Consider the following 121,896-nt stretch of genomic DNA (forward strand, 5'->3'; position numbering starts at 1 on the left):
TTCCACGACATTCAAGAGCGTAACTCTTCCTTACAGCCTATCAATAGGAACATTAGTATTACACAAACCATAGCCTTTCTGGCTGTAGCAGAACAGAACGAGTAGTAAATAAGGAATATTTTCAAGATACCCTATTGCCATTTATCCTGATATTAGTAAGACAATGAACTGCAATGGAGCTTTTAACAACATCTTTCCAGACCCATCAAAACAGCATGTTTTCAAAGAAAATCTTTCTTCCTCCACTCCCCCAAAGAAAGCTTTTGGTTATAGACAGCCTGGTAATCAAACTGAAGCTGCCTGTCATCTCAAATCTAATGCTCACGTACTACTTCTCTCTTTGAACAAACAGGAGATGAAGGATCAGATGTCAAACTCCTCCATGCAAGCACTGGCTGAAAGAAAAAACAGACAGGTGAGAATCAGAAATGGGCAAGTTAAGCGAATGCAGTGGCTATTTGGTACTTTAAAGAGCAAGGAGTATTTATCAGCTCTAGCACCTGTTGTTTTTAAGATACGTGTTAGGTGAAACTTTAATTTCCACGTAGTCTGGGGTCCCACATCATAAGGTAGAGCGTATAGAATTGATTAAAACTCCCTAAAAGCTATAATTACAATATATATCCCGTTTTGCAGCTCATCCCCTTAAAACCATTTATTCTGGGAAGGGGCTTGTGTGCTGCAGCAAAGCTGTGTGTTTGAACCATGCCTGTCTTGCTGACCTGAGAGCGTTGGTGCTCGCAGGCACGTTGCTGCCCCCCTCCTTCAGGCCTGTCTGAAGGCAGTAAGTCACCACTCACCATCTGTCTCTGTCTTCAGAAATGGTTGCGTACAACCGTCAGCGTTGCATCACGCTGCAGAAAGGGGAATCTCCCTCGGCTTCAGGAGGAACAGAGTCAGAATCCATGCCTGTAAATGTAGTCCTGTGCTCCACTGTATTTAGGAGCCAGGACAGCACATACCCTTACGAATAGCTACCGCTTGTAATAGTTAACCGTGTAGGAAAACGGAAGAAGTTCAAGGAGTCTCAGGTTGTCTGCGCTTGTAATCTAAGGAATAGGAACAGATGCAGCTTGTGCTTCTCAGCTGATGGGGAAACTGTAAGGAGATCTCTGAAATGACTCCCAGAGCTGCCTCTGTAAAAGCTGGCGTGCTGTTCATACAACAAACTTACCTGACTGCATCAGTCTTACCACTGGTGGCAAAAAGGACAAACTGCAGCAAGCTGCTGAGGCACAGAGCTGATTTCCTGAGCCTTTTACAGGCTTGACTGAGGTGCTTGGCAAAAAGTGGAGAAGCAGAGTCCCTTACCCCCTTGCTCACCCCAAGTCTGTAGCTGTCTCTGAGTTTTGCTGCTTTCCTTTCCTTTAAGCTCCTGCTAGCCGCAGGAGGACCATATGGCCCAGCTCACGCGGCGACATCTGGTCAGGAAAACTGGTTTCCCCTTGCCGCCTTCCTCTCCCTTCCCCAGCCCCTCGCCTTCCCTCCAGACCACAAAGCCCGAGCTGTGCTGGGCTGCAGCAGCTTTTCCAGCACGCCTCTGCGCCCAAGAGGCTGGCTTTCGGCTGCTGGTGACCTGACCCTCAAGGGCTGGGGCTGCCAAACAGAGGCCGTTCTGTGGAAGCTGCAGCAGAACTTCCTTCCAGGGCCCAGGCGCGCTCGGCTGGGAAGCCACGTCTCTGCTGGCTTTGCACAAGCCTCTCCATTGAGGTTGTAGAGCAGGTAGCAAGCGTGATCTGGTACGCTGGCAACTCAGCAGTGCGCCAGAGGAACGGGTAACCTGAATCGAAGAACATGGTGCACAAACCTGCTTACGCTGTCTGTCGGTCGTGCTCCGGCTCTCCCGGTGCTGGAGCAGTGTTTCTGCAATATCAGGCCGCAGAGGTTTCCCACGCTGGCACTGCATTGTTTTAGTTTGTGCCAGCACTCCGAATAGCGATAGAGCAGGAGGAAAAGGATGCTGTGTGAGTGTGTACGGGAGCACTGCCGTGTCTGCCTTCCCGCTACGCCCTGCGGACGGACTGTGAGCAGGCACAGGGGTGTTGCTGAGGGGTCTCTGCGTCTGTTTAGGCACTCCTGGGAGAAAGCGGCAGTCAGAGCTGGAGCTCCGGACCTGACAAATACAGCCGTCTGGACCGGGAGCTGCAGTTAGCAAATTCACACTTCATTGAGGAGCAGCAAGCTCAACAACAGGTAAGGCAGCTGGCACCGTGCAGACCCGTGACAGGCTGCAGGAGCCAAAAAAGAATTCCAGTCCTTGGCTGGTCTGGATCCAGGAGCCTGACAGCCGGCGTCTTAACTTGCAGCATATCCCCGTGCGTGTGTTCCATGTACGGTGCAGCTTCGGATGTATCTTGGCGCAGTTTTTAACCACTGAGGCTTCAGTCTTCTGCTACATACAGAAGGCAAACAATCTGGAAGCTGTAGTCTGTGAAGTTTCAGTAGTGCAAGGACTGCCGAAATCCTCGGGGAAGTAGAAAGCTTGCAGCCAGAAGAGCGCACATTTCTTACACAACTTTCCCTCGCTAAAAAACGAGCTGGCATTTGCTGTTGTTTGTGCGCATCTTCATCAGAACAGCGAGGGAGCAGGAGCACGTGGCTGCTTCCTCTTCCTGCCTTTGTCAACATGAGATTCGTGAGAAAGCCTGCGCGAGGGCTTTGCGAGAAGCCCTGGCAAGGTGCTTCCCTGGAGCCGGGGGAGTTTGCCTGGAGCAGTGCCCGAGCAGCACAGACCCGCCTGCAGCAGCCCACCCAGGCACGGGCCCTTAAATAGGCCACTCTGCGGAGGCAGCAAACTGCTGAAGCTCCTGACACTCACCACCACCCCGGCTTTCAGGCGAGTTTTACCTAGTGACTGGAGGAAGATAAATAGGCTCAGAAGTAGGTAACTAGGGTAAACCAAATCCTCAGCGTGATTGTGCCCTGAAAGTGACTTAAAACATCAGCAGACCTATTCCTGTGGCACGCTGAGAACCAGACTTGTTATTTTTAGCTGGAGAAGCTGCGGCAGCCTCGGACTTGCATTAACCCCTTGTTAACTGCAGCGTGCTCTGGGTTAGGCACCAGCACGGCTCCTGCTGCAGGCAGCAAAGCTGGAGGAGGTTTTGCTGGCCAGGTCCTTCGGCTTTGCAAAGCCATCTTGGTGGTGAGTGCAGCAGGGAGGGAGCGTGGCTAAGCTGAGGCTGAGTGTGCAGGCACGGCAGGGGAGACTGCAGCCAGCTGTGCTGCAGGAAGGCTGGGGAGGCTGTGCTGCTGCCGCCACTTCTCAGGCATTTCTTAGAAATACAGTCCTGGAGCCCTAGGTCTGTTCCAGGCACCGCAGTGGTGATTGTCCCTCCACCTGAGCAGCTGGCCCTGATGCAGCAGACCTGTAATCACCCGTTCCCTTTCTCGTTGCCCCCAGCTGATCGTGGAGCAGCAAGATGAGCAGTTGGAGCTGGTCTCTGGCAGCATCGGGGTGCTGAAGAACATGTCGCAGCGCATCGGCGGGGAGCTGGAGGAGCAGGCAGTGTAAGTGGGAGACGTGGCACCAAAGGGTGTGGGGCTGGCTGCGGCACACCTGGGGGTCCTCAGCACAGCTGGGGGTCCTCGCTGCCACACCTCTGCCCCCGTTCAGTCCCTGAATTTCCCAGTCCCTCGGGCAGTCTCTCCTAGCTCGTCCCCTCCAGCACCCTAGACTGCCTTTGATTTCAGGCAGCAGAAAGCATTTCTTATTGCAGCCTGCGAGGATCCAACCACAGTCTTGTTGCTTTGAAAGCCTGCACCTGGGGCAGGTTTAGCTGCCAGTTTACCTTGCCTTCTCTCTTGCTCTTTTTTTAAACACCACCCTTAAGGCACGCAGTAATGCTCCTTGACTTCAGGCAGCCAGCAGTACTGAGCAGATGAGGGCGGGCACTGCTCTAGTAGGGATACTGGGTGCTTTCCCCCTCCGCAGGGTTTTGTGCTACCCATGGAAAACTGCACGGAGCTGCGTGACCCGGGAGCTCAGAGCTCTGCCGTGCCAGCCTTAAAACATGCAGCACAGAGCTGCGTTCATAGCTAAAGCTAAAAATAACCCTCACCCACACAAAGGGTTAAGGGATAGCTCGCAAAGTCATTTGTATCCACCCATTTACATACAAATTAGATTTCTTTCCCTGTGCATGTCCTTTGCAAACGAGAGCATAAAGTTGCCAGGTATGCAGACTAACAGAGACACCTGGAGGGTTCGTTTGGCTGATGGGAGGCCGGAGGGCGATGCCCCATGTGACGTGATGTCTCTGGTGGACAGGAGGAACTTTAAACCACCTCCTGTAGGAATTCCTGCGAAGCAGGTCAGTGTGGTGTGTCCGTTTCTAGATTTCCTCCTAAGCGATCAGTGCTTGCTAGACAGCAGCAGATAATTAAGGCAATACAAGTTTTACAACTCCTTTTTCTCCACCAAGAGAAGGTTTAACAAGTGCCCTAGAACTCCAAATGAAGGAAGCTGTCCTTTTAAACGCGTTAAGCTTTAAAGTCCCACTCACTGGAGATGAGTGGGATAGCCGTGATGCTGGATGTGCTCGTCTGTCTTCAAGTGGGTTCTTGGCACTAACAAAACGCAGCTTCAGAAAGGCTCCAGAAAGGCTTCCAGATCATTGCAGCTGCTGTGTGGAGGAACTGGAGGGGTAACTTCCATACAGAGCTTAAAAGCACCCTAAAAGCTATTGCAAATCCCATTCCTCTTTGATATGTGACTGGTACAAGATTTTAGCTTCAACTGCAAGCCCTGAAGGGATTTAAAGCCCAAACTGGCACCTAGATCTCACCATTCTCTGCTAATCATGGATTATAAACAAGACTTTCCTCTTAAAAGGAGGACCCCTGCACACACTCCTCACCCTGTAGATACGCACAGAGTTCTTCTCTGAGCACTTAGGGGGACCAGACCAATGCGTGTCCCAAATGACTTCTCACTTTCCACCACAGCAGAGCTGCTGCTCCAGTTGTCGTCCCCGCTTCGGGTGCTTTCAGGAAACCAAGCTGCTGGGCTTTTCTCTGCACTGATCAGCTTGGCGTTTTGATCAGCGTATGTGGGCACGCCGAGCAGCTCTGGAGGCACATGCGGCTTTGCTTGGTGATGAGTACCGTGCTTCTCTGTCCCCAGGATGCTGGACGACTTCTCCCACGAGTTGGACAGCACTCACTCGCGGCTCGATAACGTCATGAAGAAGCTCGCAAAAGTGTCTCACATGACGAGCGGTAGGTCCTGGGAAGTGGCATCCGGCCCCAGAAGCGGGGAGAGAAGTGCTTGGGTTTTAGGGCTGGGGTGCTGCGTGCTCCCACCCACCCAGAGCCGAGCAGAGGGGAGGGAGCAGCTCTGGGTGCACAGAAGGTTGGAGACGGGGATGACTTCCAAAGCTTGCAGCTGCTCGTGCCCAGACACTGCTCTGCAGCCTGTCCTCGGCCTTTGTTTTATTTACAGATGCCTTTCTATTTATGTTGTTACTGCTGCAGCGGGAAAATCCCCTTCACGGAGGATAGGAGGGAAGGCTCTGCAGCCTCCTCCGCTGCTTGCACGTTTCCCAGGCCACCTGCTGAGCAAAAGCTTTCAAGGTGGCATAAAACACTGCCACCGTGTGTGCGTGGCTCCCCCCCCGCTGCCGAGCCCCGTTCCAAACCTCGCCTGCCCTTGGGCTGCTGGCGCCAGCCCTGCAGACGCGGGGACTGTCGGCGTCTCTCAGCTGATGGAGGAAAGAGGCGAGATTTCTGCGCCGGGTGAGGCCGAGCCCGTGAGAAAAGCCCTTATAAGGCTGCACCCGAACCTGGTGGGCTGGCGGCTGGCCGGGCGCCACGGGCAGAGCAAACAGGAAGCTCCTGCCTGCCGGGAAGTCCCCGCCGCCTGCCTCCGTTGCCCCTCTCGGTGCTCGTGTAGCTGGTGGAGGCAGCAGCGAGAGAAGAGAAGTCTGCTCTGCGGGACTGGGCTGGCCAGGGAAGTCACAGGGTTGTGGAAACAGGGCCCCATCCACAGGCTCCGCGACAGCACAACCGCTGGCAGATGTGTATCGCCCCTGTCCTCTGGGAAGAACGCTTCCATCGTTGCAGAGTGCTTCAGACAGCTGTGAGAGAGCATTGCTGCTGCTGCTGGAGTCACAAAGTGACAGGACTGGCTGGGAGGGCTCTGTCCCAGCTCTTGCACCACCACCCTGCAGGGGCTTTTGTGCTTCTGCCGTGCAGACGTAGCCGCGGCCCGACAGCAGCTGCGCAGCCTCGCGTCCCACCCCCAAAGCCCGCTGCAGACAGAGCTCATCCGGGGGGAGTCAGGCACCGCGCAAGTAATGTGGCTTCTGCGGTGCAGCCCCAGCTCGCATCGTGACCATTGCTGGTGCCAGGAAGTCGGAGCCGAGCACGAATCCAGATGGGGGGAAACTTTCACCGTGGGAGCAAAACGGTGTCAGACGTCGTAGAGCAGCAGTACGGGCTGACGGTTTAACTCTGTAAAAGGCATTAGGACATTTTTCCAGAAGAAAGCCAAAGTTGCTCTGGTGGTGCGCTGAGCGCCCTGGAGCAGATCCCAGAGGCGATGCAGTGTGGAGCATCTGCAGAGCATGCACAGGGGCTGGCAATTTGCAGAAGAAATGCTGGGGAAAACTCATTCCTGGCACTTCTAAGGGGAGCTGCAGCAAGCTCTTCCCAGCAGAGCTTTTTAAGGAAGCTTTCACTGCCCCCTTCTTTTTCCTCTAGCAAACAGGGTTACTCCACAAACAAGCAGCAACACAGCAGCCCTCTGCTTGTTCTTCCCGATCACTTTTGGACCAGCTTATCAAGTCTGCTTGAACGTGACTGGGGAGAAACCTCAAAATTGCACAACCGTCCCAAAAAACAGCAGCATCCTGGAGACCAAAGGCTGTCACCCCGTGGACTGTAGTGATGAGCCTGCAGGGGACGTGCTGCTTGTCCTGCTGTTCCAAGAGCTGCTCCTTCAGCATTTATGGCTTCTTTAGCTTAAATTGGAGTCCTAGCAGTACAGTGAAGAAAAGCTCTTCCCCAGCTTTCCTTCTGTGTTAAAGTAGGGAGACTGACTCTTCCTTTTTCTTCCAGATCGACGGCAGTGGTGTGCGATTATCGTCCTCTTTGTCATCTTGCTGGTGGTGCTCGTCCTGTTTTTCGTCCTGTGATGGACTGAACTTCCTCGGACGCCTCTTCTCCATCCCCCCACCCTTATAGCATGGGGAAATGAAACTCTCAGTGTTTCCGTCCGCCCAGAGATCCCCGTCAAGAAAACCTGCACCTGGCTCTCACCGTTCTCCTCCGAGGACCGAGGCTTGGCTCTGCCCACTCTCACCAGGCCCCGGCGAGGGCGGAAGGAGGACAGGAGCAATTTGTGGCTCCCCCACATCATCGAGCTGCCTCCTTTACCCGGTGTGGTGTGATCTGGACCCAGGCAGCCGGGGGGGGACTTCACCACTGCGCTTCGCCCCTCGCAGGTATGAGCCAGTCGCAGTGGTCCCGTGTGGACACAGAGCAGAGAGCCCGGGGGGGCGCAGGGGGAGGAACCCTTTCACCGAGCATTACAAACTGCATCGCCAGCCCGGGGGTGCTCGCCAGCCAAAAAAGCATTACGGGGAGGAGCAGAGCAGGGCCGTGAAACCCGACGTGAATACGCACCCACGGCCCGGCTCAGCGCCGCCCCGATAGCACCGAAACACTGCAGTGCCTGCAGCAAGGCATTCGCCTCCCAGACCCCTTGGCAGGAGCTCACACGCTGCAGGTAGGTGAGCTGTAGGTGTAGTGTCCTGCCATCGGCAAGAGGGGAGCGATTGGAAACCCCGCAGCTTTAATCTTGGGTCGCTGAGAGCTGGCAGCCGACCGTTTGCCCGAGGCTGGATTTCTTAAAGATTTAAAATCACCTCCTTTGTTATACAGGCCTCTAAAGCTCGTTGACTGATGCTTTCTTTGCCCTTGTATGACTGAGTAACTGCTTCTGTTTAACAGCTGCTTCCCTTTGGCAAGTGATTTGTCAGGTCTGAAATAACTTATTTTTTTTAAGGAAAAAAACTTTAAAGATTTTTTGATGACCATTTGAGCCACATTCTTTCTGCAGATGCAGGACGCATTCTCAGAGGAATGGAGCTTAACTATGTATTTTAAGTGCATATGAACTTGTAAATAGGATGTCTTAATTTTTCCCAACTGATATTTTTTTGGAAACTTCCGTTGTAAGCAACCAAAAGCCAGGAAACTCGAAGCTAGGTCACGCTTCTGTATGACTCCCCAGTCCTTTTGTTACCTTTGGGTTGTTTGTCACCCAGATTGTCTCGGCAGTGGTGAATTAGGATTTAGCCAGGTAGGCGATACCAGAATGAAATGAAAGCTGACCCTGGCAGTATTACTGGGGAGAAATACAGGTTTTGTGCCGCAAACATTGACTACAGGAATATATGGGACGGCTCTTCTGGAAAGAAGAAACTTCTTACTAAAGCCTGCTCCCATATTTAAGGGTGTTTTTTTTCAGAAGGGAAAGACACCAAACGCCAGGCTGACTTACACCTTCCATCTGGCTCTCAGATGGGGCCGGGGGAGGAAGTTAGCTGGCGCTGACACTAAGATTTCTGCTGAAATTGCGGACCAGGCCCCCAGAGTCATACTCCCGAGAGGGAAACTCACCACCTAGACCGCTCTGCCGCCCGGGAGGCTCAGCCCGGGCTGGACACTGCTCCCCCAGCGGGGTTTTTGGCTCTGTTGAGGCGCCTGCGTGGTCGCTCCTTGCAGGCACACCGGTGGCACAGTGCCTTTCGCTGCCGTGCCAGGGCGGCTCCTCCTGCATCGAACGCACACGTGCCCTTCACGCCAGGCTGCACGGCTGACCGCGGCGGTTACTCTCTATCATTGCAGAGCATCTCGTTGCTTTTGGTTACGCTGTAAGAAACACGTGCTGTCTCCTTTCCAAGGCTGGCTATCGCAGTGGCTGCGCTTGGGCTCGATACCTCTCTGAGAGGAGGTTTCCCCAGAGGTCCGTGGTCATCCTCCGGGCACGGGCACCACACGGTGCTGCTGCTGTCCCTGCCAGCCTTGTTGTTACGGAGGGGATTTGCGTCCGAGCACCTGGGGCTGCTCACCCTCGCTGTGTGGGACTGACAACGGAGCTGTGCCCGTGGGACTGCCTCCTGCACAGCGCGAGAAGCCGGCTCCGAAATGCGCTGGGGAAGGAGAACGCCGCCACGCCGACCTGCCCCTGCTGTCTGCAGGAATTGGCGCTCCTCCGTTTCCCCACGTTATTTTCAGCACGGTCGTGCAGCCTGCAGGAGCAGCTCCTGATGCTCCACGCAGGACCACGCTCTCCTCTGCCCAATGTGCTGCCGGAGCGCAGCCCAGCCGTGGCGCTCGTGTGTCTGTCCCAGTGTCACTGCTACCCAACCGGCTGCGGGCCGTACCCCCTGTACGTTTGCTTTTCCTGTTGGTGGTGGTGCTCCCCTCCCTTACTGCTAAATAAACGCGTTTCTGCTGCCCGGCGTGTTGCAGCAGAGGAACTCGCTGGTCGCTCTTGCAGTAACCCTTGCTTTTGGGGGGGCATGTGGGGGGGGGGGTCTCCACCTGCCCAGAGCCGGACTGCAGCAGCTGGATCCCACGGGTGGCTGGCAGCGTGCACCAAGGGGGGAAAAGCTCCTGCCAGCACCTGCGGGTATCGGCCCCCCTGGTTCTCAAGGCACAAGCAGCATGCTGCGGCAGGTGAACGCCGCCCAGCATTTCCTCCTGCCCTCCGTCCAGCAGCAGCCACAGGCACGGGGTGTTTGAGGCGAGGAGCTCTGCCGATTGCGTGCACTTCAGCGCAAGACAGCCCCAGTGTGCAGCAGCACCCTCACCCCAACACATCCTCACCCCGACGCATCCACCTGCCTGCTTTCCTCCTGCGCCCCGTTGCTCCGCGCACCAGGAGGGTGCTCTCAGCCCCGAGCCCCCCGGCCTCCACAAGGAAGGGGCTCGTTTTGCTCCTGGGGGGGTTGGAAAGAAAGCTCTGGGGGCAGCCAAACCCCAGCACTGTCACCATTGCAACACAGATGGAGGTGAGTTAGAGTGACCAGGCCACAGGAAAACAGGCGGCAAAGACCCAGCGCCCAACCAGAGACCGCCCGTGTCACCCCGCTGCCACACCACAGCCAGGACACTGCGGTTGCACACCTGGGGGGGGGGGGCTCAGCCCCACGTGAAGGCATCCACATCCCCCCCCCCGCACCCACCGGCAGCCCCACGTGGCTGGGACACGTTCCCCCACCACCCGTCCCCTCCAGGCCTCTCAGCCCGCATAACCCCAGCCCAACCACGCCACCTGCCAGCAGAGGGGAAAAAAAATTGTTAACGTTTTTACGTGTATATTATATATATATATATATATATTTATATGCATAGATTTTTTTTTTTTCAGTTTGAAATAATTTAAAAAGAAACCCACCAGCCCATGGGTGGAGGTTTCCAGCTCTGGCAGGGAACCCCCTGGGGGCAGCTCCTGGGGACGCTGGTGGTGCCCTGGGGCAGGCCCTCGGTCCTGCCGTGCCCCCGGGGACCCACGCACCGCACATCGCGGGGCCGCTCACGGTCCCTTTGTCAGTGAGGTCCACGGCGAGACCCACGGCTTTGGAAATGTCCAGAGACGCCTGTAGGCCACCCTTCTCCTCTTCCTCCTCTTCCTCGCGCCGGGCTCCCCGGGAGCCGTGCCGCTGCTACCGGCGGGCCGGGCGCTGCCTGAGCACGCGGAGGGACAGGCTGTCGGCGCGGAGCAGCAGCTCGCGGATGCGGGCCAGCCCCAGGCCCGACACGGCGGCCCCGTTGACCTGCAGGATCTCGTCGCCCACGCCCAGCAGCCCCGCGTACAGCTTGGCCGTGCCGGCGTCCGACATCTCCTGCACGTAGACGCCTGCGGACGGAGGCAGGGGCAGGTGAGCCCCGAGCTGGCACGGCTCAGCTCACAAACACAATTTAACCAAAATAATAATAATAAATAAATAAATAAATAAAAAAACACGTGATTTTTGCACAACTGGGACAGCCCCACGGTACCTGTGTCGGGCCGGCCGTGCCCGGAGGTGAGGCGGAAGCCGAAGGAGCCGTGCGGGGGCCGCTGCAGCTCCAGCTGGCTGGTGCCGTCGGGGAACACCTCCACCACGCGCCCCACCGTGCGCGGCAGGTCGGGCGTGCCGATGTCCTCCACGCTGAGCGAGCGCCGCGGCCCCGAGGCCCCCGTCCTGCGGGGAGAGGGGTGAGCGGAGACCCCGGGGCACCGCGGCCAAGCGCGGGCTGAGCACAGTGACAGCCCCGTCCCCGTCCTACCTGTCCCTGGGCCCCGGCTGGGGCAGGAGGTATGCGCTGGCGCGGGGCGCCTTGCCCAGGAGGGCGTGCAGGCTCTGGGCAGAGGTGGCTTTTCGGGGCTGGCAGAAGGGTGACACCTAGTGAGGTGTGCCCGGCTGAGACGTGCGGCACCGGCACCCCAACAGCACCAGAGCCCTCCCAAATCACCGCGGTTTGAGCCCCTCGCCACACCAGCACAACTGCCAGGGTGAGGTGGGAAACACAAGCCATTCCCCAAGCTGAATTACCCCATCTGCCCTCCCAAACCTGCTTCTCCACCCCTTTCCCACCCACCATTTCCCATTTGCCTCTCGGCATTTCGCACCCATGGGACCCAAGACGTGTGAGCACCCCTGTGCTCTCCCAAAGGCAACAAAACCCCAGCTCCCCCAGCCCCGCTCTGTTGCAGTCCCCAACCCCCCCCAACAACCCCCCCGCAGCATTTTGGCTCACCAGGGACTGCAGCGAGGGCGATTTCTTCATGCCGGGGCTGCTGCTGGGGGCCGGGAGCTGCTCCATGCTGTAGCAGCGGAAGCGGCCCAGGCGCTGCTTGGTGCTCTGGCTCAGGCTGCTCAGGAGCTTCTTCAGCCCCGAGGACGCCGAGGCGCCGCTGCCCTTGCGGCTCACCGCCCGCGCCGGCTCCCTGCAGGGATGGGGATGATGCCCCACGGTGTTTAGCAGCGGCTTGTCCCCAGAACAGTCACACACAGCCCACAATGTGATTTTGGGGAGGTGCGGCAAGGTACCCACTGCCTCGCACCCAGTGCCAGGCATGCTCACCACTCACCCAGGTGCTGTGCTCCCGTCCTGCTGCACCCTGGGTGTCCCGGCAGCATCCCCAGAGGGTTCAGACCCAGGCTGTGGCGGTGCCCCTGCAACCACAGCGCGATGTTGGGTCCCCAAACCCACCAGAGACACCCCAGCACCCCCTGCCCCCAGCTCTTACCTCCTCCTGTCCCCGGGCTGTCCTGCCCGCGGGTGTTGTTGCAGTTGTTGGTGGACAAGGCACGGAGGGGGCTCCCCGGGAGCCAGATGGGGCCGCAGGGACCCCGCCGCTGCCCCGCGCCCTCGGGTTTGGGGGAAGCGCCCCCAGCATCGGGCTCCAGGCACCGGCGGCTGCTGGTGAGGTTTTTCCTGCAAGGCACCTGGGAGCAGGCTTTTCTGGTGCTGGTGACGCCAGTGACGGGGGGCGCAGGGACACGGGAACCCCCCGCTGGCTGCGAGGAGGGGGCTGGGGGCTCGCCGCCGCCCGGTGCCTCATTGGGGTCCCCCCCATCCCGGCTGCCAGAGGGTGAGGGGCAAGGTGCCCCCGAGCCCACAGCCCCAGCCCGGGGGCTGCTGGCCACGCTCACCCCCTTGCCAGCCCGCGCCTCCTTCTGCGCTGGGGCCCGGGGGGCCCGGTGGCCACGAGCCCGGGGGTCCCGGTGAGCCCGCGGGTGGGGGCTGCGGGGTCCCACCTCCTCGCTGTCCGTGCGGCAGCTGTCGGAGGTGTCGGTGCTCTCCAGCGCCGAGTCCACCTCGTCGGTGCGGCGGACATCCCCAATGTAGGTCTCCTTGATCTTCTCGGTGTGGATGCGCTGCCGGGAGGGCAGGATCCAAAGCGGGGACCCCCCGGGACCCAGGGGCCGGGATTTGGGCTCTGCCTGGGCAGCTCCAGGCCCTCCATGCTCCCGTCCACGAGCCACGGGGCTGCTTTCGGCTGGCTCGGCGGCACCGAGGAGAGAGCCACAGGCTCGGCACTTGCCCCCAGTGGGGACGTCACCGCCCCGGGCTTTTGCGGGGCCGGCTCCATCCCCTGGCTGCCCACGGGCTTCGCTGCCAGCACGCTCCAGCGCCGAGCCCAGCGGCCGCCGGTGCCGCAGGCGCTCCAGGTAGCGCACCTCGGCGTCGCGGGCGGACTCGTCCTCGAAGCGCACGCGGGACGGGGAGGGTCCCCGCGGCCGCCGGGGCCCGCAGCTGGACTCCCCGCTGGACGAGTCGCTCAGGCTCCCGCCCGCCGGCCCCTCGCCCTCCCGCGGGGCGAAGCTCGGCCTCGGCGTCCCGCTGGGCTCCCTGCTGCGGGGACAGACGGGCGGGTGGGCGAGCTGCCGGGGCTGCCCGGCGCAACTCCTCGGCCTCGCTCAGCTCTCCCGCGGGACGAGGCGCGTGGTTAACCAGCACCGAACGCGGTGACCCCACACACGGCCTCCTCACCGCCCTCCGGCACCGAGCCTCCACCGGGGAGGCAGTGCGTGCCAGCCGGGAAACTCAACTCTCCTGCACAAACAGTGCCTCCGCAGTGCCTTAAAACAACCACGAATCACCCCAAAAATATCCTGCAGCAAAGATTGGACGGGTGGCCAAGGGGGGGTGCTCCTGGGGCAGGGAGGACAGGGTGCAGTCGGTGGGACCCTGGCCCTGCACGTGCACTCTTCGCAAGCATGCCTGCGGGTTTTACGTGCTAAATCCACGTGCAACACCCCGCTATCACAGATTTGGGACTCACCTGGGGCGCGGGGCGGCGGGGAGGAGGAGGAGGTCGTGGCTGGCGCGCAGCGGGTTCGTGCGAGCCTTCATGCGGGCGCGCTGCAGCAGCTGCTTGGCCTGCTCATGGCGTGGGCTCAGCTCGAGCTCCTGCCCGGGAACAAAGGCCCTGGGGGGGTGGGGGGGCAGCGGGGGGAATTAGCGAAAAATAACAGGGATTAGAAGTGGTTTAGCCGTGACGACGCAGCTCCGCAGGGAGGAACCAGGGCCCAGCCTCCCATTGCAGGGGACACCCCTGCGGGCAGCCCCCAGCGCTGCTGCACCCATGACAGCAGCCATCTGGGGGGGCTCAGCACCAACCCCGGGGTGCTGGAGCCGCACCAGGGGCATCCCAGAGGTGTGTGGGGAAACTGAGGCAGGCGCATCCCCAGCCCCAGCCCTGCAGGTTTGGGATGATGCCCCCGGCCCTGCTCCCCTCCCGCTGTGCACTGGGGGCTTCCCTGCCCCGGGGGGGGACCCGCGGCTGCCCGAGGGCACGGCCCCGCTCCCGCGCTGCCCCTGCCGTTGGCCATGGCCCTAATCCCCCCGATTAAAATAATCAGCTCGGGCTGTCACTTCGGGGAACCCGGCGTTAACCTATTCAAGGCAGGAGCACAGCGGCCCTTGGGAATCCCCCCTCATGCCAAGCCGGGGGGGGGGGGGTCCGATCCCCTTCACCCCCTGTTTTGGCTGCCCCCATGGGCATCCCCAGCTCTCAGCCTTGCACCCACCAAGCTTCAGCTGCCAGAGTGCTGGAAATTTGATAATTGCCATAGAGGCGTGTTTTCACCCCAAACTGCTGCCCCCATCCAGCCTCTCCCCCCGGCCCAGCACAGCCCCCCCCAGCACTGCCCCCGCAGCCCAGCTCACCTGCCCGTCCCTCCCCGTATTTTTAGCCCACAACGCCAGGGTTTATCATTAGGCCAACAAGATTACGTGCTCCTGCCTCCTCTAAGCTCCTAAGCACCTGCGGCAAATTTCTGCCCCGCTCCCCTCTCCTCCCCTGCAGGACCCCAAGCACCCAGCACCACACTGCCACCGGCCTCGCACCCAGTGCCGCACAACGCTGAAATCCCCCGAGCTGGAAGGGACTCACGAGGATCAAATCCAGCTCCTGGATCCCCACAGGACCACCCAAAACCCAAACCAAGCCCCATGTTTCACCAAGCCCCCTGATGCACCACGGGGCCCCCAATTCCCCCCCCCCCCGCACCTTCTGTTCACCCCCAGGTGAAGCCTTTGGGGCCGACCCACCTGCAGCCCTCGGCGTCCTGCAGCGAGACCCCCGAGTCCCAGTCCCCATCGCTCGCCAGCACCTCTGGGTTGGGAGGAGAGGGAAAGGTGTCAGTCAGAGCCCCCAGCCCCTTACTAACCCCCAGCCCCCTGAGGTGAGCACCCCGTTCTGGGGGCCAATTCTCCAAATTTCAGCTCCCGAGAGCCCAGGGAACCATTTCAGGACCCGGGGCAGCCCCGTGCAGGGCACATTGGCAGGGATAGAGACCCTTAAGGTGTGCGCTTTGGAAGGAGAAATGAATTCCCTTTTCTGGCACTGCCTTGCACAGGGAAAAACCTAAAAACCTCAAAAACCTGAGGAATCGGGGCGGGGGTCCCTCAGCCCTGCTTTTATCGGGGCAATTTCCCCCCGCTGGCCCCGATGCCTGCATGAGGGCCAGGAGCATGCGCCCCAGCCTGCTCGAAGCCAGCCCCACAGCCTCCCACTGCCTCCACAGAGGCGTCGAGGAGGATCCGATCCCTCCCGGAGCCCCGGCACTCACCGTGCGCCGAGCCGGCCGCCGCCAGCCCCAGCACCTCCTGCAGCAGCCGCCGGTTCCTCTCCACCCGCTCGGCCAAGGAGAGCGGCTCCCAGCCTGCCACCGCCCCGCCGCCATCCGCTGCTGGGGGGGCACCGCCCCGGGACCCCTCCTTGGGGTGCTGCTGGCTACCCCCCGGCACCCTCCGTGTCCCCTGGGTGCCGTGGGAGGGCTCCGGGGGCTCCCCGGCGTCCAGCAGCCCGTCCGTCAGGTAGGTGCGGAGCTGAGCCCGCGGCTCCGCCACCGCCGCGTCCATCCCGGGCTTCCCCCTGCGGGGCCGGGGCTTTTTGGGCGAGGGGCGCTCGGGGGGAGCGCTGGTGGTGGTCGTGGGGGCCCCCGGCCGGCCGGCGCCCCGCTTCTCCTTCAGCGCCTTCACCTTGCTCTCCAGGACGGCGTGGGGGCCCCGGGGGGGCTCGGGGCGCTCCGGTGATGCCGGGGGCCGTAGGGCTCGCCCCGGCTCAAGGCGACGGCCCCCCTCCATGTGCCCTGTGGGGAGAAAGCGCGTGAGAATGCAGCCAGGGCATGCACACGTGCCCCGGCACCTCTCTGCATCCGAAACGGAGCGGAAGCGAGGCTACGGCCCCGGGGAGGCGTGCAGGGGAACACCATCACCCAAACACGATGCCAGGCAGGGAAGCAGCACTTTCTGAGCCCCATCGGAGCCCCAAAGCCCCCGCAGCAGAAATCCCACACAAGCAGCACCTTGCCGAAGTCGCCAGCAGTGCGGCAGCAGCCGCAGCCCGCAGCTCGCCGTGCCCCCGCAGCCCCCAGGCTCGCACCTCTTGGCCTTGTGATCCCAGCGGCCCCCGGGTGCTGCCGCCCGCCCTGCGCCCCCCAGGCGAAGCCCCCAGCATGGCCACGGGACCCCCCTGGGGCTCCCTGTGTCCCCTGGGTGAGCCGGACCCCGCTGCCACCCCCCGGGCACGGGGAGCAGAGGGGACGGGGTGTGCGGGGTCCCTGCAGAGCGGCAGCAGCGGGAGGCGAGGGCCGGGCTTACCCCTGAGCATCAGGAGAGGGCCGGGATAGAGGGAGGGGAAGGCGGAAGAGGGGAAGGAAGCAGGGGAGGAAATTAAAAAAAAAAAGGAAAAAAAAAAAAAGAAAGGCAAACCAGCAAATCCCGGCCCCTTCAGCCCAGCCCCAGCTCCGCTGCTTGGCCGGCCCTGCCTCTGCCTGGGCCGCCTCCTCCTCGTCCTCCTCCTCCTCCTCCTCCATGCCGGGGCTCCCAGCCAAGCGCTGCACAGCCCCAGCTGCCGGAGCCCTTCCCCGGATAACCGATGGTCCCAAAGGGTGACGCCAAGCCCGGAGCGGCCACGGGGCCACCCGCAGCCCTTGGGGAGGTGGTGGCCCCACAGGGAGGAGAAACCCTACACCCACACCCCGTGCCAAGGCCCGGGAACCTCGTCCTTTGTTTGTCCAGCCTGGGAGGCGAGCGGAGGGCCGGGATGCTCCGCAGCCCCGTCCCCCGGGTGCCTTCTCTGCCAGCGGGCTGAAGGCCACCAAACCCCGCGGTGTTGGAGCATCCCCTGCGAGCATCGCTCCTTTGTGGATGTGCTCCGAGGCCAAATCCTACCCTGGCCCCGCGGCGAGCTGCAGCCATGTATTAGCACCCCAAAAGCCAGCTTGCACCCCAAGAGGGCTCACCCTCCGTGCTGGAGCACCAAAACCCCATCCCCATCCCAGAGACCCCCCAAAAACCCACCCTGGCTGGGGCAGGAGCCAGCCCCGGGGGCACCGCTTACCTGGAGGCAGCGGGGCCGCCGGCCCCACGGGGACCAAGGGGAGCTGTGGGGTCCATGGGCGTCCCGGCCCCGCTCCCGGGCCACCGCTTTAAGCTGCGGCTTTTGATATTCCTGATTGGTTTCATAATCCCGATCAAAAGGAAATGGCCAGGATTATGAAATTGTTTTAATCCTCCCGGCTCCCGCCAGCACGAGCGGCGAGAAATCGCGGTTATCTTCTTAAAACGTCCCCGCTGCCCGCCCGCCCGCCCGGGGCATTTCAATTTCCGCCGGCGGCCCTGCCCTGCAAATCTCCTGGGGCCAAAAGCGAGCCCCAGGGCTCCACATCCCTGCCAGCCCTGCCCTGCAAATCTCCTCGGGGCCGAAAGCGAGCCCCAGGGCTCCGAATCCCTGCGCGAGGATGAAGCGAGGGCAGGCGAGGACCCCGCGGGCACGCGAGGAGGGCGCACAGAGTGGTGAGACACGAGCCGTCAGACCGTTGGAAAACAAAGAGCTTGTAATAATGAAAAAAAGGACAGATTTTGTAACCAATCACTTTTTCCTTTTAAAAACACAATCACAGTAACTTTGCTTTTATACAACCACCTAGAAACTATGAAACAGTATCACATTGTGCATTTTTTTTTTAAACCTACTTATCAAGAAGGGTATTCCACACTCCAAAAATGATATCCATTTGGGAAGGAAAGAGGAGACAGCTAACAGCGCAGTCACAGATACATCATGAGTCCAAGCAAGCGGCAATTTCTTTGTCCTCACCTTTTCCACTTAGCCAAAAAGAAGAGTGGAGAAGGGGATAGCGAAAGAGAAAGGAGGAAAGAAAGAAAGCACCCACAGAGGACTAATCACACTCCATAATTACTTTGGACATCTACAGGTCAGGGCTTCATAGAGTAATCGTTCAGACCAACACAGCAAAAACGATCCGATGGCCTTTGGAATAAAACTCAAATCAAGGAAATGCTCGAGGCACAGCTCACCCCCAGCCACGCGTGCCCATGGGGTGGTGGAGGTGAGGTGGGACCGGGGCTGGCTTCGTGCTGCCGGGAGGCGGCCGCGTTCCCTCGGGTGTTGGAGGCAAAGCGCCAAGCACGGCCTCCATCGCTCCCTGGGACACCTGCGGTGAAAACCCCAGGGGTTTTCTCCTCCCGACCTGACCCGGGCCTGCATCGCCTGCCTCTCCTCCGAGCAGAGGGAGCCCTGCTCCTCGGGGCCCTCGGAAAGCAGCTGTGAAGGTCAGGACAAGGAGGATTCGCCAGGGAGGTACCAGCGGCCACTTCCTACCGAGAGCGGATCGAACTGCTCCACCTGGGACTTCCTCCCCGTGGCCAAAGCCACGCAGGGGGGCCAGAGCCGAAGGGGGCACCGGGGAGCTCCAGGTAGCTGAGAAACCCCGGAGGCTGCAAATCCCAACCTGCGACCCTGAACTCCTCACCCCCTGCAAGCCACGGATCCCTGAAAGGGCGGATGGGATGGAAAGCAACAGGGAGCAAAGAGAAAGGAGTTCAGAGGGAATCCCCAAAAACCACCGCCCACACTGCAGCATCACCTCCCCTTAGGTGGGACCATCCCCAAGGGCTCCAGCAGCTGGAAGAGGCTTCCTGCCATCCTCAGAGCCACGCACAACCACGGCCCCTGGCAAGCCTCAGGCCACGAAGGCAAGGGGAAGACCTCAAGACCACCGAGGTGCCCCAGCCGTACCATCACAGCTTGAGAGCAGCCTTCGGCCACATCCCAGCATCTAAAGTACCAGCTTAAAAAGCCCAGCTCCTTATTCTGCTCCCCAGTCGTTTCTAGATTGCTCCCCTGCTTTTCTCCCCCCAGCAGTGTTTTCGAGTCCCCCTTTCAGTTCCACCAGAGCCCACTCACAAAACTCGGCCACCCGCTCCCCTTGCTCAAGGAGCCCGGCACCATTTCCTCTCCACATCTGCCTCGCTCTGCTGGCCAGATGTTTGCACAGACACGGGGCCGCCCGGGTTCTAGCACCGACCCTCCGGAGGAATCCGCGCCCTGCGTTTCTCAGAAGTCTCCGGTAGGTCGGGAACACGCGCCGGGGAGACAGGGTCCTTTAAAAGCCACGCTGCCAGGAAGTCAGGCTGCTGTCCCCAGAGAGCATCCTCCCTGCCAAAAGGGACGGCGTTGTATTTCAAGAGAAAACGTTTGCCAGCTGTGGCACACCGCCTCCCCTTTTGCTTATTTCTCCTGGCAGCAAAGACAGAAAAAAAAAAAAATGGGAAGGGAGAGAGCCAGGAAGGAGACAGGCCCGAGCAGCAGACGGACAGATGGATTCTTGCTTTGATAAACCACAGAGTGAAAACACAATTGCTTGCAACTCGCAGCTCCCCGTCAGGTTAGGACCAGGGGGCCCCCAACGTGCCCGGCTCTCCCCAGCCCCGCTGAGGAAGGCAGGGAGCTCCCGGTGGCACTTTAAATCCCCTCTCGGAGCCAGGCTGCTACGCGTTCCCGTTCCCTCGGAAAGGCAGAGCTACCAGCGAGCTTTCTTTACAAAAACAACCACCGAAGTAACCACACTCGCTTGCTCCGGGCCGCTCCCCTCGGTGCCGCTGCCCTCCCGGTGAGCTGCCCCCAGCTCCGCAGGGCTCCAGCAGCTGCACGAGCTCCGGGCGCAGCGACCACTGCCAGTTAGCAAAACTATTTTAAGGGGCTTTAGACCTCAGGCTCTGCTTGCCTATGAGCAGGGAGTAATGGACCTAGGGGAGCTGGCAGGGGAAACAGCTCGTGGGCACCAAGGGGCACCGAGCAGACGGAGGTGGCCGCCGCACCGCACCGATGGCAGGGTGCGGGCAGGTCCCCGGCAAGCTCAGTGCGCGTCTCGGGCAGCTACCGACCTGCAGTGTTGGCCTTGTTCTGTCACGGGTTCACTACCACTTAATTTTAACCTATTTCAAATGAAATGAACTAAGTTTCCTTCTTCGGTTCCTCTGGGCAAGAGAGGCACAGCAGGCAAAAACTGAGAAAACGCAACGCACCAGCAGGCAGGTGGGAAACCGCGCTCACAGCTTGCGAACGGAAACAACACGACAGCAGCCAGGCAGGCATTCCTGCAATTCCATCGCCGAAAATGGACGCAAGCCAACGGACAGACATCAGTGCAAGGATCCTACACGAAGAGGCCCACCTCGCCTTTGCAGCAGCAGCCACACAGCTGGACACAGCTGCCCAGGAGCCAGCCACCCGTCTGCTTCCTTCTCTACGGGAGGAGACCAACAAGGCTACCACGTCAGCATCGTGAGCTGCTCAGCAAGGCGGATGCCCCTCACCTGAGCCTGCTTGATAGCATCACGCTTCCTAAACTAGGTTATGGAGAGCAGGCGAGAGGCAGGAGGAACAGCCAAGCTGTGTTGTGCCGGGAGAGTGCCCGACGGGCTTTTTGCCACGTCGGGCAGAACAGCAGCCACAAGGGGACCTTTGCTCTGCGTCCCCATCAGGAGGCACCACGGAGACCCTTCTGTGCTCCCCAACCACAGCCAGCTCGAGCCCCCTGCGGGAGAACAGCAGGAAAGCTCCCAGCTTGGCACCAGGTGGATCGTGCCCTCACCTAACGATTATTAAGGCTTTGAAATACAGATTTTGATCCGGACAATGGATTTCCGAAGCCTTTGTCTGCCTAGCTGTTTGCACGATTGGTAGGACCCGACTCGCTCTTCGAAAGGGTCTCAGGATCATTTGCACTGCTTTCACACAGCTGCATGGGAAGTCGGCATTGAACTGGCACAAGAGACATGCCCAGAAGCAGTAGCAGCAACTAAAAGAAAGAGAAACTTTGGCTTAAAATAAAATTGAAAAGAAAGAAAGAGATAAAAGGTAAACAGTTGCAAGTTGTCTCGCGAGAGGGGTACGTGCAGAGCATAACCCCACAACCCTAGAGATCTAGATCGACATTCCCGGCTTCGTTTTACTGTTACAACCTTCATTGCACAGGACTCAGAATCACTCTCATATGGTTGTTAGGTTTCATAAATAATGTGAAAACTATACGCAACAGATACATCATATTTCCAAAAACTTATAAGAAAAGTTACATCAAATTAAAAAGTAGCTTCATGAATGAAGATACTGCTCTAAGTGCACTTTCCCTGCAAGTGCAGCCAGTGCCTCAGCGCTGGATATGAAGAAAAAAAAAAAAAAAAAAAAAAAATCAGATTTAAAAACTTAAGTCCGGTTTCAACCAGTCAAAACCGGGCCAAGCAGAAACCGAGGGTGTTCTCGGCACTGTCCCATGAGGGAGTCCCTATGATGCGATGCTTCTTTATCCAGACAGGTTTGTATGTCCTTGTTGAGACTGTAAACAATCCTTCTTTCCTGAACTGTCCTTTTTATTGGCAAAAGAAAGTAAAATATTTTATTTTTAAAATAGAACATCAAAATTAACCCAGAAGAAAAGAAATGAAACACAGTGAGCTTGTTGGAGTCCATAGGATCTGGTCTGGAAGAGCTCGGAAAACGTGTTCAGTGTTTTCTCCTGTTTTCAGCTGGAACTGTACCAGAGACTGGGTTACTTGGGGAAGAGGGGAGCAGAATGAGAAAACAAAGGATGCGGAATAAAAGACCGTGGCCGTTTCATGTGTTCACTTCTTTCGCTAGGTCCTCTATCAATACCTTAGTGTCAGAAGCCTTGGACCTGGAAAAAAACAAACAGAGAAAACACTCGCTGGGGAGGAGAAATTCCCTTTTCTACACACAGACAACAAAAGAGCAGTGCACCTGAAAATCTCTTACACAGACGGGGGTAAGCAGGCTACTGGAATTGCTTCACCCACTGCCATTCTCCCTAAGAATAGGAGGGCCTTATAAATACATCCCAACTGTCCTTCTGCAGTGACTACACAATGCTCCTTGCATGCTGTGCTCCCTCATTCCTGGAGAGCCCAAGCTTGCCTCTCGGCCACGGGGCAGGGCTTTGGAGTCATGCTGCAGGGGAAGAAGCAATGGCTGGACACCGGAGCATCCTGTGATGCTGAGAGCACAGGCGCTGCAGCGAAGAAGATGCGCAGCCAAAAGGTTCAGGGGCTGGGGTGCAAGACGAGGAAATGTGTAGGGTATAAGAATGAGGGGTGGAAAGAAAAATTTCATGGGTTTGGATTTGGGAGAGGAAGGGGTCTGAGATCTCACATGTGAAATCTTAACCGAAGGGTAACTGAAATCTTGGGGTGGTCTGAAGCCTGGAAATGGCTGATTGAAGAGAACCTGTCTCCCAGGTCTGGATTTATCACCTCTGGCAACTGTTACAGGTTATTTTTGCAGGAGATGGGTTCTGTAAACAGAACTGCCTTTTCCAGTGGTTTAACAGAACCCAAAGACAGTGTAAAAGATGGATCAACCCTCCAGCAGAAGCATATTCATTTACTAATCAGACCTGTCCACCCTTTGAAGGACTGCTTCAGCTGAGGTCTTAGCATGATTACCCGGTCCATAAACGGCCACAAAGCAACAGCTCCAACATGATTTGGTTTGTTGTGCTGGAGGAAAGGAGAAACGTACTGTGAAGCAAGACGAGGTCTGCGCAAGGATATGCTCTGGCTGCGCTTCCACTGTTTGTTCTTACGGCGATTTCGTACACCATCTTCCTGGTCCATCATCTGATCCAAGAGCGTCAGGTCATCGGCGTTGAGCGGTGCCACGGAGATGTCCCTCACGGCACGGAACTCCCCACAGTTGTTCAGGTGCTCGTTCTCCAGACGGAAGAAGTTCCACACAAACCGCCTGCAGGGAGAAAAAGTGAAATTTGTCACTGCAGTCCCACTCGTACGGGCATCGCCCGTGTTTGTCGAAGCACTGATCCACGCACCCAGATAGCACTGATACACAGCACTGACCGCTGTCACTGATCACAAAGTGCCTCTGGGAACGTGCCTGGAGTACCGAGAAACAGCAAATGGCTAACAGCAGCACCTGCTCCAACATCTTCCCAGCTCCCCGGAGAACAACAGATCTGGCAGGCTCATTCATTGTCCTAACGATGACAACCCTGGTCCAGAGAGCATGGAGGCAGCAGGCATTACAAGTGAAAGGAAAAATATATGGCAACCTCTGCCACATACGTGAGTGAGGTTCAGCTTCAATTTTTTTTTAAAATTCATCTCAAGAAGCTGTGGGGGTCTCCAGCTAGAGTAAGAGTGCGTAAAGAGCCCTGAAACCTTGCAGGGTCCAAACCAATGATCCACATTAGTGTTTGGAAAAGAAGCAGGAATTTGAGAATAATGGTAAACGTAAAATCAGGTGAAATTTCAAATGCTTCTGCCAATAACATAATTTTAAGGAGAAATTTATTAATAGCAAAACCCTCTAAATTAGGTCTAGGTTCAGATTAAATGACAAATGCAGTGAGAAGGACCCAGCCACACATTCCTGCAGAGCCCCGTACAGCTTCCTTGGCTCAGCACCCTGTTCAGATTAAATGTTCCTGTAAGACTTTATCTTCAGTTTTAAGGACGTATATCTTCCATATACATGAGCACAATACTGCCCACTGTGCTGGCATTATACAAATAATAAAAAATAGAAACAAACTGCTGAGTCAAGCAGCCTTACCTGAAAACCTCAAGTGGGGCAAAAACAGTAGAAATGATGTCCCCAGCATACGGAAAGATTTGCATGGAGGTGAGGGAGATCTGGATGGTCCACGCAAAACGCAGGATCACGTCCTCTACAATGGCACAATAGTAGTATGCCTGAAGAACAGGACAGACAAACAGGACAGGTCATCTAGCATGGTCTGCACAGAAGACTGATCTATTCAGGCCTTCAGAAAGAGGCAGGCCTGCGTGCTTAAACTTCTAAATCAACTTTGTAGCTTTCACGTAGACAGGAATTACATCCTACACTGCTTGCTGAATACCTACAGGAATGATACAACAACGCTTATTGCACTTCCTACGCTTTTCGTTCCTGGACAAAAGACTCTAGTAAAGTTAAATTTTGCTGCAAACCCTCAGCATTTTCCACATACTCATGTGCCTTTATTAAACTTGGAAGAAACATGACAGAATATGGGTAAAAGTGAGTTTCACGGGCCATTTACGGTGGCCTTGGAAAGCACCACTGAACAGCACCTGCAATTCAGCAACAAAACCAGCCAGTGGTCTATGCAAAAGCTTTGTACAGCTGTGGTAAGAGCTGCTTGAAAGTTGGTTTACATTTGCATAGCTTCTAATTGCAGACACAACTATCTTGTTACAGAGGCAGCATAAAGACAGAGAAACTGTCTCAACCACCAGAAATGTGAACGGTGTGAAACGATCGCTTTGAAGTAATGAACTCTGCTGCTAGAAAACCCTGGTGCACAGCATTCAGGAAGCATGAGGTAGCCAACTGCAACATGCTCCATGCTCAGGTTTTGTTAAAAGGCTAAAGGCTTTCTCTAGCAGGAGAGCAGGCTGTATACGCACTTTCTGTGGGTAGACAATTCCTTCTCGGAGAAAGGTATTTTCACCAGCATTTTTGTCAAAGAGACCCCAGTCCATCTTCAGGTCCCAAATGAGCGTATAGCAAGAGCTGATGAAATAGAAGATAATCCACAGGTAGAAGAACACTTGGGTGTCACTGTGGTTTTTAGCTGCAAAAGAGAAGAACAGCACATTTGTGTACATCTTAAAGCAGATTGCTTCTTAAAACAGTCATAAATTGGCTGACTCCACCAGGGAAAGTAACACCCCTTTTATTCACCTTCTGAGAAAACCAGGCTAGCTCACCTGAAACCAACTGAAAGCCTTACCAGGACCAGATTTATACTGTAATTTAAATTGCGCTTTAAACTCATTCAACATTTTGCACTTGGAATTGAAATGTGCATTAACATCTTCATTTCCTTGCAACTTGTGGCAGACCTGTCATTCTAACTCTGAACAGCAGGTGGAAGCTGAGGGCCATGTTTCACAAAGGACACGGGCCTGTACAAAGGATAAAGCAACGAGGCAATGCTCAGTTAGAAGGGTTTTGTTAGCGTGTATTTGACTTTGCACAAATGCGAACAGTAAATTAATGCTCTAACAGCCTGAAAGAAGATGGACAGGACAGGAATTCCACTAGCTATTTCAGAGGTTGTGGTGACAGGGAAAATAAGCAAAAAGAAAGCAATACGTGTACGTATAAATCACAAAGAGTTCTGAATATCCTTACAGAGCTCTGTCTTGTGTGACACAGGACAGGGGGACCAAGGTTTGTTCACCTGTGGATACGTTTTTGTAAATAAGCTGCTCCCTGCTGCCACCTGAAAAGGCTGCGCTGCTCTCTCAATTCAGCGACATTTCCTTACATCAGTCAGCTGGGCAAAAAACAAACAGATCTGATCATTCTGTTTGCTTTCACTTAGCAAATCTGGGTCATAAAGTTCATACAAACAGAAGATTACGATGCTTCGCCAGGCTGAGACACTTGGCATCTCTGTGCCATTAGCAGTCTTTTCTGCGCAGCGGCTTGAGACTGCCTGTCCTCCGATTCCTTCTAACAAAGCCAGCAGCACTTCCAATACAAAAAAAAAGCCAATAATGTTTCCAGTACAAAACCGATGCCATACTGACAGCGTTGTTTTCCACATACGTGGCTTCAAACCAAGAGAATCCCTGAAGCCAATCTCACACAGAGCAACAGGGCAATTTGCTCTCTCCTCTTTCTGTTTTTTAACAACTGTGATATAAACGTGCTGCAGCAAACCGATAAAATTAATGGAGGTGAAAATGAGAGGCATCGTGTAAGAGCACATTCTTCCCATTATGCCTTTCAGGCTCCCTGGACACGACGTGCAGGATATAGGTCAAATACACACACACATTCCCTTTGCAAAACACATCCCCTAAAGCAAACCTATTAAAACCACTCATGCAGCAAAGCCTATCTGCAGCCAAGCTTCAAATCGGCAGAGGAAAAGGATGAGAGGTTCGCTTCAGCTTTACAGCTTTGACCAGCCTTCCTGCTTTCGTGCAAGGCCAGAAGTGTTTGCACTGCAGCCCTCCTCTCCCTGCAGCTCGGTCCGACCCCGCTGCCCAACCCTGCTGCTGCAGAGCGCCGTACGGACATCGTGTGCGGCACGGGCTCCGATGCCCAGCTACGTAAATGCTGCTGCTAAAACCTCCTCTCCTGTTCCTTCTCAAAGAGCAGTTGCCCACAAAACAGGACTCAGGCTGAGGCTTAGCAATTAGGGCTCTACTGCAAGATTTCATCCTCCCCCATAAGCTCCTCCAAAGCCTCCCCTACGTCATTTCATAAGAAAGAAAAGGCAGATGCCCATGTTCTGTGACTCAGACACTAAGGCTGTGCTTTCCTCCGTTATTTTTAGCTCATTAGATCTCCATGTTCAGTTCCCCTACCAGATCCTAAACAATAATTCAGAGAGGCAGTTAAGGGGTTAAGTGCTTTAAAGCATCTAAAATGCTCCAAACTACCCCGGAGGCTTCATACTTCCTACAGGCAGCTTAGGCTTGAAGCTTGGCTCCTGCTGGTTTGTGGTTTTGGTTTGTTTGTTTTTTAAGGACAGAATTAAAATAAACTGAAGCTGCACACCTTCAGAGAGATGTGGAAGGCAGTGCTGGCAGTACCATCCACGGCCATGCCCTGCAGTGCTGAAGGACAGCCAAGCATCACTGGGATGCTCCTTGGTGTTTTCCTGCTCTCTGCTCATGGAGGGGATGGTCTGGCCCCAGAACATCATCTCGAAGTATGTAAGGGGCAAAGTGTGCGTAACCAGAGCTAACAAAACCGTACGCTAAATTGCCAGCTAGGAAGGTGATTAAAAGCATTCATGCAGCTTAAGCCTAAATTGCCTGACAAGTGACTGTGCAATTCCCGAAAAGAGGAGTGCCAGGAAGAAAAAGTCCCAAGTAAGAAATCTTGCAGCATCAACTTCACCAAACTCAAAAGGACCTGGTTGCTTCCAGTTAGGCTATCCTGGCTCCAGCTCCCTTTCTCAGCCCCTGTCTTTCCACTGGCATCTGTGGTGACGCTGCATGCCCCTTGCTCTTGCCTGTTTTCTCACCCACCAGTTCTGCACTGCATTCAGCTCCTGAAAAACGTCATTCCAAAAACAGATCACTCCCTGGTAAAACGCTCTCATCAGAACAAGCCTATTGTCTTCATCCTTGGCCTTTGAGTCCCTTCCTTTAATCACTTATCTTCTTTTTCCTCCTGCCTGCAATTCTGTTTGATACCTTCCTTCCTTCTGTCCTCATTGGTATTCAGCTGGTGTACAGAAATATGTTACTGCTCTAGGCAAGCAATTATATCTCAATCTCCACTGGCTGGTCCTCGTGGCCCTCTTCGGCGCTGCTCAGGGGGTTAGGAAATCAAGGCATTCATATTCTGCCCAGAGGCTCCATCTACCGCCCGCCCGTTCTGGAGGAGCAATATGTTGCTGTGTATACATATGATGATGTCAGGGTCTACTTAAACAGGAACTGTTTCATCCCATTTTTTAATTTGTTTAATGATGTGCCAAAACCCACCAAAAACACCACTGGAGAGTCTCACGGACCACAGAAGCGTGCTGGACACCTGGTAGATCTCAGCACTTCCAAGAAGTGAAAAAGACCCAACTTTTTAAAATGCTATGGACTGCAGTAAGCCTTCTGCAGGACAACTGCCAGCCCACCGAGTCGGAGGTGCACAAGGACCTTTGTACCAGAGGCTCCAGCAGGCACCGCCACGTAGCAACTTCCCCAGCCACACAGTTATTCAAAACGGCCCAGGCAGGACAACACACCATCAGCACAAAACCACGGCAGGTAACGCTGCAGGTGCAGGTTTAGCCCCTGTGGAGGGCAGATTTCAATGCATGTTCAGATTAGCATGTCTGCAGGTCGGAGGTGTTCAGCTGTGTCGAGGCTATTCGAGTTCACTGTCCTGCCGCAGCACCCACGCCATCCCCACTTGCTGCAGACGATGGGAAGCAGCACGCTGCAGGGACCACTTGCAACCTTCACTGCGGGCAAAATTGTCATTAGCATCCTCAGCTTACCCTGTAAAAGGCAATTCCGGTAGATACTCTGCACAAACACACCCACAAATTGCCCCAGAAGGTCAACTGGATGAATAATGGAAGGCTTCAACCTTTGAACTGAAGCTGTGAATGGCCACAGACCAAGAAAACAGCCAAAGGCACATGCAGCAACAGAATTTACTGCGTGAAAAAATTGCTGATAGACAAATATCTTCGATACCAAAACCAGCCACAGGGGACACAGTATCTGACTAGCATTTTGAGAGAACAATACTGTGCAGAAATTATAGCCCCTTCCAAACACAGGCAAGAGAAAGGTCGCTTTCCATCAAAGATAGACAGCAAATACTATCCTGAATGCAGTTAATATTGACTTTACTTCCAGAGAATACTATCTGTTTACCCTGCTGAATTATTCCGGGGAATGTAAACACTATATAGTATTCAACACAGCAAAAATCAATGCCATGTATTATTGAAGACCTGGATAAGAGCACAATGGCCCTTGATAAGCACTCCTGGTGTGTCAGCCGCTGCAGCCGGCTGTGGTTTTTGCTGATGGTGAAAGCTGTGATAAAAGCTGTAAGAAGTCTGAGGTTATCAGGAAACATAGCAGGTAAGCCCTGCTACACGATACAACACTGAGTGTACCGGAGCAGCTCCGCCTCCAGCGTGAATTAAAAACCTCTTGATCAAGGCACGCCAAATTCAGTCTCCTTTGATGGCTACCCTTTCGATTGCAGATTTAAGCATAACCTAAACAAACAAAAAAAAAACGTATTTACAGTGTGCTAGACGAGAGATACTAGAAAACTGAGCATGTACTTTCTGTTACCAGTGAGGCTGCGGATGATGCGTGCCTCTTAACTCCATCCCAGCACACAAAGGGAGGTGCGCGAAGGCTGAAAGTGACTTACCTCCCCAGGAACTGCCACCAGAACGGCACCCCAAAGCACTTATCTCACAACCTCATGGCTTGAAACGCAGCCTGACTGATCCCTCGGTAATTATAACTCTTAATGAAGGGATAGCAGTACTGCTCCCTTTCCCCCCAGCCTGCATGCACCTCTATTTCATGTGGATCAATGGCAAAGACATGACACGACAGTGGACTTAATGCAGGAAAAAGGCAAATAACCGCAAGGAGCACAAGGATGCGCCATTGTGCACTGACAGGCTTTGTCAAACACCAACCATTTCGTATGAACAACCTTCTTAGATTCTGCAAACCTCTCCCATAGCCTCGAGGCACAATTTAAAGCAAAGTAGCAAAAGACAGCACAGTGAAGAGCTGTCAGGAGGCAGCCTCTCGTTTCTTCTTCTATTTTAGACTGCGCATTTGTAAAACAGGGAAATCCCTAAATCCTGTTTTCACTAAAAAAACGCTCTGCTAGTTTGCATTGTAGGAAATGCAACTGTGTCTGATTTAAAGACAGAGTAATTTCATTGCTTGTATCTCACAAGCAAAAGAAACGTGATTTAATTGCAAACTGGAGGACGCATATCATTCCCTGCTGACAGATTTGATCAGATTCTTCCTCCAGCATCTTCTCTCACATTTGAGAAGTGATACTGGGGGGTGTTTAACAGCTACCTTGAGGAGGATGGGGTTTCCAATCTAACCATTTGCCAGCGGTCTCGCTAATAAGAATGTCTGGATTCACAATCAAAAATAATTTGTGTGATAATCAGGGCCTTCACTGGACAATATAGGGATTGGGGCACGATGTCATCTGGTACCTCTATAGTGCTTTGAGATCCCCAAAGAGATTCCTTCAAAATGCAAAAGTGATAAAAGAAAAAAAAAGATGGATTATTGCATCTCCTAGATTTCTGCAGCACAGAGAACTCCAGGCCTGCATTCATTTGGAAGGTAAATTGCTTGTGATGCAGTCAGTTGCTTCTTCTAATATGTTCCATTAAATAAAAAAAAGCCAGGCTTCCCCCTCTTAAGTGCCCATGAAATGAGGTATCAGTAGGCCATCCTTTCTACTTACACCTTATTCATTAGCGTTCTCGCTTCTCCAGTCACCATTAACTCAAAGCTGCATTAAGTGATACAAATGGCACTGGTAGTCCCCTTGCAAAGCCCCAGCCATGGAAATGCACCTCACAGCTGCAGGTTTCGGAACCACATGAATGAATCATTCTCCTGGTAGGGTGCCGAGGTGCCTCTCCCCCACAGCTCGGCTGCTGGCAGAGGGAAGCATCCCACTTGACATTTAGAGGCCTACAAAGCATTGGAAAATTTCCCTGTGGGATTTCACGCCTCATTTGTGCTGACATTCAGGGGGCCGTGGCAGCTCCCGAAAGCACTCTGCCTAGAAACGAGCCCGCCCTTGCTGAGCGCAGGCATCGCACCCGACCCACTCGGGTGGGAGCCTTGGGGTGCTCCTCGCGCATCCCTGCTCCATCCCCAGGTACCTGGAGCCCTGGCTGAGCAATTAGAGGAGCCGACAAGGCAGTGTTGGGAGTCAGGCTCGCTCACGGTGCCGCAGAGATCCTCGGCAGAGCTGGGATGGGGTCGGAGGCCAGGATGGAAATGTTTGCCCACAGCAACGCCTCAAATTCTCCGCTAATGACACTGCCACCACTCCGACGGAAAGGATCTGAAAGACTGGTTAATGAACACAACTCGTTACCGAAGGCCTCCTGGGCATGGGATGACAGGGTTTCAGACAAAAATGCATCCTAGCTCACAGCAATGTGACAAGACATTGTACACTTTGGCTCCAAATAATCACCCTGATGGAGCTGCCAGTGTGCCCTGCTAAGGCAAGCTGCACAAAGCAGCCACTGCTAAGAAAGAAGACAGTTAATCCCATTACAAAGTTTGTTTTACTTCAAGAGGACAACCTAAGCACCCTGTAAGGCTCATGTGACACCTAAATCAAACGATCTGGCTTGCCACAGTGCTGACAGCTGTTCCAACACGGAGGAGAGCTCTTGTACCAATACACAAGGAATAACCGGGGAACAGGATCTCACAAATGCTGTTTGTTGGTTTCACCCTTCCATGAAAAAGTCTTTTTTTCACCCTTCCATGAAAAATAGTATTTTTTCCCACTAAAAATTTGCACTTGAACTCCAAATGCCCTTTTATTTTGCCTTGCCAATTCTCCCCACTCATTTCACATCTGAGGTACCATTAGCTTCTGCACCAATGTCTGATTTCTCTAAAACTTGCTTTAGTCCCAGTTCTCACATCACCTTGTTCTTGTCTCATGCTGTAACCACTTAGGATCACGGTTAACTATGGGTCCCCTGCCAGGGAATTCACTCCAGGGGGTTGCATCCTGCAGTTTCTAACATGGTGGCAACAAGGGCTAAGTGGCATAGCCCACCCCAGCCACCATCACTTCAACAGGCAGAGGACAGCAGGGCTAAGATGCAGTCAGGTATCCTCCAGCAGCTGCCAGTAATGTTCAGTGTTGCCACCATCCTCTCCCCCCTCCATCCATCCACCCATCCTGGTGATGGATGGCACAGTTGTGCTGTGGTGGGACCGACCGCGGGAGAACCAGCGATCCATTCCAGCGTGAAGCCAGCTACGCCACCCGGCACAACTGCTGGGAACTGCTTAAACCATCGTGATTAATGAGGAGTGGGGGGCAGCTGTGAGACCTGAAACAGCCCTGGAGTCTTCTGCTAGGTTTCCAAACAGCAGCACGTTTCCCATTCATCTTCATCTGTTCAGGCCTGCTTGAACCTCTCCGTGAGTAAGAGACAGTCCAACACCTTCCTGCAAAAGCCCATTAATCTAGGGATGGCTCCTGCCTTGTCAGGTCACATCTTTATTCCTAGGTAAGACAATGACTTTCACAGTTTTCATTTATGCTAGCTTAAAAAAACAAACAAACAAAAAAAAAAACCAACACAAAAGCAAAGACACAACGACCGTTACACATCACTGCAGCAGGATGGCTGTTTCTGAAGCGAAGCTGAGAGCACAGGTGGAAGCACTGCGCTACAGAAACAGCCCCAAGTAGGTACTGTCAGTGTTCTGGACTGTTTAATGAGAAAGTGTGTAGCAGTTAAATTGTCTTAGACTGGGAGCTCTCCACTGCTTTTCCAAGCTGATGGCAGCTCATGTCCAGCAGTCTTATTTGGGGTATCTATTAAGGGTATGGGAGTGGTACGGAGGAAGAGACACTTGCACAAATTCCCAGGACACATGGGTTGACTTCGGATTAAATCAGAGGTCATTAAACAGCTGGGTACCACCCACGCCACAATGATTTCATGGAATAAAGTGTGTGAATCACACCGACGATGAAAGCTTCACATGAACCACCACATCTTTCCCTCAGTTAAAGGATAAAATCCCATATAGCCAGCAGCTGTACTTCAGCTCACTGACATGTTCTTGAAAAGTCAAGGTAAGCTACACAGATGCTCATACCAACTGCAAATCACACAAAACAAGAAAATGATGGGAACACTTGAAGAAGCTTAGTTATTCAAGCACGGAAGCCAAATCTGTATTCTACACGAGCCAGATATTTCAGATGACACCACGGGAGCAAAAAGCATCGAGACAAGAAAAATGAGAAGCAGTAGAAAAAAGCAAAGAGGCATATTTTACAAAGAACAAAGTGAGTGCATGTGTCACACACGATGTTCAAGAAGCAACCAGCACTCTCCTAGCACAAGACAACTCCAGTTGCACTGCTTCTCAACATGCTATGGTAGGAGCCGAACTCCTAAATACAACCACTGGATCTGAAGCATTAGGACTTAATTGCTTGTTTCCCCAGAGATGCCCAGGTTTCCGTATGGATTACCTAAAGCAAAGCAACGTTCAGCAGGCCAGCTCTGGGTGAAGCTACTGAGCATTGCCAGTGCTAAAAGGTAGAGGAAGGGGAGGAAGAGCCGGGGACAGAGGCGGCTGCTCCGCCGCACCGCGGCCAGGCAGGGAGGCACAGGCTGCAATTGCTGGGTCGCTTAGAGTTACAGATCTGCCTTATTTGCCTGGGCAAACATATCCCGGAGGACTATATTTACAGAACACGGCCTTTGCTTCCCATTCCTTTGAGTGATATAAAAATACTGAGAATTCTTCCTTTGGGAGCTTAGCAACAGTTGCCCTTTGGTTCCCGCTGTCTTCCCCAAAACACGGTCGTGTTCCTGAGCTGGCGGCGAAGCGGATGGCTCGAGTTAGCGCTTGTGCACGCAGCCGCTGCCTGCTCGAGTCCCACGGTACGGGACTCTCGCTTAAGCGTCACTAATTCAGAAGATGATAGCTTGGAGGGAGCTCTGTAAACAAGCTGGATTCCAGCACTGCGAGAGTGCCAGTTTGGGAGACAAGACGCAACAGGATTTACTTTGGTATCTACTGGGTCTATCGTTACAACTGCAAAAAGCAGAGAAAGTTGCATTTTGCATCCAAATCAGATGGAAGAAAAGTAAAGGCTTCACTAAGGGAAGAAAGAATGCACCACCCAAGCAGTATGAGGTCTTGAACAGTGATCTTTTGGGGAAACTGAAATGCCAGTCCAAAGCCTACAGTATCACTGGGACAGGGGGGAACCTTACAAACCTACAGCAGGTTTGGAAAAGGCAGTACCGCATATGCTGCATACATCAGCTGTACGTAATAAGGTGGCATTTGTACATTTGTTTAGCTCAAGTTGTTTTCCACCCAGTCTGTGAAAATACAGCACAACGACGCCATGAATGCGCTCTGTACGAATTAGCTGGCTTTCAACGCTGACAAACCCTCCTAACCACACAGTCCATCTTCACGCAGCTGGCAGCCACAAAACTGAAAACTTACAGAGCAACTACAGATTATTCACTGTTCCAACTCCGGGGAGGAAGACAACCCTCCCCAGAGGGCTGTGATATTCCCCAGGACTCCCAAGGAGAACAGGCTGGTGTACATTACCTGACCTCCCAAGAAAAGGCCACAAATTACCCTCTTTTCCTGGCAGCTGAAAGCTGTCATTCCAGACTTATAAGTCATAGACTTGCAAACAGAGGCATGAAAGTCTGTTTAAATAAAACTCTCGTTAAAACAGCAATTAACAGGTTCATTACACACTGAAATTTAGAACAGGTCCAAGTAGCAAGGATCTTTACCAATTTGACACTTGTTTTGGGCAGTGTTTGTTCCTAGTAGCAAACATCTCTAGCCCCAACAGTTGTTTTGTAAATAAGAGATGAGTGTTTGTCTCTGCTATACTTAGGCAGACAGAAAGCGTGGGGGAGCAGTGCTTCTGCTTCCAACAGGAACATCGTAAACACTCGGTAACAGCCCATCTGACTCCAAGTTCAGAAAGAACTGGAAATCCATGCAAATCGCTCAGATAAAATGTTAACAGATTTTAACCAAAGTAAGAAGTTATAACAGATCCAGCACACTAGGAAGTGCATTTGTGGCAGCATGGGAATAAGCCAGCAGGGCTGACAAGGCATAGCAAGGTCTTCAGGCAGCACTCTGAAAATCACTGCCAGTCCAGGCGCAATGACATTTGCAAAAGCTGTGCGAACGTGTAATTTCCAAACAGGGGGAAGCTTCCAAATTTTTTTTGCATGATACCAGCAGCTATGTGCTATCGACTGCCACTAACAGAACGGGACAGACCAAAGCTGGGAGTCACCAAGGTCTCTCGGCAGCTGGAACAAGCCCATGCAGGGCTCATAAACACCTCGTTACAGCCCACTCCCTGCCAGATCCCAGGAGCAGACAACAGTTGTGTATGGCAGCTACAAGAACAGGGGTCAGCAGCACTGGCACAGACGCAGACCTCAGGGGGAGTAAGATGAGGTCAAGTTCTTAAACAGGACGTTTTGACAGATGCTGGTTTTCCTCCTGTTCCAAACAAACCTACCCCAGCCTTCCCGCCGGAGGCTCTTCCAGGGTGCCCCCACAGGAGGGAGAAGCATTCATCAGCCTCCTAAAAGCAGGCACTGTATATAAAACATACAAGCACCGACTGCAGCCAGGCAATCTGTATTTGTCTCATCTCGCGACTTAGCAGCTGTGACTACCGGGGCTGCAGGGCTGGGAGCGAGGAGCTGCAGGATGGCACCGAGCAAGCAACTTCAGATGGGAGCAAGTTCTGTGGATGTGGCAGCAGGAAGGAGATGCACGAGGAGCCAGGCGATGAGCTGCAACACCATCTGCCAGGGATGCTCCCTCGGCGGGTTTGTGTGTGCACCTGGATGCAGAGCGCCCGACTTCCAACCTTCAGCTTGCACCAGGGCGTTTCTGTGCCACTAGGATGCCAGGCTTGGCAAATGTTATGTGTGTGACTTCAAAACAGCCATTTCTTGGCCACAGGAAGGTTTCTAATAACCCTGCTCCCCCTCCCCAAAACCAGCATGTTAACTAGAAGCATACCTTGAACACCTCTCCCTGCCCTGCTCCAACCATATTTCAGGATAAGTAGTTGCTCACCAGTGTGTGTAGCTGCTAATTCCTGGAGATACAGGAGGCGTATATTTTGAAATGAAAGAATACAGCTTTTAGGACTTCAGAACAATGAAAGGCAGGGTGACTGCCTGAAGTGCAGAAACTAAAAGCTTTTTCCTTCAGAACAAGAGCAGAATCAAGTAATTGTCGTTTCCAGGGAGATGGGGAACTTAGGGATCAGGGCTCAATCTGCAGTTAAATGGATTGGAAACAACTCCCTGCCAGCTGCAGAAAAAACATGGATAAAAACATGCAGAAAAATCCAGAGAGGACATTTTCCCAGCACTGTGAACATCCCCCTGTGTCCAGGAATGATAGACTGACTTTAGTTGTTCATAAAAGCCAAGGGAGAAGAATTTCCTACATCCTCCTTTTCCTTATACATCCCCCATCCAGCCTCCCATCACAGCAAGAACTGACAGGTATTTATTTCAGTTTCTTCCTTTTGAGAGAGAAACCTGAACATTCTTTCTGACACTCCTGAATCACAGTTATAAGTACACTGTGTATGCAAAAAATACTCAAAGGAAGATCTTAAAATACTCTTTGCAAGCTAGGCAGCCCTTTGACTTTCCACTGAGATATTTCACAGGTGCCAAAGACAAATTCATGCTTCAAAGCGAAGCCAAATTCTAAATTTCTCCCACGTAAGAGGAAAATCCCATGACTTAGCCCAAGATGTTCTACTAAACAGAAAAGCCTGGTAAGACATATTGGCTGCACCGAAGCTGCATGCGGGAGATTTATGCAAGTACACACCACGACCACTCCTCACAGCACAGAGCCACCAATGGAAAACCAACTCAGAACCAAAATACAATGATTTAAATGCAAAGAACCAATGCTGTGTCTTCATATTGCTATCACTCTACCTAACTCAGTAAGAAAGTGACTGAGGTGGTCCACCAGGGTTCCTTCCAGTGGGTGTCCTGAAAAGCAAAAGGAGCAGGGTCTGAAAGGTAAATGACTTTCCGAAGTAACCCATACCTTTGTGAGTGCTGTAGAGGGCTGCAAATGTCACCACGAAGAAGGTGGTGGAATATTTTCCAGCATTAACCAGATGAAAGGCCCGTTTATTATCGCGGTAACGGCGCAGGCACTGGATGAATCGCAACCAAGCAGGGATGCACTGGACAACTGCTCTCACTCCGTAGGAGTAGCTGTAACAAATTTGATTTTCTGCAAGAAAAAAAAGTGTCAGGGATACAGTCAGTAAGTTTAAGAACTCCTGCTGTCTTCCTTTCTGTCAGAGCAGTACCAGTGTACCTGAGAGTGCAATGCCCCATCCACGTCTCGTACTTATGCACGCACACATTTGCAACTTGCACACGTACGTGCACACACATTCAGAACAGTGAGAGACTCAGAGTATTCTGATGCCCTTTACGCTATCTTGCAGCTATTCAGGTGACATGACATCAATAACACATCCAGACAGATAATCTTCTAACTCTTTCACTGCTGCCAGTGTGATTAACATGCAAGAAGATTAGAAATAATCTATTTTTAAATTTACTTTGTGCTTTTGGCAGTGCTGCGAATAATCAAATTAAAGATGGAATTACAGAAGGCCTTCTCGACTGAATTTTTGTGCATAAATGGGAGAGCATTCCTAAACCCAGCAGGACAACTCAAAAAGACTACTTTGTCTAAGATGTCCTTGACCCATTTTTAACTTTTCTTGCATACTATAATAGGAAAGAACAGCTTTCAGTATTTTTTTTCTTATTTTTTCTTGGCTTTCTTATTTTTATATTTTAAACGAAGACAGGGCATAGCCTGAACACAACTTGAGCAACTGGGGTGAGAGGAAACTACCTCTAAAATAAACGCCCCACTGATTAGCAAATGTTTGTTTCTTACTCACACTAATAGAGACAGGTTCATTAGCTGATATTTATTCCAAAGCACCGTGCTGTTATTCCAGTGTTTGGAGGACAAACAATTATCCACACAGTTGTTTTATAACTTTTTTTTTAATAAATAAATAGTTAATTCCAACACTGTCTTAAAGGGAAGAGAAAGATCAGATTGGAAAAACAAAGTAAATACTGATGCTTATCGAAGCATACCACAATCTCTCATAGCAAGTGTCAAAACCATCAGACAACACAATTTGCCAGCAGTCACTGCTTAAAGTGGAAAGAAAACAGCCTGATCCAGTAGGAGCCAGGTACTATTTTGCAACTGGAAGGCCAAAGTCTGCCAACTCTGGGGCTCTTCTGACTAGAAAGGAGAGAGGCACAGCATCAACAACCCTGGTGTTGCAGCACCAACTCTAATGGAATAAGGGGCAGCAACAACTAAGGAAGTTTCTCCATCCTCTCTTGCTTTAGGGTATGGTGATGGTGCCTGTAAGAACCAGGCTACAGCACAAAACACTGTGGTTCATGGCCTTACACAACTCACTTTCGTGCTAGGCAACAGGCTAAAAGCAAATACATGGTTAAACGACTCAAATAAAACAATGCCAGGAAAAGTCTTTTGTCTTTCCAGTCAAGAAGTGCTCTGTCTACAGTCTTTGACGAATATGCAAGTCAGGCCAAACAACTGGGTTAGGAAACAAGCACTGATGTGAAATGCCATTTCTCTGGATGGAAGCAAGAAACAGTAGAATCTCTAATGGCATGTTTACAAGGAACATCAATTATTTTAGTTTCCTATGTCACTGGTAGGCCTCTTCAGAACAGATGCCTAAGAAGTTGCTTTGCTTGGTGTTTTTCAGGTCATTCTGACAGCATTTGCAGGGGCGTCAGCATTTCTCTACCTGTATTTGCCAGAAGTCCAGCATTGTTCTCCCACTGAACCTCGAAGCTGTAGAAGCAGATCATGTACTCCAGATCCATGAGTATCACGACCAGGCTGTTGAGCTGATCAGCCAACCAGAAATCTGCGAAGCCTACTTTGTGGAAGGGAGCTGTGAATACTCTAAACTGTCAAGAGAAAAAGGAATAATTCACATGACACAGTGGCAAAGACACCTAACCACAGCAGCAGGACATCACAGCATTGAACAAATATGGAAGTAACAGAAACGCTTCAAGATTTATTGCTGACCTTTTGCTCCTGCTGAAAAAAGAAAGATAACTGTCTCTCCACTTGAAGTACAAATAAAATTCCTGCTTTCAGACATCTAATTCTTCTCCTATTCACTCCCCGATTTTTTTTTTTTTTTCAACTGGAAGAGACCAGCCTCCTCCAACCAAGCTCTTTCCCAGAAACTTGGGGTCTCTGTGTAGGAGCTCTGCACGGCACAGTTCCTCCAACTGTTCCTCATGCTGATCAGCGCTTCCTTTCAGGCATTTATGTCATATCTACTGACGTCTTCCACACTTATCTTCTGCCTCACACTTAATATCAGTTAGCTTACAGACCCACAGCTTGGCCATTCATCTGATCGTGGCTCAATTTACTTAACTTGTTAGCTGTTCTTTGGTGTTAGAAGCTGTACCAGTGAATACTGTTACTCAGCTGGATCTCCCAAGCCCTCTAGCACAGGAAGAGTTAAATAAAGAGCAGAGGAAATCCTATTAAGCGGCAGTTAGACTCTCTCTCCATCCCAGTCCACTTTCCCTCTAAGCCTCAACAGCAGTTTTGCCACTTTCAAACCAGACGGTTTTCATGGTCCATTACCTTTGATTACAGCTTTCCCTGCCCAGTTAGTTATAGCTACTAACGGCCAATTTCTCAAAGAGACAGCACCAGCATCATCCTGTAGTTCAGAGATTTATGAACCTTTACATTAATGAAAACACAGGCTAACACTGATCTTTACATTGCTTTCCTTATTAACCTAAAGGCACGCAGCTACAGAAACCCAGGAAAGGACTGACATTCCCATCCAGCCCGTAATGCCAATTTAAGGCTCTGGTCCTAAATTTCAAAGCCAAATAAGGGATCAAGACTTAGTGGCACTGAACTGTAGATAGGGACCTTGACCCAGAAAGCACTGTGTTTGGTAGGACAGCACCTATTACAACGGCTCGAATGTTAGGGAGCTCTGCTCTCAAAGCTGCCCTGTTGTGGAGCAGCTTCTGCAGAGATGAGAGAAGGCAGAGCACCTGTCATCCCCAAGAAGCCCATCCTCCCTTTTACTAGCACTCCGTGACACTAATCTTCTCTCTGCTTAATCACAGTTCTTTTTTTTTTCCTCTGAAACAAAGACCAACTAAAACAAATGAGTTGTGAAAAGGTTTACAGATAGATCTCTGAAAATAAGAAGGAATTAATAAAAAATCCATATTGTTACTGAATGGGAGACACTTGCACACTGTCAGATGGCAGCATAAAGCTTTTAAGAGAGCAGAAGCTTTCCACCTAAAGGTTACAGCAGACGAGTCAGCAGATATGCAGATAACCCAGCTAAGGCCCTGCTATCTCCACCAACACTCCCCAAGGACGGGAGCTGCCGTCTGAACTCTCCTAACCCCACTGTGGTTTCTGACCAGGGCTGCTGCACGCTGCCCCAGGCACAACCCAGTGGCCAGAGGGTACTGGCACTGCCCACTGGCAAATCCCCGTTGCACAGGCAGACCCACCTTCCCAGCTCAGCAGAGCCTGCAACACCCTCCAGTGAAGATGGGCTCCAAGAATAAAGTCATGAAACACCAGGAGCCGGGGACAAACTTAAGCTTCAAGTGATCAGTTGCAATTGTATTTGCACAGTTCCACAACCAAAGCGCAGACTTTCTGGTGCTGATTACTGCAGTTTCAGTAAGCGCTGAGACAGCAGATAGTTGAGCTAGAGCTGAACACTTCCTAGATTTTCACCTCACGCAGCTATGCTCCCTGCAGTTGTTTCCCCATTCCAGCACCCTGCAGGGAGGACGGTATGGGGATGCTATGCCATTCCCTGCGCTCTGATCAGATTCCTCTTGGCGAGCTGCTTCCCTCAGCCTACACAAGTGCATTCAGCAAGCTCCTCGCCTGGCAGCAGAAGCAAAGAACGCTCACGTAAGCAGGATGCCACGTAGGCGAGAGAGAAGGGTCTGGCACAGGAATTCGGCTAGCTACAAGCTAAATAACTTTTTCATCCAGAGGAAGATCAATGAAGGAGTAAACTGCAGTTCCTTGGGGATTATCAAAACAAATGGCACTCATGAACTCCAATGAGCACGGGTGGATGTAGAAAGCCTCCTAGCTCCCTCAGAAAATGCCTCAAAGCTCTGAAATATCCTCCTGATTTGGTTCTAGAAAAACTGGAGGTACCAATAATGCTCTGCTATGCCGAGTACACCAGGCTCCATTTTGGCCAGAAATGAAGCATATCAAATGTGAAGAAAAACACTCACCAAATCAAAATTTGGGCGAACAGTACAGTTCTAAGAATTGCGCTATTTACACCTCCTTTCACCCAGATAGCTGCTGGCAAAAGAAGAAATAAAATACGCCCAGCCAGCCAATTGCATATGATAGGAATTAGAAAAGCCTAACAGCTATGTGGTCTGTCTGGCCTTTTTTCCCCTTCCCCCTGACATACAGAAGTACTGTGTCATTTTCCACCATTAAGGTGATCTTGCATTTTGATGAAGCTTTTCTCCCCAGGAAACCTTGGGATGAATTGGCCTCTGCACATTAAAGACATGTCTGTGTTGCAGACTACAGCATAGTCTAGAGAGAGCAGGTACTGGGAAGCTGCTGTGAAGCTCTGTGAAGACTCAGAATCTTACCCTGTTAAGATATTAAGGTAAATTAGCACAAATATTGCTCACACAGTTAGACCGCTGCCGGTACTTCCCCTAGCACCAAGGGACAGCAGTAAGACTAATGAGGCTTGGGACTGAAAGGTACATCTGTGAGAGGTGGCTGAATGCTGGAAGGCAAAAAGGGAGAAACTGAAACAGTAGAAACCTAGCAAATCAAATAACAGAGGAAAGCACACAGAGGTTAACTAGGTGTGTGTAGAACTGCACACACATGCTTGAAACATGACTCTACATTTCATCTCTGTCATGTTCCAGATAAAGTTAATTGTCTTAATTGGCATTAAAATGATTCTACAAATAATGTCAGCCAGCCCAACTCTCTTCCACCGAATGCTCTCAGTTACCTCTCCGAATGCTCTCACCTCACCGAATGCTCTCAGAGATACCTTATTCTCTAGCAAGAATATTCTCTAGCAAGAATAAGGTATCGAGGGAACCAAACTGATGGAAGTTAATTTAAAAGGACATTCAGGGTGGGGACAAACATGTGAAACAACTGTTTTTGAAGAAACTGAACAGCCATCCAACAAGTTTAAAAGTTGTTCTTTTGGATTCCCACCTACAACTGGAACATCGATATAGCATGCATATTTACATTTAATTTACCAAGAAAACAGGAGCTGGGTCCTAAATGAGTAATTTTGTTTAAGACCACAACAGATTTGCTGAAAAACCAACCTGCGAACATAATTTTATAAGCAGCAACCTTTGCAAAGGTTTCCTCTCCACCAGTGAACCCTCTCATTGTTGGCACTCTCCCATTTGGGGCTGAGAAGCACCCATGCAGCTGTGCCTTGGAGCCCTGCAACCCTAACCAAACTGTTTTGCTGCATTAAGGGACAAAGCTATATGCAGTCGTATATATGAAGATTACAAGCAACTACCTGCAATATAAGATAATGATACACTGGTAGGGACAAGCAGAAGTTGTTTCAGTAACCCCATCCTTGCAGTCAATACCTTATCAAGTCTGCTCTATGAATACACATGTAGAATGGCATACCACTCCTCCTTCCTGAAGATTAGTGATGCTTGTATCTGTTTCAACTGCTACAGCTCAGCTACAGCTTTTTATCTTTTATTTATTTATTTTAAAATCAGATTTGAGACTTACCAATAGTTTGAGCAGCCAAAAACGGGACTTGTAATATAAGGTTTTGGTAGGGTTGATGAGAAAAAGCAACATGAAGCCGTACAAGATGAGTGGATTCACCTGCATAGGGATGTAGGTGAATTTACCATATATACATGCCAGCAGGCTCAGGCACCACAAAACCCCCAGGAATCCAGCAATCTACAGAAAGACAGAAAAAAATACAGATACCTTGTGAAAAAATAACTCCAAATCCTACAATGAACTCTCATTATAGCAAAAGGGAGAGCAGTGCTCAATCCTGTAATCTAATCAGACTTCAGCAACTTCCTCTTCTAATTGTGTTACAATTCCTTGCCAGGAAATGGTGCAGGATTTATCCTCCTGATACGCACAGCTCAGCCACTCCTAACAACCTACTCTGTTTACCTCAAAGAGATGTTGATGGGACAAGTTGCTGCGGGGATTGAGTTCAAAGATGAGGACATGATTCACTCCAGCCTGTCTCCAGCCGTACGTGTTGATACCCAGGAGAAAGAGGAATTCTATCAGGAGAAAGCCACCTCGATAGATTCTCACCAGTGGCCACACATTTGGTCCTTCTATAAAAGCCACACCTGACAAAGGAAAAGATGAAACAGCCGTAATGATAGCACAAGGCATGTCACAAATCAAACCTGTGCTCCACTTCCTCCTGCTGGTTCTCAGATACTCAGCTACAGCCCATGAAAACAGGGTACGCTTGTAACTCATATAGCAGCTGGAGGACTTTTTGCCTAATCTGTCAGAGGATTTATGACTATTCTGGGGAAAAATTGCTCTCCAGCTTCTGCAGTCAGGTCATTAACAGCATCTCAAGTCCCCTGCCTCACACTACAGGCACAAGGGACAGCACTAGCATAAATCATCTCTATATTCACTTAAAAGTTCTGATTTAATGGAGAAGAAATCTCAACAGACTGAGATACAAATATTTCAGCTCCCCACAAAACCAGGAAGTACAATTTACAGCATTTAAAACAATGCTAAACTGCGCCTGATCACCAAAGTCCATACAACTGTAATGTAATACATATTCATAGCCAGCAATATAATTTCTAGCCGCACCCAAACAGAATATCCAACGCAAGGCAACAAGATGGGAAAGTCTGTTTCTTCCTTTGTTCAGTCATCAGGGTTCTGAAAACAGATTCACTTAATTTCAAACAATGAGCAGCTGCACTAAAAACCAGCAGCTTTTCTAGCACAAGTCCCTTTGCAAAATACTGTCCCTCCATTGCCTGATCTGAGTTTTATGAGAAAAGCACAGCTGAAATACAAGTGTTCAAATCCTCTATTTTACTTTCACTGAGCATTCCTCATCCATATGCCTTTTAAAAGCAGAAAAGAACAGGCACTTTTACAGAATTGATGCTGAGAATTTATTTTCACAACCCTCCTGCCTGAATTACAGCCCCAAGTTTTTCAAACTTTTCTTCACAGAAAGCATATCTGTAAGACACTTCACGTGTACTTTCTATCACATCAAATTGTGGAGGAAAATTGTGCAAGTAACAATGACTGAAGAACAGTTGCTTTAAATTTATAACCTAAAGAGAGTATTGGATTCAGGCAGAAAAGTCAAAGTTTGGACAGAAATGACAGACACACAGAAGCTGAAAGAAATGAGGCTTAAGTACAGAATTACAAAAGCACATCTGAAATGCCTCCAGTTGCTTACAAACAGGACACAGTAGCCCTAAAATATTGAATAAGAAGTGCAAAAGTTCCCAGACAGACCAGAACAGATATACTGTGTTAGTTGAGACAGAACAGCAAGACAAAGGTTTATCCTGTGGTGAACATAGTTCAACATGACAATATAGCATGTGTTCTCCACAGCCAGTGCCACTAATCGTGTTTCTGTACTCCCAGGGTGGCAGAGGATCCTAACTGTAGTATTGAACAACAGCTGATTCTGGAGAAAAAGCAGATATGGAACGATGCATTGAGCTGAGCTGTGGAAGTACAGATGCTATCAGTATTTCTGTGTACTCCCTCCTCTGACACCAAGGCCCTACCTAGCACAGCTCCCTCAGTGTAAGGTCTAGATGTGATTCCCTTCTCACGTCTCCTAATTTAACCATGTTCTTCACCACAGCTACAGAGTCTGGCAGAAGAAGCTCAAGGACCAGCTTGCAAGGCTTTTGTGGGCTCTGTCCAGCAAAGCCTTACAAGGCCTCAAACTGGTGCAGCACAGACACATTTACGCCAGCTATCAGCCGAAAGGAGTAACCACAAGGGGCCAGTCTGGGTGGGAGGAACCATTTCGAGTGCCATGAGAATTGAAAGCATTTCCCAGCATCTCAGGGTGAAGAATCACACCTCCTCTTCCTGCATCACCTTCTGTGTAGCTTGAGCTAGTCAGACTGAGGGTGGAAAAACACAACGTCTGGTAGCAGGCACATCAGTGGAAAACAGAGCTAAGGTGCAGTTATGAAACATTTTTCAACCATGTCTGAAAATTCAAACATTTTCCTTTTTTTATTTTTCATTTGAGTTTACAGACATTTCTGCTTAGGCAAATAAAGGAAGGGATCTGGCCTGAGGGAAGCAGAAGAACTGGGGGAAACTGTCCTGCTTTGCAGCTACACCCCACCCCAGCCCTGGGAGGCTTTAGTACTGCATTCCTGGCTTTTCATCAGCACGCTTTCCCTCAAGAGAAGCTGTGCTGATACAGGAGCAGATTAAGACCACAGCTCCAACATAACCCATCATGCAGCCCTGAGGTCTGTACCCAACCCCAAGGCAGAGAGATTTTCCATTTATCTATTGTTTCCACTTAAATCCAACACCACACATCAAGTCACTTCCCCACGTCAGCAGGTACATGACATTGGATTAACTCGCCCCTTCAGTAACTGACACCAAATGGTCCTGACAGATGCGGGCTCCTCACGAGGTGTTCAGAGGAAGATCTCCCTGGTGACAAGCCCAACACCACCACAACCTAACTGTGCGGACTCTCGTGTTGCCTCAAATATGTTTTAATATATCTCTGTGCATTCATTTTACAACACTCGAACAAGATTACTCACCTAACTAAGGCCAAGTGTCCTCCACGTGAGTACCCTAAGACTGTGAGTGCCCGATGACAAAGACCCACACCACTTCCCTGATTCAGTCATTACTGTCACGGAGAGATTTTACACTCAGTCACACGAATGCCACAGCACAGCCACATTCTTCCAGCTCAGAGCTCGCCCTGCCACCGTGCTCCTTCCCAAACGAGAGACAGAGCACTGCTGCAGCATGAGCAGTAACTTGTCTTCAGATTTTGCGTGCTGTCTTGTAGGTTTCTGATTAATAAAACATACACATTTCCATGGCCTTTCAACCCCAATTACACATTAAATTGGCAGCTAGTAAAGCTGATAAAGAAACAGTGAGGCAGAAACAGAGACTGATACAGAAACAGAATGGTGAGGCTGATACAGAAACAGGGAGATTTATGCTTGAGGGAGACACTTCTCTGGGATCCACCTGTAGCAGCTGCAGCCTTTAATGGACCCCAAATTATTGTCAACTCATCTCTATAAAATGTTGCTGTTCTACTTTTAAAATCATAGAATCATAAAACCATCTAGGTTGGGAATGACCTTCAAGATCATCAAGTCCAACCATCAACCTACTGAGTCCCACCAGTGACCCATGTCCCTCAGTGCCACGTCCTCACGTCTCTTCAATACCTCCAGGGATGGGGATTCCACCACTCTCCAGTGCTTGGCCACCTTTTGCGTGAAGAAATTCTTCCTAATGTCCAGCCTAAAGCTCAAGCATTGCTGATACGGTTTACTACTCATGGTCATGTTCTAATGCTGTTTTACAGATTCTACACATACAACTCTAAAACCCTACTTTAGTCAATCAAATCATAAAAACAAATTGGCAAAAGTAGCATAGAGGTTAGCAAGTAATATCCAATTAAAAACAAAATTTGTAGTTAGAATACAGTTTTTGCCCAATATCTGAAGTAACTTATAGATATCAGATCATGTCTGCTGATACAAACACACCAATTATTCCACTAGTTTAGTAACATCTGCTTTAGAGGTTTAATCATTTTTATGAATTCATTCTCACAACTGTATCACTTTTTCATTCTTACTACTGAGATAAAATGAACGTATCAGGCTTCAGTCCTATTTGCACCTCACAGAGATCAAACATGTAAGTTACACAAACAAAAGATATGATGAATAAAGAACAGCTTCTACACATTCAGTGGTCCCTTCACACAGACGGGTCAACTTTCTGCCTCTACCACAGAAAGACCAAAAGGGAAGTACTTGCAAACAGCTTCTAAAAGCAGAGAAATTTTATCCCAGGAGATTGGATCCAATTACAGAAATATCTGATTATTCTTTTTATAAATATCTAATTATTCTTTTAAGACAAAGTACAGACATGGGCTTCCCTAATGCAAGAGTTTATATGTTGATTTTCCTTTGTACTGCTTAAGCAAGTTACAAGGCTACTGAAATCACACACAATTAGTAAAGCTGCTTGTGATGAAGGACCATATCTGGATCTGGAGTACCAACATGGCTTTTACTCTAATGAAAGCTCGAACTCAGAAGGAGCAAAGCAGAATAAAACCAAGGTCTGAGATATGCAATAATTTATTCTAGCTTTTAAACAACCTTGCCAAAATCTGCCAACAAGGAAGATTTCATTAATTCTATTAATAAGCACCAGGCATTGAAATCCTACAACTTTCCGCACAGAATAGAACAGAATAGTTCAGCTGGAAGGGACCTAAAAAGATCAAGTCCAACTGCCTGACCACTTCAGGACTAACCAAAAGTTAAAGCATTAACCAAATGCGTCCTGAACACTGACAGGCTTGGGGCATTGCTAGGAAGCCTGTTCCAGTGTTTACCCACCCTCATGGTAAAGACATTTTTTCCTAATGTCCAGTCTGAGTCTTCCCTGGCACAGCTTTGTGGCATTGCCACGTGTCCTGATGAAAATGTCCCGAGTGGCAAGGTGTTCACATTGCTGTATGTCTGTTCTCATTCTCTGTAAGGAACCAGTGCTATGCAAAAGTTAAGTTCTACAAACACCTCTCAAGGTGGGAGAGGACTCTGTGCTCACAGAACAGTAACAGAAGTCTTTAGACATGGATTTTGCACTTCCAGAATATCCCTCCACGAGTAAGGAGGAAATAAGAACAAATCACAATACATTCCAAGTTCAAAATCCAGGTAGGTAACATGAAAAAGACATAACCTATTACTGAGCAGCCCTAATAATTCACTACAGCATGCTCTGACTCCAAGTGATTTAACCCAGAACATGCTGACCACCCAGCTCAGATCTAGGCCCCCGCTAAGTGACAAGAACATATCCACACCAGGGCCTCGGGGCCAGCTGGCTCCCGCTGAGGATACCCACCTGAAAGTATGACAGTCACGTTCAGTGCAATGAACAATCCACAGAACAATCCAACCCTGAATGTAGTCCAGGCTGGTACAGGCTGTGAACAAAGCAATGGTGGAGTTAAGGGGGATTGAACGGGTTTATCAGCAAAATTAGATTCATTTGCAGAGTAAATTTAAAATTAGGGATACAATAATCATCTCTGACTGCACTCTTCCTCCCTGAAGTGCAGCACTAGAAAGGCTGCATAATATTTTTGTCTATCTTGATGCTGTGCCATGTTGAAACAGAGCTTGGGCATCTCAATGGTTCTCAAAAAATGCTCCAGACCACACAAACACTAAGCATACGTTATTACTAGCACAGATTTCCCTTTATTATTCATCTCATCCCTTCATTACCTTGCCTGCATGCATTAGGAAAAATTATTTCTGTATTTTCCAGAACTAAAGCAGATTACGTGACCATGCTCCCCCTTGCAATTTGTGGGGCATGCTCATATCCATGTGTTTTCACTACTTTGTTCCGATGTTGAATCTGATTTGGCACCTCGACAAGTTGCAGAAGAAGCAACTATACAACTTGTTCACCTGAGCTGCTCCCAAAGGTGGAACACGCAGACGTTTCATAGCCTTCTGTCTGTCCCCATCTTCTAACTCATTGGTCACCACTTCCTACGGAGATAAAGACACACATCGCAGAAGGTCATGCTAATGATAAGCATATGATACTGCATTAAAACAAAAAATAAGTCTATTTCCAAGTTATATTTGAGCCCTGACCCCATGTTCTTCCAATATACTGTAACAAAGATATGAAAAGCTTGCCATAATACATCCAGTTATTATTATATAATATAAACTAACACTGCATTAGCTTTTCAGAGTGAAAATTTACCAGCTGAAGACAACATACACAAATTATGTAAGCAATGCCAGAAATCAGTGGCAATTTAAAATCAATTAACAGTTGCCTTGGTGGTGAATACAAGCTATAGGCAGACCTTACGGGAAGCAGTAGTGAGAACACCACATTGTTTTCTAGTTACAAGAAGAGCAGCATCTTTACCTCTGTTTCGGAGATAAGCTGATTGATTTTCTTGCAGGTGTAGAAGGGTGCCACCTCCACCTCGGCCACCCGCCACTCCGCCCCTCGTGTCGTCTCCAGGTTCTTGTCATGTTTCTTCAAGATCTTGCGGAAGCCTGTGAAGTTCAGGTTCTGCAGACAAGGAGAACAGTTACTGGCCGTTAGCCTCAGTCAGCTCAGAAGAAAGTTACGTGGTTACATGCCAGCTCTAGCAAGGAATAAGAAGAATCAAAATTCTTGCATCTATTGTCAGGAAGTTTTTGTATTACCACTTTATTAGAAACGTTACATATCCTTTCTAAAGGATAATGCATGGGTACCAGACTGAGTATATCCCATGCACTGTAACTGGTCTCTACACGAGCAGTAATGAGTTCTTAAAAACAGAAAGCTGCAGGAAGAGTATGTTTTGTCCCATCTCCCCCAAAGCAAGGCACATATTAACTCTTTCAAGGGTTTTTCCCCTTCTGAAAAGACTAGGCTACTGATTTCTAGATTCTTCAATCTTTATTTTGGTTTCAAATTAAGTTTGCAGAATAAGCATACTATAGAAGGGAAATCCTAGTACAACAGAAAACTTGTGAAAATTTTAAACACTGCAAGTGAAGCCCCGAGAAGTGCATCCCCTGGACAGCACGCTCTCACAGCACATTGCATGATGCCTGCTAAATTATTCTGGGCTTGCAGACACAGGAGATAAGAACACGATGCCGCATTAAAGGGAAAAAAATGGTGGTTGATTTCCAAGTTACGTACGAGCCCTGACCCAAGACTCTTGCAATGGGCAGTAACAAAGATAGGCAAAGCTCACCACGCTGCATTAAAAGCAGGCGATTGCTGTGACGAGATGCATTTGAAATCCTGTGTTTCATTGCACAGAAAACATCTCTCGAAAGGCTCTGTGTTTCCTTCGGGCGGCATCAGGAAAACAGACAGACCGTGGCAAGAGTCACTTCAAAAAAAAGCTTAGAAAGTAGCTTGGAAAGAAAAACAGAAAATCGCAGAATCCAATACCCCAGGGAGAGGCGCCAACTACTCAATGAAATTATTTTCAATCTAATTATGCTTAGAGTGATTTAATACCAGACCCCTGCCATATAGGTGGGGAAATGAGGCTAGGGAGATGGGAGCAGGAAGCCAATGCATTAGTGATCTGCATTATTGCAGACAAGAGACTTTAATTACTTTCTATCGGAAAAGCCAGCATCCCACCCCAGGGAGAGCAGATCACTATTTCATAAATTCGAAATGGATAGGATGCAACAAAATGCTGGTTTGGGTCCGAGACTGCTCCACAGCCTGAACTGATACCGTTTTGTGACGACATTTGCAGAGCCCACAAATCCTGCCATCCCAATGGCATGACAAAAACACCGTGGGTTACGATGACACCGCAGCGATGACACCGAATGAGAACAGCCAAGTGCCATCTACGCAGTCACGCGTTTTGCATTTCTTGCTATTCAATACACTTCTATTTGGCAAGGGGCCTTCTCCAGGCCTGACTTCCATTTCTGAAGGTGGCTAATTGAATCTGTTGAAGCGAATTGGCTAATGACATGCTTTGCCATTAAAGGTGAAAAAAACAGTGCAAATAATATTATGCAACATCAAGTAGGATGAAACAGCACACTCAAAATCTTTGCTTGTATACAAGTGCATTGGTTAAATGCACCAGCAAGGCAAACACACAGCAGTTTAGTAAGAGTGAATCAGCCTCCATTATTTGCCCCATGAATGTAATACATTAATTTCTCAAGATTTGTTTGTTCTGAAACACAGTATTTCATTTAAATAGGTAATAGATGAATATACTCTAAAGTTCTAAATTACTGTTAATAAATTACTTTTAATGGAAATTTAATCATAGGCAATTTTAAAAAGTAACAGCTGGCCCAAAGTTATAGTTTCACTTCATGTTTGCTTTGTGTACCTTACGAATCAACGTGTGCAACTTCTGCTCTTGCTTCACTGCTAGCAGACTGAGGAATTTGCTTCACGTGGATTTTCCTTCCTCAGTAACCCAATGCCAGCCTTCAGCATTTTGTCAAAGCCACGGCTGGATATCTGTAACGCCCCTGGTGACTTCACTTGATCTCCTACTCGAAGGCCTCAGCTATGTGATCTTCCCACCAGGTTACTGTTTTCCCTCTCCAAAACTGCAAGGCCTCAAATATTTCTAATTCTTATATTCTAAGCTCAAATGTGATTAAAATGAGTATTCTGGGATTTGGCTTTATGCTTGTTTTAGTACATGTACTCCTTGTCCTCAACTTCAATACCAATCTGAACTAATTTTCTTACTCTCTCTTTGAAGATATGCTGTAGAGAGAAGCTCTGTCCCTTTGGAAACTGAGAATGATCAAATCGAGATGGTTTTTACATCAATTTTTAGCATACACACAGTGCTCCTGGACTCACGGTGGGAAAAGGTAAAGATATAAGTGGGAAGGATGCCTTTTTTCATCAATGTAGCGTAGGAGAAGATTTTCCAGAGGAATGACCTATGTCATCCTCTATTTAAATTCATCAAGCCTCAAAAGTGATTTTTTTGTAACCAGAAGTAAGAGCTTTTTAAAAGAAATTGAAGAAATCACAGCAGTCAGTGTTGCTTTGTTCCATTCCTGAAAAGCTAAGGATACTCCACCTTTGATCTTGAACTAGAAGCTGTCTCTAACTGTTACAGGGCTTTATTAAGAAACCCACAGATGCTTCAGCAACTGTAAATCCGTGCCCAGGATTCGTGGAGGGATTTCTGCTCACCCCATGACAACAAGGAGTCATAATGGCTGTAAGAGATGGTCCCAACACTTCCCTGAGAGCTCTCCTTTAAGGCAGCCCGATACTTGTTCTAAGTGCAAGCTGGACAAAGATGTTCCAACCTGGAAACCCGATATTAAAGCAAGGAAATTCCAGTTGAGGTATCTGGCATGAGTAAGCGTTGGCAGCATATACACAAGTGCTCAGTGACATAGCATCATTTTTAGGAGAGGTACTAACACTGGGAATTTTGGAAGAATCGAGCTTTGTCCATACTGCAGAGTGGTATTCAAGTATTTCTTACAGCAAATTCGGTTTTGTAAAATTCTCCAGTGTAATATCAATGGTGGTAAAGACCCAAATATAGTTCTAGCAAATTTAAGTTAAAGAATTAAAGATGAAACGTTCTTAATTAACAAGCCAAAACAAATAAACACAATCAGACATTTACAAGCAGAGTGAGTCTAGCAAAAAGTGATCAAAGGTTTCAACTTTTTGGAACAAAATCATTGTCTTCAATATTTATCATGCCCTTCCCTGCTAGAAATCCAAGTACAACTAAAGATTTGTTTCCTTATACTTCTTTCCAGGCAAATGAGCCCGTATTCTTCAGAATTAAAAATATTTATTATTTTAAATGGATATTTTAACAAGAAATTCTGATATAAAAGGTCAGAGATACTACCATGGTAACTCCAAGAGGAAACAGTATGCTAGCATTTCAAGTTCCACTACAAATATTAGATAAGAGAGCTTCTTCCCCAACTTCCCAGCCCTGGCCCTGCACAGAACAACGCACTGCAGAAGGAGGTGGCCCCAGTGTGACTGCAGTGATTTCACGGTGTGACCAGGCTCATGCCCAGGGTGCTGGGCTTGGACAGCCCAGAAAAGGATGAGAATCAAAGGTCCTTCTGCAGGTCAGCTTAGCATTTCCAGCTCAACAAAACACAACAAGGACTATGTTGTTGGCTGCTAGAGATTTATCCTTTCTTTGAAATTGTCTAGGGACCCCAGAGCCAAAATGAAATTGAAAACTGACTTGAATGAGGCGAGTGAAAGCAACGCAAGCACAGAGACACATACACACAGGGCTTTGTCAAAGCACCTCCCCTGGTGGGTACCTGATAGTTCTGCAGTAAGATGAGGCTGAGGTAGAGCTCGCTGAAGGCCAATTTCAGGTCTTTGATATTCCTATGCTGGACACGCTCTTCGTGGGACAGGTGGAAGACCGGCTTTCTGCGCCGCTGCAGCGTGGAAGCCCCGCTGGCTTCTTTCTGTGCGTCCAAAGTTGACTGTAACTCCGTCCGAAGAGTAGTGAACCTGCGCTGAGCTTCTGCAAGCTTTTCTGTTAGCACAGGAAGGAAGAGTCAGGTGAGTGGTAGCACCTTGCCTATCAAGCCTGTGAACAGCACTATACCTTATCCTCAAATAATATGCCTGAAGGTAAAAATCACTCCATAGAATAACCTATTGCATGGCCTTACCCACTAAGCATTAAATCCAGCAGCTCTGCATATTTCTTTTTTATGAAGTTCCTTCTCATTAAAGATTTTAGTGCACTCTTATGTATACCATACACTCTCTGGAAAAATAAAAAAGCCTTCACGTCAGACAGGTCTTAATTAATATAGTCAAAATCAAGGAGCTGTCCCTGCAGTACAGGCTGAAGCAGCAATGGCCATGAACTCCAATCCCTTCACCGCTGTATGATGCTCACTCCTGGGCTGTCTGGACACCCGTTACTGATACCCAACCCAGGCAGCTGTTGCACACAGGATCTGTGCAGCCACCCCGTAAAGCAGAGGCCATAAAGCAGTGCTTCTCGGCCCCACAAACGACGTTTTAGAATCTGCTCACTCACAACCAACCATGTGGTTGCTATCATTTTATATGACAGCAAAGGAATTGAAGAAGAAACACACTTCACGTGTATCGCTGGATTTTGGAGAGCAGTGCAAGCCTTCTGGAAAGCTCCCAGTGACAAGCACTGCTTCTGCTTTGATCAGCAACTACAACACCGCCAGCATCTGTCCACAACCTGCAGTAATCATTTATCCCTCTTTCCCTCAATTTTGGATCACACTGGTTAGAAGCCTTGTCTCATTAGTTAGTGATTAAAGGGCCAGCTAAGCTGAGTTTAACGACCCTCTGAATGTGCTTTCATGACGAGGAAGTCCTCTTCTTCATCTCAAGTACGAAAAAGGTATTCCTTTAAACATGCTGCTTTACCTACCTTCAGAAAATAATCGTTTGTGCTCAACAATCTTTTTATGTTACAACCAGCACAGCTGACATCATTTGTGATGAATCACAGAATGGGTTTGGGTTGGAAGGGACCTTGAAGCCCACCCAGTTCCAGCCCCCTGCCATGGGCAGGGACACCTCCCACCTGCCCGAAGCCCCATCCAGCCTGCCCTTGAACGCTCCTTTCTTTGTGTTCCGTACAACTGGTTCCTTCCAGGCTTTGTTCCCTCGGCAGCCTCAACACCAGTCGTGGTGTGTGCTGATGAGCACCATACCAAAGCAGGCGCTGGCCACGAAGACGCCGAGCAGCTTCGCAGAGCAGGAGCAGAGCGCTGGGAGCTGGAGCCAGCTGCACCAACCCGGCCACAGCCCAAAGCTCTGCCTGGCAGGCTCCTGCTTGCCAATTTAATTCCCTACATTAGCAGCTCATAGAACAACTTCATAGCAATTCTCAATTCCTCCTCCCCATACAAGGTAATATCCATCCTGAATAAGCAAAAAGCCCTTCTGAACAGAAAAGGGAGATCAATATAGGAAAATCATGTATGAAAGAGCCTGAAAGTCTCCATAACTTTATTGATCATAAACTCAGTAAGAGGTTTTAAAAGCACAGGAAAGGAGGACTCCTTTCTGACAACTTCCACAGCTGCAAGGGCTCCACTGAATGGAGACAACGTAGCCCACAGTGTGATGTGTCTGTCCACAGCCACACAATATTTAACACACATGAGGTCAGGTTGCCAAAAAACCACTCCCTCCCCCCTTCAGGAACTCTCTTTGGAAGAGGTAAGAGATATCTGCTAGAGGATCTGTTAGAATCAAAAGCCTTCATATAAATAACACAAGTTCATTACCTGTATATTCAAAATGTTATATTAAACCACCTGTGACACACTGAGATTTCCTTTGGATCAAATTATTAAATATGCAAGTGTTCAAACTTACATCTTTCAACTGAAAGCACATGTTCCACTGTCCCTATGTCCAGAAAATTCTTAAAATACAAGAGTCTAATAACATGGTATTAAAAAAAAAAAGATAATGTTTTGAAATAGCGAGAAAACTACTGCAATTTTCCTATCTGTTTGCAAACCAGCATCCATTAAATAGCATCATCTCCAATATAAACACTCTTAATCATCCAAAAATGTGGCTTGGAAGAACTATTGCAAGTCTTTTAATTCAACCTCCTACTCAAAGCTGGCCCAATATTAGAGCTAAATCAGGTTGCTGCTGAAGAGTCACGTCCTGCCTTCCAGACGGCTCTCTCCATCGGTACGGGCAGCCCACAGTTCCCTGAGGATGGGTTTTTAAAGACAACTGAAGCAGTCTGGTAATGACCTGCCGCTCCTGGAGGATGGCAGCCCTGTCCCATCTCCTGCGCTAACTCCAGTTATCCAGCCCGCAAATCAGTTCATCTCGTTACGGAATGATTTTATTATCGAGTCACTGCAGATGCAAAAATAAGAAACAATGTGTGCTGGTATTCTTAAAACCTCCCAGGGAGTTGCCTAGGGAAACCACAACGCAGAGTAGAAATGAATTTCTCAATTTGCAATGTATTCCAAACTATTTGAAAGGACATTCACCGCTATCACTAATTGAGCACTCTGAAAAGTGACTTTAATAAAAAAAAAAAAAAGGATGCCATCAAAAGAGTTAGAAAAAAAGCGGCAAACACTTAGAAACTGGAACCACTCTTGTTTTGCAGCACTCTGCACGACCTGATGACCACAGAGTGCACAGCTCAAGTGTAATCTCAAGGCAAAGACTAAGGAAAAATCCAAAATCAACAGAGGCAGACTTCAACAAGAAGACTTGCAATAAAAATGCAGCTTTCCCCCCCCAAGTACTCCTAGATCCTGATCAAAGAATACTGAAGAGTTACGACCTTGCCCATGCAATTCCCTGATGCTTTTGACTATTTTCCAAGCTTAAAGATAAGGATCACGAAAAATATGTAACATCAAGCTGCTCCCCAAGTTCCAGTCTGGAAAAATGGTCATCTACATGGTCATAGCTGCGCTCAAAAACTGTTTCAAGAGGCAATCTAATAACCCATACCTGCTCACAGCTGCTCTGCGCATTTTAGGCACGTGCTCTTAGACCTCCTCCTTTTTTCTACTTGTATGTATCACATTCAATATTCTCTTTACCAAGTTAAAGCCACAGTTTCCTACCAATGACAAAAGCAGCTCCCAAGTTAACACAAAAATATTACTAACTGAACAGCAGCACAAGCAGAATCTGATTATACTAACTTAAACTATAACAAACTTCCTCTCTAGAGAATCCCAAACAAACCAAAACTGGCCACAAAAGAAATCTTAGCTCTTGAACAGGCACTCCTCTGCTGGAACTATCTGAAAATGTTACTACTATTTTTTTTTTTCTCTTTCAAGTGTGTGTAAGTTTACTTGAGAGCAGTCCAAATAATCACAAACTGTTTATCAAATCAGATTTATTTAATGGCAGTTTTCCTTCCTACAAAGCCAGAATAATGGCCTGGGGAATTCAGGCTACGTTTGATGCGAGCCGACAATGTTTGAGCACAGAGCGAAAGGCACAGGCATCCTGCAGCAGGCAGCGCTCATTGAGGAGCCCTCAGGACAGGAAAAGGAGACAAGGAAATAAAACAGAGATCAGCAGAAGGATTAGCTTTCATGCAAGTGGACAATATTTATTGTTGTAAAGACAAATGTATAATAAACCATATAATAAGCCTATAATAAATAGCATGAACCAGGCCATAATGCAAGCCACTGCCTGCCTGGAGTTACAACAGGGTCTGACTTGACATATTTCAGACACAAGCAAGGCAAGAAATGTTCCTTCGGTAGTTCCTCGGTGTAGTTTAATGTTAGTAAGCCTAATAGAGGATTTCCAGACTGTTAAGGTCACATTGCTCTTCTGCAAATAAAAGACTCATTTAATTCTTATCACAAGTGATTTTCAAATTGCATGTGTTCTCTCCTGTAAGTTTTTGAAATGACAGCAAATGGAAAAAACCTTACTTGTATTATGAGTGGCGTTTTATACAATGAGGGAATGGGTGTGTATATGTGGGTGTGTATGTGCTAACAGGTCTTCATTAGCGAAAATTATCACCTGCATTGTGCATATGAATTGAAGAACTTCATGCACAGAGTTGCAAAAGATCTCAAGGTGAAACAAAATTGAGAACTGTTCTGAGTGTAGTTAGGTATAGATGAACTGTATGCAGAAAAATGCCTACGGGCTAAAGTGTACAGCAGGCCCAACAAAGCACACTGCTTCTGCCTACAAATCTCCCCTTACCCTTTTCCTTGCACCCACTATGGCTAGAGCAAAATAGCACTGCCACAGAGCCGGGAGAGCTGGCATAGCCAGCCCAAGAGAGATTCGCTTCCCTACATGGAAGCCGAACAGAGGCAAGTTGCAGTGTACCCTTACTGCATCTATTGTGCTTTCAGCTATTCTCATCTTCACCACCCAGACTGCTAGCAACAAAGTCATCGCCTGATAGTTATTAAAATAGTTTTGCACACTTCAACTTTGTCTTTGTTACCAGACTGAAATCAAAAATAGAAAAAGGCTACTATGGAGTGCTGCAAAAGCCTGTTTATTGCAAGAGGCTAATAAATCAAGAACACATTAAGAGAAAGTATGGCAGCAGTCAGTACATCCCTGTATCCATATTTAAACTGTTTTCCAGCTGAAAACCCATTTTAAACCTTACCAAAAGAGGCCAAAAACCAGCTCAAAGGTAATGGTGGGTGAAACTAGGACACACTATTACAATGCCTTTTGTAGCAATATTACAGGGCAAATTTCTGATTATTCCATTCTGAAGTTTGTTTTCAAAACACAGGGTGGGAAAGCAAACTTTCTCAGGGAAAACAAACAGCACTTTGAAATATGAACCCTAGGAACCCCTACTCTAACCACCCTTACATTTTTACTCAAATTCAGTAAACAGGATTGTATATACAGCCAGTGACAAATTGCTACTGGCTGATCCAATATGAAAAGTTGCAAGAGTAAGAGTTAAGTGCCTAAAAACCTATTGAACACATCAAGACAGACGAGTGACCATACATCAGCAAGTCCAGGATACCTCGCCCAGCAAAAGCTCTGAAAACATCATCTAGGGAGCTTTGTACTTATGCCTAAAACAAGCACAGTAGCCTGCCACCATGGGTAAGCTGAGAAACTGTGCCCTATATGTAAGCTGCCACTTAAATTTAAGAGCATCTTCAAAATTCAGCAGGATGCTATTACAAAGCAATGAAATTGCCTGCCCTTCATTCTTCTTCCATTCAAAAACCATGGCTTTAGTTCCACATCTGTGATTAAACCAGAGCAGTCTCCCATATAAACGTGCCCTATAATTACCTGATGGTAGACCTTCGTGAACATTGTGGCTATTCTGAAAGTCTGGGAGCTTCAGACTCCTTTTGTCTTGCTGTATTTTCCACAAATATACACAAATAAGCACTTTACCTGAATAGAAAATGTTGATTTTGGCAAGTTCTTTCTCGCAGGTTTGGAAGAACTTCTCTTCAAACGTGGCAAAACACCTTTTCACTGTGTCTTCATCTGTGTCTATAAAAGAAAACAGAAAAAAATGTTGAAACAGAAGAATATAGGAACAATTTTCTAAATGGCTGCCATTTGCCAATTGGAAATATTTCTTCAGAGTAAATCCACCTTCTTCGTCATGTGGAGAAAGAAGAACAATCAAGTCCAAAGGCCTCTGAGGGAACATGCATTTGACCGTAAACGGAATTGCCCCAAGACAGAGAGGAAAAACCCCACACAAGCAGTAGCTGAACCTTGACCAAAGTTACCATCATCTTTTTACACCCTTCAAGTGCTATTGCAGATCCTGCACACTTCATTTCCACTTCCTAACCCAGCTTGTGTGTGACTGCACTTGTAGGGCCACCCTGGGCGAAGGCTGTTCTTCACACCTACCATCTCACCTACCGTTACAAGGTCCCACACTCATGGAAAGGGGGGGACCATGTCCCGTCCCCATGTGCACCCACAGCACACAGCCGCTGCAGGGTGGTCCCCTTCCTCCTTCCTCCCCCCCAGCATCCCACCATGAGCCAGATCAGGGAAAGATCTTCCGTGAAGAACAAAAGCAGATTAAGTAGCAGCATAACTGCCCCTGACACGTTACCGCTGCTTCACATCAGTGCTAAATTATCATATTTAACCACCCAGAAATTGTTCTTCTCTCCAGTCTTGGGCACTGGCAAGCTCACCAATACACCTGAGAGCAAACCTCTTTAACAAAGTTTGGGTCTTATGGTGGAGTTTTATTTTTCTTCCCTGGGTTTACCACAACAGAAAGCCAAGCTTCAAGCTGAGCACAACCGGTGCTGTGCACCCACACCGCATCCTTTGTAGCCTTGTCAGTTGCTGTCCCCGAGCTACTCCAGTGCTCCTGTTGCAGCCTGCTCTGGGTTGGGGCTTGTACCTGGTTCCCCAACCCACCACAGACACAGATCTAGCTCTTTAAGAACAAAGCTGGCCATGAAAACTATTCAGGCCAGATTAGCAAACAATTTTATTTAAAAGAAAAGTGCCAAACTTAACTGAAGGCTTCATTTGACCTTCTTGGTGGACTCACAGGCTTCAGCCACCATTCTCGTCACTATAACCTTTTTAACTCTTTGCTACCACTATTTCTCCTCCTTCATATCTAATTTTGAATAGTCTCTCCTCAGCAAATGGTTCAGATTTTGCCAAATGTCTCAGCCCTATTCCGCTTTTTGGTGCTATTTCATTGCACAGCAACCTTTCTTCACATCAAGCTTGGAGATTTTCACTTCCAGAGAGACATTGCTCTGGCACTCCACACAAACCAAGCCAAGACTTTGCTTTCTCTTGGAGCCCTATTTTCAGAGAAGCGATCAGCAGTGCTCAACACCATACCTCTGTGCCAGACTTTCAGACTTCAGCATAAGCAAAGAGGCAGGCTGTAATAAAAAAAGCCACTTCAAGACCTTGCTTAAACCTTTCATGTTTTGTATTACCAGGAATCGACGACAGAACAGCTCCTTCCTCAGCTCAGCCTCTGAGCTTTCAAATACAAACGCAGCACCGCAACAAACTAAAATCTGCCTGGCAAGTAGATGAGAAGTCCTGTGTGGAAAAACCACATTTGTCCTTCCTGAAAAATAAATACTTTATCTCATATTCAAAGTGGGCCTAAACTGTGGTGACCACGATCAGATCCTCACTTCTCCCCAGCTGTTTTGGGGCTGTTTTAATTCTTTTGGAAGAACTATGCACAATTCTGTAATTAAAGTCAAATTTGGCAATTAAAGCAGCAATTCAGCTGCTTTGTTATTATAAGGAATACAGTGAAACATCTCCAGAAGTCCAGAACGTCAAAGACAATGAGTAAAAATTAAGGAACCCACACTGTAATTGCACATTTTAGCACTGTCATACTCAAATACCCAAGTGTTCCTAATATTGAAATACAGCAGATTCTTTATACCTGCCATAGTTTCCTGAATTCTCATGCAGTCTTACACACTAAAAAAAGGTAGTGTTATTACAAAGAGAAAAAATTAAGTTACTTAAATGGTCTTGAAAAGGTCAAGAAATAGATTTTGAACTGCATGTTTTTAAAATGAGACAAAAAGAGTGTCTACAAAAACAATATCAGTCACTGGCAGATAAACATTCAGGACTGTCACAACCAAAAAAATCTTTTTCTCTTAGCATTAATTTGTAAGCAAAACAACCTCAAAGTAGTATTAATCAATTAAACTTTTAACAGTTGAAATTTTCTGTTTTTTTAATGCTTGTGGCAGTGTTATTAAACACCATAAACCTACATATACTACATTAACACTTCAAAGGGTTTGGACAGCAAGAGCAAGTAACACCACACAAGACTGTGGGTGCAATGCTAGATAAAGTCCTTCTTGTTCTAGACTTTGACAATGCTTATTTCAACCCCAAAAGAGCAAAACAGAGAAAACGCTGTCCTGCACAGACGAGCAGTGTTTACAACTCCACCATCCAAACAAGAGCTTGCAGAAAAGAACTGCAAGAGCCCCAGAGGCTGGTCCAAACTCCAGGTTTTGGCTCCTGGGGACTGATCCTTGCAGATCCGCGGCTCCTCCCAGGGCCCAGGACTCCCTTCCTTGCACAGACAGGCCCCAAAATGAGAGGGCTGCAGCTCCTCTTTGCTGAGCAGAAGCCGCTGTGGCCCTGAGGCGTTATTACCCATCTCGGCCCATGGCAGAGCTCGCAGAGCCATACAGGCGCGTGCCTCGACTGCTAGGCCCCGCTTGCTGCCCAGACACAAATCCCCCTTTGCGGGTAGCCTGAAGCACCAGAAGGACACAAAACAGCTCTGCTTGCTTTGGGGCTGGTAATTTCTAAGGGCAGAGCCACAGCAGTTGCAACACCATACCCTGGGGCCCTGCCAGCAAGGCCGACCTGGACTTGCCTGCAGAGCCCTAGCCCTTGACCCAGCAGCTGCTAGAAATTACGGTGCCGTACTTAATATGCAGAGTTTTAGCTCACTGGCTGCCTGAAGCTTTTCAAATGACAGGAATCAGAGTATCAAAACAGAGCTGACTTAAGGAAGGACCACAGATATTTCTACTCAATCAAGCAACACCTATTTAGGCAACAGGAAGCTTAAGGCAACACAGTGTTAAACTAACATATTGCCAAATAAATGAATACCTTGTTTGCTACGTTACCATTACTTAAGGAAATGATAAGTAAGTCTGTAGAATTGTTTCACTGTATCTGAAGTTTAGAAGAGGACAAAGTGCTTTAAAACAAACAAGCCACTATTGAAAGACCTTCCAAAAACCTTGAGATTAGGAATTCAGGTCTCTATTTAGACCTCAAAACATTGCTGACTCAGAGGAAAGCAAGGTTCTGTATAAACTATTCAAAAATCTTATCCAAACATCTTCTTATAAAAGATATTTTGCAGACCATGGTGGATGCCAGCTTTCAAAAAAATCAGGGTTTTCTGTGAAAAGGTTTCCCTTTGGTTCCATTCCCACTGCAGTTCAGCGATTTAGCTGCAATAATAGGCAAGTGCTGCCAAGGCTATTGCCTTTATTTATTTTTTTCCCCCCAAGGCTAGGACAGGACAACATTTTCTGCCATGAGAAAATGATGGTGCCAGAAACTGGCCTTGGATTCAGAAGCTCCATGACAACAGAAGCTGTTGCTAAAAGGCATCGAGCTATCGCTGCCAAGAAGGACCAGTGGTAACCTTCCTTTTGTTCATTTTCTATAGCCCTAATAGTCCATTTACCCTAAAATCCACGATGTTGCCAAGGATCCACGATGAACAAGGCTGCCAAGAAGATAGCCCAATCGATATTGCAGCTTCCTGACCTCATCTTCCTATGCAACTGCCTGCTGTGAATAGAAGACAGCACAGTGAGCCTGAAAGCCTCTTGTTCCTCCTTGCAAAGCCAAGTGGTGAGCCGGAGCAGTCCGGACGTATTCCCCTGTCTCCACACTTCCTAGCTTGCGCAGAGTTCAGATGCTGGCACACCTAAAATAGAACCTGAACTGAAAAATTAACATGCAAGTGGCATTCCCGAGCTGGCACATGGACTGATTTCTCAGCGAATGTGAACTGTACATCCAATTTCTTGTTTTCTGCAGCTGTAGGATATAAACAAGTGATCAGCATCCTGCTCAGCTTACTCACTTCTACACAAGAAAACAGACGGTAAAGGTTTGCTTTGTTAGAACAGTGCCCTCTGAAAGGGCATCATTAACAAAAAATCCTTCAGTCTTTATCATACCGAATTTTAAGGGGCAACTAATTAAAAAAGATTAATTAGCTTTGTTATGGGAGCAGCACTGGTGCAATTCTCTGAATCACCTTCTGTTTGCCACAAAATAGTTTTATCTGAGTAAGCCTATTTCAACACTTCAGCTGGAGAGGAGGCAATTTTATTTATTTTTCTTTAGGAGGACTCTGTGGTCTATTCAGTATAAAAAAGTCAGACTAAACGTCAGCATTAAACACATTAAATCATACTGGACTGGTGACCACAAGTTTAATATCACCACTGTCTGTTTGACTATGCTAAACTTTTAATGTTTTCCATACCCTGTTCTTGGCCGCTTGCTGACAAAAAACCCTGTGCATTGGGCTCGACTAGGACAGCAACAGTGGGACTGTGGCTCTGAAAAATTAGCAAAGTTAGCAGGATTTCAATTTAAAGGGAAGTTTTCTTGTGCCTAGGTCCAGGAAGACAGCAACTGCTTATACTTCTAGGCTTTGTAGCATGCTAGGGAAAAGGAAAAAAAGAAAGGGAGAACAAAAAGAAAAAAAGGCAGCTTTTACCCACCACTCAAAATTCTAAGAAAAAAAAAGTCACTAAAGAAGAAACACATCTGCTTCCAAACCCCCCATCAGTTCTTCCTCTCTACTCAACCATCACCATTTCCTAACATCCTTGACGATTCTACAGCACCAGGACTGTAGTTTCCTAACCTTTTACATGGTACAGTGAAAAGTTTTACAGCTAAAAATCCAACTGTGTAGCTCAAATGCAAGAACGGTGATCATCTATACATCCTTAATGTGTCGTCCTCATGTTTACTGGGGGATTTTTCCACAGGAAGGATTCTTCCACAAGGCAACTCCCTCCTCAGTGCAGAAAGCTACACTAGCATCAGCTGCAAATGGTATCACTCACTCACAGCTTCTAATAAATGAATTACTCACCATACATTTTCATGCCCAATCTTGTGGCAAATAAACTTCTGCATGAGAATGCTTTTAAGTGCTCAAAGCATAGATATAGAAATCTCTTCTTGCTATACGAAGAGAGGAAGCAGACTCTGCTCCCCCTGTACTGCATGGAAGGAACGTTTGCTTTCATGCTGTTTTACCTTCACTTCTGAGTTGCAAACTCCACACTCATGTGTAATGATGTGCACCTCTCTCAGAATTTATTCCATCCACAAAAAGTGGATTGAAATAAAATATTATGAAATCAGCAAGGAAGAGGCTTCATGCATTAGTTAACACTAAAAAAAACACCAAAAATAATAAGAAGTATAGCAGACTATACCTGCTTTTCGAAACCGTCACGGATGAGCTGGTCAGCTCGCCACTTAATGACTGCTCTAGCCCAAATTAGATTTGGTTATTAAATTATTTCCCTAAATCTAGTAATAAGAAATGACCAGTCAGGTAGCAAATGAGGTTGGTGCTGTCCGCACAGGCAGTGTTTATGTGCAGGCAGGGGAAGGAGGAGGGAAGAGCTGCTGCAGGTCAACAGTACGAGTTGTCTCAGGTTTTGGTTCACCATTTTGTTTCTGTCAATTAACCCAGAATGAAAGGAATCTCTTTTAAAATACCTTCAGAAATTATGATTTTCAGGTGAGTAAAAAATCTGCTTCCTTATTTTTAGGTTGTATCACTGGAATCTTTCAAGTAAACCACCAGGCTTCTTGTAGATGGCTTATTTATCTGGGAAGAAAAAGCAACCTCCACAACACGCCTACAAGCAAGATGTATAACCAAGTGTCTACTATAAATTATTTGTATTTGTGACTCCACAAGCACAAACTCTAAAGCAATGACACCATCCTGGTAAGAAACCAGGTGCCGAAGAGACTGGCAACGTAAAAGCACGATGGGATCAGAAGATGCTGCCCAGCTGGCCGGCTGTGGGCTCTGCAGCTCAAAGGGTGCTTGCTGGGTTTTGTAGTCTGGAAGCACTGCTCTGTGGCAGGGGAGCTAAAAAGTCATTCTGCAAACAGCAAACAAGGCAGTAGCCCTTGTCAGACGCTACGCAGAAGTCACCATGGCAGAAGCATGGTTATGCTGGGACTGGGATCCATCGACATGCACTCTGCTATCTGCGTGCTGCTGTGACAACAGCTCCACAAAGCTGTCTGGGCAAGCGCGCTTTGAAGCTGACCTCTGAATTCTCTTACTTCAGAGGGAAAAGGTTCTAAGCCTTCAGCAGACATGCAAAAGGCATGTCTAGATCAATCCTATTGAGCCAAAAGAGGATCTAAAAGACTTCTTTCCTTTCATTTCCAAAAAGCTTGAAAAGGGAGGGGGAGAAAGAGCTCAGGGCTCTGTAAGCTCACATCCCAGCTTCCAGGCCAACTGTCCCCAGTGTTGCTGTTAGAACTGGGCACCATCGGGTTTTCCAAATTCTGCCCACTACCAGTGCTGTTTCAGCTTCCCCCGTTGTCCTCTGCTCACACATGACCACGATGTTCCAAGACTTTTACAACACCTCACCTTCTGTGCTACTGGAAATAATGGTGCTCCCAGCAGAACTGCAAAACCCAGGCCACGTGGCACCTCCCATGTGAAGGACAGTGAGGCAGAAACTTGTGACAGAAAAAAAAATAAATTAAGAGAAGTAACACAAATACCTAACGATATTCCACGAACTACCGTGAAGACGCTGTTAATGCTGTATGACAGACCTGACTGCCAGGAGACATCGCCCAGCGACAGGACTCACAATACCTGCCTTCCCTGGTTAAGAACAGCTGGAAAAGAAAGGGTGCGGACAAGCAAGCCCTCCAAGAAGGGTGCTAACCCAGGCTGAAATAAGAGGCCCAGAAACGACTCCCGTTTTCACCGTGACAGAGCCACGAGTGCAGGCACAGCCTGACGAGCAGCTCAGTTGTGCTACACCAGCAGCCCGGGTGACCTCGCCGCGCTTGTTCCAACCAAGGCTCACATCCGAAGCAGCTCTGCTCCTCGTCAGGATCTGCAGTCCCCAGACAGATGTAGGCTGCGGGAGCTGCCCGCCTGCAGGGGTGCCGAACTGCCTGCACAAACAGGACTTGATCACAGCTCTTCTGGCTTAAAAGGACAGCACAGGAGTAGAGGCATCAACAGTCGTGCAGAAGCTCCCTTAGGACTCCTCTGAGAGCCAGGCTTTTTCCTCGCACCCAGCAGTCCCGGTACAACTGTCTGTACAACCAAAAGATGGGCTTCGAGCTTTTTCAGTAACTGCCCTACCTCAAAACTTCCAAGAAGACTTTGCTCAGTTACTGGCATCTGTTCTCCACCTCGTGCAGCACCAGAAACGGCCGTTTCAGATGTAGCCCTCAGCCCACCTAACCAAGCACCCTGGTTTTGGTAGTTACCAGCACTGGACAAAGCACTTCAGCACCCATTCTGACTTTGCACAGTAAGGGATTAGGCTCAAGAAAAAGCCCTGACACCCAGAACAACGACTTGTTTCCATCACTGTGACCACACCATGGGAAGGTTGAGCTGGAGCCACGCTCCAGCACAGCAGAGACCGGTCACATTAAATGCACCCAAAACCATATGGGTTGCTGACGTTCAAGCTAGCAACTACCAGCAGGAAAAGAAGAAAGGCAACGTATTTAACGTTGTTGAAACTAGTTCAGAAGGGGCTGTTTTCCTGTCCAGCAAGGAGAAGATCCATTTGGACTAGCAGGGAGGGAAGGACTGCAGAAAGTTTCCAAAACAGAGACATTTCATCCCACCAAGCACTTGCTGCCTTCCCCAGGTACAGGCATGGTGCAAGTGTCTGCAGGAGCTGGAGACGTGCTACAGCCTCCTCCTGCACGTTGCCAGCAGTGATGCTGAAAATCTGTAGGGAAAAGGTGCAATTAAGAGCAGCATTATAGCTTTTTAAAAATCCGGGGAGGAGCAGAGTGATGCTGCCGGCATCGTGATGCTGCCGGCGTCGAGGCAGGACAGGACGGGGAAGGGAAATGGGAAGGGAAGCCCTGCTCCTGCCAGCACCCCGCGTGCTGGAGACCTCGCTGGGGACAGGCAGACAGGAGTTACAGCTAATTGTTGAAAATCATTTTGCATAATTGGAGCTGATAGGAGACCCACACCCATCACCCTAGGAAACCATCTGCATCCTTGTGACAATAACAGAACAAACACAATTTGTAAGTTAAGCAAAGAAATAAAACCATTAATAACTGGCAGTAAGGGCCAGGTGAACAAACCACCACCACTACCAAGAAAAACAAAACCAACACTCCTCTTAAAACTCTTCAGACACATGAGAGCTGGGGATGTCAGAGCAGGAGGGAGAGTAATGAGTAAGGGAAGAATAACAAAACTGTGTCTTGGGAAAGACTTCAATTAATATTAAGAGCAACCAGAAAGACAAAACAAATGATGCAGAGCCAGCTACCAGCTCCCCGTACGGAGGAAAGCAGAAACGCAGCACAAAGACAAACCTCCTTTAAACACGCTATTGATGGCTTAATTTCTCCCCAGGGAACAAACACTATTCAAATTCATTTTTCCCTTTTTTATTTTTCTTTTTTATGTTACCGGCTATTAAGAGCAAACAGTTAGCAAGAAGATAATAAGCAAGCAATTATCGGATGAAGAAAAATACGGTTCTGAGGTATCTCGGAGAAATGCCACGGGACTCGAGAATGGCTCTGTGCAAGATTTTACCAGGGGACCTTTACAGTCAGCATACAGCTTCTTCCAACTTCCCAGGAAAAATTAAATAAAAAAGCTTTTTAATTCTCATCAGTGTTTACACTAATGTCTTCATAAACGTTTTGCACGATTTAAACCGGCATTTTTCTTTTGAAATATCCATTATTTAGAGAGTTCAAACACCAGCAAAGGAACATTAAGGGTAGCTGCTTATCTCCTCAAGATGGTAATTCTTCTGTTTCAGTTCTTACAATATCACAGCGACAGATGCTGTCAGATCCTCACGCCATCACAAAGCCTACCACGGCTCGGCCCTTCCCTCCCGCACGGGCGCAGCACCCAGCTGAGCCCACCCTGCTGCTCGCTACAGCCCGGAGACACCGCGGTCACGTCGAGATAAGCACAAGGCCTCCGGTGCAGGTCCCCCACACAAGTTTGGAGTTTTAAACACACTCTTCAGCAGCGTCCCTTGCCTCCCCTTATTCTCAATCCTGCACTTAAAGGGCTCGTTTTAATCCGATTCAAGCCACAGAAGCACTCCTCAGATGCCTCTTTGCAATCGGAAGTTTTGCTATGATTTAAGCATGTGGAAGGAAGAAGCTGGGGATCAAATGCCCTTCCTCCAAGGTGATGGAAGATGGCCTTTAAAATGGGGTCGATTTGAGAGCTTATGCCCATTGCAACTGCTCAACAGGGCTTCTGTGTTCAAGGGGTAATTTTAGTTTAAGATTAAAATGCAGCAGGGACCAGGACCGTGCTCATTTGTCTGCCTGTCTTATACTTCAGTCTCCCTCTTTGTGCAGCACCGGGCATCTCCTCCTGCAGCATCCCTGCCAGGCCGGGACGGGAATCCTTTTAAAAAGGATTTTTACACCCTAAATGAGAAGATTTAGAGGCCTCTGATTCCCTCCCAGCTCAACGTGCAGCACTGCTGGCACTTCGTAAATAAAGCAGCAAAAGGAACCCTTCAGCAATTCCTACTGCTTGCAGAACAAAACCTGGTAGGAAGGGGGTACACAAACCGCACAGTAACTGCCAACACGAAAGGTACGTTCTGCATCCAAACACAAACTAGAAGCCAGTGTGCTGAGGGGGAAAACACCGTGCTGGCCGGTGAGCCAAGGCAGAGGCGCAGCGAGGCGCCCCGCGGCAGCTCGCAGAGCAGCTCACACGGCCAAGCTGAAGCACCGGAGGCCAGGATCAGGATAAGCAGCCTCAGCTTCGCCCTGCGGTACCCCACACAAGAACAACGAGATGAATCAGAACATTTTAGCGTGTCGCTGTTCCATGTTAACAGCTGGATTAGCTTTCAAGACAGTGGGGAGAGGGGGGGGAATTAATGCATTTTGGATATTAGGGACCCAGTTCCTTTCTCCATCCTACCTTCACGTCTCTCTGCCTCTATATGCTCTTACCTTACACACAGGCACTTTCTCTGTTAAGGGTAAAGGACACAAAGCATACTTCGCTGTAAAAAAACACCAGCCCCATGCCTGATCCTGCTGCATGCTGCACCTTTGCCAAGCAGCAGCCAACAAGGTAGTGCCCACTCCGCAGCTACGGCTCACCAGAAACTTTACTGCTTGCACAAGTGGTTAAATTAAAGACTGCTCCTTATTTAAAGCACAGGTGACACAAACAAAATATTCTAGCACTCAAAAGAGCAGCGGGAAAAAGCAGGGAGGAGCTCAGAGCTCCTCTCACCTGGCATTTGAAAGCTTTTGCTGCGCGTGCTCCAGGAAATCCGGACACTGCGATGCGCACTCCAGCCGCCCATGAGGCACCCCACTTCTCACGAAAGCAGAGCCCCAAAGCATTATTCTTGCTGCTCTCATTGTGCTTTAGCCTCGTGACCACATCCTCGTAGAAAAGCGTCACGGCAGCAGACACGAGCTCTGCTCAAGTAGCCGGCACGTCGCTCGTAGCGGCTGAGCAGATGGGGTGCGAACCTCGCTGCTGGGGGGACCAGGAGGCTGTTACCCTCCCGCTCCGAAATGCTCCGCGAGCTGTTATCAATTAGGAGCTAAATTCAGAAAGGATTTTGGTGAAAGACAACACTTCAAGGTGTTTACGGGGAAATCAATCTGCTCCTTCAAGAAAAGAAAACCGTGTACAGCAAGGTTATTCTGCACTGTTTAAATCTGTCAGCAAAGCATCCGCGCCAAGTTGTTGTTGTCCCGATTTTCTTTCCTGCAAGGATTTTAATTTAAGCTTTAGGCAAATTAATCCATTACTTTAACCACAAACAGAGTCAGGATGGCCTTAAAGACGATGTGATTTTCTTCTCACCAAAAGTTAAGCAGTTTTGTCTGGCAATTGTTTCGGAGGATGGAATCAACTCAAGAGCAGGAAGCGCATAGAGCGACAGGGAAGCAAAGGGGGGACATGAGGAGAGCCTAAAATGTCACCCCAAAGCCACCCGGGACAGAGGAACTGTTTTGCCACAGCCACACTAGTGTGTATCAGCAAGAATCAGCTTCAATAGGTTCTGGGGCTTCTTTGAACTGTATTCACCCACACGAAACGCCGAGGCCGCCCCAGTTCATTCACTCAATTGATTCACCAACTGCTCTGAAACATGAATAAATATGTAAGCGGCTACTCTACCCTAATTAGTGGCATTCAGTGAATCTAACCAGAGAGCCTAGACCTCCAGCCCCTGCTTTTTAGCTCTCAGTGCCTCCCTCCTGGGAACTGAATAGCAATCAGCTATGTAATCCGGAGACGGTCGCTTTTTTCTTCCTATTTAAGGTGGAAAATAGTGGGGTAGGGCAGGGAGACAGGACTGGAAAACAATTAAATCCTTAAAGCCAGGCAAATGGTCTAAATGTGCTTAAAGAACGCATCTAAGAAAAAATAAAAATATATATATATATATACACACGTTAGAAAATATGGAGAAGAAATAAAGGAAAAATAAAAACGATGGCAATTGCAGAAAACATGAAACAGATGATGCATTTCCTATGTGATAGCTTAAACAAGTCCCAGGGCACACCTCCTAAGTCCATCAAACACCCAATTTACATAAAATCATTAATTCATTACAGTCCCGAAAGAAAAGAGGGATGGGTTAGGAGGGACGGGATGGAATGAATGAAGTGAAAATGTAAGCCAGAGACACGAGCCCAGATACCCCTATCTGTGCACACGGAGCTTCCTGAAGGCGAGAGGCACAAAACCAACTTCAAAGAAATTTTTCAGACTAAAAAACCTTAAAGTCTGCCAACACTGAACCACCATATTTTTGAATACACGGGAAAATGTACATATGATAGTAATACCGCCTGCATGCCCGCTCTGAGGCAGCACAAAGGGAAGCTGCTGATGCTGCACTTGTCCCTACCAGTGACGAGAGCTGTTTGCTTCTGGGTCAGTTTACAGCACCCCGAATTAGCAACACGGCCCCTGGTCCTGCTAACCAAGCCCGAGGGCTGCCAGACTCTCAGCCACCTCTTTTGACCCACTGGGGCAACCTCAGCTTTTCAGGAAGCTTCTTGCTTCATGCCCGAAATAATGGTAATTTTTAACCAAAATTAATCCGAAAGATTCAAGCCCCCTGCAAACTCGCATGTAACATATGGACTAATTTTAGGTTTCTTTCTTGTTTTATCACTTGAGTCACACACACCCTGAAATTGCAATTTGGTCGCTATCAATCTGCCTTCAGAGACAGTGCTATCAGGGTAATCCCACAGCACAACATAATTGGTCTTACAGACGGCTGCACTATTTTTAAAGCAGAGCATGGAAGTATTTTCCTTCCGTTTGCCAAACAAGTAAATGAAATATGCCACATGGCAGGTAGCACGCAGATGACAAAACCGTCAAAATTCAGCAGAAATACAAGATGGGGTTGTCAAAAGGATGCCAACAAGTCTGCATAAAAAAAAAAAAGGTATCTGCTGCAACAAAAGCTTTGGCATATCTTTGCTCTCCAGAGATGATGACCTCCACAAGCATCACTGCCTTTGTAATCTTGAATTCAGCTGAATAAACGGGAACTGCAATTAAACCCAAAGGAGTGTCCTGGGTCTTGGATGCACACTTACCAAGTACCTGTGGGTGCGCCTGTCTGAACCTCTCAGACACAAGAAGTCACCAGAAATTAGGAGGGTATCACAAGACGAGCTGCTGACACAAAGGAAGTAGCTTGCACTGAATGCAAAGATAGCAGGTGTGCTGATAGATGGAGACAGCACCAATACGGTTAATTTGGGGGAAAGTGTCCAACTTTGGAACCGACCTGACAAACACTTACAGGTTGTCATGCTCCCGACACTGGTTATGGCAGGAGCGAGCCTGGAAAAAACCCTCTAGGAGAGGATTAAAGTCTTCAACCAGACGAGGGGGCTGAGCAACATTTCAAATCCATAGCCAGGACTGAGCAGAGAGTTTGCTGCAATCACCACGTCATCTGAAACATCCTTTTGGTGCTAGATATTCTAAACAATGATAAAGCAAAGATATACACAAGACCTAGAGGTTTTGTATCGCATGACTACGAGAAAACAGAAGGATGTAAGGTATCAAAGGCAGTGAAGCCAAAAGGTCTACAATAAATTTTAAAACATTCAAAGGCAACTACTAACTTATTGAAAAGAATATTGCTTTCACTTTTGGGGAGTAAAGAAAGAACCTGAAGGGCTGTGCAGGTACCTGCGTTTGGGTCAAGCAACGCACCCCTAAGCCAGGAGCCGAGGCCTCTCTCGGCAGAGCCTGAGCAGCCCCAGTGCTGGCAGTAGCTGAGCAGACAGCATGAATTACAGCGGGTTGTTCTGAGGGGCAGGAGAACGCCCCCAAGGCACAAAATACAGCTACACACAGGCAGCCTGGGCACAGAAAGTCACTGGTCATTACATCAGCCTTGCTTCTTAAGAAGAAGCTTGGAAAGACCGACCCAACTGGCTGCTGCAGAACCAATGGATATATTTACTTTTGTGTTTGCTGTACGTGGGCAAATCTGGAAAATTTATAGCAAGTGATATGTTATGTATATGTATTTTTGCAGCTAAAAAATTAATTCTATCATTTCAATTTCATATCTCCACCCATCATGAAATTAGAAGCCCTTGGGTAAAGCCCACGGACTAAGACCTATCCGTGACCGGTTCATCGGCACGTCCACACCAGAAGGCTTTTCTAAAAGCTGAAGATCTGTTCAGCCCACAGTGCTGGGAAGCATTTTAAACCACCAACCTTATGCAACTGCCCCGCAGCTCTCCAGAGCTCCCTGCGATCTTTGCCTCCCCTCTGTTACGCCTGGAATCTGTGACCAAGAACCCGGCTTTTGTTTTCCGGATGAAAGGTGAGGAACAAGAACCCAGGTGGTTGGACAGGCCAGAAGCCATCAGTGCCTTCCTCTCGGGAGCAAACCTAAGCATTTACTAACGTGTGACCTCACATGCCTCTCCTTTACTAGCATGTTTCTTAATGCTACTAAGGAAATGAGCTGTGAACTGTTTGTTGAGTACCCACAGACAACGTGGGTTCAGATATTCACACATTCGCTCAGGAGAGGCCAGCTCGGAGCAGCGAGCTGCCTCCGCTGCCACAGGCACACAGAAAAGCTCTGAACAGCAGTGAGTTTTCTTGCCTGCCATCACCACTGCTACCCACAGACCTACAGGTAAGCACAAAGCTCACAGAACTCACATCAGTTACCATACCAGAGGTCAGGAAAACAGCAGCCGGAGCAGAGGCAAGCACTGGAACTGCTCAGGACACGTAAACCTGAACCCAGCCCCTGGCTCCAGCTGCCAGCAGACGCATTCAGGTGTGCTCGCGTCTCTGCTAGCTGGGATGCTCTCACTGCTGCTGCCCACAGCTGGAGAATCTATGCGAGAAAGGCAGAAAAGCCAGATGAGAGCTGAGGAACATGTGGTACATCAGACTTGTGCTGGTGTACTCATTTAAGAGAAACAAGCCCACAAACAGCCCCAAATACTTCACTCCACTGCTTATCAATGAAAGGGCACAGTGCTGAGGAATGAAGCCAGGCTCTATCTCTGCAGAGAGTCCGTGAAGGAGGAAGAGGAGGGAGGGGGAAATCATGGAGGTGCATGAATCTATAGCAATCTTTTCACAGGAATTAGTTTCTAAAGAAGCAGAACAGTCTCACTTTCCAACAGGAAGGACTAAACTTCTTGCAAACCTTCCTGTCCACCCCCCTCCCCCTTTCCTTTTTGCATATGCAAAATCATTAACGAATTTGCCATCTGCACTCTCACTGCTGCTCTTCACATTTGTGCAGCCTGAAAGAAAGATATTATCGGTGAGCTGCAGTCTTCTTTGGCAGCTTTCAGAAATGAAATGTCACATCAGTCTGGTGACATCTTTGACCCACGACGGCATTGCAGGTTCTTGGAAGGAAATTCCTGGATGAAATCGATAAGGTGCCATAAAACCTTGTCAGCTTTGCTATTGCTCCACTAAAGGGCTGCATCAGCAAGACAATGCAGCAGAGAATTCAGTCCCAGGATGTGGGAAGGTAAGGAAAAGGCTGGGATCTTACCGCTGTATGAGGGACGGTGGCTTCAGAAATAGGCCAGCACCTGCGGGATGCATACTGCACGAGCAGACAGCAAGGCAGCCCTTCTCCCGATCTCCTGAACTCCCACAGCTGGGAGATGGACAAAGAGCTTTCTTTTGGAAAAGAAATACTGCACTACCATTTGTAAAGCAAACAAACAGACCATTGTGAGGTTCACTTTCTGCTCTTACCTGCTCACTGCACAGGGCTGAGCATCCTTTCACTGCTGACAGCCAATTCATTTTTGAACCCAGACACACACACGCAGCTTGTGAATACACAAGACTTGCCAGTAAAGAACGCTCTCCCTGCCACGTGGGACAGGAATATTTCACTACCCTTTCTACCCAAACAACAGTCTTGGTGCTACATCGCACTTGGACGTAGCTCTGCGTGCCTGGCAGCCAGCAGCACCAACACCGCCATTTCTCCCCATGCACCTTTCCACATGGCCAGCCCTGACTCCTGTCGCTTTGGGAAGACCCCTCGTACTTTTTACAAAACGCTGTTTGAAGGCTGCAGGCGCTTTCCCCCGGCAGCACAATGCACCCGCAGCCCTCTAATGCTCTCTATTGTCTCTGCTCCCACTTGTTTGAAATTCCTGCGGGATCCTGACATACTTCAGTGGTACTTTAATAATAGCCTAATAATCGTTCCAGACAATAACTTACGTTGTATGGAGACCTCGTGTGCTGGGGGTGGGTGGGAGGGGTTGCCTTGGAAACAAGGAAAAAATCATACGACAAAGAGACACGAGAGGACACGAGCTGATCTGTTCACTCCCTGCACAGAAATCCGTGGGAAATGGTAAACTGGCACGAAAGTAAGGTTCTTTGGTCAGAATGAGTAAATCTCTCTAAAAACCAACTCACTTGCAGATGGCCTGGCAAGTAAGGGCTAGGTAAAACAAAGAGGACATCACTACTAAAGCAATTGCTCTCCAGCGACTGAGACCATCCCTCTACGACTACATGCAAGGAATCAGACCCTTGGGCTTTTGTCGCACTAAATGCTGCAGGTCATAAGCGTGTACGGCAGCTGACAGTGCGTGGCTCAACACGAAGGGTGGTTTAAGGCAAGCTCTGTGGCACCGGCTCCCAGTAAGAAGGCCAGCAGGTGAATATGCCACCATGATTTATGCAGGGAGGGACAAAGGTGGCAGGCACTATGGATCCAGTGTGCTACCAAAAGCGGCTCTGAATGTCAGTAAGATGGAAGCTCGTAGTCTAAACGGCTGCACTTTAAGTGCTGGAGAAAGGTAATGAGGTCAGCAAACTCCTCACTCAGATGGCCCATGCTTATGTTTCCTCTTTGCTCTATTTTGATCAAGTTGGCAGCTTTCTTTGAAAGGCATCAATATTGTAATATGCAGCAACTCAAACCCAGCTTTTAAAACATGGCAAGGATTGCTACTCTATGTCTGAAAATAAACACACACAGACTACACATTCTTGCGTTTGTCCTCCAGAAGAAGAAAAAAAATAGCTGCTGCTAGTGCAAGCAGCACGGCTAACTGCCCCGCGTTACTCCCATCCTCCAAGCCCGCAGAAAAACCTGGCTGCTCACCAGGAAAAAGCAATCAAGAGGAGGACAATGGTTATTACTGACATTGTGGCTTGCAGGTTCATGCTCCTCAAAACCTGAAAGTGAAGTAGATAGAGCAGGCTGGCAGCTGTGTCACTCAGGAGAGGTGGCCAGGCTAACGGAAGCGCTAAGGCCTGCAGGCCCAGCAAGCGGCTGAGGTGCAGCCGTCGTGAGGAGCCAGGCGGCAGCGCCGCTGCCGAGCAGGCTCCCCTAGCACCTCCTCATTAGCTCAAATTAAATGCCGTGTCCAAAGCACAACAACAACAAGGGTAGCTAATAAAATTCCAGTCCCATGACACCGTTTGATGTCTGTCTGCTTCTCAGCTCTCAATGGCTGGGCAGGCTTCCCTGCTCCAAACCGTCGGTGGAAACGGCCACCACACGCACTGACAGGGGAAGCTATGAATTTGGGCAGCTCTATCAGGTCATCACGCCTACGGCCCTTTGTGAGAGCCGGGGATGACAAAGGAAAAGGGGAAACGAAGTTTGTAAGGTGCTGGGTGCGGGACAAAGGGAAGAGGACTCCCTGTGGGCCAGGCGGAGGCTCTGGAGGCTGACCCAGGGAGGACTGCGGGTGGGATGGGGCCGGCACCGTTCTCATGTGCAAGGAGGAGGGAGTCACTGCTGGGGGCTTGCCCCCAAATAAAAGCTGCCTTGGCTGCGTGCTAACAAGGCAGCTCACAGGGGGATGCGACGGGCGAGAGAAACCTCTAATAAAAGAGAAGCTGGAGGCGAGGCACAAAGAGCTGCTCTTCAAAGGGAAGCGGCGCAGGCTGATAAGATGGACTCCTTCCAGTGCGCTTCCTTCCCAGCAGCCAAGTGCAGGGGTCGGGCTTTCTTCGCGTTGCCTTTGGAAGCAGGATCAGAATATGGATATTTAAAAGCATGTTCTGGCACAGATCCAGTTTCCTCGCCAGCAAGACTTTCAACCTCTAACACTGAGCAAAATCCTACTAATTGAGGAATTGTTCTCGCTTCAAAGAGTCATTTTTACAAAGCTTTACAAAGCCAAAGATATCAGATGAGGCCAGTAACATTTACTTCTTCTGTAAAATACTTAATGGCAGGAATTTAAACCTGCAGGGATCAGAAAAAAAACAACGTTGAGTAGTAACTATAGAGACCTCATTTCATTTTGAATTCCACCTTTCAAACAGCCTGCAGAAAACTGAAAGAGAAGACAAGACGTTCACTTGACTGCAAGCTGGAAACATAGCACCGACAGAAAAAAAGGGGATCAGGAAAGGACTGGAAAGGTGAAAATCCCTTGAGACATCCTAATCATGTTTTGCTGCGTATCGCAGGATAGCAGACAGCATCTCAAAAATGGAAGCGACAGCCGCCACTGCTATCACGAACATTTATCTGGTGCATTCTCAGACCTGGGAAGGAAGCAGACCAGCGATACTGCAATTTAGTTCAGCCATCCAAATTGACTAACCAAATCTATAGATATGACTAAAATGACAACTTTATCTACAATAATTACATGCAGATTTTTTTTTTATGCCAGACAGCCAAGGAAAAAAAAACACTATGGTCTTGTTATCTGTGTTTTGAGATAAGTACTTGAGCTGGTCACCTCTATCTTTGACACCTGCACTCTTAAAATTACAGACACAAGAGTGTGTGCCGTGGGAAACAAAGGCATTTCTTCAATTAAATAGCTTTTATTTCCAAATAAGCCAAACCTTTTCAATAGTCTTCAATGTCCTTTCAGTACCCCAACTAAGAAAATATATGAGAAATAAAAGACCACTTAGAAAGAATTCCTATAAATAGATAGGTACATGTGTAACAGACCTATTTTTTCCCCCAGCTAAGAACTCTGAGAATAGTTTAGACCAATCCTCAAAGGAAGGGAATAGATGATAAAAACCATGACTATGAGAAACTATTGTGGATACTGCACATACACTAACATTATGGTGAGGGGAAAAGAGATTTAATAAAACTAACGCTATTTTAATAGGTTCAAAGCTTAAGCTAACAATACTGAGTACACTGAACAGAAGAAAAACAGGACTTGATAAGAGTAAAATGGGATAATTGGCCAATTACCATGGTTTTGCAACAGTAAGACTGAAGCATGCTGCAAGACAGTTTGAAGCAAAACCAGGATCTCCCAGGACGCCACGCTGGCTGCTTGAACATTAGGCAATGGGAGAAAATGGAGACACAGACAGAAATGCTCATCTAGGAAAGAATTCATGCCAGAGCTGGTCTTTTCCATGGCAGAGTTATACCTTATCGTTAAAGTTATGAAGAGCTGGAATCCAATTGATTAAATTATGAAATTTAACAAGATTTGCCTTTTTTTTTAAAGCAGTATTTCTTACGGTCAGGTATTTAAAAAATAAGCAAGATGTAGACTAAAAGAGTGCACGGAGCTGGTTGAGAAACACTGAGCTGGAAAACACACCATGAGCAAATACTAGAACTCCCACACCTTGTTTGCAAATAAGCTTGCGTTATAAACTTCAAGCAAATGTAATTACCAACACAACTGGTGAGCAGCTGAGGGTAGGCATATGCCTGAACTGGTTACTTCTGAAAACACAACATTACAAAGATGCTGGGAAAACCACTCGCGTGACCTTCCTGCCTCTGTACCCAGGGCTTTACCCCGCTCGCCCCCTGTGCAGCCCCACAAAACCAACTCATGGGGCTGGGCGTTGAGTCAGGAGCTGACCCAACCCCAAGCAAGCAAGCACTTACCACCCTTGCACTCCTCCTCTCCTTCTTTCCCTGCTCTGGCAGAGATAAACTCAGAGCCAGGTCACTGCCCTGTGACCCACACGGTCAGTGGGAGCCACCTTCAGCAGCTGCGCGCTTCTCGAATTAATAAGCACGCTTAATCTATTAAGAGAAGATTAGCAGGGAAGATTTTTGGCTGTTCAGTATCCCTTCTTTACTTCTGAAAGTCACGTTAGGATACAGTCAGAACCATATGTGCCTAAAAAATTCTCAGAAACCTGTCGGAACTCGCAAGGAGCCCCTTTGCTCAGGGGCAGCAGCCTCCTGCCGGCTGTGCAGACTGAACCGAGCAGCAATACGCAGCCGTTCTGGACACAAGTCTGGCAAGGCAGGGAGTTCCCCTTGAGCTGGACTTGTTTACAAACAAATCAAGCCTGACACAAGGAATACAGTGTCTGCAAACAAAAGCTGTTGAGGCTTGTCATCTGCAACAAGCAAGCAAGCCTCAGCAGCCTTTCGCCAACTGGTAATATTCCAGCAGATATTTGCTCCCTTTCACCTTGAAAAGCAAGGAAGCAGCTGAAAAGCCAGCAGTCCTCTATATCACCGGCATCCCTTGCAAAAACGCCAAAGATAAGCAAGCTGAGAGAGATGAAGAAGACTGGGTTTGTTCAGTCTCAAGATGATGAATGGCCAGGTCTTAGAGCTGCCTGCAACCACGCAATGGGAGGGTACAGAGACCGAGCCGGGCTCTTCTTGGAGGTGCACGGTAGAAGGACAACAGGCTACGGGCAGTTGTAACACAGGAAACCCCAAACAGAAGGAGGAAGGACCGCCACAGGGAAGGAAGGATCACAGCAAGGATGGTCAAATGCTGGATGTGAGTCCAGACTGGTGGTCAGCATGTTCCTCGTTGGAGATGCTCAATGCTCTACTAGACAAGGTCCTGACCAGCCTGATCTTGTTGGACCTGCTTTGAGCATGGCCTTGGACCAAGGCCTTCAAGAGGGCTCTTCACTCATCTACGCTGCTGCATGAGGCTGCAAGAAGCATCTTCCATCACTGGAAATGACACGTGTGAAGTCTCAAAATAAAACAAATAAAAGTCACTCCTAGAGGCTGGACAGATGTCAAAGAAAGCCAGTTGGTGCAGTGGGCTGTTAATATAGGCTTAACATTCTGGTTTTATTCTGCTGAGAAACGTCTTCAGGTCAAGGTTTGAAAAAAGGGATATCTGCAGGCTCTATGACTTCTCTCAATGTGATGAAACAGAAGAAAAAAAGTTATTATTTAGGAGGTCTCAAAGATACTGATAACAGAAATGAAAAATTTATACTTTTTTCAACCAATCTACCTTCCAAAGCAGCTTTTTCACATACCATAGTACCTGCAAAAAGAAGAGTGGTAAATCACCTTTAAAAACGTCATTCTGTTTAACAAAAAATAATTTGGAGGAGCACTGTAGTTACAAACAGTACATCGCTGTTGTTTTCAAAGCTGAACTGCATTTGCTTGACTTCAAAGCATCTTATCCAAACATGGGAATACCGCAGGGGAAGAAAAATTGCTTCATTTAGGATCAAAATTTGTAGCTCAAAAATCTACGCCAAAGGTTTTAAATCAGAGCCACTGTAATGATTAAAGATGTTTATCCACATTGTAGAGAAAAAAGTCAGCACGACACTTGAAACAAATAAAAATCCCTTGCATGGAACAGTTGCTTCTCGTAAGGGCAAGGTTACTACGCCTTGCCTGGAGCCAAAAGCAGGGCACCCACTGTGCTCCTGCGAGGCCGAGATCTCACAGCATGCGCATCCCTGGACAGGAAAGCTTCTCTGCAGTGCCAAAATAATGCTCGTGGTATTCCAGTAAGTGTGTGTAGAACTGGACCGGCTTCACCAACATATTCGTAAAGCTGTGCAGAAGGTCGCAATCTAACTGCTTTAACTCACAGAAATAAATAGCCCATCCCAAAAGATTTTATAGCAATTATCTAGATGAATGATCATGAAGTACGTTGTTATTCTAAGCTTAAACTTACAGCACCCAGGCTTAAAACAGCACCTATGGCAATCCTGGCTCACACCATCTCTCAAAGCCCGGTCCCTGCATCACGCAGTTCAGAGGTGCCCATTCAACACAGCTGAGTCCCTGGACACGCATAAATCCAGGACTGCATTAGAGAAAAGCTCAGAAAAAAAAACCAAAACAGCATTCCATTCGTATGAAGGTGAGAAAGAAGCAAGTGTTGAGGGCCTCAGCCATGGGCAGGCATCTCCAATGACCGCTGAAGGACAAAAGCTACAGGACCACGCAGAATTAAAGCAAGATTTATGTTAAGAGTCTTGTGAATTTGTAAAGCAAGAACTATTTACCCCAGTTGTGGTACCAGGGGACAACAAGGCTACAGAAACTGAATATAAACGCCCGGCTTTTTAATGCGTGACAGGAGCAGCAGCGAAGGTCTGGACCGTGAGCAGAGCCAACTGCCAAGAATCCATCTGCCATATGAAGGCTGTGGCAGCAAGAGCCCCAGAATGACAAAAGATGGAAGGAGAAGGCTTAGCCAAAGCACTACGTTTTAAATCTGTCATCTTATTATCACAATGTCACGAGCTGGAACTATACATGTGTTGGAGGTAAACTGGAAACTATGGGTTTAATTAAACATACTATAGAGGATGTTTCTGATGCTTTCATGGTACTTTTTATAGTCTTGGTGTTGTGGCAACACAGGAAGTAACATTCCCATCAAAGACAGCACCCCTCACACAAACACCAAGCGAGGTATTTGCAAGTGTATTTGAACAGTAGGATCACCCAGGTTAATTGCCAAAAAGAGAGAGGGAAGCACAAAACGTGAAGAAAATGCCTAGACACAGGGGCAAGGTAAGGACTAGGTGCCCCTAAGAACTCGGAGGTCACCACCACCTCCTCCCCTGCTGCTGGTTTGGCCTTCAGCACGTTCACTCAAGCTTGTGATCGTTTTATTAAGCCTTGCTCTTCTTTTAACCTCCAAAGAAGGGCTGGCACGCAGGAAGTCTGCTTAATACCGAGAAGGGAGCAGGAGGCACGAGCGTGCACGCACGGCGAGACCTTTCCTCCGGAATTCAGCAGCTCTGGAACGAATCCTGGGCACTGCAGGCAGGGGCTGCTCCTGGCCAGGCTGCCAGCTGCGCCGCACAAAGCACACGCACGGCGGGATGAAGGGAAGAATACATGACTAGAGGGGTGATAAAAGCAGAGCTGACCGGTTAGGGTATCTGCTCTGACAATGAAGTGACATCAGCCAAGAAAAGAGCACCGAAGAGCTAGGTACTGAGCTTATTCCAGAATTAGTTTTATACAGAAAGAGAGCAGAAGTATCTTCTTTCCCATTTTACTATAAAAACATAGGAAGGAGTCTGGCTACCAATATAGACAGGATTAAACTCTGGATATTTTTGCATAACAAACATGTTAACCAGTCTAACAAACTTGCTCTCAGAGGGCCATGATGGTACAGGTGTGAACTGGGAATATACCAAGCTGGTTTAGTATTCTTCTGAAACAGAGAAACTGGCATGAGGTATCTCTACATGACATCTTAGGCATGTAGAATGTGAGGACTTTTACCAACATCACAAATGGGTAAAAGCTTTAATGTCTAACAGCCTTAGAGGAGAAGCTTTGAGTAGCGTAAGGTAAGATGGGCTTATTTGTGATACTCAAGGGGAAAAAATTGAACAAAAGAGCACTGTTTAGGTGCTGTGCAATCACATCCTCAAGACCAAAACACCAGAGGTTTCGTTTTTTCTATCCCTTTTCCACAGTGAGCATCACATTTGCAAGGTGAGATGTGTTTATTTTGAGCAGAGCTGCCACATCAGGTCAATACTATAAAGCCACCACATCAGTTTAGATTTTCAGTTGTCAAGCCACAACCTTCTTTGGGTTTCCGTTTCTTCAGAATCAGGGTTATGAACTGAGCTCTGGTCAAGAAACAGTCACAATACAAACACCAAAAATAATATCAAATACTTCTTCTCTAGGAAAAAAAAAAATCAAGAAGAGAGAAGCTCCTTGCTGCAGCATGCATTGTGTTTAGTAATAATTTTAAGGTTCGGAACAGTTTCCTGGTGCCTCTTGAGCAAATCTTTGCATATTTTGTTATTAGATTTGTTTCAAGGTAGAGAAGTTAAATGAAATTATAACCAGGAAACAGCTCAAACTATATGACTCCTTTACAAAATGGTACCAGGTTGGAGTTTTCAGACCATTTATCTCAGTTTATGGACATTTACTTTCCCTTTGCAGTTCATCCAGCCACAAACCACCAGACTTCTTCCAATGTTTGCGATATTTTACTTGGTTGAATGACATTTTTCTTTTCCTGAGCATACAACCATTCAATTTTTAAAACCTAGCAAGTGACATTTAATTCATCTTTTGTGTAAATGCATACAGCTTGGGGGAAAAAAAAAAAAGGCAATCAGAATCTTTGCAGTAGCTGGAAACACCACCAGTTTGATTTTGATTTAGAAATGCAAAGCTAAACAAGTCCATCATCTTCCCTAAACAGTCTACTGAGAACTGTTAGAGAAAGGGAAGAGCAAATGCAGCAAAGTGAGGAAGCACCAATTATTAGCAGCAGTAGCACAAGAGCTACCTAATAGCAAAGGAAAAAAAAAAAGCTATATACATTAACATTTCAAAATCTCCCCTGGGCTTAGCTAATTGCTATGATCAATTCTGGTTTGTTCACAAAAGCCTGGACAGCTCTAGCTAGAGGGGGTAAGGAAAGAGCCACAGAATGGGAGATGCAACTTTAATGAGCTTTTAAACAGCCACAGCAGCATCCCGATCCGCGAGCAGGTGCTGTGCAGCCCTTGAGACCATCTTGAGGGGCCACGGCTTCCCACCCGGCGAACGGCTGAGAAGGGCTTGGCCAAAGCCATGAGCATGCATTAATCTCCGTGTGCAAGTCCCTGGAATGAGAACTAGCAGAGCCATGCACAACAGCGCTGGGACACAGCCTCTGGCACCCTGCTTGTGGGCAGCGTTTTAACGAGAGGCTGATCACACAAACAGAGCCGTAACAGCTGCTAGGGACAAACCGGGGTGTATTTCGGATGTTTAAAGCCAGACGTGATGCCTCACCTACCTCCTGCCCCACGCATGAAGAGCGTGTGCATTATCAGATGAGCGTAATCAGGCAGGCAGCGATGAGCAGCGCCCATCACTGCCCCGTGTCCCACTGCAGGGCGATGCTTGGCCAGCCAGGCTGCTTCAAGCCCTGGGCAACATCTCACCAGAGGTTGTGGTAAGGTAACACACTGTTCTTCAGAAGAAAGAACTCCCAATGGCACTTATTAACTCCAGAAATATTAGGATTTATTTTAGTGAAGTGGTGCATTTGATTTCTAAACAGTATTTACAAAGATCGGGAATCAACCAAACCCTGGGACACACGCGTGATATTGTTTTCAGTACAGATGACACAGGGATAAATAATCCTCTTAAATAACTACCATAAAGCATGGCTAAAGGTTCATAACAGCATCCTTGCTCTTTTCTTCAGACGTAATCTGGTTCAATCCGAGCACTGCCTCTCAGGACCAGCCACCATCCTTGCCCCACCGCCACATTCCCCGCACAGCCTGGCACTGCGGTCATTCCCACCTGGTTAATGCAAACCTGGATTTGAACTACATCTGCAGAGGTGAAAAACAGATTATTGTTAATATATTGGCATACCATTTGTCTGTGTTAGTTGCCAGTATGAGTATTATTTGGTAAAATAAAACTTTACCTGAGCTGAAATTTCTTTGGGTTAAAAAATATATATATTTTACATCCTAAAACTAGAAAAGCTTGCCATGTCAAGTGACCTTTACCAACGATTTTCTACAGCATTTAAGAAATTTTTCTAAAGAAGGCACCTCCAGTTTAGGGTTTCAGAAAGCACAAGACATGCAGCACACACTGCAAGCCATCCCAGAGTAAACTTCACCATGTCTGCAGACAAATCCTATGCCTTTATACCACTTGGTTGCTTTTCACAAGGACCGAGTAAAATTAATGCGCCATTCACAGAAACTGAGACCAAAACGTGTCCCCCATCTCTTCTTTAAATTAAAGCAAGCAGAGCAGGGGTATAAAGGTCCCACCCTTTTCATTAAGAACTTCCAGTTATTCTATAAAAGATCAGACTCCACATTTTTTTTTGTTTTAACCTAAGAGATGCAGTTCAACCCCTTTTTGAGGTTTGAGATGAAGGCTGCACATAAGTTAAGAGGTGTAAAAAGGGATTTCTTTAGAGGCTTGCATTGCCAGGACGCTATTAACACGCTGATTTTACAGTTCACACAAACCCTCGTACAGTGGTAGGCACACTAAAAGTCACCAAAACTTTGGACTAAATGCTCAACAATGACTGCTACACGTCCTTTGGCAGTAATTAAACATTTCTGGTAACGATTATGCTTTGACTTGAGACAAGCAGGAAAATGCTGACTTCCAAGAAACTCAAAGGATAACCAAATCCCATTCTTCCACTGCAAATTCTGTTCAGCACTGCACCTAATTGAGAAATACAGCGTGAATCTGCTTAAAGTTCTGCTACAATGTCCTGAGAAAAGAAGAGCTCTGCCCAAGCAGTTTTGCTCAGAGAAGTTACGGCCCTTTTGCCAGCTGCACTACAGGAGCAGCCACACCAAGTGAGGCAATAAGGCAGGTTAGCCCAGCAACCCTTTCCCAGCATCATCCAAACATAGTTAGCCAGGGAAGAACGCAAGGAAAAGACAACTGTGAAATGAAACTTTCCCTAAATAACCTCTCCAGAGGTAGCTGCCTGTGGTTAAGGGGCTTCCTGACTTTGTGTCTGGAGCTTAAATACATTCATCTCCTATGGAATTTGCCAAACCCCTTTCTGAGCTCTCAAGCTCCCAGCACCTCTAGACCTGTGCCAAGCTAGTTACTTCTCCTTTTGCTTTGAACCTGACACACGCTGCTTCCATTTATGTCCCCTGGTGCTTGTTTTGGCAGAAGGAGTAAGCTGCTCACCTTTTTAATCAGGTAGACTTGTGTCAGATCTCGTATTCAGGGCTGAATAGCTCTAATCAGCTCAATCGCCGCACAGCAGCCAGTCATTCATTCATTCATTCATCTTTATTGCCCTCCTTTGTACCTGGCACTGCTCTGCTATCAGCCTTCTGGAGCAGGAGATGCTGGCTGGGCAGAGCAGCACCAGGACTGAATGAACAGGACAAAATGAAGGACTGTGCATCAAGGCCAGTCCCTGGCCCAAACTTAGGTACGTCCACACCCTGTGCACTCAGGTACATCCACATTTCCTCGCTTCGTATGAGCAACAATGCCCAAACTGCAATGCATGGGAACTCGAGACAAAGCACTGCCAGCCAAAAAAAGACTGGCTGCAGATAAACCAAGAGGAACTTATTTTATATCCATCTTCCTCATGCACTGCCAGCTTTTAGGGGGTCTCGTTCAATCATTTGAGTGTGCTGTCCTTGATAAAACATCAGCCAAAACTGTGAAAATAACATGCAAGGAAGTTGCTGTCGTTTCTTGATCTTAATTTCCACAGTTGGGTAGCTATTATAGCAACATTTTGTTCTTTCATGGGGATGCGAGAGACAACTCGCATAAAGTTCAGCTTGGTAGGATTAATTGTCAAAAGAAATAAATCAACAGAAAGAAAGCAGACGGAATGCCAAACCCACTCCGAATCCTCACATTCAGTCAATCAAAAGAAAATGAAACACATGGGTTTTGTTAATTATTTGCAGACTCTGCATACACACACACACCTTGAACATGCTGCCCAACTACAAAGCACTTATGCCTTATAAAGTTAGAGCATCCCCCGAGTCTCCCATTGTACCTCCAAGGGGAGTTCTTGTCTTTTCTGGAACAGTTTAGCCTGCTGTATGAGAACAACATAACTCAGTTATTAACAATATATACAGTTCAACTAATCAATACAGCACATTAGATGGCTCCATTAAATATGCAGCTTTGTGTCTCAAATGCAGTGAGCCTAAATCCATTCCTAAAATGTCGTAGTGCACGGAGAAGACAAGAGCCTGAAGGGCACAGCCGAGGCCAGCTCCCACGCCAGCAGGAAGGCGAGGCAGAACAGCGCGGTGAGCTAGCTGCAAAGCTCAAGGTAATGAGCTTGTCAGCTCTGAGATCACCATGGTAAAAAAACGCAGCAGCAAATGCTGTATTTAAATTCATTTCTTCAGCACAAAAAATAAGTTTTGCTAGGAAAAGTTTGGCTACTGTTTAAAAAAAGCCTATGAACTCAAAAGCCCACCTTTTCCCTTCAGGCGTGCACTAGCCACATGGCCAGGTAACACCACCATCCCCCACCGAGCTTCTCCTTTTCTTAAAACCTGCTCCTCTCTTACTTCTATGACTGCTGTTCTATTTTCAGTTTCCAGGGAGATGACAGTGGGCTCCGAAAAAAAGAGACATAAAAAAAAAAACAATAAGCTGCAACTCCAACCCACGCAAGCTCCATTCTCACAAGCCAGCAGCACACGGATCCAGCTGCCGTTAAAAGATTCCCTACCTGCCTTCACTTAAGGATTGATAACAAGTAGAGTTTAGTGAATGCTTTCCCATTTCGCTTGCAAAAACAAAATTAAGTGAGATAGCCAGGATATTAACATGATTCTTTACTGCCAGAACAAAGAAATCCGAACACTTCGCACGCTTTTCAAGGGTAAGGCGATTTTTGCTCTGATTGCAACTGCTACGAGAGTGCTCTCCCAGCAGATCGCTGTCGTGTAAGCATCCAGGTGGGCAGGCGACCTGAAAGATACCTGTCGTTGGTGCTTAGCTCAAGCTGCCTGCAAGGACAGCAATCAGCAGGGCTGCCCACCCTCCATGAAATTATTCACAGCACCATAAACTGTTCTCTCCATTTATACTACACCCTTCTTACCCCTTACACGTCTTACATACCCACATGCAACAAAACGGGAATTATTTCCCTCTTCCCATCCCTCGGATCATTAGCTGCAAAATTTTACATCTGAAGTCAGAGCTAAAAATCTCTTCGCTTTCCAGCATTAATTGTTCTGATTGTTGGTACTGCTAAATATAGCCACGCTGACTCCTCGGGGCCACAAAGCTGTCTGCCTTGGTACCACCTGGCTGGAAGAAAATTTCAAGAAAAAGCATTTGGAGCGCACGTGTTTGAAATTGAAAAACATTAAAATTACATAATGACAGAAAAAACATTATTGGATTTTTTTTTTTTTTTTAAAAAAAACTAACATCTCCTACTAGAGTTGCTCCGCAAATTTCAGCCAGTGAACATATCCATGTGGGTGAAACAATGCAAGACTAAGACTTTCTGTTTTCCTTTCTTCAGGTTTATTCTCGGAGTACTCTTGTGCCCTCTGACAGCAGCAGGGGGCTGACACACACACAGTACCGTGCACATACACGTGCATCAGTAGGTACATGCATTCACACACACTTTTTCTTCCAAAAAATGCAATGGATATTTAAAACCAATGCAAAGGTCCTCCCTGCTGTGTCTTCACAAGCAAAGCTTGCATTTTTCTAGGAACATAACCAAACAAAACTACACATTCTTCCACTGTTTTCCAATGGGAGAGTTCTTTGAAGGCGTTTCCCTGTTCTCAACGCTGGTTTTCCACTAGTCCTCTCACATCCTGGCTTTTTTGGGGGAGCAGTATTTGGAAAACAGAATCACATTGAAGTAACAGTCATGCTTGCTGGCAGAAGACTGACTGCTTTCTTCAGGTATTTTTATATTCCAGTAAAACTTACTGGAAGTTAGTTGGGAATTCCCCGTTCCCAACTCCTTCCGGCACTCTGGAGCCGATTCAAAAGACTGAGAAGCAGAGATAAATTTGGTTTTCTTCTGAGTTGAAGGCACCGTGCAGGTACTGATTTCACATCTGCTTTTACAAAAGGTTTCAGCCACGGCTGCATCAACACTCGATGAGACGCTCTGGCCACGGGCTTCTTTATAATTACACTGAACTCATTTTTCTAAGAACTTTTCAGGGTCAAAAGGAGAGCTGACGTGACACGTTTTAACTAATGGATCCTCATGTAAAGTTCAGGGTGTTTGAAAAGGGCAAAATCCCAAGAAAATCACCAGCTGGACATTCCAGGAAGGTGGTCCCCGAAACAGACTGATGCTTGAACAGCAGCACAGGCGGATGCTGTGTTCCTCAGAGCATTCACAATTTACTGAAAAGTAAATATGAAAAAGTGTCTGGTGAAGGTCTGCTTCCAAAGGTCACAGCCTAACATCATATCTGGACACCCCTGACCTTTCTTTCCCAATTTTCAGGCTTACAGAGTGGAGGAAAACACTCCTAACCTCAAGATATTAGTATCTCAGCCTTGACAAAATTACCCAAAGACCCTTAAAAGTCACCTCTACACTGCCCATCCATCAGCGCCAGACATCGGGCAGCAATCCAAGAGGGAACTGCACCTGTGGCTACGCTGGAGAAAAACACAAAGCTTTGAAATGGTGCACGCTGTGAAGGGCCTCCCCGCACCCGTGTCCCTCAAGCCCTCGTACCGCACAGCTCCACGTAACCCACAGACAAGGAGATAGCTTCATAAATAGCAGCAGCACGTCGTGGCTACTCGTCTCAGTAAGTTCCACAGTGAGTAAGGCTCAGTGACTCAAGGCTGCACAGCACTTGATTCAGTGGTCACAGGGAAATAGTTTAAGTGAAGTGAGCCACTGCTTTTCCATCCACACCTCGGAGCTGTGCCCCTCGCATCTGCCCACGCAGGACGGCTGAAGGACAGCCAGCAAGAAACCTGGGCGCTGCTGCCAGCACCGACTCGGAGCCAAATCCCCGCACTTCGTTTCATCTCTCTCGCTTGCCCTCCAGCCTTACAGATTCAATGAGCTCAAGCTTAAGGGACTCCTGTCCTGCAGTCGTAGCTCCTCGTTGCTGAACCAGAGATATAAAAGCTTTGGGGACATCTTTTCCACAGATGCAGTCAAAGCGTGCCGCAAGGATGCAGCTGTTCCTGGCTTACCGTGGGAAAAAAACAAAAAACAGCCACAATCCACCTCCACTCCTATACTTACTGATTAAATACTTTCCATTTTACAGGCCTCCTGCCTTGCTTTTCTTCCAGTGCAGCACCAAACACCGGTATTATTGAGTCCCTAGATCACAGGATAAGCACAAACAAGCTAGAACAATAAGACAGGGCATTACCACGACATCTCAAATATAATGCGCTTGGCGATTTATAAACACAAGCGTTGTTAACTTCTGATCCATTTCTGTGCTGAAGGCTGCAATTTACCTCCGTTATGGTCATGGAGGTAAGCCAGCCAGCCCCAACACCATTACAGAACTGCCTAACCAGCCAAAGAAGGCAGCAGCAGCGTCGACGCGGAGGGCTGCAGGACAAGCAGCCTGCTTGGAGCTCTTCACATTCAGCAGCTCGTACAGGGCGTGCTCATACATGCTACCCGCTCCTAGTTTGCGGGTGAAACTTGGGAATATTACGCACAGAGTTACTACACAGAAGGGTAACTCAGGCCGATGGCATTCTGGAGAAGCAGCAGCTACCTCGCTGCGCTTTTGAGGGAGACCCAGAACACCGACCGAAGGCACCGCAACAACAAAACCGCCCCAGAGCAACGATGCACATGACATTCACTCTGAATTGTCTGGCAAAAGCACACAGCATGCACAAGAAGAGCAGCAAGCTGACTGGGGCTGTCAGCAAAGAAACAGTAAGGGACTGAAATTCATGCAGCAATCCCCATCCCCTACAAAGGGCACCGAAGGGCTCAGGAGTCTCCACTCAGCCTCCGGCTGATACAGAGCCACGATTTATAGCCACAGAAGAACATGAGGTTCACTACGATAAGCTTCGCAACATGAAGCACAGCGGCATTTTATTTCTGACAAAATTTACTATAATTAAAGTAAATAAACAGGAGCCAAATATAGAGAGGATTTACTCTGTTCTACCAATTAAGTGAAGCAAAATTACTAGGTGGGAGACTTTAGGTGGACAAACTGGGCAGCTGAAGTTTTGAAACTGGCACCAGAGAAGATGACTTTAAAGGGCGAGAGATGTTCAGAAGTTAGAGGCCTCGCCAGCCCAGAGGAACAGCTTCGCAATAAATACACAAGCAGTGCTGCCTGCTCCCCATTCGCTTCGCCTGGAATTCTTGACATGAGTACACAAGGTCACCACCTTCTAAGGGGTAGCAATAATCAAACTCTTGAGAGTTTCCCAGCATCAGTCAGACTGTAGGAACTTCCTTACGCCAAGATGGGCTGCTCTGCATCAGCAACTTTCTGGCCTCGCTGCCCAGCCAGCCTCTATGAGACTGGGGAAAAAAGCTAGATATTTTCTTAGCATGCTGTACTGCCACACTGATCTCTTTACATTGTGTAGTATTCTGCACAAAAACATGATTTAATGAGGAAAAAAATCTGAGTTTGCATCACTGATCTCCATCATAGCAAACCTTGCACCTTGTTGCTTTACATCGTAGTGGTATCCAACACAAGGTCAAGATCGTTACCTGGAAAATTTGAGTGGGAATGTTTCCTCCCCGTGACCTGAGGCAGACTCAGGACTAGCCTCAAGTGCAGGCCTGGCGTAGTGGGGTTACTGCACAGAGGAGTTATGCCAGAACTAACAGACAGGGCTTGAAAGGGCAGGGAAAGGGGGGGAAGCCTACAAATTGCTTGACTGATTCCCTTAACCAAAGCCTCCAGAGCACTTTTTGGTGTTGTTCTTTACTCATCTCCTAAGTGAATTGTTCTTAAATCCTGAGTACTACAACTATTTTATGCCTAATGTGGCGTTTAAAAGAAAGCCACAACTTCGTTTCCAAACCTGATTTCATCCTCCAAGCCCTACCAGCTCCCTGGAGAGCGCTCTGCTGCCTCCAACTCCTCCATCCAGCCTCCTAAGAGCACGAGCAGCCAGTGTAAGCGAGGTCGGGCTCCAGTGACCCGTCAGGAAAGCACATGAAAGCAGGAGACAAATCTGGGTGATGCTCACTCATCTGTGTCAGCTCTCCATTTGAAGAATTCCCCTTGTAAAACACTGGCACTTTTCATTCCGTGAAAGCATTTATAAGGTTGGAACAAGAGAATTAAGAATAAAGAAAACCCTGAAGAAGAAATGAACTGGGAAAACAGAAGACTTCAGATCATGCTAACAGGCTTCATTCTCCAGTTCAGGGACCTCTTCGTAGCCACTGCAGGGAAAGCGACTTTGCAGAATAGCTCAAACTCCATTTTATGAAGTTGAGAACTGTAGGAAATGTCATGTGTTTCACCTGAAATAACATGTCTGTAAAAACACGTTACAGAATCATCATGCTACATACAGAAAAGCAGGTTGTTTCAGAGAAAAATCCTAACAGTGCAGATTTCTCCAAATGAGTTATCTTTTTGACAAAGCCAACCCTAACCAGGCGATCATCATTACCATGTAACACACCTTACATCACTATTCACCTCTCCTTAGAGAAACGCAGGCAGCTGTAGATGACAATACATCAATGCTTAGTGCTTCAGCAAGTCTGCAGTTCAGCAGCCCATTTCCTTGCTAATCAGGCTGCTTCAGCAATTTCAGCTGCTAGGACTCAATCAACGCAGCAATTAGTAAGTTAGGTGCACCGTGACACACTGGTTGGCAGATTTGGAGGCAAGATAATTTGGGAGTACATCCAAGAGCCCACCTGGGAGCGTTGTCTTCAGGAAGTGTGACGGCTCGAGCCTGGTTCCCACAGGTCTGCCCCCCGTGCTACCTCCCTCACCCCAAACTCTCTGAACCCACCAGAATTTCCCCAAACGTAACAGTGCAATAGGTAGAGGAGAGAATGAAACATCCCCAGGCACGCCAAGAGTTTTGGAGAAATCCTTGTCTCGTCCTGTTTAGGTGAGCGGGGACTAGCTACCATCAAATCTCTCTCCCCTCCCAATTCCTTTTACTCCCCCCAGTTAAAATCTGTTAAATTCCTACCTAGAGCAGGGATTTCATCCCCCAGCGGGCTCACTACAGCAGACACTTTTGCACTTCAGCAGCCTTTGGTGTAATGGTTCCATGGTTTTCCAGAAGTTACCAAAGAACATCCTGCTCACGAAAGCAGACTGCACAAGCATCAGAACTGCTCAGACACCATAGGCTAGAAAAAGCCCATTTTCAAATAATCCTTTTTGATGGAAAAACAGGTGTATTTCAGATTATCTTATATCATCCATCCAATCCAACTGATCAATCTAGTAGAGAGGTTTCCTACTAGGATATAAGTAAAGAGTTATTAGATTTTACTATCTTGTGCAATATTCAATACACGTTAAAAACCCATCACTACTAGCACTGTAATAAAGAGGATACATTCCCATTATTTCAGCAGCTGTTAAGTCTCAAATGATCACAGTGATTAACTGGAGATCATGTCAGAAGCTTTTCTTAACTACAAAACAGAGATACGGCTGATCGCCCACAGACACGAACCTGAAAAAAAATCACCAGCTATAGAAATTGAATAAATATTGGTTCAATTCCTTCTATTTTTCAGCGAAGAGCAATCTGTTTTCATCCTGCCGTTCTAAGTTAAGCTATTCCAGTATGATGTCTCAAAAAAAATAAAAATCAAACAATATGTTAAAGTTAGAAAATGAATCCCATTTAATTATGATGTTGTGGCGGTACGAGCTTCGGAACAGAAGGAGGAGTGACCTAATGAGATGTTCGTCTAAAATAAGATGAAAGTTGTCTTAAGAACACATTCCAACTTCTAAAGACTTCTAATTTCTATGTAGGGATCAAATTTAGATTGCAAGACTTAAACAAAGTTTCTCATGCTTGAAACTACCCCAAATAACCACCAACAGGCTCTTGGGCACAAGCAGCCTGTGGATCTGCCTACCTGCACCAGACCTAGGACTAAATATTCCCCTTTGAGCATACGGTTGGCAACCCTAAACAGCCCAGGTAATTCAGGAACAAGTTTATCCTCCGGCTATAAATTTATCCTCCGGCTACGTGGCATTTCACAGAGGTAATTCAGCCCCAGTAGGATCAGCCTGCTGATACTCAGCATACTGGGTACGAGAGTAGCCATCAAAAATATAAAAGTGAAATTGGAAACTCCAGTGATGTTTTCCGAACCTATCATAACCCCATATTTACACAATTATTCAGTAACAAATAAGCTGTTAGCAAAAATACCAGCAAGGGTATCCTCCTGGATACCTCTTACCTCCCTCCAGCATCACGGTGCGATAAATCAAACTCACCCTGCAGAACTGCCACGGGACACCCCGGGTTTCTCACATGCCCTGCTAGCATGGTGCTAGCTGATCCTCTTCGTCACCTCTCCTTGCAAAATGCTGTAGGGACTTGTAACACCAAGGCCTTCTGCAGGAACCAGACTAAGCTCAAAAGCTGAGCAAGAGACAGAGGACGGTCACGAGCCTCACGCCGCCAAGACAGCAGGCAATAACCCTACCCAGAGCAGTTCTGTCTCATTTGGAGTTTATTAGCTTCACTTGCGTTTTATAGACAGTAGCACATATGGTCCGAATCTAAAAACAAAAGGAATTCTTATTTTAAACTCATTTCTAAATTGAAATGCTGGAATTAAGACAAAACGCGTGTGGAGTACTCTCCAATTTATTCCTGATTTTCTTCCCCCCCTGCAACATTGTGAAAAATAACATGGCAATAAGAGCACGTTACTAACATTGCAGGCAGCCCATTGCAAGTGGCGCTCATTTCAGGTTTTTTTTATTTTTAAACTCCTCTTCCGGTGAAAAAAATGGTCTAATTGCTAGTACAAAATGAACAGTTGTAGTGTTTTCTCACTAAATATTCTCACATGATCAAAACTTTCAGAAGGTTTTCCCTAACAGGGGATTCCTACGCTCTGTGTTAACACAACTCGTGTTTTCAAAGCACGAACAAAGCCCTTTGGGTTGTGCTTGTGCAGAGTGGAAAAATCCCACTTTTAGCCTGAAAAAGCGTCTACACGTTCCTCAAGGAGCACTTTTACAGAAACAAATTTTATTTATTTATTTTTAAACTTCACACAAAACCTGAGTGCCACCTGCTCAGCTTTCCCCCGTCCAGTGAGCAGGGGTAGGCAGCTAAAGGTGCTTGCAGGAGCGCCGCGGCAGCTTAGCACCACCCACGTACCTGTGAGTCCTTCTGCCAAAACCTGCCCGCAGCCCTACAGGAGCCTCCGTTGTTTGATGCTGATTTGGAGATACCGTGAGGTCAAAGACCTGACATCCTTTTCTCAATGGTAACATCTCTTACCAGTTTCAGGTATCTCACTTTGGCTGTGAAGACAGTGATGAGACAAAGAGCTTCTCATTGCTTGCTGCCTGCGCTCACCAACACCGAGTACGCAAAGCACAGGGGACAGCAGTGCCAGTTTCTATCAGATTGCCTAAAAGCCAATTACAGAAACCAGCGATATGAGGAAGGGGAACTTTGGATTAGCCATGCCTCTGTACTTACGGCACTAGACGGTCTAAGTGCTCTGAACGCACACCCCTGGTTTAGCGAGCAGTACGGCCGTGTACAGGACGGAAGCAGTTTAGTGCAGCTCAGACCTGGTGTAAGCACGTCATCCCCTTCTGCAGGCAGCACCTACGGACAGCTGGTGGAACAATGCCTTGTGTGTTAACACCAGCCTGAGACTTCCAAACTCTCACCGCCGCTGACACTGGCTACATCCACGCAGGGAACCTAAGCAAAGCCACACGGGCAGCAGAGGCACAAAGCAACAGCTCCAGGAGCTCTCCCCCAGGAGCACATGTTCAGGGTGTCAAGAAATAGCAGCAGATGAAGAAACTGGGACTGAACAAACCCAGACACAGTTGCAGGGGTCCAAAAAACAGAGCTGCTTGCAGCCTGTGTCACCACCTCATGTACCAGCTCCTCCAACTGCTTTTAGGTGGCATACAAACACCTGACAGGATGTAAGTCAGCTTCCACAATCCAGCCAGTTGGAAATGAACCTGGTTTTAAGCTGTTTTATTGTACGTACAAAGATAAATGGAAGAAGTGCAGAAGTAACCAATAGCTGAGATAACACTGCTTCCTGCCTCCAAGCCTCTCCCTCCCAAATCCCCAAATGCTCGCTCTGCATGCAAATCCTCGAGCCTGGATGGCAGAGATAAGGAACTTGGGTAAATGGATGAACTCCACAAAATTAACTTGTTTGAAGACGTTAAAGTAAAAAAAATAAAATAAGAATATGTGCAGCACTGAGGGAAGCATTTCTCTTTGAACACTACTAAGTGAAGGCTGCCAAAACAGATAACATAGCTTGCATTGGACAAAAGGTATTCAACATCCATTGAAGCTGCAGCTGTGTAAAGAAGTCTCAAAAAAAGTTTTCTGGAAGTTAGAGACACTGAAAGCATCCAAAGGAACATGAGACCGGCTCAGACAGAGCACTGTATGGCAGCATCAGGATTCTCACCATGGCAGGAGTAGATTTTGCTGTCCTCAAGGATGTCCAGCGGCAAGGCCCAGGCAGGTACAGGTCACGTAGCACTGGCAGCGGGTCAGAAAGAGACCTACCGAGTCTTGAAGTAACTCTGAGCTTTACCATCACCCTAAGAATGCACACTCTTAACACCATCTGCTTAAAATCAGGAAGTCTTCCTGTAACACAGGATTTTAAACTTATCCACAATTCATCTCATTTTTTCTAGAATAGAAGTATTAAAACAATGAGGTCTTGCTTTTTTTCCTTTTTTTTTTTTTCCTCTTAAGACCTGAATTATGAGCTCACACAGAGGAGGTCAACCTCTTTGTCTCAGCTGACTCAAATGAAAACACACTGAGATTATGAGTAAACTGTAGCCATTAATCTTTTTCCCCCAATTAGTTTCTACAATCAACTGAAGAACAGCATCAAGAATACCCCGCAGACTTCAGCCAGAAACATCGATTTATGCGATGTAAATGATCACTTTTGAAACAACTGGGAACGTGAAGATAATCACATACTTCTCTAAATGCAGCTACACGGGATTTTACCCATCACTCTGGAGCTGAAGACAAGCATAGCCTTCCACCAGTGTTTTAGTCACTGCAGTCATCTTAAACTTCATCTAATTCTTCCTGAAGCTCAAGTACCATCTGTCTTTTTAGGTACACCATTTTTTTTTTTTTTTTTTTTTTTTTTTTGCTTCAGGTAGGTATTCACATTACTACTGTAAAACAACAAGTTGTGTAAAATTTCTCCGTATGTAGCACTCCCTAGCATTTTGACTAGGTTTGAAACACAGCCTAAAGTTAAGGACTCATCGAGACTTGCTATTTCCACTGCACTGGAGTCGCTCAAATCACAGTCACATGAAACCTGTGGTTTAACTGAAACCTTGACTTTGCTTGTGTAAATACCACTAGACGCCTGTAAGATTGGAAAACAATTCATTCTTCCCACATCAAATAGGATCCTTTGTCCTCGGGCAAGAGACACACGCTACCTCCTTTAAACCCCTATACCGTGCGTACACAACCATATACATCTGTGCATCAGTTCAGAAAAGAAATACAGCGATGTCTGAACCTGGCCCGGGACACCTATCAGCAGCCCCTAGTTAATCAGCTGCTTTTCCTCATCCTTTATAATTGCAGAGATGGTTTGTACGTTGCAGTAAGTTAGCATATAAAAAGTCTGCAAACTCAAAGAGTCCATTTCTCCCCTCACCTCCATTTTCCAAAGCCAGTGAGCTGTATGATAAGTAGTTTAAATAAACAAGCTTTAAATGAGTGCTGTGGATCATCAACCAGACGCAGGGCCGAGCTGTACATAACGATGCACTCATTTTCTCCCTTCCCATATCACATCTTCCTCACTCCTGTTTAGGAACTTTTAATAGCACTGCTGGCATGCTCTACTCCACTCAAGTCATTCAGCAGCAGAAGAGCACGAGAACAAGCCTATCTCATTTGTCAAATAAAATATTTTCTTTTGTAAGGGATCTATTTTTACTCCACTGTCACCTACGTGCATCTAACAGACCGCTGTGCTGTTCAAAGAGCAGAGTTTAACTATTAGCACAGGGTCATGGCGCGTTAATGGATTTTACTGCGCGCTATATATATATTGGTGTTCTCAAAGATTAATGGCAGAAAACTGCAGTAATTAATCATCTTAATTCGCCCGATTGTTTCTGTAAAGGAACTGCAAGAAAACCAGTTCTTGTCCATGAGTGGAAACCACACGTTGTGTCCCACATACCTCAGCCGTGGTTACCTAAACCCACCACGACATGGCTCGCGCCAGAGCCCTACAGCCCACACCAGCGGCGTTCTTCCTAAGAGCCATCTGTGTTCGTGCAAAATGTCACCAAGGGCTTCTCTGTTCCAGAGTGGAGACAGAGCTACAGAAACACACCAAAAAACACTATTACCAGGGGGCTGGAAAGCAATATATACTTCTTAGATCTTGTTTGCATCTAGAGCTCTAATTTTGTGCTAATTTCAATTTAAAAAAATAAGGGACCAGTTTTGTTATTTCTGTTATTCTCTGTAGGTACCAGTCATGATTTCAAACAATTGCTTCTGAATCAAGTAACAGGTATTTAATTTTAGGTTCATTTTCAGCTGACAGGCGTTTCAGCAGGTTAACTTCTCCCTCCTCACTCAGACTCCCAGCAGACCTCTCAACAAGCATTTTTCAAAAGCCACGCTTGATGCTATGACCTTAACACTCCATTTGGGCAAACCCAAACAAAAAGTGTGCTGGTGCTTCAGGCTATTTCAGCGCTCGAGGACAAAGCACAGCTCAAGCCATTCATCACCAGAGCCCAAGAGGAACACCAGTTTCACCCCACCGTTGTTTGGAAACGATGGCAGCCAGTCCAACTCTGGCGTGGTGGTCATCCACAGGACGCAACTTCTCCCATGAAGCTGGCTGCCCGCTCCCGACAGCACGGCTTCTGTAGGATTAAGAGCTTCTCTTCTACTTGGAGGAAATTGAACTTGTTATTCTTGGTTTCAACTGATGACGTTTTACCCCTCCTGAACAGAAACTGAACTTAAGATGTAAAGATTTATGTCTACTGCTTTTTAAAATACACGTTACAAATAACCACCTCCTTTAACCATCACTTCAATTTGCTGTATTTAATTGAATTAACGCATCTCAGCTCAGCATTCTGACAAAACGCTGCAAGAAGCATATGCAGAGTGCTGGTCTGGGAGCCCACTGCAGAGAAGCTACCTGCGATACGGATTTCAGAAGCTGCCTGCAGTTGGAATTTCAAAAGCAGCTTGGAGCCGCCCACATCAATCAGGGGAAAATATAGATCTGCTTGCTTCTGTTTCTGTCACAGAGAAAAGATTTTTGCCTTTGTAGCTGTAAAAAAAAAGAAAGTTTCTTAAAACCTCTTTCTATTGATTTTAACAAGAGCGAGGAGCACTCAAAACATCAGCAAACCAAATCCTCCAACGTTAACCCCTGGGAGGAAATCCCATTGCAGGTTTCTCAGCCCTTTAAGCAAGCAGCTGCCAAATGCAGCCAGCCACGTACAGTACCCACGTGTTATCTGACCACTTGTTATATTTTGTGTTTTTGGCTAGAATTCTGAACTGACACAACAGCTGTCCAGATGTATTAAAGGATAAACGTTCATTTAGAGCAGGTATCTACGTATTTGTCTTTGTACTATTTGCCCCAAAGCATTCAGACACGTCCTAGCAGTCAAGTAATTAGATCAGTTAATGAATCACTTTAATATTACAAGTCCTTAAGGGTCTTGGATCCTCTGCTGGATTTCATGAATTTCCAACTAGGTATGCGGAAATAGAAAAAAGATCTAGATGATTAAAGTTTCTTCCACAGGATAAGTGTCCTTATAATAAGAAAGTCACTTCCAAGATATTCAAATGAAGTACCAGCATCAGCAGGGAGAGCTCCACCACTTCCACATGCAAACAGCATGAACAGAGGGAGGCCAGAAGGATTTCTTCCATCCCTAAGAACTTTATCCGAGTACATGCTTAATTCCACACCGCTGACAGAAGCTAACAGCAGAGCCCAAATCGAACGAACAACACCCCCCTCAAAAAGAAATGGTTCAAGTACGTGAAGAGGAACCTTAAAGAGATTAAATGTAGGAAAAAAAAATAAATTCCTAAAATATTATTCTCAATGTGCTTTCTCAAACAGTATGTGCATCCCAAAGTTGTCTTTTACAGAACGGCATTTCTAAAAATTATTACAGAACAGCATTCCTAAAAATTATTTGCTTACTGTCACCTCTGCCAAACCCTAAAAATACTATGTACCGATTCTCCCTGGAAAGCAAAAGCCATACCCCTTCCAAGGGGAGGGCAACGGGTGTCCACCAGCCTCAGCAAAAACGCCGCTTCTCTGGCCAGAGGAAGAGCAGCATCAGGAAACCCAGAGGCCTCGGGCATAAGGAGCACCATGAAGGCAAAGCTCCCACTTGCTACCCCTACAAAGCAGGCTACCTACCACGTCCTGCACTCTCTGCCAGTGCCAGCTGCTCGGGAAGCTTGAATGAAGTTTGTTGTTCTTGGCAGACTTTGACACCAAAAGCTGCTGCAAGACCGGACGGATGGTGGAATGAGGTGCAATCTGGCTCTCATTTAAGAGGTCCTCTTTGTGACCGAAACTGTCGTTCCGCTGCGAGGTGCTCACAGAACCACATTAGTCCCATCGCTACACTGAAAGGATAATTTCAGGAAAAATAACACAAGGAGGGCAGCTTGCAATAGAGCAGCTCGGGGAAAACAAAACAACAGCACCTTAACTTACCAAGTGCCACACAACTCCGTGAAATTGAAATAAAACAGAAGAACAAACTCCAAGTTGCTCAGAACCAACCAACAAATCTCTTTGTGTGCCTCAGTCATAACAAAATCACAATGAAGTTTCAACAGCCGTGGTCTAACACTGCTCATGGCTTCTAACAGAAGGCACACCACCAAACACGTAGCCTTTCGGTATCCCCCACTTCCAATGAGCCAAGAGCCAAAACTGCCAGTTTCAGCACACCTCAAAGCCTGTGTTTTTCAATACTGCAGAGCTTTCTCCAGAATTTCAAAAAAATTTTGAAGGAAAAAAAAAAGGATGCAAGAAACAGCCCATTCAAACTAGGTAACAACTTCAGAGGCAATGCAGGACAACACAAACCTCCCCAGACAGCTCTCTCCTGCTACCCTGCAGCAGGACAGCCATTCCTGCCCACACCAGATCTTCTCCTATGGGATCCAGTAACATCCAGGTGACAAAATTTAACTGGCACCGCAAAACCAACCCAAAATATCCTGGCTGCTGGTTCTTGCAACTTCTGAAGCACAAAAAGTATCCTGGACAAAATTTACTCCAAGATATGAGACAAGCCAGGATGCCTTTCAGGCAACCTAACAAACCCATTTTAACAATTTGAAGGAAAACAGTGTTGTGTATAGGCAATGTGCCACAAAGCAGTAATGCTCTGTAGTAAAACAAAGCTTACTCTTATCCTATTTTCTTATTTTTAATGAACATGCAGAGCAAAACAGCTCAATGCAATCAGGCGTGGGTTCTCCCCCTTGTCAAGAGCCTTCTGCAGAAGCTCAAGTTCGCTCCTCACCCAGAGACTGACCCACAATCTTCTCCTCCGCTCCCTAGCAGTTGCACATAACCCAAGTGCAAGCTCTCACACTTCAGTTTTATGGAATATACAGCCATCTTCAGTTACCGGGCACTAAATTAGCTCTCCAAAAAAATGAAAAATGAAACTCTGTAGCACATCAAAGCAAGCCACAGCCAGACTCAAAAACTGCTTCTCCCAGAATTAGACACCAACTCCTGCTTCAGTCATGAATATTCCTTGCTACACAGTAAGGAGAAATTTGAAGAAAATAAAGGTAAAACGACAACAGAAAGCTGTTCAACAAGATTTGCCTTTACAAGTGATCTGATATCACAAATAGTACTTGTACTTTGTGAACGTAACAGATTTGACAGGAGCAGTAACTGGAAACAGATTGCAGTTGACATGTTGACGTATTTCCACTCTTGATTTAACAGGCAAGTCTTCAACTTTCAACTGGTTTCCTAATTTGAAATAAAGTAACAATGAAAGAAAAGAAGAGAACCTCCCCATATGCAAGGAAGAGGCCACAGCTAGCAGCAGCTGGTTTCTTCAACTCGCTCTTTCTGGACCAGGACAGAGAGCATTTTAGCAGATTAAGTTCTTAAACCACTACAGCAAAGTCTGTGCTATTCATTTATTTTATTATTAACAGTTCAGAGACTTTCAGGGCTTGCATGAGTTTCAATTCACAGAGAACCTACAAAAATTATAATTCGGAACATAGTTTTAAATTTAACTCAAGTTCCTTGTATACAAACCACAAATGGAAATGGTTAAGGGCAGAAGATACCGTGAAAAATATCTATTTGCTCTAAAAACTATTTATTTTAAGTGAGGAAGGTTGATAACAAATGCTCACTAGACATACAGGTAGAACATCTCTCTTCAGGTGATCCATTCAGTGCAGAGTACATTCATTTGTTATAGTTGGCATTTTTAAAGAGGCAGAAGGGCCAGCTAAAACACCTGAAACATCTTCATAAATTTAAAACTTGCCTGTTAGCATTGTGGATATAATGTGCCGGGATGTAACCGAACTTGTAAAATTGTGCCTACAGATGAACTTGAACAAATGTCTTTGGACCACTTGTCTCTTTTCTCACCAAAAGGACGTAGATGCAGAGATGCTCGAAGCTTCCGGAGAGCACCAAACACTGCCACATAAGCAGGATGGTCCAGCAATAAGAGCAGGGACACAGGAGAGAGCAGAATGACAGGTTTTAATTCTGGCTAGACTGGGCAGTGACTTCTTGCATTTCAGATGAATAAAAAGCAGTATCACAGAAAAAGCAAAAAGATAGCCTTTCAACACAGCTACCTAAATACGGCCATTTAGGTGACAATATCTGGCTAAGTTACAAAAACTGGAAGGTATGGGGAAAAGACACAACATGAGTGCCTACCTGTAACACAAAAGGCAACTAATCTGTAACGTATTGCTGGTTTCATACTCCTCCATTTGAGAAAAATACACTGCTTAATAAAACAGACATAACAGTTCCTGGGCAGGTTTTACATTCAGACTGCTAATACAGGTGTGCCAAACAAAATCCCTCTTTTCTCCCTAAGAAAAGCGTTCTGAGAACCACAGAGGCTGTCCTATGTTCCCTACAGCTACCTGAAGATGAACTTTTTACCGCATACGTAACTACGTAAAAGATGGCTTTCCATTAAAAATAACCCAGTTGTTTGGGCTTTGAAATGCAAGAATAAATATTCCAAGAGAACAAACGACATCTCTGTTAAAAACAAAAAACCACAAAAACAAATTATTCACATTATGTCGACAATAAAGCCTGTCTGTTCAGGTAGGCCTGCTTCAGAGCTGCCACTTATCCCCGCTTGCCAGTTCAGTTTGTGGCAGCAGCATAATCCTCCCTCTCTGATCAGCTGCAAAACTGCTCGTCTTGAACAGGCAGATGTGGGGAACGGCCAAATTGTGCCATCAGTCTTCTCCCCAGAGCCTCCCCGGCCTCAAAGCGAGCACCAGACAGCAAGTAACAGAGCTGGCTTCCTGAATTAAAGATCAAAATATCTGTAAGTAAATGCAGGTTGCTGGTTATTAGCACCCAAACGGAGAGGTTTTTCTCCGACACGGCAGAAGGGACGGTGCCTGCCTAATGCCAGGCCCGCAGGCAGACCCCGTGTAGCAGTGCCAGGCACCCCGGCAGCGTCCTCTTTTCCAGCTCTTCTCAGAAACAGCCAAGGTCTTTGCAACTGAACTATGACCCTTCCTCTCCACCAGCAAACAGTCCCGCTAAGTGCAGCGGAGGATAAAACCCAGCAAACTCGCCGGCAGACAGCGTCCTCCCCGCTTTCTTTAGGCTTCGCTAGCCAGCTGAGCCTTCGCTTTCAGTGCTGAAACCCTCTTGCTGCCCCCCAACGAGGAAAACCGAAGCTGTGATAAGTCAGCTTTCAAACGAAGATCAGTGTACTGTTATCCAAAACAGATTAGCGTTGTGCAATTTGGAAGCTGCAAGTGCTCGGCAGCTGCACTCGCTTCCGACGGAGCAGAACTGAATTCTAACTACAACTCGGAAGCAGGACGTGGTATTAAAAACTCTGTGTCTCGGAAGATTAAGAACAGAACAGCACGACCAAATCCAAATCCATAAATAAGACTCCAACACCTTCTCTACAGAAAAGGTGCCACCCTGAACACGCTATTTATAAAGCAACAGGATCCAACAACGCTCAAGCACCCAAGCGCACTACTCATTTTTGCTAATTTCTGCAAATGAACTTACAATTAAGAGAGAACAACAAAATACCAGTTTTCAAGCAGGCCAAAACATTCTCTTCGCCTTGCCAAATGGCTGGAAAAAGTAAACATAAGAATGGGAACATAACTCATGGCGGCAGTTTTCTCCGTTCCTTTGCATTTTGAACAAACATTAGAGCCAAATATTTTCGTCTGAGGAAAACGTAATCCAAAGAGATGAAAGTACTGCAGTTACAGTTATGGGCTACTCCTAAAGCATGAAAAAAAGCTGTTTTGACATCGGGTAATAGTCTGAGAGGGTTGATTTTTATGACCTCTGCTTAAAAACCTCATAGCAGCCGAACCACACAAAGACTGCAAGGTCTGATGGATACCTGGAGAGCTCAAGGCAGTTGTGTGGTATCTGGTGCTAGCTCAGCTTCTTCCCCCTTTTTTTTTTTTTTTTTTTTTTAATTTAAAAGTATTTCAAGCAGGATCCCCTGTAATTGGTATAAAGGGACTGGAAGTAGTTGGAGGGTTTGGGTATCTTTATTCAGTATTCAAATACAATCACTCAAAGCCCACACCACCAGCCAGAATCTTGAGTTTCTTGTGTCGCTTCCCCTTGCTGCAGCAGAGAATCCCTCATTTATCTGCTTCTGCACGTGGTGTTTGTCCAACAAAGGCAACAGAAAAATTGACGTACTGGCTAGGAGCCATAACAGAAACTCTCCAAAAGATCAGCATAGGTGGAAGTCATAATGAGGAAAAGCATAAATCAGGAAGAGAATATCGCCACTAGCCTTTTTTTATCCACTCTGGATCACAGTGATTGATCCAGTTATGCACAGAAGAGCACACTACCCTAATATCCATTTCATATTTAATAGGTAAAGCTTCCAAACATCTCAAAATAATTATCATACTTGAGGCCAGCCACATGCCACAGTGGAACACTAACAAAAGAGGAAGAAAACAGAACAAAAACAAGAGCTGTGGCCAAGGATAAAAAGGGAAAGGAGTAGAAACATCTCTTCCCAAACCCATCCTGGTACAACCCATGTACCTCAACAACCATGAAATCACTCCTGAAATTAAAATAGGATGGCAAACTCTGCCGGCATATCCTGCTTACCATGAAAGCAGGATTCAGTAGAGTTACCTTGCACACAGGAGGCTGCAGAACTGCCATAATTACGGTCTGCTGCCTTTGGTTTCAAAATAGCCAATTAACAAATAGTTTCACACAATTTAGGTAGAGAGGCCCTAGCCTTTAAGCGCACACTGTAAAGCATTTGTGCGACTACTGAAATGCCAAGCGAAGGCTTTGGCAAGGCAGCTGCACTGCGTTAACCGGGGTAGGGGAACTTCTCAGCTGGCGACAAGTTCCTGCATCAGCAGTTCCTGCCTGACAGCTGGGCTGCGCCCGCCCCGGGATCCGTGTCCCCAGGGAAATGAATTCCACGTCTGATGACTAATTCATTACTCGGATTTGTGCTTAGGCAAGACCAGGCCCAGATCAGGCACCTTCCAACGCTGAATTCCTGCTCAGCCGGAAGGCGAGCGGGCGCGCATCTGCCCCATTAGCACGGCGCACATCAGCCCAGCTCCACCAGCCGGGAACGAAAGGCAGAACTGAATCCATAGGGGCTGGATGCAAGCAGGAGAACCAAATGGGAAATTGGTACAGATCAATTCTAACTGAGCTGCGTGCTGATTTCTGTAACTGGAGATGCTCGGTACCCCTGGAGCCTTTGAGACTCCTGGTTAAAGCCTTATTAAAGACACCAGTTGGGGAAGAAAAGGGGCCGTGCCCACTAGCCGGAGCCCAGAAGCAGCCTGGCAAGCTCCGCTCAGCAGCGTGGCTCAGGCACAGCCCAGCTGCAGGCAAGCAGAGGGACCTGGGCACCTCGTCGCCCCTCCTGCTCCTCCACGCTTTGAGGCTTCACCACCAAGAAGACATCTGCTGAAGAGAACGATGTTAAAGCTGTGGCAGGCTCCCCATTGCTCAAACTCACACCTGATATGGGGTATTTTTGCAGGGTCTGATGTGCTCACCAGAAACTGCAGCCAAGGTTATTACAGCAGATGCGTCTGACCAGGTGTGGCAAATGCTGCAAGCTTGGTATCCTGCCTCTCCTTTCTTCCTCCAGCTGCTAGAAAAGGAGGTTTCATTCAGGACCCATATTTTACCAACTTACCCTCTGAAACATGAAGTTTTAATGAACAAGTCTTACCAGCATCCTTCTAGAACTACAATATAAATAAATATTGTGTGTTAAGAACATCTCCTACAGCATCTGAAACCCAGAAATGAAGCCTCTGTACAGACAGCTATCATTTGTGAGTACTGATGCTAAGCCTGTTCAATCACAGAAGAGCCAAACGCGCTCTTTATCCTCCCTGGGAAGGCTTCCTTTCTCCTCTCTGGGCAGCCTTCTTGTCTCTAGGCAACTCAGTGAATTATAGCCTCTTAAAGGCTTTAAAAGGACATGAAACTTCCAAGAAACGTTTCCTTGCACCTGTGTTCACCAAGGTCAGAGCAGAACCAAGCCTTGACCCAGCTTCTAATGAAGGAATGCATTATCCTGTTACTGGACAGGGGGAAAATTGAACCTTTGTCTTGGATTGTCACGGAGTTCAAGGAACATTTGACACATACCAAGGAGCAAAAGGCTCTGAAGTAAGGCAGAACAACATATCAGGCTCTCAGATTGTTTATTTCCTCACCACACCTGATCGTTCCTACCTCTGATTATGGAAGACAAAGTCATACCGAAACGCTACGGTACACAACAAACTCCTTCAGCCTATTTATAGAATTTGCCTTATAGGTACATCAGCCAATCGTGCTCGTTATTACCCCATTTTGCTGCATTGCCTGTGACTCACTCCTACAGCTGTGCTCACGGGGAGCTGCCTTTGAAAAGCGTACCTGGGTTCACAGATCAGCAACCACAGCCACTGCTGCTGCCGCCCCAGCACTAAAAGACACTCAAGCCAACTCACTGAAATATCGACCGGCTAGAATAGGAAACGAAGCAAAGAATGAAGGTTTGGAGCAGTGAAGGCCGTTCTTCCTTGTAGCTGGCATATAACAGGATGGACAGCGAGACCTGCTGCTTGGTACCGAAGCGCTGGGTTTCGGCAGAGGCGAGGAGCTCGGTGTGGGACAGGTACGGGCACAGCAGCACCAGCGTGCAGCTCTGGGACAAGGCTGGTCCTGACTCTCGCCCATCTTTTCAGCTTCTCTGCACTTCAGCCCCCCCCCACACTGGGAGTGTTTATAAAAGCACGCTAATCAACGACAGGAAAAATAAAGCCAAGATTATAAACGCAGCCTGGAAGCCAAATTTACCTCCTGTTGCTATTTAGAAGGGGCACTTCAGCACACAAAGAATTCTCCCCCCAAGCCCCTCCCCAAAATACGTGCCTGAAGCTATATAGCACATGCAAAATAAATTGCATTTATATTGGTATGTTATGGCATGCAATTTCCCTCTTCCCAATCACACTGACTGCCTCCCTTGTTAAGTCAAATAGCCTGTCAGCTTCTCATCAGGAAGTAGAAATTGGTTTTTCCATCTCCTAGGAGATAAACAAGGCTTCCTCCTCTGCAGCGGGGAAGCTGATGCCGAGCCTGCAGCCCAAGGGCAGCGCCGCAGGCCGGGCTGTGCTCACCCGGGGGCTTTGCACGAGCGCAGCGGCTGTGCCCAGGGTGCTCCGTGCCCGCCGTGCTGCTCTTCGCCTCCCTGTGTGCAGCAATAACCACGCTCACAAGGAGATTTGTGTATTTTCACGGAGTTTTCTCTGTGGTTTGTAGCTCAGCATACACAACCTGGGCTTGCGGTGCTGCTGCCTTACTGCTAGGGACCTCTAGATGTTCTTGTGAAACCCTACGGGGGGGAAAACAGCCTGCACACTTCTCTGCAGCTTTCCTGAAGCTCCATCCCTTCGCAGCTCACCTGCTAACACAACCATTGGATTTGATTTTTATGTTTCACTTGTACTAATTCAGGGGAAAAGGTTACCACATTCAACAAAAATAGCATAAGGCGTTTGGAAATATATTCATTAGCTAAATGGCTGTATAATAATGGAATAATATGTATCATTTTTAATCTCAATTTTTTTAAACTGAGGCTTTGTAAAGCCGAGATGCTGCAATTTTGCAGTTTTAGACTATAACTAAAGATTGGGTATTTACAAAAAGCGTATTTGTATTTTTCAATAAGCCTATTATCCACTTTTACTCTAAAGGGGTCAAGCTGCAGGGCTACGGACACACTGTGAATAAAAGAGGCAAAGCGAGCCCAAGCCACCTCAATGACCAGCTCTTTAGTGACTAGCCGCCTTCTTACTTTAGGAATCAGGAGAAGGAAACATGACCAGGAGTGGGTTGACTTGTCACCACATCCTTACTAATTTTAAAATTACTTAAAGAGACAGACCTTCTCATGTTCTGAGAAGGTGATCGGCATAGCCACCGCACGGCACGGCCTTACAGCAGATGACAGTAACAAAACCGAGGGGCTGCTCAAGTAGGAGGGTCCCTGGGGACAGCCCTTGCTCCTCCTGCGCTGCAGCACGCAGAGCTGTCAGGACTCCACGGGGTACTGACAGCCTGGCCATTTTTCTGAAGCATCTTATAAGCAATTCTGGTGCAGAAGAATGAGATTTCCTTCCAGGGACAGCCTGCTCATTCCCTGCCCACAGCATGCATTTTTAAAGAGAGAAGAAACCCATCGAGTTTAATTCATATTGCATTATTCACCAAGTAGCTACAGTCTCATCCCAAATCTTAATTGTCTAATAATTCAAGCCACCTATTTCAAACACGGCTCCGAAGCAATGACTAGAGAGCCAGAGGCTGCCTCCTACACGCGCCGTAAATCTTGTTGTTACGATGTCTATCGCAGCCTTTTCTGAAAGGCAGCAATAAATACCGACCTCCTGTACGTACATGTGCATTGTTGCTTTACGGCTACAGCCAAGAGGCTCTTTGATGTTTTGCTGCTGTCCCAGGAGCGCTGCGCTGAAGGCACGCTTCTCTGTCAGCCTTCCAGCTTTGCGAACTCTTTTTCTGCTTTCCAACCCTCAAGTTCTGACCACTAACACAAAGCCTGGCACCTACCAGGTCAATTACAAACACCGTTAATTTCCCTAACCACTAAAAAGGCACCGTGCTGGCCTTTTTAAGCTACTGGAAGGCAAAAGCAGGAAGGGGAAAAAAAAAAGCATTTCTGATGTTGCCGTTACCCCACACCATTAAGGAACAATCTCCAGCCCTCCTGCAGCTGGACTGATAAGCAGTTTGCAGGCTTGCAAAAGAAACCTGCCTGTAGGTACAGCCCTTTCATACGGGCCAGCCAGATCCAGCTTTCCCTGCTGCCTTCTGAGCCACGTACAGCTCTTTGATTATCCCAGGTTTAACAGCTCTCAGTACCACAGGATGCTTAAAGAAAAAACAAAGCATACAGAACAAAACTAGCAAGCAATTAACTGCCCTTCTCCAGCCCCGGGAGCAGCCTGGAACCTGTGCTACGTGGTGCACTTGGGACTCGAGTCCCTCACCCAGTGTGAATGCCTGAGAGCGCTTTGAATCACAGAGGAAGTCCCCCAGAAACACATCACTGAGGGAGGAAAAGAAAAGAGAAAATAAAATAAAGGCGCGCTCAGCAGCGCCACGAGCTTGCCAGCTCGTGCAGGCAGACGAAGCAAAGCAGAGCAGGAGCTGGCCATGGAGCAATCCCTCCGAAGGTGAGAGGAGGTTCCCGGCCAGGGAGATTTGGCAAGAGATTTTGGAAGCATGAGATTTGGCAGCCCGTAGGAACCAGCAACCAGGAGCAAGGCAGGAACCTGAGCATGCCGGTGCCAAGGGGCAATCGCTTGGTCCTCAGTAAGTCTGAGCAAGTCCTGGTATCAGAGCAGTTGGGTCTGCACGGCTCCAAACGACAGAAAAAGGCACGTGGTGGTATCGAGCACAGCGCGGGCAGTGTCGGAGCTGACTTGCTGCAGGTATCATACCGCTTCTGACAGTGAGATTACTTATACATGAGAACAAGTCCGCTGCAATAACTTCCACTGAGGCATCCGTGCTCCGGATATTTTGGTGGCCATCCAGCTGTTCTCTCACACTACTCTCCAACCATACGTGCTGTTTACTTTTCAAATTTTATTGCCCTAGGTAAGAGACACCAGACATCACCTCCTCCTCTAAGCGCTGGTACACAGCCAGATTCTCCTGTCTGATGTTTGTGCGCTCTGGAAGCTAATATTTGCAATGAGCCCAACGACCCATTTTTCTAGAAAGCCCAGTACCTGGCAGAAGGTCTCCAACTGGGAACAGGACCACCATGGGATATTTTTTTTGAATTTAGAAAGCAATTATCAGTACAGAGGCCTCCAGACCGATTGGCACTGCACAGGATCCACGACCAGCTCCAAGGACACCGACCTTCAGCCACACGCATCCTTCAAAAGGACCCCGAGCCCCAGTCCTGTATGGGTGTGAAACAACCCAGAACGACGTGGTGAAACAAAAATAAAGCATTAATCTGCTTGTGGCTGCTTCGTGGTGGTGACGTGAAGCGGTTCTGCTGAAGCCTCGCTTAAACTCTCCCATGTCAACAAACCCTCAACCCACTACAAATAAGTTTATGCAATTGGAAAGAAACGTTTATTTTGACATAAAAAGAGGACAACTGTATATATACAGACAAACCCTAAGTCTTTGTTCAACCCTACAAGGCAAGGCTGCACATAATGAACAAGACCTGTCACAGTCTCTTAACTTCCCCTGGAAAAAACACGGTGTGAGTTCCCACATCCTATCTTACTCACTAGGAGTATTTATCACCCTGAAGAACGCTCTTTTGTTTATTTAGCAACAGAAATAAATCCAAACGACTCAAAGATCTTTAGCTGTCAGCTAACACGGCTAGCATATTACAAATTAGAGCAGGAACAAGGCTGTCACCACACAAGACACACTGCCAGTGCTGGCACATGGAGAACATCCCAAACTCGCACCTCTCGCTCTTCTCATCCAGAGCGAGCAAAGAGGTGAACTTGCAGAGCACGAGCACCAGCAGAGGATCTCCTTTGCCACTAAAGCTTTTCCCCTGTGAATCAAATTGTATTTAAAGTCACCTATTAATTTTGGTTTGGAGTTCAGTCTTCAAGCATTCCTACTCCTCGCTTCTTCTCTGTTACAGCGTTGCAGCTTCACACACGAGCAGCGATCCCTGTTCAAGCCATACCACTGGAATTTGGGATTGAGGTTAAGTGGAGTAAGTAATCTCCATAATAAGAGGATACAACGGAACGGTTCTGTGCCATCTGATATTATAACAGGATCTGTTTACACAAGTATTAAAGGCAGGTTAAACTTCAATATCTGAAAGACAAATATTCTAGGAAATAATATTTAGAATGGACCCTGTCCATTCAAGCAGATAATCAGAATGAATAATTTACAGCCACACTTTCATCTCTGCTGCAGCTGGGAAGAGCTGAATCCTAAGGAGCTTGGGGAGATGCCGACACATCTGCCCAGCAAGTGGAATAATCAGGAGGACGCCGGTGGTCCAGTAACCTGTTTTACGTGGGGAAGACTCAGACAGGCATCTGTAGGAGGAACGAGGAATGCAGAAATCAACAGGCTCGTGGCGAGGTCAGTATTTTGTGCTTTTGCGATAGGGCATGTTCTGCCTCAAAAAACAAGCACCACACTGTATTTTCACCTCTAAGTTGTCCCAGCTTCTTCCCGAGAGGAGGTGAGGATGGGTGCCTGCTGCCACCGAGCCGGCACACTCGCACGCAGACCCTGCGGCCCGTCCATGAGGCTCAGAAGCTGAGAAGGACGTCCTGGCAGCACCGATCTGCTCAGAGTGGTTCACTAACAGGAACTAGCACGTAACAAACAGCTAACAAAGCATTCTCCAGAAATTCAAGCAAGTCCTGTCGTACAACTGGGAATCAAGCATCATTTGACACATTTTTCAGTGATGTGGATGAGATCGAATTAGCAGACTACATACTAATTCTGTACAGATGTGGAAGGATGGTGCAGTTTCAGTGGAAAGCCTCATAAAAAGATGAGGGGAATCTAGAAGCGTAGCGCTGGCACGGAGAAAACTGTCATTACAAAGTACACAAACAGGGGGAAAAAAAAGTCAGATCTTTGAGCAGATTAAAGAAACCTACGTGTGCAACTAGCAACCGCCAAAAAAAGACATGCAGACAGTCTGGTAGGATTCTGATGAAAGACAGGGAGCCAAAGCACCTTGCAGACTGCCTGCTCCTGCAGAAGGCAGGCTACAGCTGTAAACAGTCTTCTCCTGCCATACAGCTTTGATAGCTTTTTACTTATTCACATCTGTTTTTTCATTGCTACTTAATAGTACAGTCTGTGTTCGCAACCTGAAGATGGGAAAGAACAGACGTAGGTATGAGTCAATTTAGCACAATGAGAGGGGTCACCATGGAAGCAGGTAACCAGCAGAGTAAGAATGCCACAATTTCGATCCAAGATCCTCTTCACAGCAACACTTCTCCCACTAGAATAGCAGCAGCACCATCAGCTGCACAGCCTGTGAGTCATTCTGAAGTTTGCTTTGTTTACCCATGTCCCAGCCACAGGCAGGAGATTCCCAAATACGAACCCAGTAACTGCTGTTAACGGGGGGTGGTTCACCCATTGCTTGCCTCGCCTACTACTTACACCATGCCTTCAGTGATCAGCATGTTTTAAACAGCTCCCAAGTGCTCCCAGCATACTACTAAGCATAGGAAGCGTTCCTGTATGCATAGAAATTTTACCAACCGATACAATAAGCAGCCTGCAGCAGAAATCGAAGGAACTCATTCACAAATCCTGAATTACACGCGTAGCGGAGCAGCGTAAAACCTAGGAACAGCCTTGGCTTTGGCACACAAAGCTCCCTTCACGGCCCGATGTACTGGCTGAAGATTAGCTCTACAATACATCTAAGGTAAATCAAAACCAACTGCGCACGTCCACAGCATCTGGGATCAACGAGATCAAATGAATTTTAGTTAAACCAGGCTAAAATGAGATTTACGCTAGGCTCACGCAGGGTAGGTGGTTTTTAGTAGCACCCTGCTGTAGTTTCTGTGCTAAGCTCAAAGGAACGGAAAAGCATCCTCCGCAAAATCCACGTTAAACTGGAAACGTGCAGGCCAACAGGCAGCCCCTGGCAATACCTGCTCCATCCCCTTTGAAGTACCAGGAACCTGCTCCATCTGCTCTGGCAGGGACGAGGGAAGTGTTTCGGGCACAGCCTGCGTGCAGTCGCACGGTAACCCCAGCATAAGGCTTCGCTGAACCATGCAAACCTTCCCTACAGCTGCAGCTGGTGGCAGGACATCTGTCATCCTGTTACCTCAGCGCTCCCGTTGTCAATGGATGGATAAAGGATCCGCTGCCTCAGATACAGCTGCCCTCGCAGATCCAACAGCTCAACCAAACCAGTTCAAACAGCCTGGCCTTGACCTAAGACACACTCGATTTTTAGAGAGGGAGTCAGAAAATAAGAAGCAAACCAGATTCTAAGCAGAGAGAAAAAAGGGAGGGAATTAGCACACTGCAAACAAACTTAGAAAGAAAAACCAAGCCACCCCGCACGCACTCCCATACCACTTAACTAACAAAAGGTGCAGGAATTAGGATAGCTGCTCCCTACTTAAAAGCTGCTCAGGCAAGACAGAGACAAATCTGAGCAGTTCAAAACAGTTTGGATCACTTTGTTCTCTACAGTGCAGAGGAAGAGATCTGATCTCGAAATAATGAGCAGAAGATGCTTTTCATAACTAGCACGATGTTAAGTCATTATTTTCCTTTTTGTTGATGTTTTGAAAGCATCAAAGGAGGCAGAAGCAGAAGTTTAAATTTTAACATTTAAAAAACAACATAAATATATTAAACCTTTTTATTCTTCCCTTCCCAAGCGTGTTTAGACACAAACATTACAGTACATACAGAACATCATTATATCACAATGAGCAAGGGAAAAAAAAAAAAACACAAAATGCTGAATTACACACTTTGGAGTTTTGTTGTGTGAAGCTATCCACCTGTGCCTTACCCATAAGAAACTTTAGGAACTAAAATGCAAAGGATCTGCACGTCCCATCCATTTTAAGATGCACAAAGTCCCACCCTGTTGGTGAAACAGTCACACCTAGGGAAGGAACACACAAGGCAAGGAGCTTCTGGCTTCACTTGGAGCACACCCTGCAGCCGTGAGTTACCCCACAGCAACCCCTGTGCCCACAGGGCAGGCCCTGCGGAAGATGCTCGACCTCTCCTGCAGGACCCGAGGAGGTGGCTCACCCGTCCCTCAACCCCAACTGATCCCGGGAGCTCAGCTCCACCTGAAGCTCAGGGGCAAAGCCGCCCTGAAATTCCAGCAGAACCCAGCACCTCATCCTCAAACATCACACCACAAAGTTTTATTTGCTCCCACTGTTGATAACGCACTGACATAAAAAAAAAGAACCTTGTAAACGCTCCAGCCTTCTATAAAACTGATGCTGTGTTACTTTTTCCCCTCAACAAAACCAGTAAACTGTCTTTAGGAGTTAATAAAGATGGTCGGTTTGGCCTACACAAAACATAGAAAACGTTTTGTGCTGTCTGGGGGAGAGATCCTCCAGGTTTGTGGGTTTTCAGGCAACTTTGTCACTCAAAAGGTACAAGCAGGACTTCCCCCTTCTGTCAGTGTATTGTTTGCAAGCTGCATGTGTGTTTTCCAAAGCCCACACGCTTTACCCATGTAGTTCAGATGCTGCCAGCACCACAACCGCCTGCCGGTAGAAATTCAGTTCCAGGACCCGCAAGTTAAGAGCAAAGGGTGCAACTGATTTAACAAAGTGAGTGGGCTGAGACAAATAAGCAGCCAAGTGTCAGGTTAAATCTAAGAGTTACACCTGTCTGAGCATTGCCTCAAGGAAGTTTTCGGCTCAGACTGCACCTCTGAAAAGCATCACTAAATATTGCCCCGTCACAGCCCCATTTTGTCTATTAACCATCGCAATTCTAAAATTCTCGTAAAAGAGCAAGTAGAGTTAAACCCAAATATAGTATTTCACATTCCACTAACGAAAGCACGGAGGTCAAAAACAGTTTGAAATCCACAGGAAGGGCAAATAAGTAAGGACCGAAGCAACCTAAACTATTCGGTACTTCAAAGACAACAAACGGAAGAAGAGAATAAGGCTATAAAGGACTCTGTGGAGAACTACCGCACTTATCACTTAAACTATTCAAAATGCAGAGAGCTTAATACCATATGCTGTATTAAAATCACTCATCTATAGGATTCAGTGGCAATAAACACATTCAAACACAAAATATACTCATGCCAACATACGAGAGGTAGCACAGCATTCAGGGAGCGCCCGGGACGAAAGGACAAGACTCTCACAGCTCCAGCCACCGGTGACAAACCAGGAGCCAGTGTCTCTCCAGCACAATTACCTCCCGAAGCCGCTAGCTGCCCCAGGAAAACAAAGGTCTATTCTCAAGCGATGAGGAAAGTACTTCCACCAGTGAATGTCCTTATAAGCAAGAGGAATCCAGCTGTTGAAGTCCCAGGCTATACAGAGACAGCTATTGTTCTGGTGACAGAGGACAAAGAGTCCTAACAATCAAAAATAGCTTGCAGGCTGTGAAGGGCCAAGCGGTTGCCCATCAGTGTATTAAGTTTACCAATTTTGGAGGACTGAGGACAGAAAAGTAACTCTACTGTGTGCCCAGCATCCAATGCCAAGAAAAACACGATGCTCAGTTGCAGTTCGCTTACCTTCTATAGAAGGGGCCTGGTCCACAGCTGCATATAGCATCTCTTTCAAAGCCTGGAGGGGAGAGAGAGAACAAGGAATGCTGTCAGCAGCAACAACAACAACAAAAAATACATTGTTTTGATAAGCCTGTTTGAAAACAAAAGCAATTAAAGTCCTTTTATCCCTCCAGACTGACACCCAAAGCTACAGAACGTGATGTCGGTGCTATTACACGCATCTCTGTTAACAAAAGAAACACGCGTTCACGTTTATTGACTGCTTCAAAGGCCTGTTACCTTGCTAATCTACAAAATTTATCCCAACCGTATTTATAAACATCTCCCTTTGGAAGAAATGCTTCCCAGTTGGTAGGACGTTAAAGGTTTCATAGAAATACAAACTGTGGGATGACATAGAAAGGAGTTTGTGAAGACAAACGGAGGAACAGCAGCGGCAGGGATTTAGCGCTGTTACATAGTACAGCGGTACAGAAATGCACGTCTATTCTGAGAGCTGAAGAGGACCTCATGGACCAGACCAGGGAGCCACAGGAGGCTGCCTCCTCTGGAGAAGGACACCGAAGGGCACAGGCAGCAGAGGCCAGAGCTACTAGCCAGGCCCTCGCCCCGCGGAGGAGGCAGCGTGCTGCTCCTGGGGATGGCTGGAGCCAAGGGCTAAAGGTGTGCGCTGTTGCGCATCACAAGCGCGTGCAGGAATCAAGTAACTTGGATCCTGTGGCTGGTGGAGTAACTCAAAACGTAATTTTGGAACTGGGGGCAACTAGGAAAGGTCCATTCCTACTGCAGGACATTCATTTACACACACCGCATCACTTGGTGAGGAGAGGCATCTTAACTCGCACAGAGAGCACGAGCATGCTTTGCAAACTCCTGCTGCACGAATTGCGTTTTATTCCTGGACTTTTGGGCCTCCAGAAATCTAACACACAAAAGCCATTCGGGTCTTTCAAGCTTCCTGCCCCTGCCTCCCGTTACCCAGCAGGTCCCAAAGCTCCACAACCCCTCCGCTTCTTGTGCCCCTCTCCCTCCCCCAGGGAGAACATCCCAGCCTCCGACAGCTGCCCTAACACCCCCACGGGAAAAACCCCACGCTCAGCAAGTAGAAGCTCAGCACTGTTGTAACATGGGTTATGAGCCTGCTAAGTAAATATAAGGTCTAAAGGACACGTCTGTTTATCACGGGCTATCATAGGTGGCCGGTGAAACAGGCAGCTCAGACATCTCTCAAAGGTCTCGTTCCCAAGTCCACAGAGGTCTCAACAAAGGTCACTTGCATAATTGTTTTCCCAGCTAAGCCGTTGCTGAATGATCCTCATTCCAGTGACACAGCTCTCTCCTTCCCTCGGTTCTGTTTCCATTCCTCCCCAACACCGGCCGCTCCGTCCCCTTCCTCCCATGACTCACCGCCCGCAGCGCGTGACCCGGTTCCATGCATCGAGTGGTCAAAAAAAAAAAAAAAAAACCAAACCGACCACAAGCCACCTTCCCCTTTTCCACCCTGCTCGTCATCCTTGCCTACCTGTAACTTTTTCCACGAACCGGTGCCGCACGAGGCAGGAGAAACAACCCCAAAGAGACAGCAGGTGGGAAGCCACCCCGTACCCCAGAGGGGCGGCACGCTTCCCATCGCCGCTCTCATCGGCCCCTTAGCGAGGAGGGACCAACGCCGGAGGTCCCGTGGGCAGCAGACCCGACACCAGCCCCTGGAGGCGAGGGTGAAACCCAGCACATTTAGTCGCCTGTCCACAGAGCTGTTCCAAAAAGCCACCCATCACCGTCAGCTCCACGTGTTTAAGAATTACTCCTCCAGCCCTCAAATGAAACAAAAACATGGGGTGGTTTGGTTTTTATTGTTTGGGTTTTTTTTTAAATTGTGCTTCTAACACACCTTGTATAAACTTACATACACATATATCAGACAACAAAGCAGAAAGAAAACACACTTAAAAACGCAACTGTCAAGCCACAGCAGTGAGCAGATTCAAGGACAAAAGCCTTAAAACGCTGGAACAAAGCAGCTGGTTTAAGTGACTAGCTTGCAGGCTGCTAATGCTCTCCTAAGCTCGTCCGCTAGCACCCAGAAGGACAACTAGTGAAATAGCACAACAGATTTGTGTCAGGAGGTGGCAAGCTTGGGTGCGAACTGCCTATCATGAAGCACTGTTTGAAGAGCAGAGCTGGCCACGTCCCAAAAACTGAGAGACTGCTCCTGGAAGAGGCTGAAGACGAGCAGGCTACGCGCACGGCGGCTTTCGCTTTCCACGCCTACTTCCCGCTGCAGGCTTTGTCGCAGAGAAATGATTCTTAAAACTCCACAACCTGCTTCCTCTACCCAAGGGGGAAAGCAGTTAACACCCGAAGTCTCCTTTAGAAGGGGAAAAAAAAAAAAATCACCTGCTCCTACATCCTACCATCTCTCCCACCAAGTTCGGGCCTGGAGTAACTGTTCCCATTCTCCTCCTTCCCCAGAGGCTGGGATTTCAGAGGTATTAAACACTTGTTGTTTTCAAACATCAGCTAGTTGCTTTTTTCTTCAGAACCCCCCACAGCAGGGGGGTGGAATTAGAAGATCTTTAAGGTCCCTTCCAACCCAAACCATCCCACGATTCTAAGAACTTTTCCCAAGAATTGGTGGATACTTCTCAGCCTTCCCTGCTCTAGCAGAGTGCACAGCAGTGAGTTAAATACGCAGGGAAACATAAGTGTAAATAGACTACGTGCTGAAGAGACTTTTAAGAGCTCACTAAAGAGACTTCTGCACCCAGATAAACAAATTCAGGCCAGATAAACTGACACAAAACTGCCATCTGGCAACTGTAAAACTCCACCGAGTTCCCAGCAGACTGACAGGCACACATATACTTGTGTCGGGAGGCCTGAGCAGACTGAGCAATGCTCTCCTCCTTCTCCTGCAAGCACTTCAGAGAGGTACACACTGGCAGAGGAAATTTGCATCATGATTAAGGATAAACAGAGGCCCGGCAATCCAACAGTTCCACTGCATCTACAAATGCACATTAAATGCAGTAAAGAATGGGTTTAGAAAGAAAGCATCAGCTGAAATTCAACTGTGAGTCACCTTAATTTGTTCAATTCTATGTTAAAAAGCAAATTCTGTTGTCTGACACAAAGATGGGATTTTGTTTCGTCTCATGTTTTCACACCGAAGGAATCAAAGAGTAAAGGAAGGGTTCAAAACCTAAGGTTTTAAGGCAAGCAGCAGTGCTGGAGCGAGCCTTTACCCCGCTGGGGAGGCCACTAGCTCTGCAGACAACAGGGTGCCAGACTCCCCAAGCCAAGGCGCTCGGACCTGGCCTTAGCACAGAGAGGGCAGCAGGTGCAAATCTAAAGATGTGAGCAATCTTTAGAGTGAAAAGTCAAATCAAGTCAACCGAGGTTTTTGTAAAACACCGTGTTAATGCTCACTCAGTCACGGCCCATGTCTTTGTGAAAAGCTGAACGAGACGGAGCAGCACGCATCACCATTCTTCTTTTTCACATGCCAACTGCTCTTTTTTTAAAAGCAGACACACAGTAATGGCACTGCAGTGCTTTTGCTGAAAAAAAAAATAAGAATCCAAGCTATAGGTATCGAAGTAGATCTTTTTCCTTGTTTAGACAGGGAAAAATCTATTCATTTTCATTAAACTCTTCCATGGACCAAGTACCCGCCCCAAGTCCGGGCAACTTGCACACTTCCTACAATCACAGTTACAGTAATTAAACGGGTCACTGTTTGAGGGAAAGATCGCATTACTGATAAGAACTCGGAGGGCTGCAGATCACTGAAGACCATCTGAAAGTGAAACTACACGTTCAGATATTTAAAACATTGCCTCATTCTTCTTCTTGACATCATCAGCAACAGATTACACCCTCCTAGCTTTATTGGCCATTTGTGCAAGGCAGAGCTCCTTGTAGCCTCGCTTGTCTTCAAACCAGAGCCTTCTCACCTGCAGAGGACCTCAGGGTCTTACAAGACTTAGGGGCTGCGTGAAAGTCACCTGCTCTCCAATGGAAAAAGCTACGGACATCAGAGCTGACAAATCAGATGACTACATGTAAGCCTTATCAACAGAATGCCTTGAAGACAATTGCTATTCCATCTTCGAGTCCTTTCATTATCATCACTAACCTGTCGTGGTAAGTCCCTGCAAACGGGACTGATCTTTTCCGAGTTAAACACAACGGGATCTCTCACTCCGAAATGGTAACTGATTACTGCTTTAATTAAGGAGAAGATATAAACTGTCAAATAAAAAACCACGTTAAGATATTTAAATGAATTATACACATACATTTTTAGAAAAAAATTACTACGATGCACAACGTAAGAAGTATTGCACACAAATAATGAAAGCAACATTTGCCAAGCAACAGCTTGGCATTTCGCTTGACAACGGAGGGTTGCATGCTTCTTGCCTCGAGTATCACCAACAAGTAAACCAAGGTAGCGCCACGCTCCACACGACCACCAGTCACTGAATAGTAAATGCCAGACTATTGCACTACTGGAATATGCATGAGCAGCAGGCTGACTCACGTTCAGCCAGCTACAAGGCTAACAAAGAGTTTTGAAACTTACTACTAAAAGGGAGGGTGGGGTTTTTATTTTAATTCACTCAATATTCAGCTATCGCTATCTGTCCAACGAAGAGAACGCTATGTCTAGAAAGGGAAACATCTATAAGGAAGATTTTACTGAAATCTACCTTTATTTTAAACTGGGATGGGGGAAGGGAGAAGGAGAGAATATCAGTGCCCTAGTTAAAACATCTGAAAATTAACCTCCTGTAATGAAAGCAGCGGCCAACGCGCAGCAGAGTTCTTCACGCCTTAATCGAGGTGTCATAGTTCGCTGGGTCTCCTTCACCCTCCCTCGACTTCCATCTGGTCAGCCAGGAGCGAAGCCTTCTGCACATCTTTTTTCCTCCTTGACTTCCCCTCCAGCCCCACCTCCGAGCCTTCCCTTAGGACCACACGCAAGTTTTCTGCTCCCAAAAGCAGAAAACAACCCCGAGAGCTCTCGCACAGATAATCCATCGGAGACCCGATGCAGAACTAATCTGGTACCGTACTGAGACAATGGGCACCCTCCTTCGCAAAAACTGATGCGTTACTTGGGCAGCTCGTTTGCAAATAACTCAGGTAGATCACGGTTTTGTTCTAAAGTGAAACCTGCCTGCAGTTTTTCTTTAAACATCCATTCCTTTGCACTCAGGTAATGGAAAACAAAGGAGTGGTCAAAAGGGAAGATATAAACTTTTCAAGTCCGACAAGAATAACACAGCAAGCTAAGATAAACACGGTTTCCTTGCGAGAGCAGACAGCTTCATAGGGATATGAGAAATAAATCACTATTGTGGTCCCAGAGAGAAAACCCTGGCCCTCGAACGATAACAAGCGTTGAGTGTTTTTTCTGCCTGGCTCAGCGGGTCAAGAAGCCCGCTGCCGACGGCTCTCCTGGAATCAGCTTTCAGCCAGCCAGGTTTAATTATTACTCGCGGAGATGACCGGTGCTGCTGGGGAAGAGTATCTCGAAGCGGTGACAGCGAAATAAGCAGCGGTTTTACCGGGGATAACGGCCTCCCTGAGCACCAGCCACCAGCCCAAAGCCTTCCAGCGGGCAGGAGCCCGGGCTGAGCTGTTGAGGTGTCAGCGCGACCTTCCCACAGCAGGCACCGGGGGCTGCAGGGGGAGGGCCCGGGCCAAGCCCAGCACCCCCAGAGGGGGCTGGGGGAAGCTCGGGGGGGAGCCTCCGGTACCGGGCTCCACGAGAAGGTGCTGCCTTGGGGTTATTTCTGATTCACCCCCCGTTCTTCTGACCTTCCCGCTAGGCCGAGAGGGTAGAGGAGAAAACGGGCTGGGCGCGGACAGCCCCCGCGGCCCCATCCCTCCGCGCTGCCCCTCGCTGAGGGGAACGGCGGCGGCCTCCCCACCCCCGGCCTGCACCCCCCTCCCGGTGGGACCGGGCAGGGGCAGCCCCCACCTCATACTGGATGTACTGCTTCCGCCACTCGGGGGTGATGTGCGCCGCCAGGTGCTCGGCGAACTTCATCCTGCCGCCGCCTCCTCCTCCTCCTCCTCCTCCTCCTCCTCCTCCTCCGCCGCCGCCGCCTCGCTCGCTCCGAGCCTCTTCAGCGGCGCCTGGCCGCCAACGGGCCGCCGCCGCCGGTACTGGGGGGCGGGGGGGGGCCTCCGCCGCCGCACATGGGCCCCCGCCCGCCCGCCCCGCCGCTCCTCAGGCGCCGCCGCGGGGCCTCCTCCTCGGCTCGGCTCGGCTCGGCTCGGCTCGGATCGGCTCAGCTCAGCGCCGCCCCGCCGCTGCCGCCGCCTCCCCGGCCGCCGCCGCCGCCGCCATCTTGACGCCCCGCCTCCCCGCCCCGCCCCGCTGCCCACCCCGCCGCCGGCACGGCCGCGTCGCCACGGCAACGGCCGGCACCGCCCACCGGGGGGCGGGGTTT

The 121,896-nt window shown here is 47.9% G+C and overlaps 3 protein-coding genes across 3 annotated transcripts in view; 1 reads left to right on the forward strand and 2 right to left on the reverse strand.

The window, feature by feature from the left end:
• Positions 1-9,491, forward strand: part of STX6 (syntaxin 6) — a 14,558-nt gene extending 5,067 nt beyond the window's left edge. The window contains 5 exon segments of the mRNA XM_040566384.1: positions 353-415; positions 2,071-2,193; positions 3,404-3,510; positions 5,126-5,220; positions 7,060-9,491. Of these exon segments, the coding sequence (XP_040422318.1) occupies positions 353-415; positions 2,071-2,193; positions 3,404-3,510; positions 5,126-5,220; positions 7,060-7,136 (465 nt within the window). The 3' untranslated portion in view covers positions 7,137-9,491.
• An 836-nt stretch (positions 9,492-10,327) lies between these two features.
• On the reverse strand, positions 10,328-16,660 carry KIAA1614 (KIAA1614 ortholog). Its single transcript, XM_040565045.1, has 10 exons — positions 16,612-16,660; positions 15,579-16,100; positions 15,058-15,121; positions 13,787-13,933; positions 12,248-13,356; positions 12,089-12,173; positions 11,755-11,944; positions 11,284-11,381; positions 11,014-11,198; positions 10,328-10,870 (listed from the first exon to the last, which is right to left on the reverse strand). The coding sequence occupies exons 1-10, from the start codon at positions 16,619-16,621 to the stop codon at positions 10,677-10,679; spliced, it is 2,604 nt and encodes an 867-aa protein (XP_040420979.1). The 5' UTR covers positions 16,622-16,660; the 3' UTR covers positions 10,328-10,676.
• A 4,657-nt stretch (positions 16,661-21,317) lies between these two features.
• XPR1 (xenotropic and polytropic retrovirus receptor 1) lies at positions 21,318-121,634 on the reverse strand. Its single transcript, XM_040565046.1, has 15 exons — positions 121,422-121,634; positions 115,433-115,484; positions 58,513-58,614; positions 52,908-53,131; positions 49,009-49,158; positions 48,531-48,614; positions 47,956-48,037; positions 42,949-43,136; positions 42,541-42,720; positions 38,489-38,654; positions 36,709-36,900; positions 24,763-24,929; positions 23,906-24,045; positions 22,856-23,077; positions 21,318-21,995 (listed from the first exon to the last, which is right to left on the reverse strand). Exons 1-15 carry the CDS (start codon positions 121,488-121,490, stop codon positions 21,935-21,937), a joined length of 2,079 nt encoding a protein of 692 aa, XP_040420980.1. The 5' UTR covers positions 121,491-121,634; the 3' UTR covers positions 21,318-21,934.
• Between the last annotated feature and the right edge of the window lie 262 nt (positions 121,635-121,896).

The sequence above is a fragment of the Cygnus olor genome, chromosome 8 (assembly GCF_009769625.2).
Source record: "Cygnus olor isolate bCygOlo1 chromosome 8, bCygOlo1.pri.v2, whole genome shotgun sequence".
NCBI lineage: Eukaryota > Metazoa > Chordata > Aves > Anseriformes > Anatidae > Cygnus > Cygnus olor.

Excerpts from the sequence above, each read along its gene's own strand:
- XPR1 (XM_040565046.1), bottom strand. The coding sequence starts at position 121,490 with ATGAAGTTCGCCGAGCACCTGGCGGCGCACATCACCCCCGAGTGGCGG. Across the intron at positions 53,132-58,512 it reads AATCAACATTTTCTATTCAG|AAAAGCTTGCAGAAGCTCAG; the intron begins GTAAAGTGCTTA and ends CTGTGCTAACAG. Across the intron at positions 42,721-42,948 it reads CCCATCAACATCTCTTTGAG|ATTGCTGGATTCCTGGGGGT; the intron begins GTAAACAGAGTA and ends GTCTTTCTGTAG.
- KIAA1614 (XM_040565045.1), bottom strand. Across the intron at positions 11,382-11,754 it reads CGCCCTCGCTGCAGTCCCTG|CCCCGAAAAGCCACCTCTGC; the intron begins GTGAGCCAAAAT and ends CCCTTCTGCCAG. Across the intron at positions 10,871-11,013 it reads GCACGGCCGGCCCGACACAG|GCGTCTACGTGCAGGAGATG; the intron begins GTACCGTGGGGC and ends CTCCGTCCGCAG.